General features: G+C 36.8%; 1 protein-coding gene and 1 long non-coding RNA gene across 2 annotated transcripts; both read left to right on the top strand.

The window, feature by feature from the left end:
- Positions 1-15,560: 15,560 nt before the first annotated feature.
- Positions 15,561-37,639, top strand: TDRD15 (tudor domain containing 15; the record flags this gene model as incomplete). The annotated part of the gene is made up of 2 exons (XM_027623821.1): positions 15,561-15,654; positions 31,823-37,639. A coding segment is annotated over exon 2 (5,814 nt), but the record flags the coding sequence as incomplete, so codon positions are not given.
- A 66-nt stretch (positions 37,640-37,705) lies between these two features.
- LOC113937889 lies at positions 37,706-56,409 on the top strand. The gene is made up of 3 exons (XR_003524751.2): positions 37,706-38,072; positions 42,149-42,261; positions 55,433-56,409. It is a non-coding gene; the product is annotated as an uncharacterized LOC113937889 (long non-coding RNA).
- The last annotated feature ends 87,770 nt before the right edge of the window (positions 56,410-144,179 follow it).

The raw sequence follows: 144,179 nt of genomic DNA on the forward strand, positions 1-144,179 counted from the left end.
AGGGATGATGCTAAATATCCTATAATGCACAGGACAGCATCCACAACAATTAATTATCCAAAAATGTCAGCAGTGCCTACGTTGAGAAACCTTATCCTGCACAATGACGTCCAAACCTGGCTAGCCCTTTTAAAGAATCACCTGTTAGGCTTTTAAAAAAAATCCGTGTGTATGAGCCCTACCCCAGAGATTCTGATTAAGGCTGTATGAAGAGAATCCAGGGATCTGTATTGTTCAAGAGCTTTCCAAGTGATTCTTCTGATTGGGCAGATCCAAGAACTATTGTGTGTGAAAGTAGACTGACTCTCAGCACTTAATTCAGATGAAAATCACCTGGTAAACATTAGCAGTACTCCCAGAATAGATTAATGGCTCCAAGGCCATTACCTCTTCTGTTTAATTTCTTCAATTACCTATCTCAATTAATGGGGTCATTAAGCACTTAAGTCTTGCCTTAATTTTCTTCCTTTAAAAAAATTATTTCATTCTGTGTAAAATCCTGTTTGCAAATGATTACATCTTGTTAATTATTGTACACTTTCTGTTTACAAACAGAACAAATGACCTAGAAAATGTTTGGCATCTGTCTTTGTTCGCTGGTGTTTAATGGGCAATAGCTGAGCAAACAGGCACATGGGCCCTGTTGGTGGTATGGCACACGTCATTGCCCATTGCTCTGCTACCAACTAACTAAATATATGGAAGTGGGATTTCATTTTAAATGGTCTGGAGTTGCATACTTTAATTTCAATATAATTCTGCTGAACTTAGGAAAGTATAAAATGAATTGATTTTAGCTTTAAGACTTTTTTTCTATTTTCCATCGTTCTGTAATAAATGACAAAAAGGGAACAGTCCTTGCTCTTAAACCTAAAAGGTAGTAACGGAAAATGAGACCTAAACACATGTATCTGTAAGAATAGATGTTAAATATTTTAAGAGGGTACAAATTTGAAAGGAATAGATCCTTCTGGCTGGAGAGAGCTGGGAAGTTTTCATGGAAGTAGCAGCACCTTTGGCTTTCCCTTCACCTATTCGATATGTTGGCTAGGTCCACCATATTAGGAGTCAAGGATAAGTAGGCACAATCCCCCTATTTATGGAATTCCATTTCCTGGAGGCTAATTAGTCAGTTAGCAATTATTTACTGTGAGCCAAGCATACAGATGGGTAATGATGATTCCAAGTGATCAGTGTTAAGATAGGGGAAGGACCTGGTACAGTTTATTACAGGCTGGATTTTTATCGCACTGAATCCTCCTTTCTAAGCACAGACATATCTCTGACCTCACTATCAAGGCCAGCAGCATAGGGCGCTCACTCACCCTCAGCGATAACTTAATCATGCAACGATTTCTGTTTGTTGACATGCTGCCATTATCCAGTGGATCACTAGGGTTGACTGGCATCCTTCAAGGGATCAGTACAGAAGTGTAATTAAGAAACCACTGGCCTGATCCTCAGTTTGTTAATACCTCTGAGGAAGTTTTCTGAGAGAACTAATATTGTGTTGATTCCGGTTTGCAAATCTGGAAGCTGTGTCAATAGTGAGATTCTTCAGGAATATGATTACTATGTACTGCACTTTGTGGTGCGAAGTTTATATGGCTGGCTTTATTCAATCTCAAAATGATGTCAAATTGTAAAACATTTTAAACATATCAAAAATACAGAAAATAATATAATAGGTACCTGTATGTACTCCCCATAATGCCTAGAAGATCATAACATTTTGCTTTTTTTTTTTTTTGCATTCAGTTCTGTCTCTGTTATTTGCTCTGGGACATAAATGAAATAAAACATTTAAGATATAGCTCAAGTTCCCCTTGCACCCCACCACCCATTCCTTCAGGCTTTCTTCCTGCCAGAGGAAACCAGTATCTTAAAGCTGATAAATTAGCATTCTAATTCTCATGTATTAAATTAGAATTTAAAATAAAAATTCAGAAATTTATCTAAATGTGTAAGCATGCATAAACAATATATACTATTGTTTGCTTAGTGTTTACACAAATGTACAATATTGGACATAGTCTTTTTCAACTTATTTTAATTCAAAGTTATATTTTCAAGGTATTTAGATATATATAGATTCAGTTCATTCATTTTCTTTTTATTTATTTATTTATATTTATTTATTTATTTTTATTAACATATAATGTATTATTTGTTTCAGGGGTACAGGTCTGTGATTCATCAGTCTTACACAATTCACAGCGCTCACCATAGCACATACTTACCCCAGTGTCCATCACCCAGTTCATTCATTTTCACTGCTGGACAGGAATCCATCCATTTCACCTTACCAGTAGTTCAGGCCTCTTTTCCCTATAATATTCTTTATGTGCCTTTCCTTATCTTGTATTTTTTTAAATTTAAATTCAATTAGCCAACATATAGTACATCATTAGTTTTTGATATAGTGTTCAATGACTCATTAGTTGCACATAACACCCAGGGCTCATCACTTGATAGGTTCTGCAAGAGGTCTGTCCATCTGATTAGTTTTTTCAAAGATAGGTATTTATTTCTTTATTTATAGGAATTTAATTGGTTTTTTCTATTTCATTACTTCTTGTTCTTTATTAGTTTTGAGGGTCTAAAATGTTCTATCTTTATTTTTTGTCAGTTTTATTGAAGTACAGTCACATACAGTAAGATTCACTGATTTTAAATATATAATTCAATGAGTTTTGGCAAATGCATATAGTGGTGTCACCACAAACACAATCAAGAACATTTCTATCACCCCAAAACTTCTCTCATGCCATTTTGTAGTCAATTCCTTCTCTTCTACCCATGAGCCCTGTCAATTACTCTTCAGCTTTCTGTTGGTATAGCTCTTTTCCTAAAACTTCATGTAAATATAAAAAAAAGTGTATAATTTTTTTTGCATGCCTATTTTCAGTTAGAATAATGCTTTGAGATATATCCCTGTTGTTACATGTTGCCATAGTTTGTTTTTAGTGCTATGTAGTATTCCATTTTCAAAAGAGACTCTTCTGTTCCATGATCTATGTGTCTACATCAATCACCGTCTTGGTTAGTTATAGTTTCAGTCTTAAAATCTGGTAGAATAAACCTTCCAATTTCATTTTTTTAATCTTTTAATAATTTAAAAAAATTGTATTATGTTATGTTAATCACCATACATTACATCATTAGTTTTTGATGTAGTGTTCCATGATTCATTGTTTGCATATAACACCCAGTACTCCATTCAATACATGCCCTCTTTAATACCCATCACCAGGCTAACCCATCTCCCACCCCCCTCCCCTCTAGAACCCTCAGTTTGTTTCTCAAAGTCCATAGTCTCTCATGGTTCGTCTCCCCCTCCAATTTCCCCCCTACATTTTTCCCTTCTTACTATCTTCTTCTTTTTTTTTTTTTTTTACATATAATGTATTATTTGTTTCAGAGGTACAGGTCTGTGATTCAACAGTCTTACACAATTCACAGCGCTCACCATAGCACACACTCTCCCCCATGTCTATCACCCAGCCACTCCATCCCTCCCACCACCCCCCACCACTCCAACAACTCTGTTTGTTTCCTGAGATTAAGAATTCCTCATATCAGTGAGGTCATATGATACATGTCTTTCTCTGATTGACTTATTTCGCTCAGCATAACACCCTCCAGTTCCATCCATGTCGTTGCAAGTGGCAAGATCTCATTCCTTTTGATGGCTGCATAATATTCCATTGTATATATATACCTCATCTTCTTTATCCATTCATCTGTCGATGGACATCTTGGCTCTTTCCACAGTTTGGTTATTGTGGACATTGCTGCTATAAACATCGGGGTGCACATACCCCTTCAGATCCCTACATTTGTATCTTTGTGGTAAATACCCAGTAGTGCAATTGTTGGGTCATATGGTAGCTCTATTTTCAACTTTTTGAGGAACCTCCATACTGTTTTCCAGAGTGGTTGCACCAGCTTGCATTCCCACCAACAATGTAGGAGGGTTCCCCTTCCTCTATGGTCAACTAATCTTTGACAAAGCAGGAAAGAATGTCCAATGAAAAAAAGACAGTCTCTTCAACAAATGGTTTTGGGAAAATTGGACAGCCACATGCAGAAGAATGAAACTGGATCATTTTTTTTAAGCCTATTGTGATTTTGACTGGGATGGTGTTAAATCTATAGACCAGTTTGAAGGGAAATGACATCTTAACAAAATCAGATCCATGAACTATCTCATCATTTATTTAGATCTTTATTTAGATCTCATCATTATCTCAACATTATTTAGATTTTTTTCAGAAACAGTTTGTAGTTTCCAGTATACAGATATTGCATATACTTTGTGATATTGCATATATTTTGTTAAATTTATCTCTAAGTAATTCATATTATTGATGCTATCATAAATATCATTTAAAATTTCAAATTCTAATTGTTCAATGCTAATATACATAATTAATTTTTATATTGACTTTGTATTCTGCTACCTACCAAACTTGATTTTTAAAATTCTTATTAGAATCTCTGCCTTTTTTTCTGACCTTATGAGGAACACATTTAGTCTTTTATCATTAAGTATGTTATTAGCTGTAGATGCTTTTTATCAAATTGAGGAAGTTCCTCTCTGTTCCTAATTTGGAGTTTTCATCATGAACAGGAGATGAATTTTGTCAAATGGATTTTCTGCCTTTATCAAGATGATTATATGTTTTTTTCTACTTTAATTTATTACTTTGGTGAACTACATTGATAGATATTTTAAATGTTAAACCAATTTTGCATTCCCAAGGTAAATCCCATGTAGCATTTTCCCTTTATGTATTTCTGGACTTGCTATGCTAATGTTTTGTTAAGGAATTTTGCATTCATTTTTATGAAGGATTTTGGTTTGTAGTTTTTTTTCTAATGGCTTTATCTGGTTTTGGTACTAGGGTAATGCTTATCTCAAAAAAACCCAAAAAATAAGTTGTGAAGCATATTCTCCTCTTCATGTTTTTGGGAAGATTTTACATAAGACTGGTATTATTTCTTACTAAAATGTTTGGTATCATCTGCCATTGGAGACTTCTGGGTCTAGAATTTTCTTTTGGGGTAAGTTTTTATCTACAAATGCAACTTATTTAAATGGCATGGGGCTAGCCAGGCTATCGCTTTCTCCTGAGTGATCTTTGGTAGTTTGTCTTTCAAAGAATTTGTCAATTTCCTCTAAAAGGCATAAATTGTTTATAATATTCCTTTATTTTAAAATATGTAGTATCTGTAGTGCTGTCCTATCATTATTTGTATCTTCCTTCTTTTATGTTTGATTAGTCTGACTGATCAAGAGTCAGGCTTGATCTGAGTTTTGTCTCATTTATTGGTCTTTTCAGTGAACCAGGTTTTGGTTTCACTGATTGTTCTTTGTTCTTTATTTTCTATTTTATTGACTTCTCTGATTATTATTTCCTTCCTAATGCCCCCCTTTAACTCACTTTTTTATGATCTTAAAGTCAAATTTTATAACATTAAATTGAGAGCATTTAACAATATAAATTCCCTTTAAAGCACATACATTCTGATATGCTGCTCTGTAATTTTCATTTAGTTCAACGTATTTTCCAACTTCCCCTGTAATTTCTTTTTTAGCCCTCAGTTTTTTAGAAATGTGTGCTTAATTTCCAAATACTTAGAGCTTTCCCAAATATCTGTTTGTTGATTTCTAATTTAATTCTATTGTGGTACTAAAATACTTTTTGTGATTTATTCTTTTAAACTTATAGACTTGTTTTGTGGTCCAGAATATGGCTTATGTTGGCAAATGTTTTGTGTGCACTTGAAAAGATGATGCCTTCTGCTGTTGCTAGGTGGAATTTTTATTAAGTGGCAAATTGGTCAAGTTGATTGATGATAATGGCCAGGTGTTCTGTACCTTTACTGGCTTTCTTTTCACTTTGTCTACTACTGTTAAAATCTCCAACTAAAATTACGAATTTGTCCATTTGTTCCTTCAACTCTAATAGTTTTTTGCTTCAGGTATTTTGAAACTCTGTTATTATTTACATACACATTGAAGAATGTTATGTCCTTTTAATGAATTGACCCTTATATCATTATGCAATTACCTTCTTTATCCCTAGTATTATTCTTTGCTCTGAAATCTGGTTCCTCTCATATTCCTATGCCATCTTAGCTTTCTTTGGATTGTGTAGGCATAGCATATATTTTTCCATCATTGTAATCAAGTCCATCACTTTACTTTTAACCTGTGTTTTTGTATTTGAGGGGAGTTTCTCTTAGACAAATTATAATTGACTCTTGCTTTCTTATCCAATCTGACAACCTGTGCATCTAATTGGAATGTTTAGACCATTTATACTCAATGTACTTATCAATATGGCTAGGTTTATATCTGTCATCTGCTATTTGTTTCTTATGTTCCGTATCTTTTATTTTTTTTCTCCCTGTTTTCCTGTTTTCTCTTCCTATTTTCCTACTGATCTCAATTAGAATTTTCATGGTATGGTGATTAATTGCAAAAATGTCTCTCATCTTTATGGCTTCCTGAATTACACACTTTGCAAAATGACACTGAAAATCTTGCCATCTAGTGGAAGATTTTATTTCTCTCCCCTTGAATCTGGGCTGGCCTTAGATTCACAAGGTATATGTATATTTCATCCCTTCAATTTCAATCTTTGTATACGGTGCTCCTTTGGTATGTATTTTGTAAGTCTCATATAACTGGATTTTATGTTATTTTATTCTTTAATATTGTCTATGGTTATGGTCTGTAACTTTATATTTTAAATAGATCAATAAACTTATTTGTACTTCTATTTTCTTACTTTTTCTGGAGCTAATCATTATTATAGTCTCATTATGCCAAATAAGATGATTCTTTTAATTGATTTTAACTTCATTCTTATCTATGCCTCTCTTCTTCTAAATTATGTTGACATTGCCAACAATTTTAATTCTACATAATCATTAAATTTGTTTAAATAGTATTCTACTTTTATTTTGAGGAACACTCAATTTCATATTATTTCACAGATGTATCATCAGTAATTATTTAAATTTATGCTAATTATTCAATTAGAGATTCTTTTCTTTCTCATTTTAATCCTTCTGGCTTCAGGAATTCTGTTGGCTAAAGTGAATCAAATCACAAGGCCATTTAAGGGGAGGAGAATTAAACTCCTCCACTCAGTGGGAAGATCTGTAGTCATTTTGCATTTAACACTTCTGATACCTACCCACTTTCCAATTCATCTGGGTACCTGTGTGGAATACAGTGTATTAGGGGGAAGAGATGCCAGCTGTGAGTGAGACAGATAGGATTCTGGTTCTTACCTAACCTACAGTAGGTCTATAGTCCATAGTCACAAGGTCCTGTTAATCTGATGTTCTATATAATCTTGAATCTGACCCCTCTTCTCTATATTTCCTACCTCTGCTCTAGTTCAAGCCCTTATCATGTCTCATTTCTGTTACTGCAAAAACCCCTCTCCCCACAAATCCATTTTCCACAAAACTTTGTGATTTGATTTCATCACTCCTTAAACTTATTTCCAGGGTGAAGTTCAAACTCTATAGGATACCATGCTCTGTCCCCTGTAATCAAGTCCCTGCTACCCATAGGTTGGATCTCTGAACAAGTTTCTCGATTTACTCTTGGGTGCCCCTGACCTGATTTTAGTTCTCTGTGCATTTCATACTATGTTTCTCTTTTTTTCCCTGGTCTATATTATTCTGACATATGTCCTTTGCCATGTCCTCTGTCTCTGCCACGCCAACTCCTCCCCATCCTTCAAGGCTTACTTCAGTGCCACCTCCTGGAGCTTAGGAGAAGGGGCAGTGTTGGGCGTTTCAGGAAATATGAAAACGGACTGGAAGGCAATGAGGCTGAAGCTGGCTGCTAGAGTCAGGAAGGGCTAGGTGGAAAGGAAAGGATGCTGGGGCCATGATGGCAGGATGAAGCCTGAGCCTTGAAACAGGAACAGGACAGAGAGCTCCTAAGGAAGATAGGGAAAAGAAGAGTGTGGTCTTGTGTGGGAAGTCTTAACCTTCTAGCTATCCAGGAGGAGGCCATGATGAACCAGGATGGGTTCTGGGAAATGGGAACAGATATAAGGAAATGGAAACAATGTCCTTCTACGTACCATTTACAATTGTTCCATGTACCACATCTTGTGATTTAAATACCACATATTTGAAAAACATTTCAACAATATCATTTTTAACAGCCATATAGTAATCCATTATATGATCTGAATCCCTTATTGTTGGATCTTTACATTGTTTCTAGTTTATGTTATTTTAAGCAATGCTGTATTGAATGTTCCTGTAGCTAAATCTTTGCTCTCAGCCACAATAATCTCCCTAAATGAAATGACAGGGGGTGGGAGAGAGGTTGTGGGAAAGGAGAATGTTAGAACAAAGGATATTAACAATTTTAAGGCTTTCACTATGGCATTTTCAAATTGCCCCAATGAACACTTCAACTGCAAGTATATGGCAGTGTCTGCTCCCCCATGTCCTCATTAACTTTGGGTATTATATCGAGCACAATGTAGGGCTCGATCCCAGGATGCTGGCAAACTCTCTTAACTGACTGAACCACCCAGGTGCCCCTCTTTGGGTATTTCTAAGTGCAGGGTAATCCAGATTGATGACTACTGACCCAGACTCTAGGGAAGTCTTCTCAGAGGAAATGGCATTTAAGCTGAGAAATGAAGGATGAGTAGGAGTAAGTTTTTAAAAAGGTCAGGGGCGCCTGGGTGGCTCGGTTGGTTAAGCGACTGCCTTCGGCTCAGGTCATGATCCTGGAGTCCCGGGATCGAGTCCCACATCGGGCTCCCTGCTCAGCAGGGAGTCTGCTTCTCCCTCTGACCCTCTTCCCTCTCGTGCTTTCTATCTCTCATTCTCTCTCTCTCTGAAATAAATAAATAAAATCTTTAAAAAAAAAAATAAAAAGGTCAGATTTAATTGTATTTTAAGTAGAAAAGACATCTTCCTTTAGGAGGTGACAGAATGACTGCAGATGTGAGACCATCACTAAGTTCATGCTGCCTCCTGGTGGCATCTAAAAAACCAGACAACACCAAAACCCAGTCAAACTGAACTATCTGAAAAAGTCATCACTGTTAAATAAATTAGGGCTAAAGTAATAGTTAATAGAAAGTGGGTAGCAGAAACATAGAAAAATGGACCTGACTCTAGGATATTGGAGGAAATGGAAACTGGAGGAAAAAATTCTTACCCACAAATATAGCACGTGGTATGAGTGCATGATGCATACAGAGATGATTGACTAAAATGAATGATAAAGTGAATGTTTAAATGGCTAGTTCTCAGGGGGATTGTGTGCAGCTTCCTTGAAGGGGAGGTGGGAGCTACTATATTTTATGTATCTAACATCTGTTTCTTCCACAGGACGGTGATGACAATAAAGCTCAAAAAGTTCGAGAGACTTGCCCAGTGCCATAGTCTTCAAGAGAAATTGTTTCTCTTAACGGTAGTTATCTACCCTGGGTCTTAGATTGGTTTGGCAAAGCAGTCCAAGCAGGTCATTTTTACTTTTGTATTGTTCCTGTGTGCAAGACACCATATCCCTATTATGGACAAAGGAGGAAAGGAAAAGGGAGAGCTGTAAATGCAGATGACACAGGTGTGGCCCTGAAATGACTTGCTAATCTACTTCTGTTTCTAGAGTTCCATCCTCTGCTCTGTGCACATGTTTCGGCTAATAGCATCCATTCCTGGGATTGGAAATACCACCTGCACTTGATGCATTTGCCCATTTAATCTTTTACTCAAGGTTCACTGAGGAAAAGCTCAGTATTGCTTCTATGAGACTTGATTTTGTAGGATAAACGGACATCAAATAGTTACATGAATGAATATATATTTACCTATTACGATAAGCAAAGGAAAAAGTCCAGGTTGCTATGAGAAACTATAACTTGCTGTTTGTGGTTCTTAAACCTTATTGCTCTTGCATTCTTAATGCTCTCATATCTATAATGATTGATTGAGGACTTGACTAGATTCTCCAATCACCTCCTTCTTCTTTTTGTGGTTAGTGCTAAAATTAGAGACCCCTGTACTTGAAAAAAATTTCCTACCCAGCCTTCAGAATTGTCTACGTTCTGAATTTCTGGGAAGTTTAGCAAAAAGACCTTATCATAAATTACCAAATTATGTGTGTAATTCTTTCATTTAGATGTGACTTAGCAGGTATACTTAGAAAATACATTGTTAATTTCCATGTTCCTTTTCAAAGCTTTTTTCTTCTTTTTCATTGAGGTATAACATATATAAAGTGCACTCATATTAAGTCTGCAGTTCAATGAACTTTTAACATGAAGATCCTTTGATAATATTTATCATTTCTTATTTGGTAACACTTGTTTTTATAATGTGTTAGTTTCTATGAGACCCTGGAATTGAAGATTTGGTGAATTTAATATATGAAAATTTCCCACATATAACCTAATTGTTTAGCCAAATCTGACTCATTTTCCAACAGAACAAGTCTGACTTTAGTTTTCATTTCAAATCAACATATTAGTAAACATTGCTATGATAACCATCTTATTTTGTAATTCTAATTCTAAAATAGATCGCTAAATAAGGAAAAGACTCTTGCCATGAGTTTGTAGCCTGGCTGAAATAAAGCATCTCTGCTTTAAAAGTTCTTACATTTTTGGGTTGGGTTTGATCTAGTAGAACTCTCTCTTGGGAATATTGTATTTTTTTAAAAGTCTCAAATAGATGAAAGACAAAAATGAAAGTTGTTCTTAATATTAGCTAGGGTTGTCCGATAAAATACAGGATGCCTAGTTAAGTTTGAATTTCAGAGACTAATAATTTTTCAGTGTTTTAGTATATCTGGGTAATCCATATATTGAAAAAAAATTTGTTACTGGAAATTCAAATGCAACTAGGTTTCTGTATTTCATTTGCTAAATCTGGCAACCCTACTCTTGTTTGACTCCATGTTATGTCTAATTATTAACAACAAAACATGCACCAAAACACTCCATTTCTAATGCTTTGCCTTTCAGAAAAATTTGAAAAATACAGGGAAAGACACAACTAAAAGTTTCACTGATGGTAATATTTTGAACGGTTGACAATTTGTTTGGTGTTTGAGGGGAATTTATATGCCAGGGCCAAACCAAGCACAATGGTAAATAGACGTCATAGAGGCATACCTTTATTTTATAAAGTAGGAACAGGGCAGTGATGAAAGGGAAGGAGAAAAGAAAAACTATCTGCTTCAGGTTTTTAGGTAGCTTGGTTCTCTCAGGCAGATCAAAATAGGGAAGACTACCCATAAAAGGTGAGGATCTGGAAATTAAATCCTTTAAAATTATTATGTCAGTGCCCCTTTGGGAAGTCTTTGGATATTTTCCTTAAGACTTTGTTTATTTGACAGAGAGAGAGTGAGAGAGAGCACATGCAGGGAGAGGGGCAGAGGCAGAGGGAGAAGCAGGCTCCTCGCTGATCAGGGAGCACAATGTAGGGCTCGATCCCAGGACGCTGGGATCATGAACTGAGCCAAAGGCAGACTCTCTTAACTGACTGAACCACCCAGGTGCCCCTCTTTGGGTATTTCTAAATGCAGGGTAATCCAGATTGATGACTACTGACCCAGACTCTAGGGAAGTCTTCTCAGAGGAAATGGCATTTAAGCTGAGAAATGAAGGATGAGTAGGAATAAGTTAAGTACAGGGGGCAGATGGTCCATCAGATGTTCACAGAAATTCCTCCCAGCAGATAAGTTAGAAAGGGGAAGGTGATAATGGAAGGGGAAGTTAAAATGCCCCCAAGTCTTTGTATTGTTTAAGAGGAGGGTGAAGACATTGATTAACTTCAGAATTCCTTCCATTAAATAAGTGTTACAAATTGTAGGGCGATCTCTAAAAGACGGTAACAGAGGGAATAACTTCCCAAGTGGTAGAGAAGAAAGTAGCAGGTGGGGGTGAGGTAGAGAAGGAGAAGTTAAATTTTTTTTCAATCAATCTCAAAGAAAACAATCATGGAGAAACCTAGAAAAAGTATCAAAAACTTAACACTTAAAATGGTAGGAATGAATCACAAAATATTAGAAATCTCAATCAATGTCAATGGACCAAAGGTGAAAAGAAGCTTCTACATCTGAATAAACAAACATTGAACAAACAAAAAATGAGCAAACATTGAGCTACATCTTATTTACAAGATACACTTATAAGATAAAGACACAGAAGATTAATAGGAAAAAGGACAGAAAACGATAAACAAACGAAGGCAAATACCAACTAAATGAAAGCTGGCATGGCTAAATCAATAACCACGCAAAATAGACTTTAAGGCAAAAACTTTTTGGACTTAAAGAAGGTTATTACAAATTGATAAAATAAGCAAATTCAGAAATAAATTTTAAAGCTTTATGTACCTTATAAAATATATTCAAAATATAGAAAGAAAAAATTGGCAGATTTACAAGAAGCTGACAAAAACCACTTTCTGTTCCTGATACGTGGAAAAAAATAATACTTGTTGTCATGGATATATGTTTTCAAAAAGACCAGACACTAGGCCATGAAGCAAGTATCTCAAAGTTTTAAGTAATCAGTATTATACAGACCATATTCTCTGACCACGATGCAATTAATACAAGTTATAAATTAATATAAAGAAGATAACAATACACTTCACATATCTGGAAATAAAAATGATCTTTGCCCATAGACTACAAAATAAATCTCAGTAGGAATTAGAAAAATTTAAAACTGAATTATAATGAAATAATGCCATAAAAACTTATAAAGGATTCAACTAAAGCAATTGTTACAGGAAAATTCTACAGTTTAAGTACATTTGTTTTTTAGGATATGAGAGGTTAAAAATGAAGACAGCAGTGGCGCCTGGGTGGCTCAGTCAGTTAAGTGTCTGACTCTTGATCTGAGCTCAGGTCTTGATCTCAGGGTCATGAGTTTAGGCCCTGAGTAGGTGTGGAATCTACTTAAAAAAATAAATAAAAAATAAAGACAGTAAATATTCAACGTAAAAAGCTATGATAAGTAATAGAACAAACTCAAAAGAAATTTTTTATTTTTTTATTTTTTTTTAAAGATTATTTATTTATTTATTCGACAGAGAGAGAGACAGCACAAGCAGGCAGAGTGGCAGGCAGAGGGAGAGGGAGAAGCAGGCTCTCCGCCGAGCAGGGAGCCGGACGCGGGGCTCGATCCCAGGACCCTGGGATCACGACCCGAGCCGAAGGCAGCCGCTTTACCGACTGAGCCACCCAGGCGCCCCTCAAAAGAAATTTTTTAAAAGGAAAGGATACAGATATAGAAAAGATAAATGAACTGCAGAACAATTAGAACAAGAAAAACCAATAAAGAAGATTAATAAGATCTGTCCAGAAAAAAAGTGAGAAGATATAAAATACAGAAAAAAGCAGGAAATGGTCACAGACACAGATTTTACTTTATTATTCTTTTTCTCTCTCTTTTTAAAAGTTTTTATTTTCATTCCAGTTAGCATACAGTGTTATGTTAGTTTCAGGTGTACAGTATAGTGATTCAACACTTCCATCCATCACCCTGTTCTCGTCACAACAAGTACACTCCTTAATCCCGTCACCTATTTAACCCATCTCCCCACCCACCTCCCCTCTGGTAACCATCAGTTCTCTATAGTTCAGAGTCTGTTTCTTGGTTTGACTTTTTTTCCCCTTTGCTTGTTTGCTTTGTTTCTTAAACTCCACGTAGGAGTGAAATTATATGGTTTTTCTCATTTTCTGACTGACTTATTTCATTTAGCTTTGTACACTCTAGTTCCATCCATGTCATTGCAAATGGCAAGATTTCATTCTTTGTTGTGGCTCAGTAATAGCCATATTTTCTTTATCCATTCATCAATCGAAGGACACCTGGGCCACTTTCATATCTTCGCTACTGTAAATAGTGTTGCTATAAATATAGTAGTACATGTATCTTTTTGAATTAGGGTGTTTGTATTCTTTTAGTAAATACCCATTAGTGCTTTAACTTTTTGAGGAGCCCCATACTGTTTTCCAGAGTGGCTGCACCGGTTTACATTCCTACCAGTAGCGCAAGACGGTTTCTCTTTCTCTACATCCTTGCCAACACCTGTTGTTTCTTGTGTTCTTGATTTTAGCCATTCTGAGAGGTGTGAGGTGATAATCTCATTGTAGTTTTGATTTGCATTTTCCTGATATAAGTGATGATGAGCATCTTTTCACGTGTCTGTTGGCCATATGTTTGTCTTCTTTGGAGAAATGACAAACACAGATTTTAAAATAATATGCTCCTATTATTAAGACTCCACATTAATAAATTAGAAAACCTAGTGGAAATGGATAAATTGATAGGAAAAAATAAAATGACAAAATTCATTCAAGACATAGAAAACTTGACCAGGTCTTCATGAAAGAATTTATAAGGAAGTCAAAGATTTTGTCTTCCTCCAAATACCTGTGTCTAGATGACTTTATAGCTCAGTTCCTATTCTTTCAAGGAACTGTTAATCATTGTATAATATAAAGTGCTACAGAATATAGAAAAATAGTTGAGATTTTCACAGCTCATCTTATGCAGCTAGTATTTTTTTTTATTTTTTAAAGATTTTTATTTATTTGACAGAGAGAGAGACAGCAAGAGAGGGAACACAAGCAGGGAGGGTGCGAGAGGGAGAAGCAGGATTCAGGATTCTCGAGGATTCGAGCAGGGATCCCGATGCGGAGCTCCATCCCAAAACCCTGGGATCATGACCTGAGCTGAAGGCAGACGCATAACAACTGAGCCACCCAGGTGCCCCGCTAGTATATTTTTTTAAATTAAGGTTTTCTTTTTCTTTTGAAATATTTCAAATTTGCAGAAAAGGTACAAGAAGAGTAGAAATAACATGTCACCGCCAATAATTTGAAAGTATATTGCTGACATCATACCCAATCACCCCCAATACTTTAGTGTTTATTTACTATATGCAAGGACTTTATCCTGCATAACCCCAATACATTTATTGAGATCAGGAAATTAACATCATAAATTACTAGTATCTAAACGGAGAGCCAATTCAAGTCTCTCCAAAAACAGAGAAACAATTAAATGCAATAATATATCTAAGTAAGTAATTAACAGGTGCTCAACAACTGGCCATTACTTTCGCTCATCTGTAAATTCATTAGGGGCTCCTGGGTTTCTATTTCGGGCAGCCACACGGTGGATCTGTCCCCTTGCTCTGCAATCCTTGCACAACCAGAGAAGTGGGGTGACTCCACCCCAATGTGCCACACCCTCATGACAAACCAACATTCTCTACACCACCCTAGCCCCACTCAGAGACCCCCTACAAAGCTCTAATCCAGGTCTAATCAAGGCTTTAGCCTATCCCAGATGGACAAGGCTGTGAGGTTGTCCACGTGGAGTTTGGAGCTCAGATTGGGCGTCATGTTCCCGGAGCCGCACCCAGCCTCCGCCCTTGCCCTGGGGCAGGAGGAACTGTGCTCACCTGTGAACTTCCCACTCCCCTTGAAGCTTCTGCGCTCTGCGCATGCACCCTGGGACATAAAAGGTGGCGGGTGGGGGAGGAAGTGACCACGTCTTAAGTTTGCTGCCATCTTGGGTCCTGGCCCTCTTCTAAGAGCTTCGGGAAGAAAGGCCTGGTCGGCGCTTCTCCGTAAGTCTGCGTATTTTCTGTCAGCCTGTTCTGGGCTGTATTGTTTTCTGGTGCCCCCCCGCCCCCGCTTCCATCTTTGTTGCTTGAGCTGTCGTGGCTTTGGTCCCAGAGGAGTGGGCGCCAGCCCTCTGCCCCCTGTGGGGGCATCCGCGCAGCCCTGGCTGTCCTCTCTGCCTTCTAACGGCGTCAGCTGCTCAACCTCCCCATAGGTGCCAGTACCCCTCCCCCGAAAAATGCCCTTTTCAGGGAGCAGATCGCCCAGGGTCGCCTCTGTGATGGCTGAGACTATGGCCAGGTGTTTTTACTTAGGGAGATGGAAAGACACAAAGACTATGCAAGCGGTCTTCTGAAGAAACATTTTTGCCGAGTCACGTAATTGTAATACTTTAATACCCATTCAGAAGTAACTTTTTACCTTTTGGAATTTTGAAGAAGAAATGCAAACGCTTTGCGGCGTGTCAGGTAAACGGAAGGCCAAGTTAATCCCTCTTCTACCCTTCCATGTCTATCTCCTTTGTGCCTCAGCTGTGTGTATGCAAGCACGTATTCATGTACACATGGAGGGTACCGTGTTAGTATTCCCCACACCTTACTCTGATCCCCCTCCCTGCTCCCCGACGCTACAGGATTCCTAAGATCTATTCATCAGAGCCAATGAAGGTAGATTTATTGTGTTTTTTTTTTTTTTTGTAATTGAAAGAATAAAAGAGAACTTCTGTAATCCGCTCCACCATTAGTATACATTCAGGTTGTGTGGTGTGTGTGTTTTATAGCTTTACTGAAGTATAATTGAGGTACAACAAACTGCATGTGAAGTGTACAATTTGATGACATTTGAAACATACACACATGAAACCACTATAATCAGGATAATAAACCTATCCATCACACCCAAAAGTTGTGGTCTCTCCCCAGGCAACACTGATCCACTTTCTGTCACTACTGTGTGCATTTTCTAGAATTTCATATAGATGAAATACAGTATATGTTCTCCAGACTTTCACTCAGAATAACTAATTTGAGATTCATCTCTGTTGTGGTGTGTATCAATACTTTGTCCCTTTTGTGTGTGTAAAAAGCATCTTTTTAAAAAAAATTTAAATTAGCTAACATAGTACATCATTAGTTTAAGTTGTAGAGTACTTTGTCCCTTTTTGTTGCTGATCACTTTCCATTGTATGGTCTACAACCATTATGTGGTTCCACTTCAATAAGAGACAAACTACGGTTACTCAGATTTGAGTATTTTGTAGACATTTTCTCAAGAGTGAGTGGAACAAGCTTGATACTTTAAGGAAAAATGACAGTATTTATTGATGATAAAATTCACCCTTTAAAGCCAAAATTATAAAGTCGGAAAACTTGTTCATGTCACTGCAAGCTTTAGAGCTTCCCAGTACTGAAGTTGTCTGAGGTTGGTTGTGATATTTGATTTTTGAGATGTTTGAGTAATGCAGTATGTCAGTTTATGGAAGTTCTGTATAATTCTGAACCAGTATTTTCAAGCAAATCAGCGTAGTACCTTTAAGATCGTTCATATTTTAAAATTCCATTCAAAGCTCAAGATGAAAGGATTTTGAGGTCAGAGTACAAAAAATTGACTTGCAGGGTTTAATATTTCCATATTGTAAATAATGTCTAAGAAACCACCCCTCATTGAGTTTTTTGTGACTATTGAAGAGTATCTTCAGTTATATGAAAAAGCTATTAAAATACTACTCTCTTCTCTAATTATATATGTGTGTGGCCAGATTTTATTCACAAACTTTACTCAAACAGCCTATTGCAACACACTGTAGAGGCAGCTCAGAGAATCCAGCTATTTTCTATTAAGCAGACATTGCGATTTGCAAAAATTGTAAAACCATGTCCCCCTTTCACTGACTTTTTGGTTTTGAAAAATATCTTTCATGAAAACATTTAATGGGTTTGTTATGATTTTGAAATATTTTAAAAATGGTTTTCTAATATGGTAAACATTGACAGAAGCTATGTAAACACTCTTTGGTGTCTGTCTTGGCTTGGGCTGCTCTGATAAAGTGCTTTACACTGGATGGCCCATAAAAAACAAATTTATTTCTCACAATCCTGCATGGTGGGAAGTCAAATATCAAGGTGTTAGCAGATCTGGTGAGAGCCTTCTTCCTGGCTTATAGATCATAGATGGCTGTGTTATCCTGGTATCCCTGTATGGCAGAGAGCGGAGAAAAGTTCTCTTGTGACTCCTAGAGAATCACTAATCACATTCCCGAGGGCTCCATCCTCAGGGGCTCATATAATCCTAAATGGCCTCCCAAAGGCCCCACCTTCTAATACCACCACATTGGGAGATAGAGTTTCAATGTGTAACTTTTGGGGAGGGCACAAAAACTCAGCCCATAACAAGGTCCTCAATTTTTTTCTTTAAATTTTTTATTGTTATGTTAATCACCATACATTACATCATTAGTTTGTGATGTAGTGTTCCATGATTCATTGTTTGTGCATAACACCCAGTGCTCCATGCAGAGCGTGCCCTCTTTAATACCCATCACCAGGCTAATGCATCCTCCCACCCCCTCCCCTCTAGAACCCTCAGTTTGTTTTTCAGAGGACATTGTCTCTCATGGTTCGTCTCCCCCTCTAATTTCCCCCCCTTCATTCATCCCCCCCCGCTATCTTCTTTTTTTTTCTTAACATATATTGCATTGTTTCAGAAGTACAGATCTGTGATTCAACAGTCTTGCACAATTCACAGCGCTCACCATAGCATGTACCCTCCCCAGTGTCTATCACCCAGCAACCCCATCCCTCCCACCGCTCCCACCACTCCAGCAACCTTCAGTTTCCTGAGATTAAGAATTCCTCATATCAGTGAGGTCATATGATACATGTCTTTCTCTGATTTATTTCACTCAGCATAACACCCTCCAGTTCCATCCACATTGTTGCAAATGGCAAGATCTCATTCCTTTTGATGGCTGCATAATATTCCATTGTGTGTGTGTGTGTGTGTGTGTGTGTGTGTGTGTGTGTGTGTGTACACACATACACACCACATCTTCTTTATCCATTGATCTGTCGATGGACATCTTGGCTCTTTCCACTGTTTGGCTATTGTGGACATTGCTGCTATAAACATTGGGGTGCACGTACCCCTTCGGATCCCTACATTTGTATCTTTGGGGTAAATACCCAGTAGTGCAATTGCTGGATCGTATGGTAGCTCTATTTTCAACTTTTTGAGGAACCTCCATACTGTTTTCCAGAGTGGTTGTACCAGCTTGCATTCCCACCAACAGTGTAGGAGGGTTCCCCTTTTTCCGCATCCCCACCAACATCTGTTGTTTCCTGACTTGTTAATTTTAGCCATTCTGACTGGTGTGAGGTGGTATCGTGGAGGTTTTGATCTGGATTTCCCCGATGCCAAGTGATGTTGAGCACTTTTTCATGTGTCTGTTGGCCATTTGGATGTCTTCTTTGGAAAAATGTCTGTTTGTGTCTTCTGTCCATTTCTTGATTGGATTATTTGTTCTTTGGGTGTTGAGTTTGATAAGTTCTTTATAGATTTTGGATACTAGCCCTTTATCTGGTATGTCATTTGCAAATATCTTCTCCTATTCTTTTGGTTTTGTGGACTGTTTCTTTTGCTGTGCAAAAGTTTTTTATCTTGATGAAGTCCCAATAGTTCATTCTTGCCCTTGCTTCCCTTGCCTTTGGTGATGTTTCTAGGAAGAAGTTGCTGCAGCTGAGGTTGAGGAGGTTGCTGCCTGTGTTCTCCTTTACGATTTTGATGGACTCCTGTCTCACGTTGAGGTCTTTCAACCATTTGGAGTCTATTTTTGTGTGTGGTGTAAGGAAATGGTCCAGTTCCATTCTTCTGCATGTGGCTGTCCAATTTTCCCAACACCATTTGTTGAAGAGACTGTCTTTTTTCCATTGGACATTCTTTCCTGCTTTGTTGAAGATTAATTGACCATAGAGTTGAGGGTCCATTTCTGGGCTCTCGATTCTGTTCCATTGATCTATGTGTCTGTTTTTGTGCCAGTGCCATACTGTCTTGATGATGACAGCTTTGTAATAGAGCTGGAAGTCCGGAATTGTGATGCCGCCAGCTTTGCTTTTGTTTTTCAACATTCCTCTGGCTATTCGGGGTCTCTTCTGGTTCCATACAAATTTTAGGATTATTTGTTCCATTGCTTTGAAAAAAGTGGATGGTATTATGATGGGGATTGCATTGAATGTGTTGATTGTTCTAGGTAGCATTGACATCGTCACAATATTTGTTCTTCCAATCCATGAGCATGGAACGTTTTTCCATTTCTTTGTGTCTTCCTTAATTTCTTTCATGAGTATTTTATAGTTTTTTGAGTACAGATCCTCTGCCTCTTTGGTTAGATTTATTCCTAGGTATCTTATGGTTTGGGGTGCAATTGTAAATGGGATCGACTCCTTAATTTCTCTCTCTTCTGTCTTGGTGGTGGTGTATAGGAATGCCACTGATTTCTGTGCATGGATTTTATATCCTGCCACTTAACTGAATTCCTGTATGAGTTCTAGCAGTTTTGGGGTGGAGTCCTTTGGGTTTTCCACATAAAGTATCATATCATCTGCAAACAGTGAGTTTGACTTCTTCTTTGCCGATTTGGATGCCTTTGATTTCTTTTTGTTGTCTGATTGCTGTGGCTAGGACTTCTAACACTGTGTTGAATAGGAGTGGTGATCGTGGACATCCCTGCCATGTTCCTGACCTTAGGGGGAAAGCTCTCAGTTTTTCCCCATTGAGAATGATATTCGCTGTGGGTTTTTCATAGATGGCTTTTATGATATTGAGGTATGTACCTTCTATGCCTATACTCTGAAGAGTTTTGATCAAGAAAGGATGCTGTACTTTGTCAAATGCTTTTTCTGCATCTATTGAGAGGATCATATGATTCTTGTTCTTTCTTTTGTTAATGTATTGTATCACGTTGATTGATCTGCGGATGTTGAACCAACCTTGCAGCCCAGGGATAAATCCCACTTGGTCGTGGTGAATAATCCTTTTAATGTCCTGTTGGATCCTATTGGCTAGTATTTTGGTGAGAATTTTTGCATCCATGTTCATCAAGGATATTGGTCTCTAATTCTCCTTTTTGATGGAGTCTTTGTCTGGTTTGGGGACCAAGATAATGGTGGCCTCATAAAACGAGTTTGGACGTTTTCCTTCCATTTCTATTTTTTGGAACAGTTTCAGAAGAATAGGTATTCTTTAAATGTTTGGTAGAATTCCCCTGGGAAACCATCTGGCCCTGGGCTTTTGTTTGTTGGGAGATTTTTGATGACTGCTTCAATTTCCTTAGTGGTTCTAGGTCTGTTCAGGTTTTCTATTTCTTCCTGGTTCAGTTTTGGTAGTTGATACATCTCAAGGAATGCACCCATTTCTTCCAGGTTATCTAATTTACTGGCATATAGTTGCTCATAATCTTATAATTGTTTGTATTTCTTTGGTGTTGGTTGTGATCTCTCCTCTTTCACTCATGATTTTGTTAATTTGGGTCATTTCTCTTTTCTTTTTGAGAAGTCTGGCCAGGGTTTATCAATCTTGTTAATTCTTTCAAAGAACCAGCTCCTGGTTTCATTGATCTGTTCTACTGTCCTTTTGGTTTCTATTTCATTGATTTCTGCTCTGATCTTTAGTATTTCTCTTCTCCTGCTGGGTTTAGGCTTTATTTGCTGCTTTTTCTCCAGCTCCTTTAGGTGTAGGGTTAGGTTGTGTATTTGAGACCTTTCTTGTTTCTTGAGAACGGCTTGTATTGCTATATACTTTCCTCTTAGGACCACCTTTGCTGCATCCCAAAGATTTTGAACAGTTGTGTTTTCATTTTCATTGGTTTCCATGAATTTTTTAAATTCTTCTTTAATTTCCTTGTTGACCCACTCATTCTTTAGTAGGATGCTCTTTAGCCTCCATGTATTTGAGTTCTTTCTGACTTTCCTCTTGTGATTGAGTTCTAGTTTCAAAGCATTGTGCTCTGAAAATATGCGGGGAATAATCCCAGTCTTTTTGGTACTGGTTGAGACCTGATTTGTGACCTAGGACACGATCTATTCTGGAGAACGTTCCATGGGCACTAGAGAAGAATGTGTATTCTGTTGCTTTGGGATGGAATGTTCCGAATATATCTGTGAAGTCCATTTGGTCCAGGGTGTCATTTAAAGTCTTTATTTCCTTGTTGATCTTTTGCTTAGATGATCTGTCCATTTCAGTCAGGGGGGTGTTAAAGTCCCCCACTATTATTGTATTGTTGTCAATGTGTTTCTTTGCTTTTGTTATTAATTGCCTTATATAATTGGGTGCTCCCATGTTAGGGGCATAGATATTTATAATTGTTAGATCCTCTTGTTGGATAGACCCTTTAAGTAGGATATAGTGTCCTTCCTCATCTCTTATAGTCTTTGGTTTAAAATCTAATTTGTCTTTTGTAAGGATTGCCACTCCAGGTTTCTTTTGGTGTCCATTAGCATGGTAAATGGTTTTCCAGCCCCTCACTTTCAATGTGGGGTGTCTTTGGGTCTAAAATGAATCTCTGGCAGATAGCATATCGATGGGTCTTGTTTTTTAATCCAATCTGATAGCCTGTGTCTTTTGATTGGGCCATTGAGCCCATTTACATTCAGGGTAACTATTGAAAGATATGAATTTAGTGCCATTGTATTGCCTGTAAGGTGACTGTTACTGTATATTGTCTGTGTTCCTTTCTGGTATATGCTGCTTTTAGGTTCTCTCTTTGCTTAGAGGACCCCTTTCCATATATCTTGCAGGGCTGGTTTGGTGTTTGCAAATTCCTTTAGTTTTTGTCCTGGAAGCTTTTTATCTCTCCTTCTATTTTCAACGACAGCCTAGCTGGATATAGTATTCTTGGCTGCATATTTTTCTCGTTTAGTGCTCTGAATATATCATGCTAGTCCTTTCTGGTCTGCCAGGTGTCTCTGGATAAGTTTGTTGCCAATCTAATGTTTCTACCATTATAGGTTACAGATCTCTTGTTCCGAGGTGCTTTCAGGATTTTCTCTTTGTCTCTGAGACTTGTAAGTTTTACCATTAGATGTTGGGGTGTTGACCTATCTTTGATTTTTCAGAGGGATTCTCTGTGCCTCCTGGATTTTGATGCCTGTTTCCTTCCCCACCTTAGGGAAGTTCTCTGTTATAATTTACTACAATATACCTTCTGCCCCCTCTCTTTCTTCCTCTGGGATCCCAATTATTCTAATTTTGTTTTGTCTTATGGTATCGCTTATCTCTCGAATTCTGCCCCGTAATCCAGTAGTTGTGTATCTCTCTTTTTCTCAGCTTCTTTATTCTCCATCATTTGGTCTTCTATATTGCTGATTCTCTCTTCTACCTCATTTATCCTAGCAGTTAGTGCCCCCATTTTTGATTGCACCTCATTAATAGCCTTTTTGATTTCAACTTGTTTAGACTTTAGTTCTTTTATTTCTCCAGAAAGGGTTTCTCTCATATCTTCAATGCTTTTTTCAAGCCCAGCTAGTATCTTTAAAATCATGATTCTGAACTCTAGTTCTGACATCGTACTAATGTCAGTATTGAGTTAGGTCCCTGGCAGTTGGTACTACCTCTTGTTCTTTTTGTTGAGGTGATTTTTTCTGTCTTGTCATTTTGTCCAGAAGAGAATAGATGAATGAGAGAACAAAATGCTAGCAAGGTAAGAACATCCCCAGAAAATATACTCTAAACAAATCAGAAGAGACCTGAAACCAGGGGAAAAGAAAGGGAAAGAAAGAAAAAAGAGGAAAAAAAAGAGAGAAACAAAACAGAACAAAACAAAACAAAAAAACAGAATATGATCCAATATGAGCAGGCTGGTGCATAGATCAGCACCACACACTAGATTTTGGGTGTATTTTGGTCTATTAGAAGAAAGTGCCTCCTAAAATTTTAAAGAAAGACATATATGTACAAAATAAGGGTTGATATGCTGAAGGGATGGAATATGACTGTAAATATGAAAATTATAAAATTTTATAAAACGAATTGATAAGATAAGAAATTGTTTGATAAGAGAGAAGAGGATTTAAAAAAAGGGAGAGAATGTGATCAGGCAGGAGACTAGAACAAAGCCATACACTAGAGATTTAGGGTATATTTTGATCTGTTAGAAGAAACTGTATCTCAAAATTTTAAAGAGAACAACTTATATATATATGCCAAAAATAAGGGTAACTACTATGAAGGGATAGAATATGACTCTAAAAATGAAAAATAAAAATGTTTTTTAAAAAAGGGATTGATAAGATGTTGGTTGAAAAAAGGAAAAAGTAAAATTCAAAAAAAGGTAAAAAAAAATTAACTTTGAAATCCTAAAGAATCATGGTAAAAAAGCCATGAATTCTATGTGCAGTATTCCCCTTGCGCTGGAGTTCTGCTGTTCTCATTGATCAGTAAACTTGGTCTTGGCTGGCTGTTCTTGCTGATCTTCTGGGGGAGGGGCCTCTTATCGTGGTTCCCAAAGGTCTTTGCGGGAGGCGGAATTGCCCCGCCCTTGTCGGTTCAGGCTAAGTAATCTGCTCGGGTTTGCTCTCGGGAGTTTTTGTTCCCTGCAAGCTTTTTGTACAGCTTTGGAGGATGAGAGTGAAAATGGCGGCCTCCCAGTCTCCACCCAGAGGAGCCCAGAACTCGGGGCCCCACTCCTCAGTGCGCCCCCAGAGAAAAGCAGTCCGTCACTCCCGTCTCCCTGGTCTCTGGCCGCACTCGGTGCTCACCCGGCCTGTGACCGAGCGTTTCTATCTCTGGCAACCGACTCGGTGTGGAGTTTCCAAACCCAGCAGATCCCTGCAGTGCGCTCCCGCGCCGCTCCTCCCGGGGAAGGAAGGTGAGTCTACCCGGATCTGCTGCTTGTTGGGTCCCTGCTGGAGGAGCAGTGGCCCGAGTGGGCCGCGGATCACAGTTTATGGCCACCCCGAGCTGAGAGCCTGCGCCTCGGCTCCGTCTCTGCAGCCGGCTTCCCCACTCCGATACCTGGGAGCTCTGCCGCACTCAGGCACCGCCGGTCTTTCTGTGACCCCAAGGGTCCTGAGACCACACTGTCCCGTGAGGGTTCCTCCCCCCCCTTAGCCACCGGAGCGACGTCCCTCAGCGGAGCCGACTTCTAAAAGTTCCGATTTTGTGCTCCGTGGCTCTAGCACTTGCCAGAAGCGGCCGACGGAGGCCCCCTCCCCCGCTGTCTATCCTCCCGAATATCGCCTCGGATTCACTTCTCCGCACGTCCTACCTCCCAGAAAGTGGTCGCTTTTCTGTTCTGAGAGTTGCTGCTATTCTTCGATCTCCTGTTGAATTCGTAGGTGTTCAGAATGGTTTGATTCCTATCTAGCTGAATTCCTGAGACCAGAGGAAATCCAGGTCTCCTCCTCCGCCATCTTGCTTCGCTCCTCAGTCCTTATTTTTTTAGGAGCACAAAGGTCCTGAGACCAAATATTTGAGAACCACTGGTTTAATAGAACTTTTTTTGGTGTTGGAGCAAGAGAGGTTAGGGAGGGGTCCAGAGACTACTAAATTAGGAGAAGGTTACAGTTTAAATTGAGTGGTCAGGGAGTGCTTCACCTAAAAGGAAACCTCTGACAAAAACTTGAGGGTGGTAAGGAAGCAAACTGTACTTGGAGGGCAATAAGCCCAAAACCCAGATGCAGGAAGTTCAAGAAATAGAAAGCACTGTAGCTGTGGAGTAATGAGGGTAGTAGGAATAAGGTAACAGAAAAATGTGTGCTGAGGCTAAACCCAGTAGGATTTCCTTGTGGATTGTGTGTAGGATTCAAAAAAGTGAGGTATATATGAAGATACCTGGCTTGAACAAATCTTATATGTGGTAGAGTATTAATTGATTTTAATTTTGTTCTAGTTTCATTTCTTTTCCCTATAATTTTATATATTAACTTTTTTGTAGCTTTTGTTTCTTGAAAGCTTTCTTTAGCAAAGAAAAATATTTCCTCTTAATTCTTTTAGGTAGTTAAAAAAAATTAGTTCTTTTAATCTGCCTGGTATTTATTTTTGCTTTCAGCAAAGCAGTGTTTTTTAGCCTTCACACTGTTGACATTTTGGTCTGGACAAAAGAACAAAAGTTCTTTTTCTTGTTGTTTTTGTGTGTGGGGGGGACTCTTCTTTGCACTCTGATATTTAGCTGCATCTCTGTCCTCTACCTGCTGCATGCCAGTAGCTACTCCTGCCCCCACCCCAGCCCAGTTATGACAAGCAAATATATCTGTAGACATTGCCAAATGTTCCCTATGGGACAAAAAGGCCCTTGGTTGAGGAATGTTAAATGGAAGCTCTGGGTTTAAAATATGCAGATTACAAAATATACAGTTTTATTTCCACTGCATCGGTGTCCTAAAAGACCAAATCTAGAAATCAGTCTGAATAGAAAAGAACAGAGAAGGAAAACCAGGGCACACACAGATGCTTAACTTGAATCAGTCTTCTGGAACATGGTAACCTTGCCAGAGTACCTACTAATCAGTTTTGTCAGAACAATGTTAAATTTTGGAAAAAGGGAGAATTAGTAAACGGATTCTATTCCATAAGGTGTTTCCCCATTTTTGTTTGTAGGTCTGTTTTGGATTTGTATCTTCCACTTTTAGTGCTTGTCCATAATGGTGTGGTTTAGTTGAAAGAGCAGTGTGAAACAGTGCGAATAATGTACATAGAGAACTGGACTGAATAAAACCTAAATTCAAGCTCCTGAATATCTTATGTTCACTTTTTTGGTCTGAAATGTGACAATCTTATTGTGAAGATCAGTTAAACTAATGTACTGAAAACCTCTTTGAAAATTAAAGTGTTATAAGGAGCTATTATAAGGAAGGACATTTATACTTCTATTAGAAAATTTAAAACTTTAAAATTACATATATGGATCAACTGTATTTCTATTGGATCCCACTGGTCTAGATTTATTAGATGTGAAGTCATGGACAGTTGCCAAAATGGCGAGAGGGACATCTGTAATATATTCTATAGGATCAGGGAATTTTAGTGTGGAAAGGGCTTTCCATATCTATTCTTATAGTGTTTATAGATTGCATTTTCCACAAACCTTAGGAGAGCTGTGATGCTGTGAATTTTTTAATTTAATTTTTGATTTTTATTTGACTTTTGATTTTGATTTATTTATAGGAGTTTGAAATTTTAATTTGAATTCTTTTTTTAAAAATCATTCAAATAGGATAAATTTAAAAGCAGAGATAAGCACTAATTATTGTCATCAGATTAATTTATTAAGTTGTAGTTTTATCTTTATTTGAACCTGTATTTGATCATATAAAATTGTGGAACTATTATATATGTCTGAGCATGATTTTCTTACTACTGTGCAATCCACAATAAGGAAAATTATATGGTGAAGACTGTGTTAATCAGAATAGTTTTGTTATTCTCATTTGCTGGCTTTATAGTAAGCAAATTGTATTGATTGAAATTATTAGAATGCCACTTATGAATCAATTTATAGAGGTTTTATGCTTTCTGTTACTTTCTGCATCTTCTATTAAGAAGGATTTTTGCTGCTATTGTTGCAAAAAAAATTTGAAAAACTCTAATTCAACCCTCTCATTTTATAAATTTAGTATCTGATTCTAAGAAACCATTCCCCAAATCTCACACAATTGAATCTCCAGTAGAACTCTTTTCCTGATGTCTTAATCTTGTGTATGCAAAGTACTTCCATGAATATGGTAATAGTCTACAGAGTAGAATATTGAGTAAAGGTTGTTTGATCTAGAACATCTTGATTTTAAATTAGGTCTTTTAACGTCCATTGTATAGAACCACTGTTTAAAAACATGTTTGTTTTTAAAATTTTTTATTCTAGTTAACATATAGTGTAATACTGGTTTTGGGAGCAGAATTCAGTGATTCATCATTTATATATAACACCAGTGCTCAACACAAGTGCCCTCCTTAATGCCCATCACCCACTTAACCCATTCCCCTGCCCACCTCCCCTCCAGCAACCCTCAGTTTGTTCTCTATAGTTAAAATTCTCTTATGGTTTGCCTCCCTCTGTTTTTATATTTTTCCTTCCCTTCCCCTATGTTCATCTATTTTATTTCTTAAATTCCACATATGAGTGAAATCATGCAGTATCTGTCTTTCTGACATTTCACTTAGCATTATACCCTCTAGGTCCATCTATGTTGTTGAAAATGGCAAGATTTCATTCTTTTTGATGGCCGAGTAATAGTCCATTGTATATATATACATACATATATATTTATATATGAAATCATCTTCTTATCCATTCATCAGTCGATGGACATTTGAGTTCTTTCCATACTTTGGCTCTTGTTGATAATGCTGCTATAAACATTGGGGTGCATGTGTCCCTTTGAATTGGTATTTTGCATCCTTTTGGTGAATACCTAGTGTAATTGCTGGGTCATAGGGTAGTTCTATTTTTAACTTTTTGAGGAACCTCCATACTGTTTCCCAGAGTGGCTGCACCAATTTGCATTCCCACCAACATGGAAGAGGGTTCCCTTTTCTCAGCATCCTTGCCAACATCTGTTTCTTGTGTTGTTAATTTTAGCCATTCTGACAGGTGTGAGGTTGTATCTCATTGTGGTTTTGATTTGTATTTCCCTGATGAGTGACGTTGAGCATCTTTTCATGTGTCAGCCATCTGTAGGTCTTTGGAAAAATGTCTATTCATGTATTTTGCCCGTTTCTCAACTGGATTATCTGTTTTTTTTGGGTGTTGATTTTGATAAATTCTTTATAGACTTTGGATACTAACACTTTATCAGATATGTCCTTAGCTAATGTCTTCTCCCATTCTGTAGGTTGCCTTTCAGTTTTGTTGATTGTTTCCTTACTGTACAGAAGTTTTTTATCTTGAAGTCCCAATAGTTCATTTTTGCTTTTGTTTCCTTTGCCTCTCACAACGTGTCTAGTAAGAAGTTGCTACGGCTAATGTCAAAGAGATTGCAGCCTGTGTTTTCTAGGATTTTGATCGTTTCCTCTCTACCATTCAGGTCTTCCATTTTTGTGTATAGTGGAAGAGAGTGGTCCGGTTTCATTCTTCTATGTGCTGCTGTCCAGTTTTTCCAACACCATTTGTTGAAGAGACTCTTTTTTTCCCATTGGCTATTCTTTCCTTTGTCGAAGATTAGTTGAACATGTTTGGTCTTGAATTCCTTGTTTTTCTTTTCCCCCTAATTTTCTGAGTTGTTACAGTTGGAACTTCAAAAATCCAAGGGGAGGAGCTTTATCCATGGCATTGAGAACTTTCTTCATGATCCTATTAAGTATTGAAGAGACAGGTGAAGGAAGCTGATTGACACTCACAGAATAGGTTATTCTATCTACCTGATCAAGAATCTTTTCCAGGGTATCTGGGTGGCACAGTCAATTGGACGTCCAGCTCTTGATTTCAGCTCAGTTCATGATATCAGGATTGTGAGGCTGAGCCCAGCATCAGGCTCCACGCTCAGTGTGGAGATTTGAGATTCTCTCTTCCTCTCCCTCTGCCCCTCCCCTCTAAAAAAAAATATATATATATTTTCCATAGGGGGACCTTTGGTTACCATCACACAGGACTTACAAACTTACGTGTTGATTCTTAAGTGTTCATCCACATTTCTATTCTTCAGACTTATTTGTAGTAAATCCTGTAGTCTTTCTCCATCAGAATTACTAATCATCCTGCAGAATTAGCTATTGTCCATTATTAGGAATAGATTCTTAAAATCAGTAATTTCTTCAAGTGAAGTAGATGTACTATTAGCTCTGTCAACTGTGACTATTTCATTGTTTCTCAGGCAAGGCATCTCCAGTGTTTCAGCAATCCATTTCTAGATGTTACTGGCATTAGGTGAGAGCATATGCAAACCAAACTCAGGTTTTTTCTCCCTCCTGCTGTGAAACTCCACATGAGGAGTTTCATTTGTATTGTTTGAGGGAGGGTTAACAGTGTGGAGGAATAGGCTTCTGGTAGTTTGAGTATGCCATTCAACTTCTTTGTGTATTTGGGCTTTCTTTTGGCTTATATTGTATATACCCCTTCATTTAATGAAGTCCTTCTGGCTGCATTTCTTTTTTATACCTAAAGAGTGGTGTGGTTCCTGAAAGACTTAAGTATTGTTTTTCCTTTTCCTATTTTTTCAGGTGAATGGTCACATGACCCTTTGGGTGAATGCCAGGAAGAATGTTCATGTGTTCTAGCACGGGATCCTTTTTTGAGTACCTGGTCTTCCCTCTATAAGGAATAATAGGTCTATAAACTGACTCAAGTCTGGGAATTGGTAAAGGCCTGTCACTTTAAGTAACAGTGGCTTAAGGCCTTTCTTGTCCTGAAGTGTTTTGGTTCATTCAATGAAAGTCTTTAGTGTATTGTCCATTGATTATTTTTTTTTCCCCGCCTTAGATACTCCAAGATCAAATAAGCATAGGCTCTAGTCTGTAGATCAGACCATGATGATTATCACCAAATTAACTATCTAGGAGGAAGTAAAAACCATAGCTGGTACCCAGATGTCCCTAAATCTTAACTCTTCCTCTAGCTTTTCAGTGGTCAGTTTCAGGTTTTCAGACTTAGGTTTGAAGTTTTAGAAAGCGCTTCCGTTCTGTTTATCCCTAAGAGAACTTTATACTTTGATAAGATTTTATATTCCCGTCCTGTTTCTTTCATCTTTTTATCTTCTGAGTTTGGGGTATTCTTTTAAAATTGCCTTCTATTCCATTTATCTTTATTTTGGGTTGATTTTTTTTTTTTTAACCCCATTGCAGTTTTACATTTCTTTTGTATATTTCTTCGTAATCTCAGTTGCTGCATCTTAATGACCATCTAATCGTATAAAAATGTGTTATTCTCTTGACATTTTGAAAGCAGAAATCAGACTTTTGAAAAACGATTATTTGCTGTTTGAATCTATTTATTCCTCAGGGGAGCATTTCCTTTTTTTTTTTTTTTAGGTGGTTTTCTCTTTTGCTCTCTTAAGGTCCAGTATTTTTCTCATCATAGAAAGAAATTGATAGTTGTGAAGCGTTAACTCCAGGTCAAGTAGGAGGTGAGCTGCGGCCTATCACAATAAATGTTGGTTCTTGCCTGAATTTGGGGAATATTTTATACTTGAATATTGGTTTTACTACTTTTAGAATCCCAACAATCTAGAGAAAATTAGCTGGAGCCGTAGTTACAATAGAGAGCTTTGCCTCTGTGCTAAAGATCTCTTTTCCCTCTACACTTTATGTGGCTAGTCATGCCAGTGACAAAGCCTGGATGTACCTAACTTAACTTAGGATCTTTCCATGCCTGGCTTTCTTTAATGGTGTCCAGGACTTAGCCTGTTGCCCTCAATCAAAGAAGAATCCAGGAGTTGTATAATGATGCTGATAGGGTCCAAATGTTACTAATTGACAGAGTGGGGAGTACAAACATTGTGTCTCCTGTGGGTTCACCATCTGCCCTTGCTCCTAGCATTCACCCCTTTGAGTTACGCGTTGTTAGAAGTCTGCGTGAGGGAAAGTAGTTCCTCTCACAGTGGTAGATGGAGGTCTCCAGTGGACTTTATTTGGCCTCCTTCTATTATATCACATCTGTCCAATATCTAGTAGAAACTTGGAAATTTCTAGAAAAGATTGCTCTCCACTCTTTTCCAGTGATTTTATATATATATATATACATCTATCTATCTCTATCTATCTATATATATATATATATACACTCCCTATTTTTCCTGTTCTCTTGGTTATTTCAATTAAATTTTTTGAAAGTGAAAGGCAGTGAAGTTAGATATATTTTTATCTAGTTCAATGTAATTTTTTTAACCAATATGCTCAATTTGATAAAACCGGGCACATTTTTAATACAGTGAGAGATGGGGGAGAGCAAGCATGCACATGAGGTAGGGGCAGAGGGAGAGGGGGAGAGAGAGAATCTTAAGCAGGCTCCAAACCTAGCCTGGAGCCTAACTGAGGGCAGTGTTTCACGACCCTGAGATCATGACCTAAGCCAAAATCAAGAGTCCCACGCTTAACCAACGGAGCCACCCAGGTGCCCCTAGGCATATAAGGATTTTAAAGGTTTGTGTTTACATGCCAAACTTATAATAAGGCTAATTTCAAATTTATAGAAATTTATTTAATTGTGACAGCTGTCTGCCCAGAAGCTAATTCATACTTATTATTTGCTTTTAGAAAATGGATTCTACATCTCTGTTACCAACGTTTTTAGACCTGGATCTGACAATATCACACATAGAATGTCTTCCCAAGGACATTCTGGTGAAATTTCAAGGCAGAAATAATACTGAATGTGAGTTTGACTACCACATATTACAGAGGGAAATGCAGCATATTCCAAAAGTAAAAAATAATGTGGACATTGATGACTTTTGTTTGGTAGAAGAAAGAGTATCTGGAGAATGGCAGAGAGGAAGAGTCATGGAAAAGAAAAATGAACTCTATACAGTGCTCCTCATAGATCATGGAGAAGAACTAAGAGTTGATGGTACACAGGTTGCTTCAGCCTGTGGCAACTTATTTGAGCTACCACCACGGGTAATAGTTGGTGTTTTTGCCAACATACTACCAAATGGGGAAAGATGGCCTCCTAAGGCTTTGAATTATTTCAAGTCATTAGTAGGACTACAAGTGAAAGGTTGTGTACAAGCTGTTTTGCCTCTTCAAGTGATTCTTCTTGAAGTGCCAAAAATTCTATCCCAGGTTCTTGAATTACAATTAGGCAGACTTATCGATGGGGACTCATTTCGCCTTATTGTGGAAATGTTAAAAGAATTCCCACAGGAAATGCCAGATTTACTAGAACATAAAAGACCTGACTTATCATTAAGTAAAAATGATACTTCACTTGATATTCAACACATTTTGGCTAATTTGCAGCCGTCTTTGTCAGTAGGCAGGATTGAAAGTATAAAGGTATCCTCTGCATTGAGCCCAAGTAAATTTTATTGTCAACTAATTAAATGGATTCCAGAGTTAGAAAACTTAACAGTGTGCATGACTTTGCATTATGATACTGTCAGTCAAGAAAGTAATCCCACATGTGATAACTTTGGACTACTTTGTGTTGCCAAAAGGAGAAATGGACAGTGGCAGAGAGGAATTCTTCAGCAGCTCTTGCCCAATAATCAAGTGAAAATTTGGTTCATGGATTATGGCAGTAGTGAGGCTATACCCTCCATCCATGTGAAGAAACTTAAACAGGATTTTATTTTAGTACCATTATTTTCATTTCCATGTTCTCTGACATCTTTACACAGTCCAGATAGAGATGCCAGAAAATCTCAGCTGAGTGTATTTAAACAAGCCTTGTTAGGACAAATAGTATATGCACATATCGATTGGTTCAATAAGGATGAGCATTTGTATTATGTAACACTACAAACTCAGGAGTCTACAATTAATTCTAAGTGTCTGCCGAAGACTGCAGGCATACATGTCCTCTGTCCAGTGTCTGAATCAAAAATCTCTAATATGTTTAAGGAGACTAGTGCTTCTGACATAAACAGCTTTGCTGTTGACTGCTTTACTGGAAATACTGAACCATTGATAGACTCTCCAAATAAAAACACTTTGAAAGTAGCTTTTCCTATTAAAACTGTAGAGATGGAGATACAGGCTGCCTATATAGCTTTTGTGGCCTATGTTTTAAACCCATCAAATTTCTGGGTACGCACTAATGAACGTCAGAATGAACTTCAAGATATAATGAAAAATATAAACAAATCTTATGATTTGTGTGAAAATGATGAGCTGATTCTAAGAAATCCAGAACCTGGATTATTTTGTTGTGCTAGATACAGCAAGGACAGACACTTTTATAGAGCTGTCATCACTGAAGTTAATGGTTATAAGATTAATGTTTATTTTTTAGATTATGGAAATTCTGATTCCATACCATTTTTTGATGTAAAAATTTTGCTTCCAAAGTTTTGTGAGATGCCTGCCTTAGCCATGTGCTGTTCACTTGCGTATGTATTTCCTGTTGAAGATTTATGGGTGAAGGCAGCAACTGACTATTTTAAAAAAATTGTCTTGAACAAAGCAATTTTGCTTCAAGTTATAGCAAAAAAAGATGACAAGTACATTGTAAATATTCAGAGTATTGAAGCCTCAGAAAACATTGATGTTGTCTCTCTTATGTTACAAGCTGGATATGCAGAATATTGGGAAGTAGAACCAGAATGTTGTCCCAAATCTGTAAGTGAACATTCAGTGTTAAATTTAAAATCTAAAAACAAAGTTAATATTGAAGTCCTATCTGCCCTTCTTGAAGGACCTAAACCTAAAAAGTACCATTCAAATAAGCTAAAAGAAAGTAACTTGTCCTTGTTAAAGTCCCCAGCTGTTAATTTCTCAGATTTAAAAAATCCTTCCACCTTGTCTGTGGGACCTGAGTCGCAACGACCTTATAAAGAGTATATGTTTAAACCAGGAACAGTCCTTGAAGTCAAGTGTTGTTCTTATTATGGCCCAGGTGACTTTTCATGCCAGCTTCAATGTAAGTTAGAGGACCTAAAATTACTAATGGAACAAATTCAGAATTATTATAGCATTCATTCTGATCCTTATCAGATTGGGCAGATTGCTTGTGTTGCTAAGTATTCCAAAGATGGGAAGTGGTATAGAGCTGCTATTTTAACTCAAGTATCAAGAAAAGAATTTGACGTAGTATTTGTTGATTATGGTTACCAAGAAAGGGTTTTAGTTAAAGATGTTTGTGCTATTAACCCACGCTTTCTTTTTTTAGAAGCCCAAGCCTTCAGATGCAGTCTTCACCATTTAGTTGAACCCATTAGTTGTAAATTCGGTTGGACAAGAGAAGCATGCAGAGACTTTGGGAATTTTATTTGTTCATCTAGAGGATTATTGACTTGTGTCATTTATGCCTTAGTTCTTATATATCCAAACTGTTTATGTAATTTAGTGGATTTACAGTCTCCACTCACTAGTGCAAAAGAATTTATTAATCATGGCTCAGCACAGTATAATCCATTATCAAAGCCATTTCCATCTTCAGTTAGTCTTTATAGTTACTATTATTCTTCCTTTAACATAAAAATTGGAAGCGAGGAAGAAATATACATCTCTCACATATATAGTCCCAAAAAGTTTTATTGCCAACTGAGTAGAAATAATAAAGACCTAGAGACAATAGAAACAAAAATCACAGAGATTAGTAACCTCAAAAATTGTCCAAAATATGATCCTAGTAAAATGAGATTGTGCATATCTAAGTACATAGAGGATGGTCTCTCTTACCGAGCTTTAGCAGTGCCAACAGATTCATTAACTGACTTTCTGGTCTATTTTGTGGACTTTGGAAATAAGCAGTTAGTAGAAGAAAGTACATTGAGGGCTATTTCAGATCAGTTTCCAGAGTTGCTGTTTATACCTATGCAAGCTATTAAGTGTTTTTTGTCAGATCTTAGAGATGTAGCTATTCCAGCAGAAATCTGTAGCTGGTTTGAAGATAATTTCTTGGGAAAACCGTTAAGAGCAATAATATTGTCCCGGGAGTCAGATGGCCAGCTTGGTGTAGAATTATATGATGGGTGTCAACATATAAACCAGGAAATTAAAATGTTGCTTCATACTTATGGAAAAAAACATTGTGACCAACCACACTGTGTGGAAAAGGGTCCTAAAATAAGTGAGAATAAGAGACTTGCTGTTTCTTTGAAAGGCAAAAGAGAAAACAACTATCACCATAATATAAATAAAACTAATCTAGTAACATACTCTGAAAGCAAAATGGATCAATTAACAAATCCTGGAAGTACATATGCTAAGCTTTTGAAACCATCAGTTTGTTATAAAATTGAACCGGTGTCAAAAAACAAAGTGAAGTCTTTGAATGATGTACTAAAAAATAAAGGTGTAAAAAGTGTCTCTGGATCTGCACATACAAAAAGTGTCCCTGGATCTGACGAAAATGACGTGGGCCGCAAATCAGTAAGGGTTGTATCGCAGTCTTTTATCCAAGAACTAAATCAAGCAGCCTCTCAAAACCCATCTAATCTTACTAGACCACAGATCAAAGATCTTCCTCAACCCCAAATTTACTTGAATGCCAAAGTTAAAGGTTATGTTTCTAATATCAGTAATCCAGCAAGTTTCCATATTCAGCTTGTGGAGAATGAAAATGCACTCATTAGACTGGCAGATGCTCTAAATGAAAGAAGATTGAATACAGTGAAAGAGAGAAAATCAGTGAAGCCTATGGTGGGAGACCTTGTAGTTGCAGAATATTCTGGTGACCGTGCCATTTACAGAGCAGTTATTAAGAAAATTTTGCCAGGAAATTCTTTTGAAGTGGAATTTATTGACTATGGTAACACTGCAGTAATAAACACATCCAAAATTTATGAATTTCAGAGGGAATTCTTGACCATTCCTCAGCTAGGAATCCATTCTTTTCTTAGTGGAGTCAAGTGGAATGAGCCTAATGAAATATGGGACAGTAAAACTGTGGATTATTTTGTGTCAAGAGTGAGTAACAAAACAGTTTCTTGTGAATTTTTGAAAAAGCATGAGCAGAAATGGGAAGTCAATATCATTTGCAATGGAACATGTGTCATTAATGAACTACTGAAATGGACAGCGTGTTCAAAACTACAGAAAACAGTTTTGCAGCTGCCTGTGGCTGTCTCTCGAAAGGTGAGCTCTGGTGAGGATAATGAAAGGAGGAAAGGAAGGTCAAATGAGTGTGAAGGTTCTGGGATCCTTCAACCATCCTGCCAACAGCTGGTTAAGATTCCTCTTGAAGAGTTAAAACCTGGACAACTTGAAAAGTCTGAGATACTTCATGTCTCAAAAAGTGGGACATTTTATGTGAAGTTATCCAAAAATAAAAAAATCTTGTCAGATTTAACAGTATTGATCACTAAAGAAGTAAAAAAACCCTCTTTATCAATAGAGAATATTGAAAAAGGCTTAGAGTGCTTGGCAAAATCTAAAAAAACCTTGAAATGGCATCGATCAAAAGTAGCAAAGAAGTGTGTTGAGAAAGTGCTTGTTTTTTTAGTAGATTCTGGTAGGTATGAAATAGTACCTTTAGGTAATATCAAGGTGCTTAGTAATGAAATAAGAAATATTCCAAGACAAGCTGTGCCTTGTAAATGGATTTGGTGTGAAAATTTTAGAAACCGGTCATTTGAGTCCATTGTGTGTTTATTTGCTCATTTGGAAATAAATATTCTTTTCTTGAAATACTTAAACTCTGTGTGGAAAGTAGACATTTTGGTAGATGGCCTGTTACTTATGGAATACTTAAATTTAAATACAGTTCATGTTGAAAACAAACTTAAATCTTCAGAAACTATTAATGTGGAATCTAAGACTCCTGTGTCATCATGTAAAATAAGATCATATACTTGGACCCAACTCCAAAATGGAAAGCAATATTCTGGTATTGCCACTGCTGTTTGTGATCCATCAGATTTCTGTGTTCAGTTAGAAGATTTCTTTGACACAATGAAATCTCTCTTTGTGTTGCTTTCTGATCTACCTGAAAACTTGCAAACAGTGCCTCAAGAGTGCATAATTCCCGGTGCTAGTTGTTTGTTCAAATACGATTTGGAAGATCAGTGGAATAGAGTAGAAATTTCTGAAGTCTCCAATCAGTATTTATTACTTGTGTTGATCGACTATGGATTTTCTGTTTACATACCTTATTCAGATATAAAAAAACTGAAAGTTGTTCCTGTCGAACTTTTGGATATACCAAGGTTAAGTTATCCTTGTATTTTATATGGTATCTTACCTGCTAAAGGGAAGCACTGGAATGAAGAAGTGAGAAGTTTCTTTCAAGATTTCCTAAATAAACCAGGCTTAGTTTTTCAGTTTAGGAAGTATAAGTTTGAAACAAAACTGGAAGTAGATGTCATTCATGAGAAAAATAATCTGGCAGATATATTAGTTGCATCTGGTCTTGCAATGTATTCCAAAGATTCAGATCCTCTTAATGATGGAGTTAGGACTACTGGACCTACTAAAATCCAGTATCAATTACAGAGCAAGCCTATCTTCCCATTGTTAGATCAAAATTGTCACAAAAGAGAAACTATAAGTTGTACATGCACTGAGAAACAAAAGCTGAAAGAGAAAACTGTAAAGAGGAGAGAGGTCTATAAGAACCTCTTAAAGAAAAGCTGTGTCAGTAAAAGATTATATTCTAGAAATGGAACTCTGAGGAAGAAGGCTGACATTGGAAAACATAATCCCCAAAGTATGGTTACATTTGATACGTGTTCAGGTTCGTTTTGGGAACCACCTAATGGTTTAAAGACCACCAACTGCATTGAAAACATTTTTGAAAAACCACCAACTGAAGAAATACAGGAAAATAACACAACGGATTTGAGAATAACAGTAAAGGCATCGCATGCTAATGAAAAAATTGTATCAGAGGAACACTTCAATGGTAAGTAGCTGTTTTTAAAAAGATTTTTTTTTTGTAGATTCTATTTTTGATTATTTTTGGCAGGTTTAATCATTTAAGATTTTTTTTATTATGTTCAGTTAGCCACCGTGTATAGTACATCATCAGTTTTTGATGTAGTGTTACAAAGCTGTGATCACCAAGACAGCATGGTATTTTTGATTCTTTAAATGCTTATTGGATGTCAAAATTATCCAAATTGAAAATATACTGTAAGAAAACTTACTGGAAAATGTGAGTAAATGGATAAACTGGGACTGATCACTTAATTATAAAATGGAATGTGACTATTCCTTTTTTGAATGGTGACCTTTGAGAATGTGATGAAGGTGGAGAGCATTTTTAACCATATATGCATGCACACAGACATGACATTTTTTAAAATTTAAATTAGCCAACATATAGTACATCATTAGTCTCAGATGTAGTGTTCAACAATTTATCAGTTGCATATAACATGACATTTTACAGATAATTTCAAGGGTTTCACAAAACTAAAGCCCCATAGAGCTCAGGTTAATAAATCTTGCTATTAGTGAGCTCCTGGGATCATTTTGAAGACCAGTTTTCTGTTCTAGGTTTCTTATCAGATGAAATCTATCTTTAGGTTTTTTGAGTGTGTTTTTAGCATATTGCTAATGCAGTTAAACTTATGGAATAAACTGGAACTTATTTCTTCTTAAATTTTTTAGATGTCAAACTGATTCTGTAATATGTTATAGCTAGAGTACTGTCTGATTTTTGCTTATGCACATTATATTTCATTTTCTGTGTGGATTAGTTACTGAGGATTTTGTGGGCTATAAATGTTCCCTGTTTAATGAATGGACTAGAAATCTTATTCCATGTTACAACTCGTATTATAGCCGGTTACATTCTTTTAATCAGTGGCGGGATCTTGTTTTTATTGATGTATTTTAGAAAGAGTATTTCATTTGAATTCATATTTAGGTGTTTTATAGTGAATTGATAAATGCTTTAAAATTAGCCCTTATTTTTGAATATTTTGTATTGAATTAGCAGTTACAGTAGAGTGCTTTCTATGTTCTTAGTGCTTAGTACCATGTACTAAGATTTTTGTACATATTCCCTCATTTAAAGCTTACCAAACTCTGTGAAGTAGGTTGATTTTTTAGGTTTGAATGGAGTCCCATTTCTTTGCCTGAATTCTAAATCACTTGAGAGAGGGACAAGGAGAGAAATGACTGGTGAGCAAAATATCACATTTATTAAAAAAACCAAAACCAATATTGATAAATGTGGGTTTATATCAGTGGGAAAATGGGTTTACCAACACTGAATCAATAATTTAGACTTATCTGCACAGACACAGAGGAGAACTTCTCCACGGGGGGGCCCACCCATGTAAAACATAAGGCTTGAGGCATTTATCTCCACAAAGGGAGGAGGAAGAGGCTAACCTAGCATGTGCCTTTGTCCTTCTAAGCCAACCAATCAGATTGGCCCCACTGCTAGTGTCAGTAAAGGAGCAAACAAACCAGAGGAGGGTTAGGCTAGGAGAGTGCCTCACCTGTGAGTACTTCTGCATGGAAGGAAACCTCAGGAATGGGAAGAAGTACCCCCCAAAATTCACTATTGTATGGATGAGGCTCAGGAAAGTTAAATAAATTGTCCATGGATATAAAGACAGAATCTCAGTTCCTTATTTACTAGCAACTCTGATGTCTCCAACTCCAAAGCTATTTGTTAATTACTTATACTGCCTTTTGAAGAGCAGTTCCATCATTTGAGGGAGAGTTTTCAATAAACTTTTGGCCCTCAGCCCATGCATTTTAGCACTTACATAAATTCTTTTATTCACATGCGTGTATGTCCACCTTCATGTATTTCTTATCAAATTCTTTAAGACCCCACTGTGGGCCCCCATCTCCATCCCATCTCCATCCTGCATTCCTAGCACACGGTGAATCAATGAGTGAATTAAGTAAAAGTAGCTATTACAGAAGCAGTTAACCAAACATCAAATTATAGTTCTAAGAAATAAAATTTGGAGTTTCGTTTAGGGTAAAATCATAGCTTTGAGACAAATATAAGAAATATGGTTTCATGGACTAAGAACTTAACTAATGCACTTGCTACACTCCGATTTAAAACAAAACAAAATAAGAAAACATCAGATGGTTCCATTGCCTTGAGTACTGTCCACACTCCTAACGTTTGTTAGTCATCCAGCGGCAGGACTGTGGTAGCCACTGCTGTTTGCTGTTACTACCTGCTCTGAATCTAGGGTAAAAATTGTGTGTGTTTTGTTTTTTTTTTTCTTGGTTAAAGTTACCAGTATTTGAAACTCCCTTACCTGTTAAGCTAGAAAAGTGGCCCCTAATGGCTGTGCTTTTCAATATAGGCTTTGCAGTGACATTAAGAAAGGAAGCTTTAAAAAATATTCTGATGCCTGGGCCTCACTTCTAGAGATTGTTGGTCAGGCTGTGGCCTTACTGTCAGGACTTTAAAGCTCCCCAGGTGATTCTAAGGTACAGCCAAGGTTGAGAACCACTGTTCTGGAGATGATTGTGGATAACTTCCTGAATTATTTTGTGAGAGAAAATACTAATTCTGGACTCTGTGAAAACTTAGAATCTGTCCCTCTGGTATTTAGAGTTCAAACTATACATAATGAGTCACAGTAATTCTGTGCTAAACTTAGTGTCATTTTGTTAGAAAGGGCCTTGAAGTACAATGCGTTTATTTTACCTTGCCCAGGTATTGTTTTAATTATAGAAGTTGCCTCTTATGTTTAGAAAATTGGCTTAACTTTCCCATAGTTTCAGCCTACTATAACATATCAATATTAAAATATTCAAGCAAATTGTTTTTATTTGCAGACTGTTTTCTCAAAATAAGTTACTAGTCTGTTTCCAGGATGTATTTGCTGTTGATTGCTCGCTTGCTTGCTTGTTTTCCCCCGGAAGTCCTTGAATAGATAATTATGGGAACTAGAGAACATAATAACCCTTTAAAAAAACCCCACAAAAATATCTAGTCACTCTTTGGTGATGAGGCAGTGCTTGATGCTGTTATGTGCTACCTTCCTCCAGTTGCTTATTTAACTCGAGGACACTTTTGAAAGAAATCTGGAATGTCAACCCAGTTTTGAAGAGAGTTTTGTCTGACCTTTTACGTTTGAGATGATATAGCTAGACATCCAAAGGGGAATGGCTGACAGGCATGTAAAATGTTAGACCGAATTCTGAAAATACACGATTTGTAAGTGATACATAAGTACGTATCACTTACATTATCAAGCAATGAATTGCTTGCATTGATAAAAGTATGGACAGTGAGGCCCCACTCCCTGAGTTTGAATTCTTCCTTCATCCCTTCTTAACTGTGAAATTGGAGGTAGGTTTTTTAACATGTTTCTGTCATTAGTTTCTTCATCTGTATACGCAATCTTCATCTGTATACGCAGCTAATGATGACAGCATTGGCTGCTTGTGAGGGCGGTGTAAGTTAAAACATGTAAAACCTATAGTATCTGGTACCAAGTACATGCTCACTAATTTTAGAAATAGCAGCTATCCTGATAAAGCTACATTTGTTTTTAAAATCTTTTGTGAAATAGTAACTTGAAAAATTGATGCTGCTCTGCATGAAATTGCAATACTTAGGACTGTGTGTATGTATGTGTGTGTGTGTATACACACATACACACACATACATACACACACACATACACACACACACACATGCATATTTGCAGTATAGTGGTTAGATTAGTGGTTAAATCTGTTTGGAAGGTAGGATTTCCGATTGAGAGAACTACAGTTCTAAATAAAGATTAAAATAGGTCATATGTATTTTTTCCAAAATGGGTATATATTAGAAATTATTTAAGAAAATATGTTTTTAGTTATATGTATAATCGTATGTATAATTTACATGCCATATTTCATTTTTTAAAATTGTGACTTTTAGAAATTAAGTAAAAATTGTTTATAGGAGGAATTTTCAAAATAAAGTCTTGACTTAAAGAAACCCATAATGCTTGGAAAAGTATATTACAAAATACTAATTGTTCTTTTTTGCTTGCTTTTCAGTGCAGGGAGATGAAAGCTCAGATCCTTTATGCATCAGTTTGGCAACAAATAATATATGGGATACCCAGTAATTACTGTCTTGTTTTAGATGCTCCAAATATATAACAAAAGTGGTAAGCATATGGCCATTTCTAATACTAAAAGTATGTGAAAGGCATCTAGATTTTTCAGATTATTTTCCTAGCAGACAGTGGTTAGAATGTTACAGAAATTTTATGTGACCTGGAATTATGATGACTTATTTTCAGAAAGGTTATTTAGGAAATGGGGTTCACTCCTAAAGTATTTTAAACATTTTATTTGATAAACCATTCTTTGCTTGTATTTTCACAGTCATTACATAATATTTCACCATTATCTTACATCTTTCAGGTGTCTTTCCTGAGTAAAGCCTTTGTTTCTGTTGCTACTTTGTAGAATCATCCTTGCAGTCATGGATAATATATAGAGAGTTAAAGCTACACAGCCATATTCTCAGGAAAATATAGGTGCTTATAGGACTGACACTTATTAGTAGAATATGGAAAAGAAATCAGACTTAATCCCATTCTTCCTTCTCTTTAGCTCATGCGATGGGATTTTCCTTTTACTTTATTTTGCAGTTGTATCTATTTTTAAATTGGCTTTATATTTTTGGTTGTTTATTTGTTGTAGATACTTGTGACATTCAAGAACACTACTGTTTAATTGGAGGAGGAGCTATTTTGTCAGTGCATTTACCTGTGAATTAGAATTTATTTTATGAGTAAACATTTATTGAACAAATTCAGAGTATTTTGTTGCAAAGATAGAACCATAAAATCATACAGTTGCACTTAAAGTCCATGTCTGCCAAATTGTTCTGAAGAACTAGAGATTTGGTGATTTAGAGAATATTTGAGAAAACTTAGAAATTTCCTAAGCTAGCTAGGGACAATCAAGTTTATCATTGGTACAATATTGTATATTGAGTGTACTGATATTGGTTTTTTTTTTGAGGTTAGGAAGTAATTTCCGAAATACTGCTGTTTATGAATATGAGTTTAAATCTGGTATCTTGAAAGTTTATTCAAGGCAGGGGACTTCATATTTTTACACTACAAATTAATTTTGTGTTTTGTGGTTATTTTAGAGCAGATAATTTAACAATGACTCTTTGTAATCTAATTTCTTTGAATACTTTTGTGTCACTTCCCCCATACCTCACCAGATTTTAGAGATTTTGTACAATTTAGAAAAGGGCTTCGATTGGAAAAATGATTCACTTCATTCAACTTCTGTGACTGTTGTATCACAGGGCTGCTTTTGTTGTTTGGTTTTGGTACCATAAAATATGGTAAAGATAGTGATTTGGTTAATTAAAGAAATGAATTTGAATGCCAAAATAAAGAGTAATGGATGTTTTTGGTACCAGTTTTATCAGGAAGGGCCTCACACCCCTTCAGCTTTTCAGATTTAACTCCACTTATGTGTCTTCAGGTATAGTATTTTAGTTTGGAAATAGACAAGCTTCACAAATTTATTGAAACATTTAAAATAACGTTTTTACAAGCCTACATTTCAGTTAATTCCTACTTGATTTTTTTTTTTTTAAATTTCGACAGAAGCCCAATATAGAAAGTAGCTGAAGATAGGATTTAAGTTTCCTTTTAAGATATAAACGATTAATTTAAAACTATGGTTTTCCTTTATTTTGAAGGCACATTTTCCCCCCTCTACCGTAGCTAGTTTATTACACTGTAAAATTACAACATGGAGGATGTATAGTAATTAGAGTACTTTCAAATAAAAAAATAGCATATTCATTTTAGGATTTACATTTTCATAGGATTAAGTTTTATTATATTTTACAGATAAGTCAATATTAATGCTATTTCCTAGTCTAAAACAGTTGTATTAGTTTGTTAGTAGTATCTGGTATTTTATGAATGTTGGCAACAGACTGTTGGTTCAAAATTTGGGAAGCAGTAACACATCTAATTTTTTTAGATTAAAATGTTTCAAAGTTGAGTGTTAAGCTTTACTTTTTAAATTCATTTTTAATTTTGCTTTATTCACATAAATTAAAACTTGCTATTTTTTGAACTCTCATAAAATGGTTTATAAGAATGGAAAATATTCCTTAGAAATGGATTAGTTTTTAAAAATATTCATATATTCATTATTCAAAGCTATATATATTGATACAAAATAAAAACACTCAAATAAAAACTGTTAAAGACATTATTTATCCATTTGTCTTTTCCTAGCATGATCACTTTGATTCTAAATTCTTCTATATAAGATGCTGAGTTGGTTAAATCTTAGTGTCTGATTTTTAAAATTTTAAAAATCTGTTAATATAACTTTCTGACTTATGTGCGTTTAACTCTAGTATCACTTTAAAAACTTGTTTTGTTATAGTTATGTACACCCAAGGGAAATTATTTTTGTTTTGTATATGGAGTATTTTGTGTTTAAAAAAATTTTTTTTCACAGTAAAATATTTAAGCATAGTTTGCTAAAGTCTGAATGTGTGTATATGAATGTGTTTTTTTAAAAGGGTACTATAGCATTAACAGAATCCTATCTGTGCATATTGTGATGAAAAATTGAATTCACTTTAATATTTCCCGTAACCAAAGCTAGTCCTTACTCAACTTAAACACTTAGTACGCTTTTTTTCTCTTTAAAAGTACTTCTAATTCTCAAGTCTTTAATTTTTCATTTTTTCACATTTGAAGGACTGTTGGATTTTTTTTTTTTAATTACAGATCTTTTTACTTGGCCTATAATTTTTTTCAAATTTTTATTCTAGTTAGCATATAGTATAATATTGGTTTCAGGAGTAGAATTCAGTGATTCCTTACTTATGTACAATATACAGTGCTCATCACAACAAGTGCCCTCCTTAATACCCATCACCCATTTAATCCATTCCCCCCCACCTTTTTTTCCTTTCTTCATGTTCATCTCTTTTGTTTCTTATATTCCACATGAGTGAAATCATATATCTTTGTCTGACTTAATTTGCTTAGCATAATAGTCTAGCTCCATCCACGTTGTTGCAAATGGAAAGATTTCATTCTTTTTGATGGCCGAGAAATAGTCCATTTTATATATATATGTATCACCTCTTCTTTATCCATCAGTCAGTGGATATTTGGCCTCTTTCCATAGTTTGCCTATCGTTGATAATGCTGCTATAGTTTGCCCATCGTTGATAATGCCCTAAACATAGGGGTGTATTTATCCCTTCAAGTTAGTGTTTTTGTATTCTTTGGGTAAATACCTAGTAGTGTAATTGCTGGGTCATAGGGTAGCTCTATTTTCAACTTTTTGAGGAACCTCCCTACTGTTTTCCAGAGTGGCTGCGCCAGTTTGCATTCCCACCAACAGTGTAAAAGGATTTCCCTTTCTCTGCAGCCTCACCAACATCTGTTGTTTCCTGTGTTAATTTTAGCCATTCTGACAGGTGTGAAGTGGTATCTCACTGTGGTTTTGATTTGTATTTCCCTGATGAGTGATTTTGAGCATCTTTTCATGTGTCTGTTGGCCATCTGGATGTCTTCTTTGGGAAAGTGTCTTTTCATGTCTTCTGCCCATTTCTTAACTGGATTGTTTTATGGGTGTTGAGTTTGATAAGTTCTTTATAGATTTTGGATACTAACCCTTTATCAGATATGTCCTTTGCAAATATCTTCTTCCATTCTTTAAGTTTCCTTCACTGTATAGAAGCTTTTTTATCCTGACGAAGTCTCAGTAGTTCATTTTTGCTTTTGTTTCCCTTGCCTCTGGTGATATATCTAGTAAGAAGTTGCTATGGTCAATGTTAAAGAGGCGGAGATGCCTGTGTTCTCCTCTAGGATTTTGATGGTTTCCTCTCTCTCATTTAGGTACTTCATCCATTTTGAATTTATTCTTGTGTATAGTGTGAGAAAGTGGTCTGGTTTCATTCTTCTACCACTGCTGTCCAGTTTTCCCAACATCATTTGAAGAGATTGTAACACCTCACAGCAATGGACAGATCATCTAAGCAGAAATTCAATAAGGAAACAATTTTTTTTAAAGATCTTATTTATCTGACAGAGCACAAGTAGGCAAGGTGGTAGACAGAGGGAAAGAGAGAAGCAGGCTCTCCGCTGAGCAGGGAGCCTGACTCAGGGCTCCATCCCAGGACGCTGGGATCATGATCTGAGCCGAAGGCAGTCACTTAACTGACTGAACCACCCAGGCACCCCTGAAACAATGGTTTTGAATGACACACTGAACTAGATGGACTTAACAGATATATTCAGAACATTTCATCTTAAAGCATCAGAATACACATTTTTTCATGTGCATATGGAACATTTTCAAGAATGGATCACATACGGAGTTACAAATCAGGCTTCAACAAAGTACCGAAAGATGAGATCATACCATGCATATTTTTCAGATCACAATGTTATGAAACTTGAAGTCAACCACAAGAAAAAATTTGGAAAGACCACAAATACATGGAGGTTAAATAACATCTTACTAAAGAATGAGTGGGTTAACTAGGAAATTAAGAAATTTAAAAAATGCATGGAACAAATGAAAAGGAAAACACAACAGTTCAAACCTTTGGGACTCGCAGAAAAAGCGGTCATAAGAGGAAAGTATATAGCAATACAAGCCTATCTCAAGAACCAAGAAATGTCTCAAATACATAACCTAACCTAACATCTAAAGGAGCTAAAAAAAGGAACAGCAGAAGAACAGAAATAATAAAGGTTAGAACAGAAATAAATGATATAGAAACACAAAAACAAAAAGATCAATGAAACTAGGAGCTGATTTTTTGAAAGAATTAATAAAATTGATAAACCCCTAGCCAGACTTATCAAAAAGAAAAGACAAAGGACCCAAATGAAATCATGAGTGAAAGAGGAGAGATCACAACCAACATCACAGAAATATAAACAATTAGAATAATATGGAAAATTATAGGCCAACAAATTAGGCAATCGGGAAGAAATGGTTAAATTCCTAGAAACCTATGAACTACCAAAACTGAAATAGAAAATCTGGAAAGACCCATAACCAGCAAAGAAATTGAATCAGTAATCAAAAAATCTTCCAACAAACAAAAGTCCAGGGCTGGATGCCTTTCCAGGGGAATTCTACTAAACATTTAAAGAAGATTTAATGCCTATTCTTCCCAAACTGTTCCAAAAAATAGAAATGGAATGAAAACTTCCAAGCTCATTCTACGAGGCCAGTATTACCTTTATTTGGCCAACAGTTTGGATATAATTTTCAACCTTTTTCAAAAGTCTCCAGCAATATATTTTTTCCTACATTTGACTTTTACAATTTTTCTTAGGTTATATTATGACAGCCATCCATACTAAGTATATTTAGGATTCCTATCCCCTTTGGCTAGGATATATTAAGATCTTAGTGTGAACTCTATGTAATAGTTTTAATATATTTTCTTTTCTCAGAATTTCTTATTAATCATAAGGTGATCAGTTGACTAAAGTTATATTATCATAATGCTTTTCCATAACATAATATTTGTCTTGATGTCCTCGAACATACTGATATCTCTGAATGTCTTCTCCTTAGTACTAAATCATCATTCTTTATGATCTAGTCAGTTTCTTAATGGTGCATTCATTCATCAAACATTTTGGAAATCACCATACTCAATACAGGAGATACAAAAATGAGTCAAATTCCGATTCTTAAGATACTTACAGTGGTGGAAACAAGGTAATTATAAGTGGTACATGGTATGTAATAAGGGTATATAACAGGTGCTTTAGGACGACAGAGGAGAGTGTACCTAACTTCCTGGGATTGAGGAACTGGTTGAAAAGGACTTTAAAAAAATATGATCTCTGAGCCTGATTCTTGAAAGATAGGTGGTATAATTTGTCAGGGAACTTAGGCAAACCTACAGGGAAGGAAATTATAGACCTCATAGTACAGCCAAGCATAACTGACTCAGTACAAACCAGTTTTGATTGCCAAGGCCCATGGGGAGTTGGGGATAGGAAATGACTACTCATGGGTATGGAGCTTCTCTTTGGGGCTCTGAAAATGTTCTGAAACTAAATGGTGATAGTGGTTGTACAGTTCTGTGAATATATTAAAATCCATTGATCTGTATACTTTAAAAAGGTGAATTTTATGACGAGTGTTTCAGTGAAGGTTCTTAAAAATTACATGTATGAAGCTTCTTTATAGCTTATGAATTCAATAAGCTATTCCTTGAGACTGTTTAGAGAAGAATGGAGAAATGCAATGAAATTCTGATATCTAGTTTAGGGATCTCAAAATTAAAGGGAATAAAATCTCAAACCTCAGTGTTCAAAAAATAAATGAAAAGGAGAGCCCTAGGAAGGGGAAAGTAACATCCTTTGCCCAGGTCATTCTGTGCATGTCATTATTAGCTATTGGTGTGTAATTCATTTTTAAACCTTTATTATTTTTAAGTATAGACATAAGAGGGTAAAAAGCAGATCTACAGCTAGAGGCTTTATTTCTGATTGAACCACCCATGTAACTGCTACTCAGTTAAAAAATGGAACATTACCAAGACTCCAGAAGTTCTTTTCCCTTTCTCACAAATATTTATGCCCTCCTATCCAAAGGAATTACTATCTTGAGTTTTGTGGTACTATCTTCATTTCTTTTTGTGTCCTTAAAATAATTTTACCACCTAATTTTGCCAACAACCAAGAAAAAAGTTTTATCTGTTAATGGTTATATAGGGAACTGATAGTATGCTTTTATATAGGTTTCTTTTTGCACAGTTTTTAAATATGGGATTTATTCTTTGTGTAGCTGTGGTTCATTCATTTCTGAATAATACTTTATAAAGTATTCATTCTACTCTTGAAAACTGGAAGAAATGTCATCAATTATTGTAAAAATACTGATGTGAAATACTATGCATTTCATAAACATATATGTGCATTTCTGTTGTGTGCTGGGTTCCATTGCTGGAATTGTTGCATCATTGGCTGTACACTAGTGAGGCAGAGAATAGAGGTGCTAGGATACCCACTGGATAAATAACTCTTTTTACCTGGTTGCTGAGTGTATTTCTGTGGTGGTTGCATATGATAAGCATTGGCGTGAATCACCAAGATTGACATACCAAGATTTACATGGCCATTACCAATGGCTCATCCAAATTCCTCTTCTACAGGTTTTCTTGTCTTTATTTTCCAGGTTTGTACCTTCTGAGCCCCAACCAACCAACTTAACCAGTTACCACTGTATAGAAGACTATATATATATATATATATATATATATATATATATGAGTTTTGAGTGTTAAAACACCCTTGCATTTCTGGGATGCCCATTTAGGCATGTTATGTAATCTTTTTAATGTCTTGCTAGACTTGGTGCTAGTATTTTTTTTAAGGAATTTTGCTTATGAGGGCTATTGGTTTATGTTTTTTTCCCTTTTGTGAGGTCTTCTCTGGATTTGGTATCAGGATAACAGAATGAGTTGGGAAATTTCTCCTCTGTTTGATAAATCTTATGTAGGATTTTATTATTTCTAACTCATTTTCAAAGAACATTTTTTTTCCTACTGTTTTTCCATTTTCCATTTCATTATTTCTGCTTTGACTTTTATTTCCTTTTACTCTGCTTGATTTGCTGCTTCTAGCTTCTTGAGGTGGACTTATTTTAGATATTTCTCTTTTGTAATGGAAGTGCTTAATGCTATAAGCTACTTAAGAATTCGTCACCTGCATCCCTTATATTTGGAAGTGTTCTTATTTTTTAGCTTATTTTCTAATATCCCTTTATATTAACTTGGATCCAATAACAATGAATTTTCTCAGCTTTTTTTTTCTGTGAATATCTTTATTTTTGTCTTTATCATTATTTTTGTCACTAGACATATTTTTATATCATACGATAAACTTTTTTGAGTGTACAACTCAGTGTTTGGCAGTTGTAGTAAGTTGGGCAGTTATCTCCGTAAATAACTTTTATGATATCTTATTATTCAGTATCGTTCCTGCAATTCAGTATGCATTCCTTTTAGGTACTTAGTCCATTTTGAATTTATTTTTCTGGATGGTGTTAAGAAAGTGATCCAACTTCATTCTTTTGCATGTAGCTCTCCAGTTGTCTCAACACCAAGTTTGTTGAAGAGACCATCTTTTTTCCCATTGTATATTCTTGCCTTCTTTATTAGTGCTTAATTGACCATGTAAGCATGGGTTTATTTATGGGCCTTCATTCTGTTTCATTGTTCTGTGTCTGTTTTTGTGTCAATACCATACTGTTTTGATTACTATAGCTTTATAGTATATGTTGAAATCTGGGATTATGATACCTCCAGCTTTGTTCTTCTTTCCAGAGATTGCTTTGGCTGTTTGGGTTCTTTTGTGTTTCCATACAAATTTTAGGATCATTTGTTCCAGTTAATATTTTGATAGAGATTACAATAGATCCATAAATTGCTTTAGGTAGTATGGACATTTTAGCCATGTTGGCCGTTCCAATCCATAACCATGGAACATCTTTCCATTCATTTGTGTCTTCAGTTTCTTTCATCAACATTTTATGGTTCTTAGAGTATAGGTATTTCACCTCCTTGGTTAAGTTTATTCCTTGGTATTATTTTTGGTACAGTTATAAATGGGATTGTTTTCTTAATTTCTCTGTGTTACTTCATTATTGGTGTATAGAGATTCAGTAGATTTCTGTATTTTGTATCCTGTGACTTAATTCTCTTGCTCTAGTTTTTTTCTAGAGTCTCCAGGGTTTTTAAATACATATTATCATATCATTTGCAAATAGTAAAAGTTTTACTTCTTCCTTACCAGTTTGGGTGCCTTTTCTTTTTCTTGTCTGATTGCTGTGGTGAGGACGTCTAGTACTATGTTGAATAAAAGTGGTGAGAGTGGACATCCTTGTCTTGTTCCTGATCTTAGAGGAAAAGCTCCCAGGTTTTCACCATTGAGTATAATGTTAACTGTGCATTTTTCACACATGGCCTTTATTATGTTGAGGTATGTTTTTTTTTTTAATTAGCCAATATATAGTACATCATTAGTTTCAGATGTAGTGTTTAATAATTTATCAGTTGCATATAACACCAGTGCTCATCACATCACCCAATTACTCCATCCCCCTCACCTATCTCCCCTCCAGCAACCCTCAGTTTCCTTCTCCTTTGTAGAGGATTTTTATCATGGATGGACATTGTACTTTATCAAATGCTTTTTCTGAATCTATTGTGATGTTTCTTTTCTCTTGTTAATGTGATGTATCATGTTGATTGATTTATGAATATTGAACCACACTTGCATCCCTGGAATAAATACTACTTGATTGTAGTGAATAATTTTTTTAAATGTATTTTTGGATGTGGTTTGCTAATATTTTGTTGAGGATTTTTGTATCTGTTTATCAGAGATATTGGCTTGTAATTCTCTCTCTCTTTTTTTTTTTTGTAGTGTCTTTGTCTGATTTTGGTATCAGGGTAATGCTGCCCTAATAGAATGAATTTAAAAGGGTTTTCTTCTATTTTTTGGCATAGTTTGAAAGGAATGAATACTATTCTTTAAATCATTTGAATGTTTGATAGAATTTACTTGTGAAGCCATCTGGTCCTGGGTTTTGTTTGTTGGGAGATTTTTTTGACTCTTCTATTTCATTGCTAGTAACTGGTTCAAATTTATTATTACTAGTTCAGTTTTGGAAGGTTATGCTTCTAAGAATACATTTCTAGGTTGTCCAATTCGTTGACATTATATTCTTTTGTATTTCTGTGGTGTTTAGATAGTTATTTCTCCATTTCTGATTTTGAGTCCCTTATTTTCCCTTGAGTCTGGCTAAAGAATTATCAATTTTGTTTATATTTCCAAAGGGCCAGCTCTTGGTTCTTTATCCATTTTTATTCTTGCCATCCTAGTGGATGTGAAAGGCTATCTTTTGGTTTTAATTTGCATTTCACTAATGATACGGAGCATCTCTTCATGTGTTTATTAGCCATTTGTATATCTTTGAATAAAAGTTTTCAAAAGTTTTCACCATTAAAATTTTTGTCTTTTTATTGTTGAGTAGTAATTCTGAATACAGGCCCCTTATCCTGTATATATATGGTTTACAGATATTGTACCCCATTTTCAAGGATTGTCTTTTCCACTTTGATGTCTGTTTGAAGCACAAATATTTTTAATTTTGTTGGAGTCCAGTGTGCATCCATATTTTCGTTGCTTTTGCATTTGCTTTTGGTGTCATACATAATAAATCATTACCTAATCCAAGATGATGAATGATTACAAAATTTTTAAAGTTTTAGAATCCTGATTCTTATATTTAGGACTTTGATCTATTTTGAGCTAATTTTTGTATGTGGAATGAAGTAGGATCTAACTTCATTTTTTCTGCAGGTGGATTTCCAGTTTTTACATTACCATTTATTTAAAAAGACTATTCTTTGTCCACTGAATTGTTATGGAAACTTTGTCAAAACTACTTGACCCAAAATGAATTATTTGTGGACTCTTAATTATCTTCCATTGATGAATAGGACTAGCCTTTTGCCTGTACTTCACTGTTTTGATTACTATAGCTTTGGAATATTTTTGAAATCAATGTGTAAGTTCTCATATTTTTTTTTTCTCAAAATGGTTTTGGGTCTTGTTTCCATATGAATGTGAGGGGGTCACCTTTTAAGTTTCTACAGAAAACCCAGCTAGATTTTATAGCAATTGGTTGAATCTGTAGACTAATTTGGGGAGAGTTGCTATCTTAACAATATTGAATCTTCCAGTCCACAAATGGAGGATATCTGTTTGTTGATCTTTAATTTCCCTCCACAATGTTTGTAATTTTTAGTGCACAATTCTTGAAACACTTATTCTGTTTCTAAATATTTTCTTTGTTGCTATTATGAAAGATATTTATTTCATTCTCTAATTGTTAATAGTTGATCTATTGGAATACAATTGATTTTTTAATTTTGACCTTGTGTTTTGTAACCTTTCTGAACTTATTCATTCTAATTTGTGTGTGTATGTGTATGTTTCTTTGGATTTGTTGCATACAGAATGTCCTATGCAAATAAAATTTAAGTCTTCCCTTTATTTGGATCCTCTTTTTTTTTTTTTTTTTTCTTGCCAGATTGCTGTAGTTAGAATCTACAATATAACGTTGAAAAGAAATGGTGGGAGCAGGTATCCATGTCTTGTTGTCTGTATTAGGGGGAAAGACCTTCTGTCTTAGACCATTAAGTATGATGTTTGTGGTTTTGTGTTAACATTTAATAAGGTTGAAGTTTTTTTCTAGTCTAAATTTGAGAGTTTTTATCATTAATAGATACCTACTTTAATTATTTCTCTTGGTTAAGTATCACTTTTACCTGTTTCTTTCCCTGTTTTTTTTTTATTATTATGTAGAAGACAATGTGGATATATGTTGTAGTAGTTTTGGGTTATGTTATCTTCCTCTTAAGATTTTAAATTTTTGTTCTGGTAGGTGGTTAAGTTACTAATGGATCACTTGGCTTTTACCCATCTAGTTTAAGGGAAGATCTATTTAATTTTGTTTTCATGCTTTATTCTTGATCCTTCTTAGGATAACTTTTCTGGGGTCTCAACTGAATGCCCAGGTTGTTTTCCAGGGTGCTTTACATTCTGGCTTGGCCCAAATGGCAAAGTCTCCCAAGCACCTTGTTACTTTTAGAAACTCTACTCAGTTCTCATCCTTTTAACACAGCTACACTAACTATATAGAGTCTTCCCCTGTAAATTTGCAGCCTAGGAGTTGCTAAGGACTTGAGGAGTTACCATGCAAACCTTTGGGGTTCATTCTCTGTGGCTGTAACTCTGGCACCCATATCCCAGCTACCATAAATCAAGGTCTTGAACCTTGATTTCTGCATCCTTAATTCAGTAAAACTACTGCTCTGTGCTTGGCCTCCCTTCCTGCACTGTGGTTCAAATAATTTACTTAGGGAACCTGGATGAATATAGACATTCTTCCATGTATGTCTCCTTTCTCAAGGATTACAGCCCTTCATGAGTGCTGTCCAATGTCTACAAACAGCTCTATATATTCTGTTTTGTGTCCTGTTTGTAATAGGGCAAGTCTAATATCAGTCTTATAGTCAAGACAAGAATTCTCTTGTTTTTCATTAACTTACACCATTCAATAAGGAAGCACTTGAAGGTAATACAATCACTTGGATTCTGGGCATATTGTTCTCTGACCTCTTGTTTTAATTTCTACTCTATTTCTCCAGTATAAGCTGGATCAAGCACCTCAGCCACTATACATAATTCTTCTTGACCTATTTGTTCAGTGGATGAGGAACCCAGAGTGGCATTTTTTCCAAGTTATTTTTCCCCCAAGTTATTTTTTCCCCATTTTATCTTAGGGTTTTGAGGGGCAGCAAAAAACACATGTGCAAGCATTATTTCTTCGTCCTGTCATTACGCATATTACCAGTTGCACTTTGGTCTTCATCATTTATTTCTTGATAAACTGGCATAGAAGATTGTAGTTTTCAGAAAGGGCTACAACACTGTCTCCTGTCCCGTTTCCTTTCCAAGGAGTACAGAGAAGTGGTGCTTCTTGACTTGTGTGATTAGGTTGTACAAGGTAACTCTAACTTGTTCACTAGAATTGTCCTGCTTAATGATGAGTTGACAGGTAAGTAGTCCAGTGACCTTGAGGTTTCCATGCTCTGAGGAAACTCAAGCCATGTGGAAAGGTTCTATTTAGGCTCTTTTCTTGTTAATTCCAGTGTATTACCACTTGCATATCCCTAGTTAAGGCCCAGACATTGTGGAACAGAGATAAGCCAACCCTGCTGTGTTTTGTCCCAATTTCTCTCTCATGGAATCTGTGACATAATATCATTATTTTTATCACTGGGCTTTAGAATAAGTTGTTATATAGAAATAATAACTGAAACAAACTTTGACACCAGATGTGAGATGCTGCCATAACTTTTGGACTGAATTGTGGGCAGAAACTGGAAGGCCCTTGAAGAGAGGAAACCTGACAAGCCTCAAGGAGGCTGTCAGTGAGGGCCTTAAGGAAGTTGAGGAAAATGTTGAAAGCTAGAGGAAAGGAGACTGGAGATCTTCGTTATATACAATAAAAGAATATCTAGTAAAATTGCTACTGCCACAATATGGAAAAAATGAAAATGTACCTAATGGAGAATTTAGTCTGAAGGGCTTTCCAAGCAATTACTGTATGCCTCCTGATTCTTTGTTTTGAATGAGAGTGCCTATAGAAGTTACTCTATGCTTGCCCCACAGTGATATGTTGGATGTGTGTGGGCTAACATGCCACTTTGTTTCATAGGCCTTCAGATCAAGAGGAACTGTACTTGAGGAACAACTACTGGGGAGCCTAATCTACACTTGGACCCGATTTAGATGATGACGTCTGAGACTATTCTGATGCCATCATGGATTGAGACTTTGGAGGTCTTGCAGGGAAGGGTGTAATGAATTCTGCATATGGGAATGACGTGAATTGGGGCCAGAGGGCGTACTATGTTATACCTTATTATCCAAAGATTGTCACGGTAATATTTAAGCTTTCATCCACTGTGACTTTGCTAGTCCTGCTCAAGAAAGGGAGGGAGTAAAATTACTCTTGGAAGTGGGTAGGCTTATGAGTGCTTTGACCAAAGCATAGAGTAGCAGTCATACCATGCGACCTTACAAGGCTAGTTCAAAAACAGCGATGTAGCTTTCACCTTATTTTCTGGAACACTTGTATCTGGTGCCTTGGACCATCATGTAAGAAATCCAGATACCACATCCAGGTTGTGAGGAACCCCAAGCCACATGGGGAGGCCATGTGTAAGGAGTCCTGTCAACAGTTCCAGACCCCAGCCATTTGAATTTTCCTTGCTGAAGCCATGGGTATTGATTGTACAGAAACAAGCCAACTCCATCATGTTCATCATATTCAAATTCATAAACTACAGGATCCATAAACTTAATAAAATAGTTGTTTTATACTAAGCCTTGAGGTAGTAAGTAGAACAGCTGGATAACTTCTAAACCACGTATAAAGAATCATTAGACCTTTTGGTGTATAGTAAGAAAGAAGGCCTGGTAATAAGTAAGTATGAGTTTCAGTGAAAAAGTATGACATGTTTTATCTGCCTAATGGCTTGCTTATTCATTTATTTGGTTTGGGATGTTAAGTTCTGTGGCTATATGCATTCTAGAGAGTTGATGTGCCACTATATATTAGTTTGTACTAGTTTATTTGTAAACATTCCATTTACTTTGCATTTTGTTCTACTTGATTAAAAACTCAATAAATGTTTCCTTCAGTTTGCCTCTGTGATTTACACATAGTTGTGAGATAAATACATATTAATTGAATATTTTGTCAACTGCTGAGGGGCATTATTCATGAGTTTTTAAAAAAATATGACTTCTAGATGATTTAGGAAATAGGTAATTATGTATTAGTATTAACTTCTTTATTAGTAAGGGTTAGTCTGAAGGAATTTCATTCTATGGTATACATACATATATAATTTGATTATTTTTATGAGGTAAAGAGTATAGATAAAAGAAGTTTTTCTAGCAGTTAAGAGAATGTTTCTATAATTTTTGGAGGGTTTTCCTGCCATCTAGTGGCAGTCATTTCTATAGTTCAAATTCCTTCGAGTCTTACTTCACATCTTTCTGGGACTATCTTAATTTTTTAAGACTTTTTTTTTTTTTTTAAGGAAAAAAATTCAGGTGCCTAAAGAGAAGGTAGCACCTTTTGAAGAAACCTGATATTCTACGTATACCTCCCATATAATTTAACATAAGTGAATAAATATGACCATGTTATTCATTCTTAAGTATAGTTTTTCCTGCATTTTCTTTTTTTTATTTGCTTGGGTTCTCCTTCCTTTTTCCATTCATAGATTTCTTTAACCCCTGCCCTAAGGTATGTCATAATAGTCTAGATTTTCTCCATGTGCATAGAATTCAGTGAGTGAATGAATATAATTACGTGAACATAAATACAATGACATGCTTTTGTTTTAGAAAAAAGATCACATACAATTTTTCTGCATTTTGCTTTTATCACCTAGCATATCAGAAATATAAGAAGTAATGTAGTTCTATTCTTTTAAATGTATGCAGGATTTTTAAAAAGTGCAGATGAATTTAATTTTCTCAGCAACTTCTCTTTTGATAGACCTTTATTTTTGCATTTTTTTGCCACTTTGAAGTTGACTGTAATAAATATCTGCATGTATATCCTTATATAGGGGTAAATTTGTTTCTCTGAGATAGCCTTTTAGTAGCGAGATTGCTGGGTGAAAAAACGTATTTTTAATTTGAATAGATGTTACCACGTTGCTTTTATTTTTATTTTTAAAGATTTTATTTGACAGAGGGAGACACAGTGAGAGAGGGAACACAAGCAGGGGGAGTGGGAGAGGGAGAAGCAGGCTTCCCGCAGAACAGGGAGCCTGATGCGGGGCTAGAGCAGAGCAGGGAGCCAGATGCGGGGCTAGATCCCAGGACCCCGGGACTAGACCTGAGCCAAAGGCAGATGCTTAACGACTGAGCCACCCAGGCACCCCAACCATGTTGCTTTTAAAACAGCTGAAATGTCAGCAGTGTATGAGAACACCTTTTCCCTATGTTACCATTAGTACATTTTATAGAATTTTAAACATTTTTGCCTGTATAAGAGGTAAAAATGATTATTTTCTTAATTACTAGAGAATTTGAATAATTCTACATGTTTGTTGACTGAATTCTATGAATTTTCTAATTTTAATGCTTGCACGTTGTATATTGTAAGATGTTAACCCTTACCATCCCAATTTACAAATCTTTTGTACAAAAGATAACAAAGTTGTAACTCTTCATACAATTAAATAGGTCTAGCTTTTGTTTTAGACAGAGTTCCCTGCATGTAATGAAGAAAGTCTCACACACATGGATTGTACCTTCCAGGTTCCATACCTACCCCCCCCCCCCGCTGTTTTTTGTTGTTTTTTTTTTTTTGCAATTTTTATTGTCTGAGTTTTAAGTTTAAATTTTAACACATCTGGAATTTAGTAATTAAACTTTTCAGAATTGAAAGATAACATACATGGTGAAGTGCAGTATTAAAGGATTATCAAAGCAAACAGATCCACGTAATCAGCCAGTCACTCAGAATGATTCTAGTCTCTTAATTACTAAAACTGCATTATCCTAGATACTACTGTGATGATATCTATGATAATTGCCTTCCTGCTTTTCTTCATATTTTTGCCTCCTAAACTGTATCTCTAAACATTATAGTTTAGTTTGTTGCTCATTGACCTTAATATAAAATAATATGTATTTTTATATCCAGTATCTTCTGTTTAACATTTTGTTGGTGAATTTTATCTACATTGTGGTGTGCAGCAGTTCATTCTCCTTGCTGTATGGTATTCCATTGTGTGAATGTGATCCACTCTTGATGGATATTTGGATTTTTTTTTCAATTACTGGCCATATAGAATATGGCTATGAACATTCTTGTGTGTTACTCTTGATGCTTTTGTGCATACATTTCCGTTGGATATAGATTTCAGAGAGAAATTGATGACTCATAGGGCATGTAGATTTCCAACTTTAGTAAGTCAGTAATTACTACCCAGAAGTTTTCCAAAGTCATACCAGTTTATAGTTCCACCAGTGAGTAAGAAATCTAGCATTCCACATCTTCGCCAATAGTTATAATTGTCTTTTTAAATCCTACCCATTTTTATGGGTAGATACTGGTATCTCACTGTAATTTTAGTTTGCATTTCTGATTACTAAAGTTGAACAACTTGCCTATGTTCAGTGGTCACTAAGTTGGGAATTGCTCTTGGCCACTTTTCTACGGGTAGATATTTTCTTACTGATTTGTAGGAATTCTTTATATATTTTGAATCAGGCTCTTTGTTTTTCACTTAGTGCCTTTTTTTTTAAACTTTATAATGGTATATTATTTTTGATTAACAGAAACTCTTAATTCTACATTTATTTTCCTTTATGTTTAGTGCTTTTTGTCCTGTTGAAGAAATTTAAACATACCCCAAACTCATGGAAAATGTTTCCTAGAAGAATTTTATTAAGTTCACTTTACAACTCACTTAAAAATTTTTATGTAAGTGACAAGAAATGGGTCAATATTCACTTTTTACATATAGATTTTCATTTGACCCCATAGCATTTATTGGAAAAGGCTATACATGCTCTGTTTAACTGATAAGTCCTCTTGGACATAAATCAAGTGTTTATTATCCTGGGTAGGCTTCTGGACTCCGTGTTCTTTCATGGACAATACCATAAAATCCATACCCTGCTGTCTTAATTACTATAGCTTTACACTAAGTCTTGATAGCTGCCAGTATTCACTGGCTTCTTAAAGATGCCTTAGCTCTTTGCTTTTGCATTTCCATAAACGTTTTAATGCTAGCCTTTTAATTTTCTACAAAAATATGCTGTTATTTTCATTATGATTTCATTCAATCTGTAGATCATTTGGAGAAGATTTATAGCTTCATAATACTGAATCTTCAAGTCTTTGAATATGGTGTGTTCTTACATTTACTTAAATTCTTTAAAGTCCTTTAAAATTCTTCTTAAATACTTTGTAATTTTCATAAGAATCTCGTACATCTTTAGACCTATTTCTGGGTATTTGATATTTAGATGTTACTGGTATAATTTTTTAATTTTTAAAAATATTTTTTAAATTTTATTCTGTTAGTCACCATACATTACATCATTAGTTTTTGATGTAGTGCTCCATGATTCATTGTTTGCGTAAAACACCCAGTGCTCCATTCAGTATGTGCCCTCTTAAATACCCATCACCAGGCTAACCCACCCCCCATGCCCCTCCCCTCTAGAACCCTCAGTTTGTTTCTCAGAGTCCATAGTCTCTCATGGTTCGTCTCCCCCTCCAAATCACCCCCACTTCATTTTTCCCATCCTACTACTTTTTTTTTTTTTTAACATATATTACTTATTTCAGAGGTACAGGTCTGTGATTCAACAGTCTTACACAATTCACAGCACTCACCATAGCACATACCCTCCCCAGTGTCCATCACCCAGCCACCCCATCCCTCCCACCCCCCACCACTCCAGCAACCCTCAGTTTGTTTCCTGAGATTAAGAATTCCTCATACCAATGAGATCATATGATACTTGAATTTCTCTGATTGACTTATTTCGCTTAGCATAATACCATCCAGTTCTATCCACATCATTGTAAATGGCAAGATTTCGGTTTTTTTTGATGGCTGCATAATAGTCCATTGTATATATACCCCACATCTTCTTTATCCGTTCATCTGTTGATGGACATCTTTGCTTTTTCCATAGTTTGGTTGCTGTGGACATTGCTGCTATAAACATTAGGGCGCACATGCCCCTTCAGATCACTGCATTTGTATCTTTGGGGTAAATACCCAGTAGTGCAATTGCTGGGTCATATGGTAGCTCTATTTTCAACTGTTTGAGGAACCTCCATACTGTTTTCTAGAGTGGCTGCTTGCATTCCCACCAAAAGTGTAGGAGGGTTCCCCTTTCTCCACATCCTCACCAGCATCTGTTGTTTCCTGACTTGTTAATTTTAGCCATTCTGACTGGTATGAGGTGGTATCTCATTGAGGTTTTGATTTGGATTTCCCTGATGCCAGTTGGTGTTGAGCACTTTTTCATGCGTCTGTTGGCCATTTGGATGTCTTCTTTGGAAAAATGTTCATGTCTTCTGCCCATTTCTTGATTGGATCATTTGTTCTTTGGGTGTTGCATTTGATAATATCTTTATAGATTTTGGGTACTAGCCCTTTATCTGATATGTCATTTGCAAATATATTTTTCCTTCTGTCAGTTGTCTTTTGGTTTTGTTGACTGTTTCCTTTGCTGTGCAAAAGCTTTTTATCTTGATGAAGTCCCAATAGTTCATTTTTGCCCTTGCTTCCCTTGCCTTTGGTGATATTTCTAGGAAGAAGTTGCTGCAGCTGAGAGGTTGCTGCCTGTGTGCTCCACAAGGATTTTGATGGACTCCTGTCTCACATTTAGGTCTTTCATCCATTTTGAGTCTATTTTTGTGTGTAGCGTAAGGAAATGGTCCAGTTTCATTCTTCTGCATGTGGCTGTCCAATTTTCCCAACACCATTTGTTGAAGAGACTGTCTTTTTTTTTCCACTGGACATTCTTTCCTGCTTTGTTGAAGATTAACTGACCGTAGAGTTGAGGGTCCATTTCTGGGCTCTCTACTGTGTTCCATTGATCTATGTGCCTGTTTTTATGGCAATAGCATACTGTTCTGATTACTATAGCTTTAATAGTATATGTTGTGATACCTTCAGCTTTGTTATTTCTGAAAATAGCTTTGGCTATTTGGCGTCTTTTGTGGTTTCATACAAATTTTATGGTGATTTGTTCTAGTTATGTGAAAAACGTTGTTGGTATTTTGATAGAAGTTGCACTGAATCTGTAGATTGCTTTGGGTAGTTGGAGACTTTAATAATATTCTTCCAGTCTGTGAACATGATATCTCTATTTGTGTCTTCAGTTTCATTCATTGACATTTTATAGTTTTTGGAGTACAGGTCTTGCACCTCTTTGGCTAAGTTTATTCCAAGGTAATTTATTATTTTTGCTGCAATTGCAAATGCATTGTTTGGGGATTTAAATGGGACTGTTTTCTTAATGTCTCTTTGTGCTAATTCATTTTAATGTAAAGAAGTGCAGCTGGTTTTTGCATATTTTGTACCCTGCAACTTTACTGAATTCACTGTAATAATTTTTTTTTTTGGTGGAGTCTTTAGAGTTTTTTGTATATTGTATCATGTCCTTTGCAAATAGTGATAGTTATACTTCTTCCTTACCAATTTGGATGCCTTTTTTTTTCTTTTCTCTGATTGCTATGGTTAGCATTTCTAGTACTATGTTGAATAAAAGTGGTGAGAGTGGATATTCTTATCTTGAAGAACTATCAGTTTTTCATCATTGACTATGATGTTAAATATGGGTTTCTCATATATTGCCTTTGCCTTTCTTATGCTCAGGTGTGTTCCCTCTAAACCCACTTTGTTGAGAGTCATTATGAATGAATGTTGAATTTTGTCAAGCTTTTTCCACAACTATTGTGATGGTTATATTTAGTGTTCATTTTGTGGATGTGATGTATCATTTTGATTTATGAATATTGAACCATTCTTGTATCTCTGTAGTATATCCCACTTGGTTATGGTGAATGATCCTTTCAATGTATTGTTGAATATGGTTTGCTAATATTTTGTTGAGGATTTTTGCATCTGTGTTCATCAGGAATATTAGCAGGTTTTCTTTCTGTTGTGTTTTTGGTTTTGGTATCACTGTTATGCTGGCCTTGTTGAATGCATTTGGAAGCTTTCCTTTTATTATTATTTTTCCTGAATAGTTTGAGGGGAACAGGTATTAACTCTTTGATGCTTGATAAAATTCACCTGTGAATCTTTTTTTTTTTTAAGATTTTATTTATTTATTTGACATAGACAGAGTGGGCACAAGCAGGGGGAGTGGTAGGCAGAGGCAGAGGGAGAAGCAGGCTCCCCACAGAGAAGGGGGAGCCCGATGTGGGACTCAATCCCAGGACTCCGGGATCATGACCCGAGCCGAAGGCAGTCGCTTTACCAACTGAGCCACCCAGGCGCCCTCACCTGTGAATCTTAAGGAATCAAAAAACACGCTCACTGGACTGGAGAGAAGAGTGAATGAATCAGCACTTTAACAAAGAGATGGAAAATATAAAAACCAATCAGATTTGAAGAATATAATAACTGAAATGAAATATGCACTAGAAGAAATCAGCAGTAGATTAAAGGATGCAGAAGAATGGCTCAGCAATCTGGAAGACAGGGTAATGGAGAGCACCCAAGATGTACAGCACAAAGAAAAAGGAACGAAAGAATATGATGGGTTAAGGGATCACTTGGACGACATCAAGCAAACAGTTGCATTATATGGGTCCCTGAAGGATAAGAGAAAGGGGCAGAAAACTTATTTGAAGAAGAAAGAATAGCTAAAAAATTCCCTAACCTGGGGAAGGAAACAAACACCCAGGTTCAAGAGCACAGAGTTTCAAATAAGATGAACCCAAGAAGGTCCACACCATGACACATTATAATTAAAATACTGAAGATTAAAGATAGAGAATTTTAAAAGCAGCAAGAGAAAGGAAGACAATTATATATAAGGGAAACCCTGTAAGGTTAGCAGCTGATTTCCCCCCCCCCCGCAGCAGAAAGGCCAGAAGGGAGTGGCTTGATGAATTCAAAGAAGTGAAAGGAAAGAAAACCTATAGCCAAGAATATACTCTACATGGCAAAGTTACTTCAGAATTGAAAGAGAGTTTTCTAGACAAACATAAGTTAAAGGAGTTCATCACCACTAAATGGGCCTTACAAGAACTTAAAGGGACTTTTAAAGTGGAAAAGAAAAGGCCATAATTAGAAGAAAATTATGAAAGGAAAAATTTTCATGGATAAAAGCAAACATACCATAAAGGTAGTAGAACAGTTACTTATGAGCTAGTATAAGGGCTAAAAGACAAAAATAGTAAAACCAATTATATCCAAAAAAATAAGGGGACACAAAATAAGTTCTACAATATGACAGCACAAATTTATTATATATATATGTGTGTGTGTGTATATATATGTGTATATATATATATGTTGTGATACCTTCAGCTTTGTTATTTCTGAAAATAGCTTTGGCTATTTTATATATCCACATATATACATATACATATATATATGTGTGTGTATATATATATATATACACATATATATATATATATATATATATGGTCATTAAGCACATACACATTTGAATTGTCCTATCTACCTGGTAGTTTTACCTTTTTGTCATTATAAAAGACTCCTTTTTACCTTTAATAGAGTTTCTGGCTTTAATGCCCACTTTGATAATATAGCTACACCAGCTTTTGGCTTTTGTTTAGTGTTTGGATGATTTTCCATGTACTTTTCCTCTCCTTTTAGTTTCACACTTCCTTTGGCCTTCTACTTAATGTGTGTGTGTCATATGCAATTTGTAGTTATTTTCTTTCAGTGTGAATATATTTATATTAAAGGGAGTACTTCTTGACTTTTATGTAATTAGGGATATACTTGGTGTACATACTTTATCTTACCATTTGTTTTCTCTTTGTCCTACCTGTTCTTTTTTTCTCATTTTCTTTTGAATCCTCAGTTTATTACATTTTTCTATTAGCTTTAGTTACACTTTGTTTCACAATTTCTTAAATGGTTACCCAGGGATTATCACATGATTTCTTGATTTAGTAGAGTCTAAGTTATTTTTCTACTTCGTATACGTTGATATTGTTGCAGGATTGCAGGGTTCTTGTCTCACAGAGTCGAAGAATGAATCTCTTGGACACAACAGGGCGAAGGTGAGAGCAGAAAGGAAAGGAGCAGCTCTCTAGAGCAAGGGGGTCCCGAATGGGTTGCCACTGAGGGCTTTTAGTGGCAGTCTTTTATTGAGAACTGACTGGGAAGCTCATGGCCTTAAGATTCTTGTGCCATCTTGGTTTGAGCAAGGACTATTGATAACACCCATAATGATGTAATTCTTTGGTCATTTTCTGTGATACGCTGTAGCTGCCAAAGAAAAATACCCCCAACCATCCGAGGCCAGGTGGTCTGTTTTCTTATCTCTTGTTCATGCAATCTTAGCACCTCTGCCTGCCAGGAAGAGTCTGAGTCTAGTCAGTGGCCCCCTACCTCTCCCTGACTATATTCAGTATGGTGTTGAAACACCTTAACTCCATTTACTTTGCTTTTTGTGTTATTGCTTTCATTTCATTGCTTTCATTTTAAACTGAAAGTAAGGCAAGTCCCCTTCCCCCATGTTATTCTTCCTCATACTTTCGTCAAGTATTTACTCATCCATGTAAACTTTAAGATAATTTTGTCCATTTTAAGAAAAACCTTTTGGTGATTTAATAAAAATTATATGAAATACATATCATAATTTTGAGAACTGAATATTGTTAGGATATTTTTTTCCATGAACATGGAAGCTTTTCTAGATTTTCTTAGGGTAGTTGGACCAAGGCAAGCTAGACTGCTACTTTTCATTTTAAGTCTTGAATTATGTCTTTGAGTTAGATTTCAACCTGATGTTTGTGTAGGTCCTATACCTTGTTGAATTTATTTTAACTATTGAAATGGACTTTTTGCTGGATTTCAAAGAATATGATGGTTTTTAAAAAGTTTGTTACTGGTTTATAAAATTATTTCATTGCCAGTTTATTTTCTAGTTAAAAATGTCACCAATTTTATAATCTTTACATTTATTTCATTTTCTTTTCTTACAGAATGTGTTAAAACTTCTGAGAAAATGGATAATGACTATGAGCACCATTCTATTTACTAATTTAAACTGAAAAGGATTTAGTTCTAACATAATTGCTGTTGGTTTTTAAGTAGTTTTTATTTATATCTCATTTTTTCAACTTATATTTTACTTAGCATTTTTATATGAAAGGTTGCTGAATAGTTTTAAATACCTTTTCAGCATCTATTGATTCAATCGTGCATTTTCCCTCGTTTAATTTGTTGATGTTATTATTTATATTGATTTCCTGAGTTTGAATTCCTCTTTACATACCTGAAGTTCTGCTTGGTTAGATTAGATAAAACTCAGCTGTGATCCCATATCATCCAGCCTTTTAAAGTTGTTAAATATAAGAGTGTTTATAACATTTATATATACTTTAAATAATATATAATAAAATGTCACTGTCCCAAGACCAAGAAATAGAACACTAATATATTGCAGAAGCTTCCTAGTAGCCTCTCCCTCTAAAACAAATCATAATTCTAAGTTTTGTGTTTATCATTGTTAAAAAAAAAAATGCCACCCATGTTGACATCTCTAAACAATATTTAAAAAATTTTGTCTTGTTCACCTTATAAAATGGAACCCTGCTTTGTGAATTTTTCTGACTTGGTCATTATTAGGTTTTTGAGCTTTATCCACCTTAATGCATTTGATGGCCCATTCATTACCTGTATGCTGTCATACCACAGTTTTTCTGTTCTGTTTGGGCATTTGTGGTAGTTCTAGTTTTGGTGTTCTACAAATGATGCCATAACACATTTTTTTTTAATGTTATGTTAATCACCATACATTACATCATTAGTTTTTGATGTAGTGTTCCAGGATTCATTGTGTGTAACACCCCGTGCTCCATGCAGAACGTGCCCTCTTTAATACCCATCACCAGGCTAACCCATCCTCCCACCCCCTCCCCTCTAGAACCCTCAGTTTGTTTTTCAGAGTCCATCGTCTCTCATGGTTCGTCTTCCCCTTCAATTCCCCCCCTTCATTCTTTCCCTCCTGCTATCTTCTTCTTCTTCTTTTTTTTTTTTTTAACATATATTGTATTATTTGTTTCAGAGGTACAGATCTGTGATTCACCAGGCTTACACAATTCACAGCGCTCACCATAGCACATACCCTCCCTGATGTCTATCACCCAGCCACCCCTTCCCTTCCACCCCCCTACCACTCCAGCAACCCTTAGTTTGTTTCCTGAGATTAAGAATTTCTCATATCAGTGAGGTCATATGATACATGTCTTTCTCTGATTGACTTATTTCAGTCAGCATAACACCCTCCGGTTCCATCCATGTCATTGCAAATGGCAAGATCTCATTCCTTTTGATGGCTGTATAATATTCCATTGCCATAACACATTTTTGTATATGTCTCTGCACATATGCCAAAGTAGAGTGTATTCCTAGGACCATAGCTGCCAAGCCATAGGGTGTGACTATGTTCAGTTTTATTAGTTACTGCCAGACTATTTTAGTGATTTTTCAGAATTATACTAGCAGTTTATGAAAGTTGCTTTATATCCTCACCAATATTTAATATTGTTTGGTATTTAATATTTACTAATTTGGGTATAAAAGGAATCTCAATTTTAATTATTTTGAAATTTTAAGATTAAAACCTACAAAATAAGAATTTTCCTCAACTCTTCACCCAGATTTCCCAGTTTACCATATTTGGCCTATTTTTGAGTTTGTATATGTATGTGTGTGTACATAATATATAGGGTGTGTATATAAACAGTCATAAAGTTAACCATTTGAGAATAAGTTGCATAAGTTATTCCTTAAACACTTAACCTGTAAACAAGGACACTGCATAAAATCAGGAAATGGACATGTATGTAATCTTACAATTCAATCCATAGACACCCCACCATTCACATTTTGCTAATTATTCTAGCAGTGTCCTTTATTATTGCTCTCTTCTTGATCTTGAATTAAATCTAAGTGATGTGTTCCCCTTGGTAGTCATGTTTCTTAGTCTCCTTCCATCTGGAGCAGTTTCTCAATTTTCTTGACATTCATGACTTTGATATTTTTGGAGAACACAGGCCAGTTTTTGTAGAATGACTATCAATTTGGGTTTGATATTTTCTCATGATTAGATTCTGGTATGTGTTTTGTTGTGAAGTCCATAGGAATGATGCTCTGTTTGTACTTATATCAGGAAGCATACAGTATTAGTTTGTCCCCATACTGATGATGTTGACTTCTTTTTTTAAGATTTTTTTTTTTTTAGAGTGTGCGTGCATGGGGAGAGGGGCAGAGGGAGAGAATGGCACATGTAGTCTCCAAATTGCATGGCACTATGTAAAAATGTTACCAAAAATAAGAGAGAAAGTGATAAAATTATCCAATTTCTCCATTCATTTAGGAAAGAACAAACACAATCCAACCTGCCTGGTCAGTTAGAAAATTCTTCAGAACATCTTGCTGCTGACAAATTTCTGGAAGCTGCCTACTTTTGTGACCTTCATTGCCTCTCTACTCTGCTGTACCTGGAAAGCACACTTTAGTTATACCTACTTTACCATGAGTTATTTCCCCTTTTAATTTTTTTTAAGTAGGGCTTGAACTCATGACCCTTAGATTAAGATCTGAGCATGGAGCCCTGTGCAGGCCTACCTTCCTACCCATGAGATCACGACCTGATCTGAAACCAGGATATGCTGGCTTAACTGACTGAGCCACCCAGGTGCCCCAGATGATGTCAACTTCTATCATTTTCCTAGGAAAGTGTCTCCCAGATTTATCTGTAGTTTTTATGCTTGATTAATGAGTGATTATAACTATTTTGTGAGTTGTATAAATACCTTATCCATCAATCATTCACCTGCTAATTTTGACATCCTTGATAATTCTTTAACCAACTATTACTATAATGATTGTGAAATGATTTTCTAATTCCATCATTCTACATAGATTATCAACTTAACCATTCATGTACTCATATCAGTAATGACTCATGAATTTCTGTTCTTTTATAAGTTACAATCCATTGCTACCATTATGCATTTAATCCCAAGTTGTCACAGAAATGGCCAGTGTGAACTCCTTTGAGCTGATTTCTCTATTTTAATATGTCCCCATGATTCTTTGAACGCTTCCTTACTTTAGGGTGCCTCAACTTTGGAATCAGCCATCTCTTCAAGGAGCCCTACTATCTTTTAGTGCATAATAATTATAAACTGAGATCTGGATTTTGGTGTGTTTCATTTATACTGTCTGTCTGCTACACCCTCTCAGTTGACAGTTATATTTGTATTTATATGTATATTTACCTATGTATGTCTGTATATACATTTATATCTACTTCTACGTATGTCATCTTTATATAATACAAGTCACAAGTTTTTACTGAATTCTAATTCTGCTTTCCCTTTTTCACATTTGTTTTTTTTTTTTTTTAATTTTATTATGTTAGTCACCATACAATACATCATTAGTTTTCAATGTGGTGATCCATGATCCATTGTTTTCGTATAACACCCAGTGCTCCATGCAGTACGTACCCTCCTTAATACCTATCACTGGGCTAACCCATCTCCCCACCCCCTCCCTTCTAAAACCCTCTGTTTGTTTCTCAGAGTCCATAGTCTCTCATGGTTCATCTCTCCCTCTGATTCCCCCCCCTTCATTTTTCCCTTCCTTCCCCTAATGTCCTCCCTGCTATTCCTTATGTTCCACAAATAAGTGAAACCATATGATAATTGACTTTCTCTGCTTGACTTATTTCACTTAGCATCATCTCCTCCAGTCCCATCCATGTTGGGTATTCATCCTTTCTGATGGGTGAGTAATATTCCATTGTATATATGGAGCACATCTTCTTTATCCATTCATCTGTTGAAGGGCATCTCGGCTCTTTCCACAGTTTGGCTATTGTGGACATGGCTGCTATGAACATTGGGGTGCACATGGCCCTTCTTTTCAGTACATCTGTGTCTTTGGGGTAAAAACCCAGGAGTGCAATTGCTGGATCATAGGGTAGCTCTATTTTTAAATTTTTGAGGCACCTCCACACTGTTTTCCAAAGTGGCTGCACCAACTTGCATTCCCACCAACGGTTTAAGAAGGTTCCCTTCTCCACAACCTCTCCAACATTTGTTGTTTCTTTCCCTGTCCATTTTTGCCATTCTAACTGGTGTAAGGGTACCCCCCTTGTGTGGTTTTGATTTGAATTTCCCTGATTTCTAATGATGATGAGCATTTTTTCATGTGTCTATTAGCCATTTGTATGTTTTCTTCAGAGAAGTGTGTTCATATCTTCTGCCCATTTTTTGACTTGATTATTTGTTTTTTGGGTGTTGAGTTTGAGAAGTTCTTTATAGATCCTTGATACCAGCCCTTTATCTGTAGTATCATTTGCAAATATCTTCTCCCATTCTGTGGGCTGCCTCTTTGTTTGGTTGACTGTTTCCTTTGCTGTGCTGAGTCCCAAAAGTTCATTTTTGCTTTTGTTTCTCTAGCTTTTGGAGATGTATCTTGGAAGAAGTTGCTGTGGCCAATGTCAGAGAGGTTACTGCCTATGTTCTCCTTTAGGATTTTGATGGATTCCTGTCTCACACTGAGGTCTTTCATCCATTTTGAGTTTATCTTTGTGTATGGTGTCAGAGAATGATCGAGTTTCATTCTTCTGCATGTGGCTGTCCAATTTTCCCAGCACCATTTATTGAAGAGACTGTCTTTTTTTCCATTGCATGTTTTTTCCTGCTTTGTTGAAGATTATTTGACCATAGAGTTGAGGGTTCATATCTGGGTTCTCTGTTCTGTTCCATTGGTCTATATGTCTGTTTTTGTGCCAGTACCATGCTGTCTTGGTGATCACAGCTTTGTAATATAGCTTGAAATCGGGCAATGTGATGCCCCCAGCTTTGTTTTTCTTTTTCAACATTTCCTTTGTGGTTCAGGGTCTTTTCTGATTCCATACAAATTTTAGGGTTGTTTGTTCCAGCACTTTGAAAAATGTCATTGGAATTTTGATCAGGGTGACATTGAAGGTATAGATTGCTCTGGGTAGCATAAACATTTTAACAATGTTTATTCTTTCGATCCATGAGCATGGAATATTTTTCCATCTTTTTGTGTTGTCTTCAATTTCTTTCATGAGTGTTTTGTAGTTCCTAGAGTATAGATCCTTTACCTCTTTGGTTAGGTTTATTCTGAGGTATCTTATGGTTTTTGGTCCTATTGTAAATGGAATCGTTTCTCTAATTTCTCTTTTTACAGTTGTGTTGTTAGTGTATAAGAAGGCAACGGATTTCTGTACGTTTATTTTGTATCCTGCCACATTACTGAATTGCTGTATGAGTTCTGGTAATTTGGGGGTGGAGTCTTTTGGGTTTTTCACATAAAGTATCATGTTGCCTGCAAAGAGAGAGAGTTTGACTTCTTCTTTGCCAATTTGAATACCTTTTATTTCTTTTTGTTTGATTGCTGTTGCTAGGACTTCTAGTACTGTGTTGAACAATAGTGGCGAGAGTGGGCATCCTTGACGTGTTCCTGATCTTAAGGGAAAGGCTCTCAGCTTTTCCCTATTGAGGATGATATTCGCTGTGGGTTTTTCAAAGATGGATTTTATGAACTTGAGGAATGTTCCCTCTATTCCTATACTCTGAAGAGTTTAAATCAGGAAAGGATGTTGTATTTTGTCAAATGCTTTTTCTGCATCAATCGAGAGGACCATATGGTTCTTCTCCCTCCTCTTATTAATGTGTTCTATCACATTAATTGATTTGCAAATGTTGAAGCACCCTTGCATCCTGGGGATAAATCCCAGTTGGTCGTGGTGGATGATCCTTTTAATGTATTGTTGGATTCTATTAGCTAGGATTTTGTTGAGGATTTTGGAATCCATATTCATCAGGGATATCGGCCTGAAATTCTCCTTTTTGATGGGGTCTTTGTCTGGTTTGGGTATTAAGGTAATGCTGTCCTCATAGAATGAGTCTGTTTTTTGAAACAGCTTCAGTAGAATAGGTATTATTTCTTCTTTGAATGTTTGGTAGAATTCCCCAGGGAATCCATCAGGCCCTGGACTCTTGTTTTTTGGGAGGTTTTTGATCACTGCTTCAATCTCGTTACTGGTTATTGGCCTATTCAGGTTGTCACTTTCTTCCTGTTCCAGTCTAGGCAGCTTACAGGTTTCCAGGAAGGCATCCATTTCATCCAGGTTGCTCAGTTTATTGGCATATAGTTGATAATAATTTCTAATAATTTCATTAGTGTTAGTCGTGATCTCTCCCATTTCATTCATGATTTTATTAATGTGGGTCCTTTCTCTTTTCTTTTGGATAAGTTTGGCCAGTGGTTTATTGAACTTATTAATTCAAAGAACCAACTTCTAGTTTCATTGATCTGATCTACTGTGTTTCTGGTTTCTAATTCATTGATCTCTGCTCTAATCTTAATTATTTCTCTTCTAATGTGTGGCTTAGGCATCGTTTGTTGCTTTTTCTCTAGTTCTTTAAGGTGTAGAGTTAGTTGGTGAATTCAGGATTTTTCTATTTTTTTGAGTGAGGCTTGGATGGCTATGTATTCCCCCCCAGGACTGCCTTTGCAGTATTGCATAGGTTTTGGACCGATGTGTTTTCATTCTCATTGGCTACCATGAATTGCTTAAGTTCTTCTTTGAGTTCCTGGTTGACCCAAACATTCTTGAGCAGAGTGGTCTTTAGCTTCCACGTGTTTGAATTTCTGCCAATTTTTTTCTTGTGATTGAGTTCCAGTTTTAAAGCATTGTGGTCTGAGAATATGCAGGCAAAAATCTCAGTCTTTTGGTATCAGTTGAGACCTGATTTGTGACCCAGTATGTGGTCTATTCTGGAGAAAGTTCCATGTGCGCTCGAGAAGAATGAGTATTCTGTTGTTTTAGGGTGGAATGTTCTGTATATATCTATGAACTTCATCTGGTCCAGTGTATCATTCAAAGCTCTTGTTTCTTTGTTGATTTTCTGCTTAGATGATCTGTCTATTGCTGAGAGTGGAGTATTGAGGTCTCCTACAATTAACGGATTGTTATCAGTATGACTGTTTATTTTGGTTAACAGTTGGCTTATGTAGATGGCTGCTCCCATGTTGGGGGCATAGATATTTACAATTGTTAGATCTTCTTGTTGGATAGACCCTTTAAGAATGATAGAGTGTCCTTCTGTGTCTCTGACTACAGACTTTAGTTTAAAATCTAATTTGTCTGATATAAGAATTGCTACTCCAGCTTTCTTTTGAGATCCGCTGGCATGGAAGATGGATCTCCAGCCCTTCACTTTCAGTCTGGATGTATCTTTAGGTTCAAAATGAGTCTCTTGTAGACAGCATATGGATGGGTCCTGTCTTTTTATCCAATCTGGCTCCTGTGCCATTTTATGGGAGCATTTAGGCCATTCACGTTGAGAGTGGTTATTGAGAGATATGAGTTAATTGTCATCATGTTGCCTGTGAAGACGTTGTTTTTATAGATTGTCCCTGTAAATTTCTGTTGTATATCACTCTTGGGGTCTTTCTCCTTTTATAGAGCCCCCCCTTAATATTTCTTGCAGGGCCGGCTTAGTGGTCACATATTCTTTCGGTTTCTGCTGGTCTTGGAAGCTCTGCATCTCTCCATCCATTCTAAATGAAAGCCTTGCCGGATAAAGTATTCTTGGCTACCTGTTCTTCTCGTTTAGTACCCTGAATATGTCTTGCCAGGTCTTTCTGGCTTGCCAGGTCTCTGTGGATAGGTCTGACGTTATTCTGATGTTCCTCCCTCTGTACGTAAGGAATCTCTTCCCCCTAACTGCCCTTAAGATGGTTTCCTTGGTTCTAAGATTTGCGAGTTTACTACTACATGCTGGGGTGTTGGCCTGTTTTCCTTGATCTTGGGAGGGGTCCTCTCTGCCTCTAGGACACGAATGTTTGTTTCATTCCCCAGATTAAGGAAGTTCTCAGCTACGATTTGCTCAAATATATCTTCTAGTCCTCTCTCTCTCTCCACTCCTCCAGGATTCCAATAATTCTGACATTGAAATGCTTCATGGTGTCACTTAGTCTTCTGATTCTATTTTCATGGATTCTGAGTTGTTTTTCCCTGGCCTCCTCTTTTCCCTTTTTATCTATTAAATTGTCTTCCAGGTCACTTATTCGTTCTGCCTCACTTACCCTAGCTGTTAGATTATCTAGATTAGATTGGATCTCACTGATAGCATTTTTAAGTTCTGTCAATTCAGCTTTCATTTCTGCCCTTAGAGACTTTATGTTGCCATTAATTGATTTCTCCATTCTAGCCATTGTCTTCACAATGGCTAGCCTGAATTCCATCTCCGACATCTTGGTTATGTCTGCATCCATTTGTAAATCTGCTGCATAAGTCATAATCTCTGAGTCTTTTCTATTTTGGGGGTTCCTCCTCCTGGTCCTTCTGTTGATGGATGGTTAAGGGAATGTATAGGGTCCAAATTATTGACCAGAACCCAAGCAAGATGCACCTCTTTTCTAGGGACCTTAGGGTTGCTGGCCTCTTGTTTTCCCAGCCTGTCTTCTGGGGGAGGGGCCTGCCACGGTGTTACTTAGGCAACCCTGTTTGGGCTTGTTGCTCTACCCCCCTGTGGCGGGGGATGGGCTCAGTGGGAACCAGTTTTTGGGAGCTTTTGTTCTCTAGCGGCTTTCCCTGGTGGCTTTCCACGTGTCTTCTGAGAGTCAGAGCAGAAGAGACCGTTTCCAGCCCTCTGCCTCAGAGCGGAGAGACTGCAGTCTGTTCTTCAGTGAGCTCTCCAGGCCACACTGTCTCCGTTTCTGTCTGGGCTGCTATAAACTGCAGCATCCTGGGTTGTGCACCCCTCCATAGCGCTCCTAGTCCTGCCTCCAGGCTGGGCCCATCTCTGCCCTTTGTGCTTTTAAAAACCGCCAGCTGCTCCCAGTTCGCATCGCGCTCTGGGTTTCTGCCCTGGGGGCTGGCTGCCCTAAAGTCCTTAACCCACCGCTACCAGTCTGAGTCTGTCTCCAGTCCCCAGCATGCGAGGCTGTCACTCACTGGCTGTGTAGGATCCCCACGGCCAGGCTCCCTCCCGCTGCCATTTATCCTTGGATATCTGCCCGCGGAATCACGGGTCCCCGCTTCATACCCCAAAACCAACCGCCTGCAATATTCTGTTTGTAGAGATCCAGATCTATTTTCTTACATCTCAGGCTGATTTCATGGGTGCTCAGAGTGGTCTGGTAGATATCAAGCTCAATTCCCGGGACCAGTCCTTACTCCTCCGCCATCTTTTCTCCCCCTTTTCACATTTGTAATGAGAAACCTGTCTCCATGATCCTCAATATATTTACTTAATTGTTCAGTCCCATTTTAAGTAGCCAATCACTTGACCAGCAGGTCATGTTCACCACCCCAGTTCTGATATGGTGGCCACAAGACCTAACTTTCCATCTTTTCACCATGGCTGTGTTCTCAAGGGTTTTAATGATCATTTCTTAGACAACAAATTAGTTACAACTTTGGCTTATTGGACGTTTATGCTACTGCTTTTGTAAAATCCCTATTCCTTTATTTTCCCCCTTTCTAATGGGGTTATTGTCTTGTTCGTATTGGCTTTGGATATTAATACGTCTTAATTTGCATTGCAGTTATCTTCTAGATTCGTTGGTGATGTTGAATGTGTAAACTGGTGTCGTTCATAAATCTGGAAAACTCTTGCCATACTCTCTTCCACTATTTTCTCTGCTCCATTTTTTTTCCTTTGGGAAATTCATTGAGATAAAAATTAGATATTTTCATTCTACATCCTTTTTCTTTTAAACTGCCTTCTATATTTTTAACTTTGTGTGTTCTGTTGTGGGTAATTTCTATCAGCTACTTTTGTTCATCAGTTTTTTCTTCAGATGTTAAAACTAAGCCATTCAGTTTTGTCTCGTATTCGAGAAGTATTTGACTACTGTATTACCACTAAGATATTCTAGTGTTTTTTTCCTAAAAGCTGTATTATGCTGCCTTTTACATTTAGATTTGAAATGAAGTTTTTAATATGCTGTGAGGTAGGGGGTCAAGATGCATATTTTGCACATATATAGCCAGTTGACCAGTAAAACTTGAGAAAAGCCCATCCTTCCTTTATTGCATTATGGTAAAATGCAGTCAACAGACTGTATATGGGTAGGTCTGTTACTGGACTCTCTTCTCTTCCATTTATCAGTTCCTCTTCTTGCCAATACCAGAATGAATGAACAACTCTAGCTCCATAATAGATCTTGGTAACTGGTGTACAAGCTCTCTGGCTTTGTTTTTGAGGGTTGCTTTAGATCCATTGTTATTTCTAGGATTTCTACTCTCTATTTAAAACCTGCTTGCTATTTATTTATATCTTTGAAATTCTTTCTTTTTGCTTTGTCACACCTGTCTCTCTCACCATTTCCATTTCTCTACCTGCATCCATCTCTATCCCTGTCTCCATCTCTATCTCCCCTTTTCCTCATATGCCCTTTTTCCTCTTTTCCATAAATAATGCTTTAATGAATCTTACATGTTCCAGTGATGGATCTTGGTGATAATTTTTAATACATATCAATGAATGGAATTTCTGAGAAGGAATACATATATTTAATTTGAGAAGTGTTAGATTGCTTTCCAGAATGGCTGCCCCAGTGTATACTTTTATATGATTATTTGTATACGATTATTCCTGTACCTTCACATTCTCATCAATACTTCACATTGCCCAACTTTGATTTTGTTAGATTAATGGTATAATAGTGATACAGTACTTTAAGTTTTAGTTCTGTTATTACTGCTTTTGAGCATATTTTAAAATTCTTGTGTTAGCCTGTACATATCCTTTTCCTGCTTTACTGTTGGGCTTCCCCCTACCCCTTATTGACTGGCATGAGTTCCTCCTAGGTTCCGGATCAGAAATATCCAATAGAACTTCCTGTGATGATGGAAAGATGTTATTTTGGTATTTCCACTACAGGGACCACTAGGCACATGGAGCTATTGAGCCACAGTAACTACTGGCTACCATGATTGAGAAAATGACTTTTAAATTTTAATTAGTTTAAATTTAAATAGCCACACGTAGATAGTGGCTCATGCACTGGATTAGTGCAGGCATAGATACCACTTCTTTATCATTTTGGGACCCTACAAATACCTTCTGCTTGATGGTGTCCTGTGTTGTACACAAATGATTCACTTCTATGTAACAAATATATTTTGCTTTATGGTTTATGCTTTGGAATTTTCATCATACAGTTCTCCTTTAGTCCTTTAGTTAAGATTCTGTAGAGTATACCACCATGAATGGAATTGTAGGACGATAGAGTATGGGTATACTTAATGTCAGAAAATATTACCAAACTGCTCTCCCAATGGTTGCATCAGTTTATACTCTTAGATTGTAAAAAGGGTTCCTTTTCTCTATATCCTTGTTAGCCCCTGTTGTTGACGTCTTAATTTTTGCTTATTAAGAATGTGCTCTGGGTTCCTTCTTTTTTATAGAAAGAGTGTAGTGATAGATATTTGCAGGGATAGCTCAGAGTCATCAAAAATATCTGCAGCTTGTTCCTTATATCCCACTTGAGATAGATTTTTGTTGGGAAACTAAAGTAGCTTGGAACCTTTGGGGAGACACAAAAGAAAAGTTTTATTTGGAGACTTTGGACCAGTAAGCTTTCATGTAAATGTTTCTGGACTGCTTGCATCAGAAATGCAATAAAAAAAAAAAAAAAAAACAGACTGTCTTATTCCTAAATCTTTGTCCTCCAGACTAAACTCCCTGTGGTAAGGTTCCCTAATCCCAAGCTAGACATTATTTTCCCATTTATAAAACCTCCCTCCTCCCTTATATTCTGAATATCACCCTAGACCAAACGAAGAGACTCCATTCCTTTTGTTTTTTAAAGATTTTCTTTCTTTATTTGACAGAGAGACAGATAGCTAGAGCAGGAACACAAGCAGGGGGAGTGGGGGAGGGAGAAGCAGGCTTCCCGCGGAGCAGGGAGCCCGATGCGAGGCTCGGTCCCAGGACCCCGGGATCATGACCCGAGCCGAAGGCAGATGCCTAACGACTGAGCCACACAGGTGCCCCAAGACTCAATTCCTTAAAAAGACTCTTTTTTTGGTTTAACTTTTTATTCAGCATTTGATTGAAGTCCTACCCTATCCCATTCCAGATAGTTCTAAGAATGCAATATAATTTATTAATATGTCTAATTAAGCTTATTAAGGGTAGAGACTATCCTCTAAATCTCTAATACGTAGGTGTCACCTTAAACTTTATTTATATATTTATTTATGATTTTATTTATTTATTTGACAGAGACAAAGCGAGAGAGGGATCACAAGCAGGGGGAGAGGGAGAGGGAGAAGCAGGCTTCCTGCCGAGCAGGGAGCCTGATGCGGGGCTCAATCCCAGGGCCCTGGGACCATGACCTGAGCCGAAGGCAGACGCTTAATGACTGAGCCACGCAGGCGCCCCAAGTGTCACCTTAAACTTTAATACTTAATATAGGGCTCAGCATATAGTGAACATTCATCATAAATATGTGTTGACCTAAACATATACCATGCAGCAGGAATTTTACTAGTCACAACGTATGTCATTCTTGTCAGCAAACTTGATTTACTCTATTTCCAGAGAAGAAATCATCACACAGTATGCTTAGATTTTCAGTGTATGGGGGTATAGCCATTTTATCATGCATTTACTGGTAATATTTTATCTGTAAAAGTTTACACTGTGAGCTTGGAAGCAGCTAGCCAGAACAACAAATGTAGCTTGAGTCCAGAAATTTCAGTCTCCTATAATTTCAAAATACACTTATTGGGAATGTTTTTTACTTGACTATATTACATAATTGGGATGTTCCTGTGATTTAATATTTGGAATGGTTTTCCTAAATGTGAAATGAAATTACTAAATGTAATTAGCTTTTTAAAAAAGTGACATTGGTTTTTTCCCCTCTAATTTAGCTTTCTCTGGTCATGTCACCACCATTGTCATTCTGGCCTTTGTCACTTTGTATACGTAATTCTGCTTATTGTCACTGATTCTTTCCCTACTATCCTGCTCAATCTCACATATTGCTTGTTTCCTGTTACTTTTTGTTAATTTATCTTGTCAGTTCACTAGAACTAAAAGCTTCTGTGCAGTGACTGAAACTTTTATTTTTTTGTTTTTTGTACATCACATTGCCTGGGATATTATGTTATGGTCAGCACATAGGGGTTTTGAAACTAATCAGTTGTAAAATTTATCCACATGTTCTAAATTATTCTGCCATCAACTTGACATGTGTTCAACTCATTCTGGTAGATTATATTGAGTGAGCCATTCACATTTTCCCATTGATAACAACACAAGTTACAAAACGCTTGCGGTTTATATCTTCTTTTCTTACATTTCCCTTGAATTTCAGACCCACATATCTACTGCATCTTTGAAATTTTCAACTGGTTGCCTAATAGCCAATTCAAACTTAGAATGTCTAAAATTCTTGTTTTTCTTCCCAAACCCGATGTTCCCCAATGTTCATCTTAGTAATTGACTTTTGTTCACCTACTTATCATGACCAAAAATCCTTGATGTTATGCTTGATTTTTCTTCCACTACCTCACAAACCTCCCTGTGGGCACTGCCTCTAAAATGCATCCCTCGCTTCACCCTCTGCACTGCTAGGGTGCAGAGCCTGAGACACCACTGTGTCTAATGTTGATTACCGCGACAGACTTCTAACTGGTCTCCCTGCTGCCCGTTTTGCCCTCTCCCCACTTATGCCCAGTCTGTTCTTTATGTAGCTGGTGGAGTGAGCCTAAAACCCAAATATGATTCGTTCCAAAATCTCCAGTGGATTTCTTCTGACTTTAGAATAAAATGTAAAGTCCTTGAGTGGCCTCTAAGGCCATGCACTATCTGCCCACTTGCTACCTCTCTTATTATCTTACCTTCTTCCACTTTTCCCATCACTCGCTATTATCCAGCTGCAGTGTTTCACTTAATGATCTTGAAACCTGTTTCTACCTCAGGCCCTTTGTGTATACTATTCCATTGCCTAAAATAATTTTCCTTAGGAATGTATAAAATTTTCACTTTATTCAGGTCTCTTATTCTAATATTGCCTTACAGAAGCCAAGCCTGACCTTTCTCTATAAAGTAACATATCCTCACTTCTATAACTCCCTATTCTTATTCTAGTTTACTTTATAACATTGATGGCAAACTGATGTTATCATGTATATCTATTTGTTTATGTTTATCTCTCCACACAAGAATGTAAGCTATCCGAAGAGAATAAATTTGCTTATTTTGTTCCCTGTAACTCCTATACTTAGGGGAATTGTTGACATATAATATGTGCCCAATAAATATTTGTTGAATAGTGAATAAATGCAATTTCTGATTGTGATAGCATTTTGTAGTTCTCTGCTCAATTCAGAACATACCTACATTTGTTTTTCTTGCATGAGAGTTGGCTCAATTCTTAAGGGTCCTGGACCTTATTTTGTAAGTATGCCTTTAATTTGTGTATTACCAAACCTATAATCTTCTGAATTATTAATTAAATGGCTTGTCCATTCTTTTTAGGATAATTAATCATGTCTTTTATCTTTTGTCTTTCACTGTCAGGAAGATAGACCAAAAAATGAGGTCCTTTAGAATTTAAAAATAGAACGTTTGGCCACCAGATGGAGACCCGTACTAACTTTTTATGATAGGTTGACTGAGAAGCAGTCATAAAAATAAAAATTGCTTAAACCAAATGTTTTAATTTTTTCCCTTCTGTATATTTCTAATTTTTACTCTTTAGAGATATTAGCAATATTCAGGAAGGTTTGGTGTGGTTAGCAAATTGTAGTAAAATGGAATCCTGGATTATGATTTTTTTAAATATCAAAGATCCATACAAAGCTCAGGGTACTTGGCTAATTCTGTGGTGAAGAGCAGGGTGTTGGAGAAAGTGAAAATGTGAGTAATGCCAAGTGATAAAATTTGAGAGGTCAAGGGATTTGTATTAGTGGGAAAAAGGGCCAGTCAGGGAAGAGTTTAAAAGGGAAAACAGTGATGCCTGGGTGGCTCAGTCGGTTAAATGTCTGGCTCTTGATCTCAGCTCAGGTCTTAATCTCAGGGTCATGAGTTCAAGCCCTACTTAAAAAAAAATTAAAAGGGGAAATAACTCATGGTAAAGTAGGTGTAACTAGAGTGTGCTTTCCAGGTACAACAGAGTAGAGAGGCAATGAAGGTCACAAAAGTAGGCAGCTTCCAGAAATTTGTCAGCAGCAAGATGTTCTGAAGAATTTTCTAACTGACCAGGCAGGTTGGATTGTGTTTGTTCTTTCCTAAATGAATGGAGAAATTGGATAATTTTATCACTCTCTCTCTTATTTTTGGTACCATTTTTACATAGTACCATGCAATTTGGAGACTACATGTGCCACATATGAAATACCTAAAGCAATGAAAAGGTTTTCCAGGTAATTCTTAGTGAATATGGTTTCCTCATATCTGAAAGAAAGATCCCAGAAAGGAAATTTAAAATAATTTTTCTGTTTCTCTTCACTGGATTTCATTTAGCTTGCTTCTAGAGTTGCTACTTCCCGTTCCCCACCCCCCAAAAAACAGACAAAACAAAAACAAAAAACAACTTTAAGACTTTTTATGGTAATGCTAGGAGAAGAAAAATATTTCATGACCTATGTGCTATTTGACCTGAACTTTAGAGGAAAAATTTGATTTGTTTTGCAGTCACCTCACGGAGAGGTTGATGAACTCTGCTATAGTTTGCCATTTGCAGGGAGTGAAAGAAATCTCCTTCTGACTGATCTTTGTTCTCTCTTCTGTCCCATTGGCCTTTTACAATCTTGTCAATCTAATGTGCCTAAAACAAAGATGACCTGCCCATATTTTTCAAAGACTGCATTCAGTGCAGGGTAAAATCCAAACACTTTAGCATGGTAAGGTCTCCTATATTCTGACCCTGCCTGCATTCTGGACTCCATGGCTCAGCTCAAGTGTAACTTTAAAAGCCTTCCTTAATTGAACAAAAGTAACATATCCCCCTCTTTTGTGCTCCTATATTTTTGTTTGTGCTATTATATTATCACTTGTATTTAACTTTATTGATTTAGATCTTACATAGATTTTGAGTTACTGGAGGTATGGAATCCTGTCTTATTTCAGTGCCAAAATGAGGGTAATGAGTAAATTAGTGAGTTGTCATTCACTCTATTTTGCTTCTGTAGAAACACGTAGAATCACTTATTTCCTGCCATGGCATACTGAGGACTTCAGATAATGAATTTGATTTTTTTGAATTCTTGCCTTTTAATGTTCAAAACAAAAATAGCCTGTTGGGCAAAATGACAAACCAAAGAGGGTGTTACCATTGTAACCTCTTACATAGTCACTTTTATATTACACTATGGATGATAGCTAATAGAACTTATTTCTCTTTTGAAAGCTACACACAATTTAGACATCAGTAAAGTCCATTCATAACTTTGTAGGATTAACCAAAATGAAGAATTCCTGTATGCCCCCTCTCCCTCAAAAATACCTACACCAACACATACAACAGTATACATATTTATTGAGGTATAGGGTGACTCTCTTAGGAAACCCAATATTGAAGAGTGCTTTAGGATTCATTCATTTATCAAAATATTGAGTACCTACTTTTTGTCAGGCACTATCCTAGGTTCTGGAGAATACAAAATGGTCAATTCTTAACACAAATGGAACTTACCACCTTATGAGGAAGACAGACAATAAGAAGTAAACAATGAACAGTGTGATTGTGGCTAATGGTGATTTTTATTAGGAAAATCCAACAGAGTAATGGTTTATAGAATAGCTGGAAGATCAAGGCACATTTTAACTTTTTTTCTCATTTAAAAGATTATTTGAACAGTGATGATGGTTTAGATTACAGTGATAGTGGTTAATATCAGAAAAGATATTCTGATATCAGAAATTTTGGAGGTTGAGCCACCAAGTCTTGGCTGGCTGGATGTGAGAGGTAAAGAAGAATCAAGGATGATTTAAAGTTTTTTTTTTCTTTTGCTGGAGTACCTATAGACTTTAGAAAACTAATTTGAGTTTGATTTTTTTTTTTTCACTCAAAACTATGAAGATGTAGAGACTATTAACTGGGAGGTCATTCCTAGAGAAACAGTGAAAAGGAGTGGAAGACACAAAATACGCTTCAGTTCTAAATATTCTTGCTTACTCTTCAAGCCCATTTTCTTTCTCTTACCTAGGCAGTATTGTATCTTCCTGGTATTATGAAATAATGCTATAAATATCAGCATCTTTTTTAATGATTTTTAAAAATTTTAATTGTTATGTTAATCACCATACATTACACCATCAGTTTTCGATGTAGTGTTCCACGATTCATTCAATGCCCAGTGCTCCATGCAGAGCGTGCCTCCCCCAACACCCATCACCAGGCTAACCCCTCCTTCCACACCCCTCCCCTCTAGAACCCTCAGTTTGTTTTTCAGAGTCCATTGTCTCTCATAGTTCTTCTCCTGCTCCGATTTACCCCCCTTCATTCTTCCCCTCCTACTATCTTCTTTTTTTTTTCTTAACATATATTGCATTATTTGTTTCAGAGGTACAGATCTGTGATTCAACAGTCTTGCACAATTCATAGCGCTCACCATAGCACATACCCTCCCAAATGTGTATCATCCAACTACCCCATCCATCCCAACCCCCCTACTCCAGCAACCCTCAGTTTGTTTCCTGAGATTAAGAATTCCTCATATCAGTGAGATCATATGATACTTGTCTTTCTCTGATTGACTTATTTCACTCAGCATGATACCCTCCAGTTCCATCCAGGTCATTGCAAATGGCAAGCTCTCATTCCTTTTGATGGCTGCATAATATTCCATTGTGTGTGTGTGTATATATATATATATATATCTCACATCTTCTTTATCCATTCATCTGTTGATGGACTTCTTGGCTTTTTCCATAGTTTGGCAATTATGGACATTGCTGCTATGAACATTAGGGTGCAAGTGCCCCTTCAGATCACTGCATTTGTATCTTTGGGGTAAACACCCAGTAGTGCAATTGCTGGATTGTATGGTAGCTCTATTTTCAACTGTTTGAGGAACCTCCATACTGTTTTCCAGAGTGGCTGCACCAGCTTGCATTCCCACCAACAGTGTAGGAGGGTTCCCCTTTCTCTGCATCCCCGCCAACATCTGTCGTTTCCTGACATGTTAATTTTAACCATTCTGACTGGTGTGAGGTGGTATCTCATTGAGGTTTTGATTTGGATTTCCCTGATGCTGAGCGATGTTGAGCACTTTTTCATGTGTCTGTTGGCCATGTGGATGTCTTCTTTGGAAAAATGTCTGTTCATGTCTTCTGCCCATTTCTTGATTGGATCATTTGTTCTTTGGGTGGTGCATTTGATAAGTTCTTTATAGATTTTGGATACTACCCTTTATCTGATATGTCATTTGCAAATATCTTCTCCCATTCTGTCGGTTGTCTTTTGGTTTTGTCGAGTGTTTCCTTTGCTGTGCAAAAGCTTTTTATCTTGATGAAGTCCCAGTTCATTTTTGCCCTTGCTTCCCTTGCCTTTGGTGATGTTTCTAGGAAGAATTTGCTGTGGCTGAGGTCGAGGAGGTTGCTGCTTGTGTTCTCCTTTAGGATTTTGATGGACTCCTGTCTCACGTTGAGGTCTTTCAACCATTTGGAGTCCATTTTTGTGTGTGGTCTAAGGAAACGGTCCAGTTTCATTCTTCTGCATGTGGCTGTCCAATTTTCCCATCACCATTTGTTGAAGAGACTTTTTTCCACTGGACATTCTTTCCTGCTTTGTCAAAGATGAGTTGACCATAGCGTTGAGGGTCCATTTCTGGGCTCTCGATTCTGTTCCATTTATCTATGTGTCTGTTTTTGTGCCAGTACCATACTGTCTTGATGATGACAGTTTTGTAATAGAGCTGGAAGTCCGGAATTGTGATGCTGCCAGCTTTGCTTTTCTTTTTCAACATTCCTTGGCTATTCGGGGTCTTTTCTGGTTCCATACAAATTTTAGGATTATTTGTTCCATTTCTTTGAAAAAAGTGGATGGTATTTTGATGGGGATTGCATTGAATGTGTAGATTGCTCTAGGTAGCATTGACATCTTCCCAATATTCTTCCAATCCATGAGCATAGAATGTTTTTCCATTTCTTTGTGTCTTCCTCAATTTCTTTCATGAGTATTTTATAGTTTTCTGAGTACAGATCCTTTGCCTCTTTGGTTAGATTTATTCCTAGGTATATTATGGTTTGGGGTGCAATTGTAAATGGGATCGACTCCTTAATTTCTCTCTCTTCTGTCTTGTTGTTGGTGTATAGGAATGCCATTGATTTCTGTGCATTGATTTTATATCCTGCCACTTTCCTGAATTCCTGTATGAGTTCTAGCAGTTTTGGGGTGGAGTCTTATGGGTTTTCCACATACAGTATCATATCATCTGCAAACAGTGAGAGTTTGACTTCTTCTTTGCCGATTTGGATGCCTTTGATTTCTTTTTGTTGTCTGATTGCTGTGGCTAGGACTTCTAATACTATGTTGAATAGCAGTGGTGATAGTGGACATCCCTACCGTGTTCCTGACCTTACGGGGAAAGCTCTCAGTTTTTCCCCATTGAGAATGATATTCGCTGTGGGTTTTTCATAGATGGCTTTTATGATATTGAGGTATGTACCCTCTGTGCCTATACTCTGAAGAGTTTTGATCAAGAAAGGATGCTGTACTTTGTCAAATGCTTTTTCTGCATCTATTGAGAGGATCATATGATTCTTGTTCTTTCTTTTATTAATGTATCACATTGATTGATTTGCAGATGTTGAACCAATCTTGCAGCCCAGGGATAAATCCCACTTGGTCGTGGTGAATAATCCTTTTAATGTCCTGTTGGATCCTATTGGCTAGTATTTTAGTGAGAATTTTTGCATCCATGTTCAACAAGGATATTGGTCTCTAATTCTCCTTTTAGATGGGGTCTTTGGTTTTGGGATCAAGATAATGGTGGCCTCATAAAACGAGTTTTACGAGGATGTTTTCTTTCCATTTCTATTTCTGTTTTTTAGAACAGTTTTAGAAGAATAGGTATTAATTCTTCTTTAAATGTTTGGTACAATTCCCCTGGGAAGCCAACTGGCCCTGGGCTTTTGTTTGTTGGGAGATTTTTGATGACTGCTTCAATTTCCTTAGTGGTTGTATGTCTGTTCAGGTTTTCTATTTCTTCCTGGTTCAGTTTTGGTAGTTGTTACATCTCTAGGAATGCAACCATTTCTTCCAGGTTATCTAATTTGGCTGGCATATAGTTGCTCATAATATGTTTTTATAATTATTTGCATTTCTCTGGTGTTGGTTGTGATCTCTCCTCTTTCATTCATGATTTTGTTGATTTGGGTAATTTCTCTTTTTCATAAGTCTGGCCAGGGGTTTATCAATCTTATTCTTTCAAAGAACCAACTCCTCGTTTTGTTGACCTGTTCTACTGTTCTTTTGGTTTCTAATTCATTGATTTCTGCTCTGATCTTTATTATTTCTCTTCTCCTGCTGGGTTTAGGCTTTATTTTCTGTTTTTTCTCTAGCTCCTTTAGGTGTAGGGTTAGGTTGTGTATTTGAGACCTTTCTTGTTTCTTGAGAAAGGCTTGTATTGCTATATATAACTGCCTTTGCTGCATCTCAAAGATTTTGAAGAGTTGTGTTTTCATTTTCATTGGTTTCCATGATTTTTTTTAATTCTTCTTTAATTTCCTGGTTGACCCATTTATTCTTTAGTAGGAAGCTCTTTAGCCTCCATGTATTTGAGTTCTGTCCGACTTTCCTCTTGTGATTGAGTTCTAGAGTCAAAGCATTGTGCCCTGAAAATATGCACTGAATGATCCCAATCTTTTGGTACCAGTTGAGACCTGATTTGTGACCTAGGATGTGATCTATTCTGGAGAATGTTCCATGGGCACTAGAGAAGAATGTGTATTCCGTTGGTTTGGGATGGAATGTTCTGAATATGTCTGTGAGGTCCATTTGGTCCAGTGTGTTATTTAAAGTCTTTATTTCCTTGTTGATCTTTTGCTTAGATGATCTGTCCATTTCAGTGAGGAGGGTGTTAAAGTCCCCCACTATTATTGTATTGTTGTCAATGTGTTTCTTTGCTTTTGTTATTAATTTCCTTATATAATTGGCTGCTCCCGTAGTAGGGGATAGATATTTACAATCGTTAGATCCTCTTGTTGGATAGACCCTTTAAGTAGGATATAGTGTCCTTCTTCATCTCTTATTACAGTCTTTGGTTTAAAATCTAATTTGTCTGCTCTAAGGATTGCCACCCCAGCTTTCTTTTGGTGTCCATGAGCATGGTAAATGGTTTTCCATCCCCTCACTTTCAATCTGGGGGTGACTTTGGGTCTAAAATGAGTCTCTTGTAGGCAGCATATCGATGGGTCTTGTTTTTTAATCCTATCTGATAGCCTGTGTCTTTTGATTGGGGCTTTTAGCCCATTTACATTCAGGGTAAGTATTGAAAGTTATGAATTTAGTGCCATTGTATTGCCTGTAAGGTGACTGTTACTGTATATTGTATCTTTTCCTTTCTGGTCTATGTTACTTTATGCTTTCTCTTTGCTTAGAGGACCCCTTTCAGTATTTCTTGTAGGGCTGGTTTCATGTTTGCAAATTCCTTTAGTTTTTGTTTGTCCTGGGAGCTTTTTATCTCTCCTTCTATTTTCAATGAGAGCCTAGATGGATATAGTATTCTTGGCTGCATATTTTTCTCGTTTAGTGCTCTGAATATATCATGCCAGTTCTTTCTGGCCTGCCAGGTCTCTGTGGATAGGTCTGTTGCCAATCTAATGTTTCTACCATTGTAGGTTACAGATCTCTTGTTCCGAGCTGCTTTCAAAATTTTCTCTTTGTCTCAGACTCAAGTTTTACTATTAGATATTGGGGTGTTGACCTATTTTTATTGATTTTGAGTAGGGTTCTCTGTGCCTCCTGGATTTTGATGCCTGTTTCCTTCCCCAAATTAGGGAAGTTTTCTGCTATAATTTACTCCAATATACCTCCTGCCCCTCTCTCTCTTTCTTCTTCTGGGATCCCAATTATTCTAATGTTTTGTCTTATGGTATCGCTTATCTCTCGAATTCTGCCCTCGTGATTCAGTAGTTGTTTATCTCTTTTTCTCAGCTTCTTTATTTTCCATCATTTGGTCTTCTATATCACTGATTCTCTCTTCTGCCTCATTTATCCCAGCAGTTAGAGCCTCGATTTTGATTGCACCTCATTAATAGCCTTTTTGATTTCTACTTGATTAGATTTTAGTTCTTTTATTTCTCCAGAAAGCGTTTCTCTAATGAGTTCCATGCTTTTTTCAAGCCCAGCCAGTATCTTTAAAATCATGATTCTGAATTCTAGTTCTGACATCGTACTAATGTCCATATTGAGTAGGTCCCTGGCAGTCCATACTACCTCTTGTTCTTTTTGTTGAGATGATTTTTTCCATCTTGTCATTTTGTCCAGAGGAGAATAGATGAATGAGAACAAAATGCTAACAGGGTAACAACATCCCCAGAAAATATACTCTTAAGAAATCAGAAAGGATCTGAAACCTGGGGGGAAAAAGGGGAAAGAAAGAAAAAAGAAAAAGAAAAAAAAATGAAAAAGATAAAAACAAAGAAAACAGAACAAAACAAAAAAAAACAGAATATGATCCAATATGATCAGGCTGGTGCATAGATCAGTGTCACAAACTAGATTTTGGGTCTATTTTGGTCTGTCAGAGAAAGTGCCTCCCAAAATTTTAAAGAAAGAAAAACTTATATATGTACAAAAATAAGAGTTGATGTGAGGAAGTGATGGAATATGACTGTAAAGATGAAAATTATAAAATAATTTTATAAAAGGAATTGATAAGAAGTTGTTTGAAAAAAGAAAGAAGAGGATTTAAAAAAAAGGGGGGAGAGAATGTGATCAGGCAGGAGACTAGAACAAAGCCATCACTAGAGATTTAGGGTATATTTTGATCTGTTAGAAGAAAGTGTATCTCAAAATTTTAAAGAGAGAACAACTTATATATATATATATATGCCAAAAATAAGGGTAACTACTATGAAGGGATAGAATATGACTCTAAAAATGAAAAATAAGGATTTTTAAAGAAAGGGATTGATAAGATGTTGGTTGAAAAAGGGAAAAAGAAAAATTCAAAAAAGAAAAAAGTTAAAAAAAATTAACTTTGAAAGACTAAAGAATCATGGTGAAAAAGCCATGGATTCTATGTGCAGTATTCCCTTAGCGCTGGAGTTCTGCCGTTCTCATTGATCAGTAAACTTGGTGTTGGCTGGCTGTTCATGCTGATCTTCTGGGGGAGGGGCCTGTTGCCGTGGTTCCCAAATGTCTTTGCTGGAGGCGGAATTGCCCCGCCCTTGCCGGGTCCGGGCTAAGTAATCTGCTCGGGTTTGCTCTCGGGAGCTTTTGTTCCCTGCAAGCTTTCCGTACAGCTTTGGAGGATGAGAGTGAAAATGGCAGCCTCCCAGTCTCCACCCTGGAGGAGCCGAGAACTTGGGGCCCCGCTCCTCAGTGCACCCCCAGGGAAAAGCAGTCTGTCACTCCTGTCTCCCCGGTCTTTGGCCTCACTCCATGCTCACCCAGCCTGTGACCGAGCATTTCTATCTCTGGCACCGGACCCCGTGTGGAGTCTCCAAACCCAGCAGATCCCTGCGGTGCGCTCCTGTGCCACTCCTCCTGGGGGAGGAAGGGGAGTCTCCCCGGATCTGCTGCTTGTTGGGTCCCTGCTGGAGGAACAGTGGCCTGCCTGTGTCGCGGATCACGGTTTATGGCAACCCCGAGCTGAGAGCCTGCTCTTTGGCTCCGTCTCTGCAGCTGGTTTCGTCTCTGATACCTGGGAGCTCTGCCGCACTCAGGCACCCCTGGTCTCTCTGTGACCCTGAGGGTCCTGAGACCACACTGTCCCGCGAGGGTTCCACCCCCCCACCCCCCTACCCCCCCCACCCCCCCCACCCCCGCTTAGCCACTGCAGCGACGTCCCTCAGCGGATCCGACTTCTAAATGTTCTGATTTTGTGCTCCGCGGCTCTATCACTTGCCAGAAGCGGCCGATGGAGGCCCCTCCCCCACCATCTATCCTCCCAAATATCATGTCGGATTCACTTCTCTGCCCGTCCTACCTTCCAGAAAGTGGTCGCTTTTCTGTTCAGAGTTGTTCCTATTCTTTTCTTCGATCTCCTGTTGAGTTTGTAGGTGTTCAGAATGGTTTGATCCCTATCCAGCTGAATTCCTGAGACCAGACAAAATCCAAGTCTCCTACTCCTCTGCCATCTTGCTCTGCCCCCCCCTTAATTTCAGCATCTTAACCCTAATACCTATTGCCATATAAGCCTGAAAATAAACTGAATGACTAATAAGAGGATATAGCTCTGAGTGTGCTAGGTATTTTCATTTTTTTTCCATCCAAATTTATTCTTCACTATTCTTCAACCTGCTCTTTCCCAGAGGTTGACCTTATAGACTGCGTCAATAGGCTGTTTTGCCCTCTGGCTTTTGTTTAGGTGTGATCAATGGGATGCACGGCAGGAGATTAGAAGGTGGAAAGAAAGTGAGAATGGTGTGTTTGTTTACCTTCTTCCCTCACTATTACCTTGCCAGAAGTTGGATGTGTTCCTCTACTGAAGGCCACAGCTACTCTCTCTAGGTTCCTGTATCCACTCTGTCTCTTTGCTCCTTCACACTTCTTGTTATTGCTAGTTCCAGGATACTGCACCATCGCTTGTTGATTTCCTTAACCCATTAAAAAAACCTTTTTAAAAAGTCTCCTCAGAGACCTTTACACCACTTGTTTCCTTCTTGGATGCTAACTAAATCCTAGTGTCCTTATGTGAAGGCCACAGAAGCTGACACTGGCTGAAATTAAACAACAAAGGCATAAATTAAAAAGGGTATTACATATCTAATAGTTATCCAAAATCCTTTTGCCTGATTTGCTGCATGAGAGAATGTCCACTGTTGCTCTTGTCCCCATGTAGCCCTAGATGAAATTATTGCTGCAGTCCTTATTTCCTACTGATGCTATTTTTGCATCAGGAACAGAACCTTATAATCAATGATAAATGGCCACTCCTGCCACTCATATCAACCCCAAATTTGAAGTTTTACGCAGAGTTGGTTTTCCCTTATTGTTCTCTGACTGGTCAAAAATACTTATATGCCCCTTCTGTTTAGCTGCCTCACTTATAATACTCTTCATGACTGATCCTTAAACTTCTTTTTTCAGAGATTCTGATCATCTATGTGGACAATTTAAATTCCTCACTGGTGGGGTTTTACATCTCCATTGTTCTCTGCAAGGCTATTTGGATAGTAATGCTGCAGAAATCTGTTCTTCCTTAGTTAGGTGGTCTCTAGGAACTTCCCACTAGACCATAGGTGCAAGGTAAGAGGGAGGTGGCCATGTAGCATACCAGGTGTGTTGCCTCTGGAATCCAAAGAAGCCCTCCATGCAGTACACTTGTTTCTTGGCAGTAGAGACAAAAGGTATGGATATTTGCCTTTTGCTTTCTAGGGAGTATCCTAACATGCCTAAGATCACCGAAGTCCAAAATCTTCTCTGAATTACCAGGCCTCTATATTTTCATGGAATTTTTCTCAGATTCTGCACCACATATGTCTTACCAGGATGACTAGGTCATCTGATGCTTCCTGCTTTTTACATTCCGTCAATCTGATTGTTAGTGTAATACACTAACCTCATGTTCTGTGGAACAGGGAAACCATCAAGGTCCATATAGATTACATTGTTTTATAGAACCCAAGAGTTGGCCTACCCTGAAGCAAAACAGTGTAAGTTACTTCTGTCACTGTTAAGTGAGAACAAGCTGCTTAGAGTACTGTCTATTGGATGGGAGAGAAAGAATTTGCCAGAGCAGTAGCTGCATGCCAGGCAATAAGAGTTGGTTTGGTTAATGAGAGACCACAACTGGACCAGCAAATTCAATTGGAAAAATCACTTGATTATGCTGTCCTTCTTTAAGACCTATCTTGGAGTTAAATGGGGATGTGTTAGAAATCCATACTTGAGCGACTTTCAAGAATTTGGTGGTGGCACTAATCTAATTCTCCAGAGCTATCTGGTGTTTCTATAAATGTACTAATTAGGTGGAAGATGGCACTTGAGGTGTCTACTTGGTCCTTCCTATTATAAAAGACTTCTTACTTCATAAGAGCTAATGCAAGGGTTCTTCTATTTCCTAGTGTATCTATTCCAACTGTATATTAAGGATCTGGGGAAATGACCATAGGATGAGTCCACTGTTACACTTACCTGACTGTAAGACTGACTTATGTCTGAATTTGATTTATCTTTAATTAATTGACTATAGAGGCTTTCTAAATTCATAGGGTTGAACCTTAACTCAAAGCTACTGTGCAACAGTCCTCTAAAGATCTAGATATTTCCCTACCCCCAGTGCCTCATGCCCCCTTGGGGAAAATTAGGAATTATGGTATGTACTAATCCCTTCATTCAAGTGATTTGGGATGTGTGGACTAACTCAAAGTATTTTGTGAAGGACTATTACTCTATTTTGGTGGCTCATGTTAGTTCACCAGACTCAGAGGTTTTTGAGTTATACAAATCATGTAGAATCTTAGAAGGCTACTCATTCATCTTATTAATTCTCATTCATCTCATTAGTTATCTGATACCAAAGGTCACCAAAAGTCAGGAAACATCCTGAATACCACTCTAAAAATAACTATGTCCTCTTTTGAGAGGTTAAATGCAACTTCTAGACTTATACCATCCTGAGATCTGATCATTCCTATTGAAATCATGGCACCTATGTCACGTGTAGGCATCCTCACCAGCAGCCTTGCTCTACAGAGAATGGATACTGACACTTTTCAATGATACTGACATTTCCCTCAACCAATATATTTCTAAATTCCTCAACTGAGTATCTTCTAGATTCTCTTGGGGGATGTAAGAGGATGGGTGAATAGATCATTCATTATGAATGAACTCCAGTATTACTACCTCCCCAAGTTTTTTGATTCCTTCCTGTATATTATACCAAGAATTTTCTGATATTTCAACTTCATTTAAAGTAGTCACATTGAGAGCAGCAGGGGTCTTTGTTTTTTTGAGGGTAGAGGGAACTCTACCGGTATAATTAGCTGAAAACCACCTATAAATAGAGGATACCCAGAGTACTGGGAAATAGGGTGGGTAGGGTCTGGAGGGTTCCATACTGGACAAGTATCAAGTATTCAGTAGCGAAAACTGATCATCTCAGCTTCTGGCTGTCACTCTTTCTTTAGGCTATGTGAAATTGTAAAGGCATAAATATTTCATCAAGCCAAATGGAACTGTTTCAATGACAACTATTTAAAAATCACTAGATTTAGGTGAAATCTAAGGTTCCTTGGTTTTTATTAAAATGATTATAAAAATCAAACTCTTCATTTGAATTGATCTGCGACTCAGTTTTTGACTTACTTCATCATGGACATTTCTTCATGTCAAGTGGATGCAGTGGAAGAGTGTGGCACCAAGAGAATAGGTAAACAGTTTGGTTTTGACAGAAGGAAGGCTATTCCTCCACACCCAGAAATCTAACGTAGTCTTTGGTTCACTTCTGAACTTTTCCCCCCAGTTTCTGCAACCATACTATTATCTGTTAAGTATTGTAGACTTACGTATTTTCTTTTTTAATGACTGGCAGTACAAATCTTAGCTCATTTTTTTTATGGAAGATTTTTATGCCTATTCTTACCTATTTATGCTTCCAGGTTAAATTTAAAATTTCATTCATCTTCAAAAAATTGGAATCCTAATTAAGATTAATTTCAGAAATTTACATGAGAGTAGTTTTCATTTTCCCTCTTTTGTGGCCATTGGGTAGAAAGAATTGAGTTTATATTCTCAATTCATAACATATTATCATTGATACATGCCTTACCTCGTTTGATTTCATGGTTTTCTTTTCCCCTTCATTTTTTTTTTTTATTGCTACTTCCATTCCTTTCTCCTGATGGGTAACTATCCTAAAAATATGTTTGAAATATGTCCTCATATATATGTATTTTTGTATATTTCTAGTGATATTGTGGGTGTATGTGTTTTTAATTTATAAAAATACTGTGCTGTAGATAATTCTTTTTTCACTCACGACAGTACCGTTGGGATCTATCGTCGCTATATGTCATTTAATATGTCATAGTTAATTGAAGAACATTTAGTTTTTACTATTGGATAATATATTTTCTTATACATCCATTGCATTTTACTCCTCCATTTCCCTGCCAGTGGACACTCAGCCTTCATTCTTCTACCTAAAGTACACTGCAGTGAATATCCATGTATTTCTTTCTTCATGGAACTCTGAGAGCAAGGATTTATCTGTGATGCATAGTCAGACACGGAATTGTTTGGTCATAGAGTAAATAGATACTGCCAGATTGTTTTGGGGTAACAGCTATTAGCAGTACACGAGGTGTCTACTTCTAATAGTGTTGTCAACACTTGGTGTTTGCTTCCTTTGAAATTTCTGTAAATTTAATTGTATAAATTGGTATCTCATTATTGGAATTTGTATTTTTCTGCTTACTAGTGAATTTAAGCATCTCTTCATTGGTTAGCCTTTCCAGCTTTCTTTTTTCAGGGAATTATTTATTATTCTTCGACAATCTGTAAGTTTTCCTTTTTTCCCCTTCTTAATCTTGATGTATAAATATTTCCCAAATATTCTGATATTAATACAGTATTGGTTTTAGATGTTATCTTCTCCCAGTTAATGTCGTCTGTGGTGTTCTCTGTGGAATACAGTCTAACCTATCATTATTTCTTAGTAGTATGATTTGTGCTTTTTCAATCTTATTTAAAAAGTCTTTATTGTTAGTTCATGTAGATGTTTATTAACATTTTCTTCTATTATAATTTTTAGACTTTACTTTTTTATTTTTGCCCTTCACATTTTGATCTCTGACCCATTTGAAGTTCACCTTTGGTTATGATGTAGGGAACCTTTTATTTATATGTTATCTCCTTTAATTTTTCTACTCTTTTGTGATTATGCCCATTTATACTCCCATTAACCCTTTATCCTGCACCATGGCCAATTTTGGGTTTATTTTTAATCTTTTTTGGTCCATTCGCTAGATGGTAAATGATACCTTGTTATAGTTGAACATTTTTCCTATGTTTATTGAGAAATTAATTTTTTTGAGTTATGTGTGATTCATTTTTGCCCATCTTTGTTAAAATTTTATCTACTCAATGAGTCCTACCTTAACTATCCTGTTTTAAAATTGCAACCCCTCACCTTGCATTCTTGATCCTTCTTAAACTACTGTTTTTAGTTTTTTCATAGTGCTTATCACCTTCTAAAATATAAATTACTATGTTTACTGTTTATTGTCCATCTCTTATGGACATCTCTATAGAATTCAGTTCTATAGGGCAAGGATTTTTGTCTGTTTTGTACATTGATGTACCTAGAATACTGCATGGCAAATAGTGGGTATTTCTTATAGGCTGCCCCTCCTCCCCCTACCTCCACTTCTGCCTCCTCCATCTTCATATGCTGAAGTCCTCAGTACATCAGAATGTGACTGTATTTGGAGAGAGGTTCTTTAGTAATTAAGTTAAAACAAGGTTATTAGGGTGGGGCCTAATCTAGTATCCTTATAAGAAGGAGGGAATTTGGACACAGACATAAAGAGGGAGAAGTCTGTGTGAAGACACAGGGGGAAGATAGCCATCAACAAATCAATGAGAGAGGCCTCAGAAGAAATCAGTGCTGTCAAAACATCTAGCCTTCAGAATTGTGAGAAAATAAGTTTCTGTTATGACACCCAGTCTGCAGTACTTTGTTATGGCAGCCCTAGCAAATGAATACAGTGCTTAATATATATTTGTTGAGTTGAATTATGTATTTTTTCCATTGGAATGTTCGCCTTCTGTTTCTCAGGAGCTCTTTTTTTTTTTTTTTTAAAGATTTATTTGTCAGAGAGAGCACGCCAGTGAGCACACAAGCAGGGGAGTGTCAGGCAGAGGGAGAAGCACACTCCCTGCTGAGTGGGGAGCCTGATGCAGGACTTGATCCCAGAATTCTGGGATCATGACCTGAACCGAAGGCAGATGCTTAAGCGACTGAGCCACCCAGGTATCCCTAGGAGCTCTTTATGTTGTAAGAATATTTACTTTCTTATGTTGAAAATTTGCTTTTCTAGTTTCTTGCCCTTTAGCTTTGTTTACACTTGATTGCCTTTTCACTTTGTTTAAAGGGAGGTTTTAAAGTTGCTATACAGAAATCTTTAATATCAGTATAGTCAATCAATCATTGCTTTATATATTTGGGGTTATTTCTGGGACTTTTATCATGTTCATTTCCAATATCTGTTTATTCTGGTGTTATTCATACTTTTTATTGTAAATTTATAGTATGTCTTAACATCTGTCTCCATTATTCTTTATAGATGCAGTGTTTGAAAATTTGCATGAGTATTCTAAGATTTGATAATGTGATTTTTGCTGCAAATCTTCATAAAAATGGATTTGTTTAATTCCTTTAGATTGGTCATTTTCTTTCAACCTACAAAATTCTCTCATATAGCTGCCTTTTTTTTGATTACTGTTTTTCATCCTGTTATTGATGATTGTGTTTGGGGTGGGGGGAGTACATTTTTGTTCAGTGTTGGAAGTTAAGGAATTTCTTATGTGAGAAAGGAAAGATTAGAATTTAATTTTATTTAGATTAGAGCTCTGTTTTCAAAGGTGTAGAGAAAGAGTAGACAGCAGCCTCTTGGCAATAATCTCGTCCATTATACTGATGGGCATCTTTTCAGTGTTTTTATTATTTTATTTTTTTATGATTTATTTGGGGGAGACAGAGAAAGGGCGTGCACGAGAGAGTGCATGAGCTGGAGGGGCAAAGGGAGAGAGAATCTTTTTTTTTTTTTTTAAAGATTTTATTTATTTATTTGAGAGAGAGAGAGAGAGAATGAGAGAGAAAGCACATGAGATGGGGGGAGGGTCAGAGGGAGAAGCAGACTCCCTGCCGAGCAGGGAGCCCGATGCGGGACTTGATCCAGGCACTCCAGGATCATGACCTGAGCCAAAGGCAGTTGCTTAACCAACTGAGCCACCCAGGCGCCCCAGGGAGAGAGAATCTTAAGTAGACTCCACACTGAGTGCAGAGCCAGACTTGGGGTTTGATCTCATGATCTGAGCTGAAACCAAGAGTCAGGTACTTAAATGACTGTACCGCCCAGGTACCCCTGTTTTTATTCTGTGGCCCAGCTGATTAGACACTTGTAGACTACTGTGAGGCAAGTGAACAGCCTAGTGGGCAGACCCTGAGAATGGGTGTCTCCTTAAATTTTGTGCCCTAGAATCTTCTCTTGCCTCACTCTGGGCTCTTCTAACAGTAGGCTAGGTGTGAGTATCAAGGGTCAATCTTCTGTCTGTAGGGATAGGTGCCTGTAGGTGCCTTGCCTTAGAGCTGCTGGTGGGATTTGCTCCCTACTCATTACTGTATAGTCTACTCTCTACAGTTGCTGCCACCTCACGGTTTAGAATGGGTACTGGAGATTCTGCTTGGGATATCAGTGCTATCTACTTAATTCCAAGTTAGGAATTTCCTTCACATATAATAATTTAGAATTTGCCTTTTCCTCATTTTGGTCTATCTTGTGGTATGTTTTACAGAAATTTCTGACATGTGGATCTATTCCCTTTCCTACTTCAAGAATGAAATGGGGCATGATCTGTTTACATTTAGTCATTTCAGTTTCAAAGAGAAGGAGTTAAATATATTCAATTATTTTATGATCTTGAAGGCTATGGTTGATACTTTGGTATATTTTCTTGTCTTTTTTCAAAATATATATTATACGTAACTGAAATCAAAATTCTGTATAATTTAATGTTTTATTTTTACCTCATGTCATTATATAACAAATCTTGGTAAACATATTTTTAATGGCTGCATAGTACTGTTAAAAAGATATATTGAATTTTGCTCCACCATTTGACTTCTGACTTTTCCTGTATAGAAGATCTTATAGGTTTATTGACAATTTAGTTTGCTATAAGTGAGTATCTACTCTAGGTGACACTGTATTTTATGACCCTGGTGACAGTGTGGGGAGATGTGTAAGTGGCAGTTTGGATTTAAATCATAATGAAATGTATAAAAATGCTTTTGGAACGTTGAGGAGGGAATAATTTATTTGGCCTTGGTATTTCTGGGTATGATTTCACTGATGAGTCCCATTTGATATGGCCTTAAGGACTCAGTAGAATTTTCATAGTTAAAAGAACATTCACAGTAAAAATAACAGTGAATAAAGGCATGGAGGGGAGAAAATATGGAATTCAATGCTGACCTGTTTATCTGTGCTTATTTCAATCTACTGATAAGTCTAGATATATCCTAGGAAATAATAAATCATATCCTCTTTTAGACCCTATTGCTGCTAAAAAAATTTTTAGTCAGTTACATTGTTTACATATTATGTTTACATATTTCCTCTTCTCTCCTTTCTCTGATGGCAGATGTGAAAACTAAAGGTTTAGGCAACTGGTTGGATATGTGTCTCTTGTTCTCCCGTATTCTGCATTTAAATTCATTAGTCTTCTAAGAAATTTTTTTGGGAAAAGACAATAGCCATCAAAAGATAGAAACCAACTTGAAAATGTCTGCAAGGTCTTATGTGAAATGGATGATTTCTCAAGAAATTGTTTTTAGCTAGTGTGAAAGCTAAAATACAAAGTAGAAGAAAATCGCTTTTGACTTTCTGTCCTGACTCAATTACAGTTCCCTTAATATTGAGAAGATTCAAGAACCGCTGGGAGGGAAGAATTTTGAGAAAAAAGGACTTACACATATTTTAAGCTTTAAGTGGGCATTTTATGTTTTTAATGTTACCAGCATATATATCAGGGGTGGAAATCACTAACGCTGGAAACAAGGAGGCCTTTTATCAAATTAGTAAAAGGGCAGTGAGATTTTTTAAGGCCAGTGATGTAATAGTTAGATAATATGTCAAATCTGTGGAGAGCACTAATTAACAGCAAGAGATTAAAGTCTCTTGAAATCACTTAAAGCTCTGAAGATTTGTTGAAGTAAATCAGAACAATGCCCCGTGTCTCAGCGATATCAGCACCTGAGGAATGAACATCATAGGCTGCTGCTTTCTGCTTTTGGTTTCCACGACTGTCCTCAGGACAGAGTGACTGTAATGAGCAGACTGAGGTGGATTAAGAGCTTTGCACCTTTAATAGCAAACCTACAATTACCCAAAGGGGGAAGATACCACAGATGCAGTACAACAAAAGGGAAATCTGATTCGACTTATTTATCCGAGCCACCAATCTATCAATCTATCAAAGCTACTTAATAAAATAATTCTGAACTGTACCCAAGACAAGACTTTATGGGCAGTTGTCTTTTAATATGTGATTAGTAAATTAGCCTTTTTGGGATAACTGTGGCTGTCTTTTCCTTCCCTTTAGAAGAAAGATGCTCTCTGGGGTTAGGTATAAGTACATTGCATCTTAGGTGAATTCTGATCACTTTCTAGTAGACTGAGTGATTGAGAGTACTTTTCCTGTACTCAGAAAATATAAGGCTATTGAAAATCACACTCTGAAATTAAGGTGCTGGTAATACAAATGTTAGGTGGCCTTTGATTTTGAGCCTTGTAATTCAGAATATATTGTGTCAGGAAATTTTAGGATCAGAAATGTAGAATGGCAGTCAACTTGAGAGACGTGGGGAGAAATGGATATTTTTTTAAAGGAAATTTTGATAAAATGTAAATATATGAAATTTTTATTTTGGGAACTTAGGTTTAAAGATTTTTGTGAATTTGTGAACACAAATATTCTATGTTAAAACAGAATTTATACAATTACCATTTTCCCCCACATATGGAGATGTAACATTCTGTAGTCCTGTGGACTACAGAAATAGTAATATAAATATGATAAATATAATTATATATAAATATGCTAATATATACTATATAATATAAAAATATACACATAATTAATATATAAAATAAAAGTATTTCATATTTTTTCTAACTTGGGGAAATATTTTACAAACTTCTCTTAAAAAATATATGAAACCCAAATGTTTTTCATGATTTTTACCCAATAGAGCTTTTTAAGGGCAGGGACTCCATTTTTAGTAAAACAAACCACAGAATTAAAAAAAAAACTTGAAAGCAAAATCTTGGATATGGTGGTATGGTGAGGATTAGATTGTTCCTAATTTTGTCCCTAAAGTTATTTTTCCTTGGCACTTTCTTACTTGGATACTGCCACCATGCTTGTTAAAAAGGGTCTATCTCCAGGCCACATCAAGACTTTAGAGGCCCTAAATACTAAAAATATTGCAAAGGCAATGGTAGAGGGTTTTATGTCATTATTAAAAATTAAGAGAGTAAAGGTTTCTAATTATACTTTTCTAATGACCATTTCAATGCTCTTTGTATACACGTTTGTATATATATGGATATATACATATACATTATATATATGTAGAACATAAAATATATTTAAAATATTTTTATGCCCTTGTTTTCATGTGCTCAATCACTGACTGCCTTGTAGGAACTCAGGCATAGGATTTTTAAAAAAATTTTTTATTGTTATGTTAATCACCATACATTACATCATTAGTTTGTGATGTAGTGTTCCATGATTCATTTTTTGTGCATAACACCCAGTGCTCCACGCAGAATGTGCCCTCTTTAATACCCATCACCAGGCTAACCCATCCCCCCCGCCCCCTCCCCTCTAGAACCCTCAGTTTGTTTTTCAGAGTCCATCGTCTCTCATGGTTCGTCTCCCCCTCTGATTTCCCCCCCTTCATTCTTAACCTCCTGCTATCTTCTTATTCTTTTTTTTTTCTTAACATATATTGCATTATTTGTTTCAGAGGTACAGATCTGTGATTCAACAGTCTTGCACAATTCATAGCGCTCACCATAGCACATACCCTCCCCAATGTCTATCACCCAGCCACCCCATCCCTCCCTCCCCACCCCCACTCCAGCAACACTCAGTTTGTTTCCTGAGATTAAGAATTCCTCATATCAGTGAGATCATATCATACATGTCTTTCTCTGATTGACTTATTTCACTCAGCATAACACCCTCCAGTTCCATCCACGTCGTTGCAAATGGCAAGATCTCATTCCTTTTGATGGCTGCATAATATTCCATTGTATATATATACATCACATCTTCTTTATCCATTCATCTGTCGATGGACATCTTGGCTCTTTCCACAGTTTGGCTATTGTGGACATTGCTGCTATAAACATCGGGGTGCATGTACCCCTTCGGATCCCTACATTTGTATCTTTGGGGTAAATACCCAGTAGTGCAATTGCTGGATCATATGGTAGCTCTATTTTCAACTTTTTGAGGAAGCTCCATACTGTTTTGTGCAACCAGAGTGGTTGCACCGGCTTGCATTCCCACCAACAGTGTAGGAGGGTTCCCCTTTCTCTGCATCACCGCCAACATCTGTCATTTCCTGACTTGTTAATTTTAGCCATTCTGACTGGTGTGAGGTGGTATCTCATTGAAGTTTTGATGTGGATTTTCCTGATGTTGAGCAGTTTTTCATGTGTCGGCCATTTAGATGTCTTCTTTGGAAAAATGTCTGTTCATGTCTTCTGCCCATTTCTTGATTGGATTATTTGTTCTTTGGGTGTTGAGTTTGTCAGGCATAGGATTTTTTTCCCCACATTTCTACCTAAAACTTTCTCAGAGACATTATGACCAGCATCACACTGATAGCCTTTAAGCTGAAATCAGCCCATTGTACATATATATGGTATACACAGAGACACACACATGCACATACACACATAGTAGTATAGCTTCACTTCATAGTTTATTAGGACCCCCAATGTTTTAAAAACTATGTAACTACTATAACAGCAATATACCAGGAATAGTTTGGAGGTAGATAAAAAAATATCCTCCTTCTGTTACCTTTTTACTTTGGAAACATGAGGATTTTACTTGACATGTCCACTTTGTTTCCTTGTCTAAATTACCACTAGCAAGCGAAATTTGTTACCTGTATAAATAGACTACACTTGTCTCAAATATCATGACCTCATAAAAGATCTTGTTCTCATATCATTTTCCTCAGGGACTCAGAATTGATTCATTCTACAGATATTTTGGTGTGTCTCCTGGATGCAAATCATTTCATAAATATTTATGCAAGATCTGTGTTTGGGACACAAATGAATAACATCATTCCTGACCTCAAGACGTTTATTTCTGATAGGGGAGATGGGAAAATTAGTTATCTGTAATAAAAAGGGGGTGAGAGCAAGTTCTGCATTGATGTCCATTTAATATTTAAGGAGTAGGACAAAGTGTCACAAATGTATTTTAATTTTAGCTCAGACCAACAAAGACATTTTGTTTTTTTCATCCTTGTACTCCATGGGCGTGGAGGTGAATTCATTTCCGGAAAGAACATTGTCACTTTGTCATTAAGAGACAAAGCAATTAGACAGAGTTTGAAATTCTGTGTACTTTGCCTTATAGGAAGTTACCTTGCTCTTCCCATTCAAATAATGAAAGCAAACAAACAAAGGAAAACACCTGCTGATTTCACCTCTAATTGTGTTTTCTTTCATCCTGGACCCCAAGGGCCAGATTTAGTTAAGAGCTGTGTACCATGTGTGCCCAGAGTCTGTAGAAATTTGTGCCATGGATCTGCAGAGTACACTTTTTTCCCCCCATGGAATGGTCAGATTGAGTTTAGTTTACTTTTTCCATTTTTGTGTTTTGAGTATGCATGATGGGAAATAATATGCACACTTATACACATAATTAAAATTATCTTTCCAAAGCATGGTAGAAATACTATGACAGCCATCTCTTAATATTTGGCAGCTACAAAGATATGTGAAGAATTGCCCTCCCTATGCCTACCTTTTCATAGGGAGGGGAAGAGGTCTAGCTTTACACACTGGTTAATCTGCAGACTTTAACCAGGGAATCCTATGCTATGGAGTCTTTGTGATTCTATCAGGGATATAGAATCTTCGTCTTCACGAGCAGGTCATTGCTGAGGAAGATAGAGCTATGCAGGGATCACAATTTAAATAGTCCTATTTCCTGAGTATTTTAAGTTGTGTGGGGGTAAAGCTAGTATTTAGGTATTCCTCAGAGGGTTTAAAAATGTTACCAGCTTTGCTATTATAAATCCTCTTGTTTCATATGGAGATACAGAGCTCTGATTAGTCTACTAAATGTGCAATAAGACAAACATGACTTTTCTGAAGATTCTGTGGTAACTTCATCCTTTTTTGCGAGTTTGCCTTGGTGGTGGAGGCTCCCAGGTGCGTTCAGGTGCTTAGGTGAAGTTCTGGGCCACAGCACTTCTGTTAGGTTCTAAGTGAGTTTGCTCATTTTAAGGGTGCCTTATTTTAAGATAGCCTATATTCTTTTTTTTTTTTACCGTTTTATCTGGGTTTTTATTTTTTAATTTTTAAAAAATTTTATTTTATTATATTAATCACCATACATTACATCATTAGATTTTGATGTAGTGTTCCATGATTCATTGTTTGCATATAACACCCAGTACTCCATTCAATACATGCCCTCTTTAATATCCATCACCAGGCTAACCCATCTTCCCACTCTCTCCCCTCTAGAACCCCCAGTTTGTTTCTCAGAGTCCGTAGTCTCTCATGGTTTGTCTCCCCCTCCAATTTCACACCCTTCATTTTTCCCTTCCTATCTTTAAGTCATACTGAACACTTCAACATTTCTTTTTTGATTCATAGTTTTATGGCTAATGTAAAAATCAAAGTTCAGACTTTACCATTCAAACATTTGATTTTCCTGTTTCTTATTGAGCAAGTAGGTTGAGTTGGGGAAAGTAAAAATATACCCATCTAAGAAGAAATTCTGAATAAAGAATATTGCCAACATTGAATCTCTCATCCAGCTTAGAGGTTTCCATATTTATAGTTTATTTCAGGGGTATATTGTTTAGTTAATATGTGGTATCTCTCTCTGCAAGAAAAGAAAACATCTTGTAAGGTCTGCGCAGTTTTGTCAGACTATTTGTGGCAGAAGGTTATGATATGTCTAGAGAAGGGAAGAAGTTCTATTAGTCTTTGCTTAATTATGAATATATATGGACAGTTTGAATGTTGCTAGTTCCCATTAAAGAATTTCATGACTTAAAAAAATCAGATTTATTGTTTAAATAATTGGAAAACAGATTGATATTTTTTGTTTTGACTAATAACAGTTATAAAGAAAAAATAGTCATGACTCAACTTGAGAAACAAAGCTCCACCCTAATACATAATTCTCTTCCTCTTAATATAACCATATTTCTGATTTTAGTGATTAATATTCCAATGCTTGTCTGTATAGTTATGCTACATTGTACCTGATCCAAAAATATACTATTTAAATTTTCATTTTTTAGTTTTTATATAAATGACTTTTTTTCATTGAATAGTATATTATAGAAGTTCATCCATTTTGATGAATGCAGCTATATACTTAATTCATTTCCCAATAATTTGTGTTTTTGTCTAGATGATTTTCAACTTTATTGATCCTTTCAAACAATTTGTTTCTTTGATTTTTCTCCATTGTTTTTCAGTTTTCAAATTTATTGATTTCTGCCCTTATTTCCTTTTCTCTGCATGCTTTTGCTTTTATTTTTCTAGTTTTTAGTGTAACGGTTCAGGTAACTGATTTGAAACCTCTTTTTTTTTATATGAGCATGTGATGCTATGTATTATCCTCTAAGCCTTGCTTTATCTAAGCATATTTTCTGATTTTCCTTGTCATTTCCTATTTGATCCCTGGTTATGTGGAAATATGTTTTTAATTGTCACATATTTGGAATTTTTTTCTAGCTACTGTTCTGTTGTTGATTGATAGCTTAATTTCTTTGTGACCAGAAAATACACTTTGATGATTTAAATTTTTAAATATTTATTGACTGGAATATGTTCTATCTTGGCCAGGGTTCTATGTATACTTAAAGAGAATATGCATTCTATTATTGGGTAGAATGTGCTATAAATGTCAACTAGGTTAGGGCTTCTGTATTCTTTCTTTTTTTAAGGCCTCCTGTATCCTTTTTTAAAATTTTTTATTAACATATAATGTACTATTTGTTTCAGGAGTAGAGGTCTGTGATTCATCAGTCTTACACAATTCACAGCACTCACCATAGTACTTACTCTTCCCAAAGTCCATCACCCAGCCACCCCATCCCTCCCACCCCCCTCCACTCCAGCAACCTTCAGTTTGTTTCCTGAGATTAAGAGTCTCTTATGGTTTGTCTCTGTCTCCGGTTTTGTCTTGTTTCATTTTTCCCTCCCTTCCCCTATGATCCTCTCTCTTGTTTCTCAAATTACTCATTATCACTGAGATCATATGATACTTGTCTTTCTCTGATTGACTTATTTCACTTAGCATAATACCCTCTAGTTCCATCTACGTCATTGCAAATGGCAGGATTTCATTTTTTTGATGGCTGCATAATATGCCATTGTATATAAATACCACATCATCTTTATCCGTTCATCTGTTGATGGACATCTAGGCTCTTTCCATAGTTTGGCTATTGTGGACATTGCTGCTATAAACATTTCAGCGCACATGCCCCTTCAGATCACTACATTTGTATCTCTGGGGTAAAAACCCAGTAGTGCAATTGCTGGGTTGTAGGGTAGCTCTATTTTCAACTTTTTGAGGAAACTCCATACTGTTTTCCAGAGTGGCTGCTTGCATGCCCACCAACAGTGTAGGAGGGTTCCCCTTTCTCCACATCCTCACCAGCATCTTTTGTTTCCTGACTTGTTAATTTTAGCCATTCTGACTGGTGTGAGGTGGTATCCCATTGAGGTTTCGATTTGGATTTCCCTGATGCCAAGTGATGTTGAGCACTTTTTCATTCGTCTGTTGGCCATGTGGATGTCTTCTTTGGAGAAAAGTCTGTTCATGTCTTCTGCCCATTTCTTGATTGGATCATTTGTTCTTTGGGTGTTGAGTTTGATAAGTTCTTTACAGATTTTGGATACTAGCCCTTTATCTGATATATCATTTGCAAATATCTTCTCCCATTCTGTCGGTTGTCTTTTGGTTTTGTTGACTGTTTCCTTTGCTGTGCAAAAGCTTTTAATCTTGATGAAGTCCCAATAACTGCAGCTGAGGTCAAAGAGGTTGCTGCCTGTGTTCTCAAGGATTTTGATGGATTCCTGTCTCACATTTAGGTCTTTCAACCATTTGGAGTCTATTTTTGTGTGTGGTGTAAGGAAATGGTCCAGTTTCATTCTTCTGCATGTGGCTGTCCAGTTTTCCCAACACCATTCGTTGTGAAGAGACTGTCTTTTTTCCATTGGACATTCTTTCCTGCTTTGTCGAAGATTAATTGACCATAGAGTTGAGGGTCCATTTCTGGGCTCTCTACTGTGTTCCATTGATCTATCTGTCTGTTTTAATGACAGTACCATACTGTCTTGATGATGACAGCTTTGTAATAGAGCTGGAAGTCTGGAATTGTGATGCTGCCAGCTTTGCTTTTCTTTTTCAACATTCCTCTGGCTATTTGGGGTCTTTTGTGGTGCCATACAAATTTTAGGATTATTTGTTCCATTTCTTTGAAAAAAGTGGATGGTATTTTGATAGGGATTGCATTGAATGTGTAGATTGCTCTAGGTAGCATTGACATCTTCACAATATTTGTTCTTCCAATCCATGAGCATGGAATGTTTTTCCATTTCTTTGTGTCTTCCTCAATTTCTTTCATGAGTATTCTATAGTTTCCTAAGTACAGATTCTTTGCCTCTTTGGTTAGATTTATTCCTAGGCATCTTATGATTTTAGGTGCAATTGTAAATGGAATAGACTCCTTAGCTTCTCTTTCTTCTGTCTTGTTGTTGGTGTATAAGAATGCAACTAATTTCTGTGCATTGATTTTATATCCTGCCACTTTACTGAATTCCTGTGTGAGTTCTAGCAGCTTTGGGGTGGATTCTTTTGGGTTTTCCACATAAAGTATATTATCTGCAAAAAGGGAGAGTTTCACTTCTTTGCTGATTCGGATGCCTTTTACTTCTTTTTGTTGTCCGATTGCTGAGGCTAGGATTTCTAGTATTATGTTGAATAGCAGTGGTGATAGTGGACTTCCCTGCCATGTTTCTGACCTTAGAGGAAAAGCTCTCAGTTTTTCCCCATTGAGTATGGTATTCGCTGTGGGTTTTTCATAGATGGCTTTTATGATATTAAGGTATGTACCCTTTATCGCTATTCTGTGAAGAGTTTTAATCAAGGAAGGATGCTGTTCTTTGTCGAATGCTTTTTCTGCATCTATTGAGAGGATCATATGGTTCTTTTTCTTTCTTTTATTAATGTATTGTATCACATTGATTGATTTGTGGATGTTGAACCAACCTTGTAGCTCAGGAATAAATCTCACTTGGTCATGGTGAATAATCCTTTTAATGTACCGTTGGATCCTATCGGCTAGTATTTTGGTGAGAATTTGTGCATCCATGTTCATCAGGGTTATTGGTCTATAGTTCTCCTTTTGGATGGGTTCTTTGTCAGGTTTTGGGATCAAGGTAATGGTGGCCTCATAAAATGAGTTTGGAAATTTTCCTTCCATTTCTATTGTTTGAAACAGCTTCACAGGATTGGTATTAATTCTTTAAGTGTTTCGTAGAATTCCCCTGGGAAGCCATCTGGCCCTGGGTTCTTGTTTGTTGGGAGATTTTTGATGAATGCTTCAATTTCCTTAGTGGTTCTAGGTCTGTTCAGGTTTTCTATTTCTTCCTGGTTCAGTTTTGGTAGTTCATACGTCTCTAGGAATGCATCCGTTTCTTCCAGATTATCTAATTTGCTGGCATATAGTTGTTCATAATATGTTCTTATAATTGTTTGTATTTCTTTGGTGTTGGTTGTGATCTCTCCTCTTTCATTCATGATTTTTATTTATTTGGGTCGTTTCTCTTTTCTTTCCTTTTCTTTAGTTTTATTATGTTATGTCAATCAACATACCTTACATCATTAGTTTTTGATGTAGTGTTCCACGATTCATTGTTTGTGTATAACACCAGTGCTTCATTCAATGCGTGCCCTCTTAATACCCATCACTAGGCTAATCCATCTCCCCACCGCCCTCCCCTCTAGAACCCTCAATTTGTTTCTCAGAGTCCATAGTCTCTCATGGTTCATCTCCCCTTCCAATTTCCCCCCCTTCATTTTTCCCTTCCTACTGTCTTCTTCTTCTTTTTTTAAACATAAAATGTATTATTTATTTCAGAGGAACGGGTCTGTAATTCATGTCTTACACAATTCATGGCGCTCACCATAGCACATACCCTCCCCAATGTCTATCACCCACCACCCAGCCCTCCCACCTCCCAGGGGATTATCAATCTTATTAATTTTTTCAAAGAACCAACTCCTAGTTTTGTTGATCTGTTCTACTGTTCTTTTGGTTTCTATTTCATTGATTTCTGCTCTGATCTCTATTATTTCTCTTCTCCTGCTGGGTTTAGGCTCTATTTGCTGTTCTTTCTACAGCTCCTATAGGTGTAGGTTTAGGTTGTGTATTTGAGACCTTTCTTGTTTCTTGAGAAAGGCTTGTGTTGCTATATACTTTCCTCCTAGGACCGCCTTTGCTGCATCCCAAAGATTTTGAAGAGTTGTGTTTTCATTTTCATTGGTTTTCATGAATTTTTTAAAATTCTTCTTTAATTTCTGGTTGACCCATTCATTCTTTAATAGGATGCTCTTTAGCCTCCACGTATTTGAGTCCTTTCCAACTTTCCTCTTGTGATTGAGATCTAGTTTCAAAGCATTGTGGTCTGAAAATATGCAGGGAATGATCCCAATCTTTTGGTACCGGTTGAGACCTGATTTGTGACCTAGGATGTGATCTATTCTGGAGAATGTTCCATGGGCACTAGAGAAGAATGTGTATTCTGTTGCTTTGAGATGGAATGTTCTGAATAGATCTGTGAAGTCCATCTGGTCCAGTGTGTCATTTAACGTCTTTATTTCCTTGTTGATCTTTTGCTTAGATGATCTGTCCATTTCAGTGAGGGGCGTGTTAAAATCCCCTGCTGTTATTGTATTGTTGTGGATGTGTTTCTTTGATTTTGTTATTAACTGGCTTATATAATTGGCTGCTCCCATGTTAGGGGAATAGTTATTCAAAATTGTTAGATCTTCTTGTTGGATAGATCCTTTAAGTATGATGTAGTGTCCCTCCTCATCTCTTATAGTCTTTGGTTTAAAATCTAATTTGTCTGCTATAAGGATTGCCACCCCAGCTTTCTTTTGGTGTCCCTTAGCATGGTAAACGGTTTTCCACCCCTCACTTTCAATCTAGAGGTGTCTTTGGGTCTGAAATCGGTCTCTTGCAGACAGCATACTGACGGGTCTTGTTTTTTTTTTATCCAATCTGATAGCCTGTGTCTTTTGATTGGGGCATTTAGCCCATTGACATTCAGGGTAACTATTGAAAGATATGAATTTAGTGCCATTATATTGCCTGTAAGGTGACTGTTACTGTATATTGTCTCTGTTCCTTTTCTAGTCTATATTAGTTTTAGGCTCTCTCTTTGCTTAGATGACCCCTTTCAGTATTTTTTGTAGGGCTGGTTTTGTGTTTGCAAATTCTTTTAGTTTTTGTGTGTCCTGGAAGCTTTTTATCTCTCCTTCTATTTTCAATGACAGTCTAGCTGGATATAGTATTCTTGGCTGCGTATTTTTCTTGTGTAGTGCTCTGAGTACATCATGCCAGTCCTTTCTGGCCTGCCAGGTCTCTGTGGATAGATCTGCTGCCAATCTAATGTTTCTACCATTGTAGGTTACAGATCTCTTGTTCCGAGCTGCTTTCAGAATTTTCTTTTTGTCTCTGAGACTTGTAAGTTTTACTATTAGATGTCAGGGTGTTGAACTATTTTTATTGATTTTGAGGGGAGTTCTCAGGAGTAAGGCCTCCTGTATTCTTAACTGATGTTTTATTCCCTACATTTATTGATTATTAGAACTGTTGAAGTTTTCAACTGTGTTGTGAATTTTTCTATTTTAGTTCTCTTTTTGCTTTATGTGTTTTGAAGCTCGTTCTTAGGTACATACATATTAGGGATTGTTATATCCTCTTGAATTATCCTCAGTAACATACTGTAATATCTCTCAAAAACCTTGTAGTATTTATTTATAGGAGATGTACTCTGTCTTCCAAAATGACTCCTTTCTTTGATTAACATTTCCTGGCATATCTTTTACCATCCCTTTACTGCTAAATTCTCTGTGTTTTTGTAGTTAAATTTCATTTCTGGTAGACAAAATATAGTTTGATTTTGATTTTTTTTCCTCCAATCTTTCAGTCTATGTCTTTTAATTGGCTTGTTTAAACCATCTCTTCTTTGTGTATTTTTTTATATAGCAGGATTTAAAAGCTACCATTTTGCTAAATTTTCACCTATTTCTTCTTTCTTCCTTTTTTTCTTCTATCTTCTCTTGGATTAATTCAGTATTAATTATGAATACAATTTACTTCCAATTTAATTTGGCTACATTTCTCTCTCTCTTTTTTTTAGTTGGTTGCTCTAGGGTTTGAAATACAAGTTTTCACATTGTATTAACTTTTCTGTATTCCTCTTTTACATAGTATTATTAAAAGAACTGTTAGGATTTTATCAAATATATTTTGATATATATTGATATGATTATATTGTGTGCTTCCTTTTTGTTAAGAAACAATTAATTTTATCGATTTTTGTAAACCTGAACTCCCATCATAATGTATTCTTTTGCAACTTGCTTCATACATTCAACATTTTTTTTTCTGAGGTTTGACCGATATATGAAGATATTTATTCGTTTCACCTACTCAATGGTATGCATCATAGGAGCAAATTAGTTTATGTATCTGATTTCCCTGCTTCTGGAAAATGAGTTCTTGCTTTTACTATTAAGTGCTGCAATGAATATTTTTTGTATGTGTCTCCTTATACTTACTGTTTGTTGGCTAGAAGTGCAAATATTGGGCAGCTTCATTCTATAAATGTCAACTGGTTGGCCATGTTGTTCAGGTATTCCAAATGCTACCGATTTTCTGCCTACAATCCTAAATGTTTTTGTTCTTAATAAGAGAGCTTCATAACAAATAAAAGAAAAAACTGACAACTAGGAAAGAGACATAAATCCAGAATTATGATGGGATATTTCAGTATCCCAATATTAGTAAGGATATAGAAGACTTGAGAATAGTCAACCAGTTTGACCTAGTTGATATTTATAGAATACTTTGTACAGTAACAGTAGAATATATGTTCTTCTTGTGCACAAGGGATATTTATCAAGACAGACTATATTCTGGGCCATAAAACAAACTTCATATTTATAAGAATTAAAATCAAACTAAATTTGTTCTCCAAATACAATGAAACTAAACTAGTAATGAATAATACAAAGACATCTGGAAAAATTTTCCCAAAAGAAAAAAATCAGCAATATAATCCACAAGTCAAAAAGGAAATTACATGGAATATTTAAAAATATTTTTACTTAAATGAAAACAAATTTACAAGGTATCAAAATCTGGGCTGCAACTAAAGCAGTTCTTAGAGGGAAATCTGTAGCATTAAATATTTATATTAGAATAGAATAAATATTTCAAATCAGTGTTTTAAGATCTACCTTAAGAAAAAAAGAGCAAATATGACCCAAAGCAGATAGAAGAAAATAAGATCAGAAATAAATTGGAATCAGAAAAATAATAAAGTCAATAAAAATAAAAGTTTGTCTTTGGAAAGACCAACATAAGAGTGATTAAGGAAAAAAAAGAACTAAAAAGGAACACCAGTATAGATCTTTCAAATATCGAAAAGACAACAAGGGAATATTATAAGCAGTTTTATGCCTATAAATTTGACCCTGCTGATGAATTTGACAGATTCCTTCAAAGACACAAACTACAGAAATGCTTTCAAGAAGAAATAAATAATCTAAATAGTTACCCATTAAAGAAAATGAATTCTTAGTTAAAAATATTGTAATAATGAAAACTCAACACCCAATTTCACTGGTGAATTCTTTCAAACCTTAAAGCTGAAAAAAATATCAATTCTACATAAATCCCCCACAGAAAATGGAAAAGAATGAAACATTCCCTTAGTTTTTCAGGGGCGGCCATTACCCTGATGCTAAAACCAGACAAAGACTTTACAGGATAATAAAATTGTAGACCAGTATCTCTCATGTACATGTTTGAAATTATCGCTAAAATGTGTACTGTCATTTTAGGAAGTATCTGCTGTCATTCTCCCAAAATATGTACTGTCATCCTAGTAAGGATTAGAGGGATGCAAATTTACATGAGAATTTTTAGCATCACACATGTTAAATTTGTTTTGCTCTATTTAAACCTTGTCTCAGATTTTGACATTTGGACTTTCAATTAAAGTCAGACCTTTTGTTGAGTTTGAGTTGATTAACCTTTTGCAGTAGATAACTTTCCTTTAAATAGTGCCAAGAGATTCTCTGGGAAAAGACTCCTTATTTATAACCAATATTGCAATTTGTTTCCAGTTTTTATATTTTCAATGAGATTAAAGAAATAACTATTGAGGAAAATCAAGCTTATCCTAAAGGTTTTTTTTTTTTTAAACAAAAATTGTTAAGAGTCACTTATTTGGCATTGCATGTAGAGAATTTGGAATTCTGAGAGATTTATCTGAGACAGTATAGCATCAACTCCTTATGTTGGAGTTTAGGTATAGACTCTACACTTAGTTTATAATAATGTGCTATGCCAGGTTATGCAAATAAATACATTCTGATTTTAGACCTGACATTAAAGTCAGAAGTATAAGTGATTTTCAGTTTGGCTCATAGTTACAATAATCTTTGTCACAACTACAGTCAATAGTGTCTCTGTGGCCAACTACCCAGTTTCCCCAGGACTGGGGGGGGGGGAGGTTCAATATCTGAGACTAAAACTGGAAAAGACTTGGTTAAACTGGTTGGTCACCTGTATCATTCTAAGTTTTGTATTGTTTTTTAGTGTCCCTTGTGATGATTAACACATTCTCTTCCATGTAATGAAAAGTAATATATGAATCATTGATCATATAACTTTAAACTCAAGATTTTTCATATATAAAAGAGCATCACATTCATATTGCTTGTGACATGCCTTGTATTTGCTGGGAAAAAAAAAATCTCCAGGAACCACTTGTACCTGCTTTGTGGACACCATTGTGATCATGTAGTTGTCCTGATATAAATATACTGTATGTCATAGTTTCTGGGATAGGAAAACATAAACATTCATTTAAGCTCTTAGTGTCTATATTTAAAATAGATAGTTATAGGGAGCATGTAGTTGGGGATTTTTTTTTTTTAACTAATCTGACATCTTTGATTTTTAATTAGAATCATCAGACCCTTTACATTTAACATGGTTGTTGGTGTGGTTAGGTTTAAGTCTATCAACTTGTTACTTGTTTTCTATTTGTCCTATCTAGTCTTTGTTCTGGTTTTTCTTTCTTTCTGTCTTCTTTTTGGATTGATTCCATTTTATCTCCTTTGTTAGCTTATTAGGTATAACTCTTTTGATAATTTAGTGGTTTCTTTATGGACTGTAGTTACATATTTAAACATACCAGTTTACTTTCAAGTGATCTTACATTCCAGATACAGCTTAAGAATCTTACAATTGGATACTTCCATTTCTTTAACATATTGTTTTCATACATTTTACTTATACGTATTTTATAAACTCCACATTGCATTAATATTTTTGTTTAAACAATCAAATTTTAAGGAGATGTAAATCATAAAAAATCTTGCATATTTGTCCATGTAATTGCTATTTCCAGTGTTATTCTTGGCTTTGTATAAACCCACATTTTCATCTGTTCTCATTTTTCTTCTACTTGAAGAAAATGCCTTCTTTTGCCTACTTCCTTTAACATTTTTGGTAGTGTGAGTCTGCTGGTAGTGAATTCTTTCAGCTTTTAGAATGACTGAAAAATTCTTCATTTCACTTCTTACGTGAAAGACACATTTACTGCATATAGAAAACTAGGTTGACAGTTTTTTTTTCTTTTAGCACTTAATCATGTGACATAGTTTTCTCATTTGCAGTGTTTCTAATGAGATACTGCTGTCACTGTGCTTTTTGTTCCTTTCTACTTAATATATTTTCCCCTTACACCCCTGGATGTATTTAAGATATTCTTTTTATCACTAATATAGGTCAATTTGATAATTATGTGTTGTGGTGTAGTTTTTTTCCTTTTTTCTTTTGTGCTTGGAGTTAGTTGGAATTATTGGATCTGTAGGTTTATAGTTTTTTTTTATTTGGGAAGTTTCTATCCATTATTTCTTCACATTTTTTTTTTCCCTATTCCTAGCCTCTCCCACCCCCTTCCCCCAACACTGAGGTTTATATAAGCAATGGCTTGGGTAGAAATCTACTGTTACTTTGGCCCTTTAATTTTGACCTGGGACTCCACCTGTACTTTCTGAAATTAAACATTTTTTAAACTGATAGATCATTTACCAATATTACCAATTTCCAGTGCTCTTGCAACTTCCTTTCTCATCCTGAGATTTTTTTGTGTGTGTGCATTTTTGGCAAGTAAATGAAGAACAGATGAGTTAAAGTGCTGCTATCTGATGTAACTTTTTGGTGTTAACTTAGTAGTAAGTTTTATTATTTTTCTTGGGCTCTAACATTGGTTCATTTAAATTTATAACTATCCAGTTATTACTTTTGAATCTTAAGTATTCATCTCATGTGGAGCTAAACTTAGAAGGCTAGAATAGAGGAAGTTGGAGTAGATCTGCTACTTACTGGATTCTAATACTTTAAAATATGGCTTACTTTTCTGTTTTAGGATACCTGATTTAAATCCAATAATATTTATGCCTTCCAAGTTATGTGATAAAATTAAACTAAGTTCTGGTAAACATCATCCTATAAGCTACAATATGAATGGAGTATTAATTATTTAGGAGTGGGAGTCACTGATATGGATATGATGATTTCTCATTTACACTAACAATGTCAGAGCTGTTTTTACATTAGATTAAAATAGTAATTTAGCTGCTTAGTAAATGATTAAATGCAAAGAGTGTTATTTAATCTCTTCAAGGGTTGGTAAATGTTGCCAAGTACTAATGATTCATTTCCTTAATAACATGAAGGAGTATGAGGCCATAAGTTTCAGTTAAGGAGGTTCCATCAGGACTGGACTCAGGACTGGTGCAGAGGCAGTACAGTGAAGTGGGGAGAATGTAGCCATGTCTGCAGGTTTAGATTTGGATCCTGGGAGTTACACAACCATGAGCAACTTCACCTCTCTGAAAGCTCATCTTTCCTTCTGTAAAGTGCCCCAACTTATGTTATAAGGTTATTATCATTATAAATAAATAGTAGCATATATACATAGTGCCTACCTATATTACTGTTAGGAGTTGAACTGGAATGTGTCTGGACATTGCTTTTTTTTGCGTCCAAGATGAGATCTTTCTCAAGAAAACAATACTCTGTAGGGAGGGAGTGGAAGAAATTAGTATTGTTTTGTTGCAGTTTTTGAGGGGAAGATGAGGCAGCCTTATGTTATGGTTAACTTTTAAAAATTTCTATTTCAATGATGAAGAAATTCAAAGGAAAAACTGGGAAACAAAATGTCTAACCAGTAGCTTTCTTACAAATATAGTGTGGAAATCAAGAACAACTTGTTTTGTTGTTAAGTGTATCTTAAACTAGGGAACTCAAACCTTTCTCAAATATCATTAGAATGAGAAATGGACTTGATTTTCTTTTGGAGTCCAATGGCTACATCTTTTCTTTAACATTTGGAAAGTAAAGAGACCCAGGTTAGGCAATGTGTGTTCAAGAATTAATGGAGGACGTTGGAGATAACCTGAAGTCAAGATGTAGAATAACCAGTTTCAAATAGTCTTTTTTATGGCAAAACAAAAAAAAGCAAACACAAAAACTAGGTGATTGTGGCTGCAGCCTGGGTAGGGTATGCAGGTAGAATGAATCAGAAAAAAATAGTGATTTGAATTCTTGTGAAGGTAACAGATAAGAAATCTTTATTTTCAGAGGAGGCTCCTAATCATACATTCTGTCATTGATACTTTGTTGCTCCCAAAGACTACCCATGGTTGTTCTGGTGCTAAAATTACATAGTCTATACAGTGGTAAGACTATTGTACATACTAACTTTTTGAATGTTAATTCTTTAATGAATATTTACTGAGTACTATTTTGAGTTAGAGACTGAAGATATAACAATATATAGGTAAAGATTCCTGCACTGATGGAACTTATATTATAATAATGGAAGGCAGACAATAAATTAAAATGTTTACTATGTTGGAAGATAATAAATGATATTGGGGGGAAATAAGGCAGGAAAGGGGGAATGTGTGTGTGTGGGGGCCTCATTGAGAAGGTCATTTTTGAGCAAACACCTGAAAGAGGTTTGTAAGTTAGTCATGATGAGTGTGTAGAGGAAGAACAGTCTTCCATATAGAGGGACCAGTAAGTATAAAGGCTTTGCGTGGGCTTCTGAGTGTCTCTTCTATTTGAAGAACAACAAGGAGGCCAGTGTTCTTGGAGCAGTTAGTGAGGGGAGAGGAGATGTCAGAGATCATGGGTGGTGGGAAGATCATAAAGGCCTTATAAGACATTGTTCCTTGGCATGAAATGGGAAGCCAAGGAAGGGCTTTGAGAGAAGACAGATATGATCTGACATAGTTTTAAAGGTTTATTGTGGCTTCTGTATTGAGAGTAGAATGTAAGGGAACTAGAGAGGAAACACAAAGACCAATAGTTCATTAAATAGAACTAGGTTAGTGAGTTGCTCACTTGCTTCCTTATATGTGTTGTGCCAGGGAGAAAATTATAGTACCCATTAAACCTTTGAGATTGGAAGGGTTGGCTTCCTTGGGGGACTGTGATTTTCTCTTGGCAGATAAGGAAATATTCCTAGGTGATGCAGAGACATCTTTTCTCCTATTAGTGGTGACTTGGTGACAGGAAAGTGAACTTGTTGGCTCTGGCCCACCTGGATGTTTCAGATCTATTTCTGGAATGCAGGCTTTATGAGGTATGCATGGAGCTTCTTCCTTTTATTCCAACTTAAAAGTTTCCTAATTGGGTTGAGTTCAGATTCTGTGTCATGGTTCTGTTTTGCTGGGAGAAGCTAATAAAGAAGGAAACTGTGTATTCTTAGGTGTAGGACAAATGGAGTATAGTAATTATGCAGGATTGCCCCTCTATGGGACAAAAGCCTTAAGCTGCTCAGGCTAACACCAAACAAAAACCTGGCCCATGCATTTAGATGTAGATATCTGGTGAAATCTTAGAAAATATGTTCACATTTATTCTCCAGCAGTGATATTATGCTCACAAAGTGTTCCACACTGTGATAGCTGTATCATTAGCCTGATAATCTCAAGTTAATTCTCTATTGCTTTTTACATGGTTTGCTCTGTAGTATTGGTTTAAAGCAGAAGGCTGAACAGCTTAAAGAGATTGGTCTAAGAAATTGCAGGTTAGGTGGGAAAGAAAATTAGAACATATGTCTAATAATCTTCACATTTTTTGGTTTATTTATAGAAAGGAAAAGAAGGTGACTTCACACTTCTTAATTTAGAATGAATCTGCCCCAAAGCAGGAAATATTTTTTTCTATGCACACATTAGAAGTGGCTAATTTTATTTATTTATTTTTTAAAAAATATTTTATTATTTGAGAGAGCGAGCACGAGTGGAGGTCAGAGGGAGAGGGAGAAGCAGGTTCCCCACTCAGCAGGAAGCCTGATGTGGGGCTCTGTCTCAGGACGTTGGGATCATGACTTGAGCCAAAGACAGATGCTTAACCGACTGAGCCACCCAGGTGCCCCAGAAGTTGCTAATTTTAAAAGGTAGTCATTTTTATAACTTTAGATGAAACAAAATATGTGAGTGAAATTGAGCAGATCATAAATACATATATTTAAAATACCTCCAGCACAAGAAACAAGACTGATGCTGGCTTCTATTTTGTGTTAACTAAAATAATAAAAAAGATTACATTGTTCTATAGTGAAAAACTAACAGGTTTACATGAGAAACAATGGTATAACTACCATAATGATTTGGGGGAGGACACCCCTCTAAACATCCAAATATTTAAAGAACTCATTCTAATTTATAAAGTTCTTTCTCTACCTCTACCAACTATATGGTAACTACAAGTGGAAAGGACATGGGAAAATATTTTTATTTGTTAGTTATGAAATGTTTTTCTTGAGTTAGCAAACTCCACAAAGTTGATAGGACCAAGAGAACTCAGAGACACTCCTGACTTACTAGGGATGTTGTAGAGTAGTACTTTCTGAAGACGTTCATATCACGCAGGGAAGTAAGTGCCTGGAACACAAGAAACCTGTGGACTGTTAGATCTCTGCCCCATCTCCCCATTATATCTATAGGGCTTCTGAGGGCTGTCACAGGCAATCAAAAATACATCATGGCTGCTTTCTGCATGACTTGAACATGATGCAGTTGACCCGTGGCAACCATCTTTCTCTGCCCAGGGAGCTGCCCATCTGCTGAGATCTCCTGATCCCGGGACTACCACTCTTTTTAAGTCTCTATGGCTTCTTTATACTTACTTATTTATTTTTTTCTCTCCAGTAACACTTTTACATAGTATACTGTTTCCTTGCTTCTTGAATATTATAGCATTCTTTTAAGTTACACCATTTTTCTGGGTACATTATGTGATGTATTTTGTCCATTCATTCTTAATTAAGAAGAGATTTTTTTTTCTAGATCTAGCATTTACTAATGCCTAGATTGAATGACTTCTCTTGTTCTCACTACCTACTTACTTTTTTAAAGCTGCTTTATTTTATTAGTTTCTTTTTCAAAATTGAAAAAGTAATACATGCAATAGTAAAAAATTAAAGCAGAACAGGAAGATATACAAATAAAGTGTCAAAGAAAGAACATGGGTTTTGAAGTAAGACTTATCTTGTTGATTCTCAAAAACACCATTTATTAGCTGCATTAGCCTGAGCAAATTACTTAAACTTTCTGAATCCTAGTTTATCAATATGGAAATGCAGATCAGTATGCTCATTACATAGCATGTTGTGAAAATTAATTTTAAAGTAATATGAGTATGGTATAAATGGTAAATTGCTATATAGATGTACATTATTATTAATTGTTACTGATGGAAAAGATTTTAGCACTTCATCGCATCATATTTTGGAGTGGAGCCTGGGGAGCTGGTTCCAACTACTTAACTACCATTTATGTATGCATGTATATATGTATATATTTGTTTATTAAATCTCTAGTCATAATTTTTCTGGGAACTAAGGAAATCTTGAATGTAGAGTTTGAGGGACAACCTCTGGACCTAGTTGTGAAAAAATAATAGGAGACTGTGGGAGGGAAATAGGTAGAAAAGATCTCTCTTTAAAGAAATTGGTCTCTCAAGTCACAAATACCATCATAGTCCCTTGTATATCCTTGCAGAACTACTCCATTCACAGATAAACTATATGTAAATTACTTTTAAAAGAGGCTTGCACAACTGAGAGCATACCATACACTCTTCTGAACATTATGCATGGAATACTATTTTTGGAATCACTTTATATTCATATGAATCCAGGATAAAGAAGATATGGTATATTTATACAATAAACTATTACTTAGCCATAAAAAAGAATGAAATCTTGTCATTTTTTAAATTTTTCTTTTTTAAGAAGATTTTTTTTAAAGATTTTATTCATCTGACAGATAAAGACATAGCGAGAAAGGGAACACAAACAGGGGGAGTGGGAGAGGGAGAAGCAGGCTTCCCGCGGAGCAGGGAGCCCAATGTGGGATCCCTGGGATCATGACCTGAGCCAAAGGCAGATGCTTAACTGACTGAGCCACCCAGGTGTCCCAAGCCTTGTCATTTTTTTAAATTTAAATTTTTATTTTTTAAAGATTTTATTTATTTATTTGATACACAGACAGAGAGCACAAGCAGGGGGAGCAGCAGGCAGAGGGAGAGGGAGAAGCAGGCTCCCCGAGGAGCAGGGAGTCTGATGCGGAGTCCGATCCCAGGACGCTGGGATCATGACCCTAGCTGAAGGCAGTTGCTTAACCAACTGAGCCACCCAGGTGCCTCCAGCCTTGTTATTTTTAATAGTTCTATAACATTCTCTTATGTGGATATAACCATAATTTATAAAAAAAGTCTCTTGATAGATTATAAATTTTTATATTAATGATAATGCTGCAGTGAATACCACATGCCTTAGCTTATGTCTACTAATATACAGAAAATATCCAGAAATGCTACATCAAAGAGTATGGGCATTTGACATTAGAATATGTATCGCCAACTTGCCCTCCAAAGAGGTTGCACCAATTTTCTTTCCTGTTACCAGTTTGTGAGAGCATCTGTTTCCCTTGAACTTGCAAAACTCATTTCCCATCAAGTTTTGATCTTTACCAAAATCATTTATTAAAAAATTATTTTAATTATCATTTATTTAATTATAACTTCAGTTAAATGAGTTAAGTGTCGATGATTACCCATTTTTTGGTATGAAATGTGTTTGTGTACTCACCCATTTTTCTTTTTTTTTGAGCTATAATTGACATGCAATATTCTATTAGTTTCAGGTGTATAACATAGTGATTTGACATTTGTATATATTGTGAACAGATCACCACAATAAAATCTAGTTACCATCTGTCACCATACAAGGTTAATACAGTATTATTGACTGTAATTCCCCATACTATACGTTATATCCCTATGACTTATTTGTGTTATAATGGGAATTTTGTACTTCTTGATTCCCTTCACTCATTTCATCCCAACCCCCCAAACCTCCCTTCTGATAACTATCAATCTTTTCTCCATATGAGTCTACATTTTGTTTTATTTTGTTTTTTAGATTCCACATATAAGTGAAATCAGACAGTATTTGTCTTTCTCTGACTTATTTCACTTAACATAATACCTTCAAGGTCCATTCACTTTGTTGCAAATGGCGATTTCATTCTTTTTTATGGCATGTGCACACATGCACACACACATCATATCTTCTTTATCCATTCATCGATAGGCACTTAGGTTGTTTCCATATCTTGGTTATTGTAAATAATGCTTAAATGAACACAGAGGTGCATATATCTTTTCAAATTAGTGTTTTCATTTTCTTTGGATAAATACCCAGTAATGGAATTGGTAGATCATATGGTAGTTCTATTTTTAATTTTTTGAGGAACCTCCATACTGTTTTCCATAGTGGCTGTACCAGTTTATATTCCTACCCACAGTGCATGAGAGTTCCCTTTTCTTCACATCCTCACCAACACTTGTTATTTCTTATCTTTTTGATAAGTCATTCTGACACATACAAGGTGATATCTCATTGTGGTTTTGATTTGCATTTCCTTGATGAATAGTGATGTTGAATGTCTTTTCATGTGCCTGTTAGCCATCTTTATGTCTTCTCTGAAAAAATGTCTATTCATATCCTCTGCCCATTTTTTAGTTTTTTTTTTGTTATTGATTTGTATGAATTCTTTATATATTTTGGATTTTCACCTCTTATCAGATACATGATTTGCAAATATCTTCTCCTATTCAGTAGGTTGCCTTTTCATTGTGTTGATGGTTTCCTTCAATGTTCATAAGCTTTTTAGTTTGTTGTAGTTCATTCACTTCTTTTTGCTTTTGTTTCTCTTTTTTAAAAGATTTTATTTATTTGAGAGACAGAGAAAGAGAGCATGAGCATGGGGGAGGGGCAGAGGGAGAAGCAGACTCCCTGCTCAATGCAGAGCTCAATCCCAAGACCCTGGGGTCATAGCCTGAGCTGAAGGCGGACACTTAACTGACTGATCCACCCAGGCACCCCTGCTTTTGTTTCTCTTGCCTTTGGAGTCAGATAAAAAAAAAATTGCTAAAACCAATCTCACGGAGCTTACCATCTATGCTTTCTTTTAGGAGCTTTTAGTCTTAGGTCTTATGCTCAAATCTTTAATCTGTTTTGAGTTTTTGTATTAGCATAAGGTAGTGGTCCAGTTTCATTCTTTTGCATGTAGCTGTCCAATTTTCCCAGCACCATTTGTTGAATAGATTGTCCATTCCTCATTGTATATTCTTGTCTCCTTTGACATACACTATTTGGCCATATATACATGGGTTTATTTCTGGGCTTTCTATTCTGTTCCATTGATCTGTGTGTCTTTTTTTATGCCAGTACCATACCATTTTGATTATAACAGCTTTGTAGTATAGCTTGAAATCAGGTAGCATGATACCTCTGGCTTTGTTCTTTCTGAAGATTGTTTTGGCTACATAAGGTCTTCCATGGTTTCATACAAATTTTAGAATTATTTGTTATAGTTCTGTGAAAAATGCCATTGGGATTTTGATGGGATTGCATTACATTTGTAGATTGCTTTGGGTAATATGGACATTTGAGCAATATTTGTTCTTCCATAAGCTTGGAATATCTTTCTGTTTATTTATATCATCTTCCTTTTCTTTCATAGGTGTTTTACAGTTTTGAATGTACAGGTCTTTCACATTCTTGGTTAAATTTATTCCCAGGTATTTTATTCTTTTTGATGCAATTATAAATGCGATTGTTTTCATGATTTCTTTTTGATAGTTTGTTATTAGTGTATAGAAATGCAACTGATTTTTATATATTTTGTATATTACTCCTTTACTGAATTCATTTATCCTAACAATTTTTTTTTTGGTGGAGTCTTTAGGGTTTTCTATATACAATGTATGTCACCTGCAAATAGTGACAGTTTTACCTCTTCCTTTCTAATTTGTATGCCTATTACTTCTTTTTCTTTCTTGCCTAATTGCTATGGCTAGGACTTCCAGTACTACATTGAATATAAGTGGTGAGAGTGGGCATACTTTTCTTGTTCCTGATCCTGGGGGTAAACCTTTTAGCTTTTTACCAACGAGTATGTTATTTGCTGTGGGTGTGTCCTATATGGCCCTTATCATGCTGAGGTACATTCTCTTTCTACCTACTTTGTTGAGAGTTTTTAACATAAATGCATGTTGAATTTTGTCAAATGCCTTTTTTTCATCTATTGAGATGATCATGATTTTCTCTTTTATTTCATCAAAAATATTGGCCTGTAATTTTTTTTTTTTTTTTTTTTTTGTGGTGGTGTACTTGGATGGTTTTGGTTTCAGGCTATTGCTGGCCTTGTAAAATGAATTTGGAAGCATTCCCTCCTCTTCAATTTTTGGAAGAGTTTGAGAAGGATAGGTATTAAATCTTTGATTGGTAGAATTCACCAGTGAAGCCAATCTGGTCCTGGAGTTTTTTTTGAGAGATTTTTGATTACTGATTCAGTCTCCTTACTAGTAACCTGTCCATTCAGATTTTCTGTCTTCATGATTAAGTCTTGGAAGAATGTAAGTTTCTAGGGATTTATACACTTCTAGGTTGTGCAGTTTGTTGGTATGCAGTTGTTCATGGTAGTATCTTCAGTTCTTTGTATTTCTGTGGTATCTGCTATAACTTTTCCTCTTTCATTTCTCATTTTTTTACTTGAGCACTCTCCTTTTTTGTGAGTCTAGCTAGATGTCAATTTTGTTTATTTTTTCAAAGAACCAATTTTTAGTTTCATTGCTCTTTTCTATTGTCTTTTTAGTTTCTATGTCATTTATTTTTGCTCTGATTTTTATTCCCTTCCTTTTAGTAACTTTGAGTTTTCTTTTTCTAGTTCCTTTGGGTGTAAAATTAAATTGTTTGGGATTTCTTTTGTTTCTTGAAGTAGGCCTGTGTATTGCTCTGAACCTTCTATCTTAGAGTCACTTTTGCTGCATCTCGTAGATTTTGGTATATCATATTTCTGTTTTCATTTGTTTCTAGGTATTTTTTGATCTCTTTTCTGATTTCTTATATGATCTAGTAATTGTTCAGTAACATGTTTAATCTCCAAGTATTTGTAGTTTTTCTAGTTTTCTTATTGTAACTGATTTCTAGTTTTATACCATTGTGGTTGGAAAAGATGGCTTGATATGATTTCAGTATTCTTGAATTTATTGACCCTTCTTTTGTGGCTTAACTTGTGATCTGTCCTGGAGAGTGTTTAAGAACACTTGAGAAGAATGTATTTTTCTGATTTTGGATGCAATGTTCTGTATATATCTATTAAGTCTATCTGCTCTAATGTGTCACTTAAGGTTAATATTTCTTACTGATTTTCTGTCAGCTTCTCCTTTCAGGTTTGTTAATATTTTTTGCTTTATATATTTTAGTGCTCCTATGTTTGTGTGTGTGTCTGTGTCTATATATCTATATCTATAAATGTTATATCTTCTTAGTGGATTGACCCATTTATCATTACATAGTGCTGCCTTTGTCATTTATTACAGTCTTGGTTTAAAGTCTATTTTGTCTGATGTGAGTATAGGCACACCAGTTTTCTTTTTGTTTCCACTTGCAGGGAATATCTTTTTCCATTTCTTCACTTTCAGTCTGTGTGTGTCCTTATTTCTGAAATGAGTCTCTTATAGGCAGTGTATATATGTGTGTGTGTGTGTGTGTGTGTGTGTGTGTGTGTGTGTGTCTTTAAAAAAATCCATTCAACCACTCTGTGTGTTTTGGAGAATTTAGTCCTATTACATTTAAAGTAATCATTAATAGGTATGTATGTATTGCCATTTTGTTAATTGTTTTCTGGCTGCTTTTGTAATTCCCTTCTTTTCCTTCTTCCTTATTCTCTCTTGTAGTTTGATGACTTAGAATTCTTTCTCATTTTGTGCATTTATTATAAGTTTTTACTTTATGGTTAACATAAGGCTCACATATATCATCCTATGTACTTAACAGTCTATGTTAAGTTGATAACAATTTAAATTTCAGCACATTCCAAAACTACATTTTTACTCCCCTCCATGTCTTATGTTTTTGATGTCACATTTTACATCTTTTTATTTTGGGATCCCTTAACAAGTTATTATAATTTTAGCTAAATTTACTACTTTTGTCTTTTAACCTTTGTAGTAGATTTACGCTACCTTTATTGTATACTTACCTTTTCCAGTGAGATTTTTACTTTCCTCTGTTTTCTTGTTATTAATTAGTGCCATTTCTTTTCAGCTTAGAGAAATCCTTTTAACATTTCTTGTAAAGAAAATTTAGTAGTAATGAACTCTTTTTGCTTTTGCCTGTCAGGAAAACTCTTTATTCCTTTTTCAAGTCTGAATGATAATCTTGTTGGATAGAGTACTCTTGGTTGGTAGTTTTTCCCCTTTAGCACTTTGACTATGTCATGCCACTCTCTTCTGACCTGCAGAATTTTTGCTGAGAAATCTGCTGACAGCCTTATTGGGGTTTCCTTTGTATGCACAATTTGTTTTTCTCTTGCTTTTAAGATTCTCTCTTTAAATTTTGCCATTTTAATTATAATGTGCCTTGGTGTAGATCTATTTGGGTTCATCTTCTTTAGAACTCTCTGGGATTCCTGGACCTGGATGTCTATTCCTTCCCTAATAGGAATTTTTCAGCCATTATTTTCAAAGTAGTTTTCTTCCCCCTTCTCCCTCTCTTCTGGGAATCTCTGTATGTGAATGTTATTTCACTTAATGTTGTCCCAGAGGTCCCTTAAATTTTTGTAATTTTTTAAAATAATTTTTTATTAAAGTATAATTAACATACAGTGTTAAGGTATATAATATGATTCAACAGTTCTATACATTTCTCAATGCTCATCTTTTAGTATTTTTTTTCTTTTTGCTGCTCTGAGTGAGCTCCATTGCTTTGTCTTCCAGTTCACTCAACTGTTCCGCTTCTTCCAGTCTGTTCTTGAACACTTTAAATATATTTTTCAGATCAGTTATTATTTCTGTCAGCTCTGTGCTGTCTGTTTTGTACTTTTCTTATATTTTCTATCCTGTTTTTGAAAGTCTCACTGTGTACATCTATTCTGAGTTCAGTCAGCATTTTTGTGACTATTACTTTGAATTCTTTATCAGCTAGATTACTTATCTCTGTACGATTAAGGTCTTTTTCTGAGGTTTTGTTTTGTTTATTTGGAACATATTTCTCTGTCTCCCATTTTGATTGACTGTATGTACTTGTTTCTGTGTATTGGGTGAAATAGCTACCTCTTTTAGTCTTGAAGGAGTGGAGTGGCCTTGTGATGACTTTCTCATTCAAATTTGCCCTAGATCTTGGTTGTCTCTCTAAGCTTTGTGATTATCTAAATTGCCTGATTTACTCTTTTTTTTTCTTTTTCTTTTTTTGTTATGTTAATCACCATACATTACATCATCAGTTTTCGATGTAGTGTTCCACGATTCATTGTTCGTGGATAATACCCAGTGCTCCATGCAGAGCGTGCCTCCCCCAACACCCATCACCAGGCTAACGCCTCATCCCACACTCCTCCCCTTTAGAACCCTCAGTTTATTTTTCAGAGTCCATAGTCTCTCATGGTTTGTCTCCCCCTCTGATTTCTGCCCCCATCCTTTTTCCCTTCCTACTATCTTCTTCTTCTTCTTTTTTTTTTAATTAATGTATTATTATTTTCGGAGGTACAGGACTATGATTCAACAGTCTTACACAATTCACCGTGCTCACCATAGCACATACCCTCCCCAAGGTCTATCACCCAGCCACCCCATCCCTCTCACCCCCCACCACTCCAGCAACACTCTGTTTGTTTCCTGAGATTAAGAATTCCTCATATCAATGAGGTCATATGATACATGTCTTTCTCTGATTGACTTATTTTGCTCAGCATAGTACCCTCCAGTTCCATCCATGTCATTGCAAATGGCAAGATTTCATTCCTTTTGATGGCCTCATGATGTTCCATTGTATGTATATACCACATCTTCTTTATCCATTCATCTGTCGATGGACATCTTGGCTCTTTCCATAGTTTGGCTATTGTGGACATTGCTGCTATAAACATCGGGGTGCACGTACCACTTTGGATCCCTGCATTTGTATCTCTGGGGTAAATACCCACGAGTGAAATTGCTGGGTCGTAGGGTAGCTCTATTTTCAACTTTTTGAGGAACCTCCATACTGTTTTCCAGAGTGGTGGCACCAGCTTGCATTCCCACCAACAGTGTAGGAGGTTGCCCTTTCTCTGCATCCCCGCCAACATCTGTCTTTTCCTGACTTTTTAATTTTAGCTATTCTGACTGGTGTGAGGTGGTATCTCATTGAGGTTTTGATCTGGATTTCCCTGATGCCGAGCGATGTTGAGCAGTTTTTCATGTGTCTGTTGGCCATTTGGATGTCTTCTTTGGAAAAATGTCTGTACATGTCTTCTGCCCATTTCTTGATTGGATCATTTGTTCTTTGGGTGTTGCGTTTGATAAGTTCTTTATAGATTTTGGATACTAGCCCTTTATCTGATATGTCATTTGCAAATATCACCCATTCTGTCGGTTGTCTTTCGGTTTTGTTGACTGTTTCTTTTGCTGTACAAAAGCTTTTTATCTTGATGAAGTCCCAATAGTTCATTTTTGCCCTTGCTTCCCTTGCCTTTGGCGATGTTTCTAGGAAGAAGTTGCTGCGGCTGAGGTTGAAGAGGTTGCTGCCTATGTTCTCCTTTAGGATTTTGATGGACTCTTGTCTCACATTTAGGTCTTTCAACCATTTTGAGTCTATTTTTGTGTGTGGTGTAAGGAAATGGTCCAGTTTCATTCTTCTGCATGTGGCTGTCCAATTTTCCTAACACCATTTGTTGAAGAGACTGTCTTTTGTCCACTGGATATTCTTTCCTGCTTTGTCAAAGATTAACTGACCATAGAGTTGAGGGTCCATTTCTGGACTCTCTGTTCTGTTCGGCTGATCTATGTGTCTGTTTTTGTGCCATTACCATACTGCCTTGATGATGACAGCTTTGTAATAGAGCTGGAAGTCCAGAATTGTGATGCCACCACTTTGTTTTTCTTTTTCAAAATTCCTCTGGCTATTCGGGGTCTCTTCTAGTTCCATACAAATTTTAGGATTATTTGTTCCATTTCTTTGAAAAAAGTGGATGGTATTTTGATAGAGATTGCATTAAATGTGTAGATTTCTCTAGCTAGCATTGACTTCTTCACAATATTTGTTCTTCCAATCCATGAGCATGGAACGTTTTTCCATTTCTTTGTGTCTTCCTCAATTTCTTTCATGAGTATTTTATAGTTTTCTGAGTATAGATTCTTTGCCTCTTTGGTTAGATTTATTCCTAGGTATCTAATGGTTTTGGGTGCAATTGTAAATGGGATCGACTCCTTAATTTCTCTTCTGTCTTGCTGTTGGTGTGTAGGAACGCCACTGATTTCTGTGCATTGATTTTATATCCTGCCTCTTCACTGAATTCCTGTATGAGTTCTAGCAGTTTTGGGGTGGAGTCTTTTAGGTTTTCCACATAAAGTATCAGTGAGAGTTTGACTTCTTCTTTGCCGATTTGGTTGCCTTTTGTTTCTTTCTGTTGTTGGATTGCTGAGGCTAGGATTTCTAGTACTATGTTGAATAGCAGTGGTGATAGTGGACATCCCTGCCATGTTCCTGACCTTAGGGGGAAAGCTCTCAGCCTTTCCCCATTGAGAATGATATTCGCTGTGGGTTTTTCATAGATGGCTTTTATGATATTGAGGTATGTACCCTCTGTGCCTGTACTCTGAAGAGTTTTGATGAAGAAAGGATGCTGTACTTTGTCAAATGCTTTTTCTGCATCTTTTGAGAGGATCATATGGTTCTTGTTCTTTCTTTTATTAATGTATTGTATCACATTGATTGATTTGTGGGTGTTGAATCAACCTTGCAGCCCAGGAATAAATCCCACTTGGTAGTGGTGAATAATCCTTTTAATATACTGTTGGATCCTATTGGCTAGTGTTTAGATTAGAATTTTTGCATCCATGTTCATCAAGGATATTGGTCTGTAATTCTCCTTTTTGATAGGGTCTTTGTCTGGTTTTGGAATCAAGGTAATGGTGGCCTCATTAAATGAGTTTAGAAGTTTTCCTTCCATTTCTATTTTATGGAACAGTTTCAGAAGAACAGGTATTAATTCTTCTTTAAATGTTTGGTAGAATACCCCTGGGAAGCCATCTGGCCCTGGGCTTTTGTTTGTTGGGAGATTTTTTTTTTCTTTTTTTAAAAAATTTTTTTATTGTTATGTTAATCACCATATATTACATCATTAGTTTTTGATGTAGTGTTCCATGATTCATTGTTTGTTCATAATACCCAGTGCTCCATGCAGAACGTGCCCTCCTCAATACCCATCACCAGACTAACCCTTCCCCCCAGCCCCCTCCCCTCTAGAACCCTCAGTTTGTTTTTCAGAGTCCATCAACTCTCATGGTTCATCTCCCCCTCTGACTTACTCCCCTTCTTTCTTCCTCTCCTGCTATCTTCTTCTTTTTCATTTTTCTTAAAATATGTTGCGTTATTTGTTTCAGAAGTACAGATCTGTGATTCAACAGTCTTGCACAATTCATAGCACTCACCGTAGCACATACCCTCCCCAATGTCTATCACCCAGCCACCCCATCCCTCCTACCCCCATCCACTCCAGTAACCCTCAGTTTGTTTCCTGAGATTAAGAATTCCTCATATCTGTGAGGTCATATGATACATGTCTTTCTCTGATTGACTTATTTCACTCAGCATAACACCCTCCAGTTCCATCCACGTCGTTGCAAATGGCAAGATCTCATTCCTTTTGATGGCTGCATAATATTCCATTGTGTATATATACCACCTCTTCTTTATCCATTCATCCGTTGATGGACATCTTGGCTCTTTCCACAGTTTGGATATTGTGGACATTGCTGCTATAAACATTGGGGTGCAGGTACCCCTTCGGATCCCTACATTTGTATCTTTGGGGTAAATACCCAGTAGTGCAATTGCTGGATCGAATGGTAGCTCTAATTTCAACTGTTTGAGGAACCTCCATACTGTTTTCCAGAGGGGTTGCACCAGCTTGCATTCCCACCAAGAGCGTAGGAGGGTTCCCCTTTCTCCACATCCCCGCCAACATCTGTCGTTCCCTGACTTGTTAATTTTAGCCATTCTGACGGGTGTGAGGTGGTATCTCATTGAGGTTTTGATTTGGATTTCCCTGATGCCGAGCGATGTTGAGCACTTTTTCATGTGCCTGTTGGCCATTTGGATGTCTTCTTTGGAAAAATGTCTGTTCATGTCTTCTGCCCATTTCTTGATTGGATTATTTGTTCTTTGGGTGTTGAGTTTGATAAGTTCTTTATAGATTTTGGATACTAGCCCTTTATCTGATATGTTATTTGCAAATATTTTCTCCCATTCTGTCGGTTGTCTTTTGGTTTTGTGGACTGTTTCTTTTGCTGTGCAAAAGCTTTTTATCTTGATGAAATCCCAATAGTTCATTTTTGCCCTGGCTTCCCGTGCCTTTGGTGATGTTTCTAGGAAGAAGTTGCTGCGGCTGAGGTCGAAGAGGTTGCTACCTGTGTTCTCCTTTAGGATTTGGATGGACTCCTGTCTCACGTTTAGGTCTTTCAACCACTTGGAGTCTATTTTTGTGTTTGGTGTAAGGAAATGGTCCAGTTTCATTCTTCTGCATGTGGCTGTCCAATTTTCCCAACACCATTTGTTGAAGAGACTGTCTTTTTGCCATTGGACATTCTTTCCTGCTTTGTCAAAGATAAGTTGACCATAGAGTTGAGGGTCCATTTCTGGGCTCTCGATTCTGTTCCATTGATCTATGTGTCTGTTTTTGTGCCAGTACCATACTGTCTTGATGATGACAGCTTTGTAATAGAGCTGGAAGTCTGGAATTGTGATGCCACCAGCTTTGCTTTTCTTTTTCAATATTCCTCTGGCTATTCGGGGTCTCTTCTGGTTCCATACAAATTTTAGGATTATTTGTTCCATTTCTTTGAAAAAAGTGGATGGTATTTTGATGGGGATTGCATTGAATGTGTAGATTGCTCTAGGTAGCATTGACATCTTCACAATGTTGGTTCTCCCAATGCATGAGCATGGAACGTTTTTCCATTTCTTTATGTCTTCTTCAATTTCTTTCATGAGTATTTTATAGTTTTCTGAGTACAGATACTTTGCCTCTTTGGTTAAATTTATTTCTAGGTATTTAATGGTTTTGGGTGCAATTGTAAATGGGATCGACTCCTTGATTTCTCTCTCTTCTGTCTTGTTGTTGGTGTATAGGAATTCCACTGATTTCTGTGCATTGATTTTATAGCCTGCCACTTGACTGAATTCCTGTATGAGTTCTAGCAGTTTTGGGGTGGAGTCTTTTGGGTTTTCCACATACAGTATCATATCATCTGCGAAGAGTGAGATTTTGACTTCCTCTTTGACGATTTGGATGCCTTTGATTTCTTTTTGTTGTCTGATTGCTGTGGCTAGGACTTCTAATACTATGTTGAATAGGAGTGGTGAGAGTGGACATCCCTGCTGTGTTCCTGACCTTAGGGGAAAAGCTCTCAGCCTTTCCCCATTGAGAATGATATTCGCTGTGGGTTTTTCATAGATGGCTTTTATGATATTGAGGTATGTACCCTCTAGCCCTATACTCTGAAGAGTTTTGATCAAGAAAGGATGCTGTACTTTGTCAAATGATTTTCTGCATCTATTGAGAGGATCATATGATTCTTGTTCTTTCTTGTGTTAATGTATTGTATCACGTTGATTGATTTGCGGATGTTGAACCAGCCTTGCAGCCAAGGGATAAATCCCACTTGGTCGTGGTGAATAATCCTTTTAATGTACTGTTGGATCCTATTGGCTAGTATTTTGGTGAGAATTTTTGCATCCATGTTCATCAAGGATATTGGTCTGTGATTCTCCTTTTTGATGAGGTCTTTGTCTGGTTTGGGATCAAGGTAATGCTGGCCTCATAAAATGAGTTTGGAAGTTTTCCTTCCATTTCTATTTTTTGGAACAGTTTCAGGAGAATAGGTATTAATTCTTCTTTAAATGTCTGATAGAATTCCCCTGGGAAGCCATCTGGCCCTGGGCTTTTGTTTCTTGGGAGATTTTTGATGACTGCTTCAATTTCCTTAGTGGTTCTAGGTCTGTTCAGGTTTTCTATTTCTTCCTGGTTCAGTTTTGGTAGTTGATACATCTCTAGGAATGCACCCATTTCTTCCAGGTTATCTAATTTGCTGGCATAGAGTTGCTCATAATATGTTCTTATAATTGTTTGTATTTCTTTGGTGTTGGTTGTGATCTCTCCTCTTTCATTCATGATTTTGTTGATTTGGGTCATTTCTCTTTTCTTTTTGATCAGTCTGGCCAGGGGTTTATCAATCTTGTTAATTCTTTCAAAGAACCAGCTCCTAGTTTCGTTGATCTGTTCTACTGTTCTTTTGGTTTCTATTTCATTGAGTTCTGCTCTGATCTTTATTATTTCTCTTCTCCTGCTGGGTTTAGGCTTTATTTGCTGTTCTTTCTCCAGCTCCTTTAGGTGTAGGGTTAGATTGTGTATTTGAGACCTTTCTTGTTTCTTGAGAAAGGCTTGTATTGCTATCTACTTTCCTCTCAGGACTGCCTTTGCTGTATCCCAAAGATTTTGAACAGTATGTTTTCATTTTCATTGGTTTCCATGAATTTTTTTAATTCTTCCTTAATTTCCCGGTTGACCCATTCATTCTTTAGTAGGATGCTCTTTAGCCTCCATGTATTTGAGTTCTTTCCGACTTTCCTCTTGTGATTGCATTCTAGTTTCAAAGTATTGTGGTCTGAAAATATGCAGGGAATGATCCCAATCTTTTGGTACCGGTTGAGACCTGATTTGTGACCTAGGATGTGATCAATTCTGGAGAATGTTCCATGGGCACTAGAGAAGAATGTGTATTCCTTTGCTTTGGGATGGAATGTTCTGAATATGTCTGTGAAGTCCATTTGGTCCAGTGTGTCATTTAAAGTCTTTATTTCCTTGTTGATCTTTTGCTTAGATGATCTGTCCATTTCAGTCAGGGGGGTATTAAAGTCCCCCACTATTATTGTATTGTTGTCAATGTGTTTCTTTGCTTTTGTTATTATTTGCCTTATATAACTGGCTGCTCCCATGTTCGGGGCATAGATATTTACAATTGTTAGATCTTCTTGTTGGATAGACCCTTTAAGTAGGATATAGTGTCCTTCCTCATCTCTTATTACAGTCTTTGTTTTAACATCTAGTTTGTCTGATATAAGGATTGCCACCCCAGCTTTCTTTTGGTGTCCATTAGCATGGTAAATTGTTTTCCACCCCCTCACTTTCAATCTGGGGGTGTCTTTGGGTCTAAAATGAGTCTCTTGCAGACAGCATGGGTCTTGTTTTTTAACCCAATCTGATAGCCTGTGTCTTTTGATTGGGGCATTGAGCCCATTTACATTCAGGGTAACTATTGAAAGGTATGAATTTAGTGCCATTGTATTGCCTGTAAGGTAACTGTTAACTGTATGTTGTCTGTGTTCCTTTCTGATCTTTGCTGCTTTTAGGCTCTCTCTTTGCTTAGAGGACCCCTTTCAATATTTCTTGAGGGCTGGTTTCGTGTTTGCAAATTCCTTTAGTTTTTGTTTGTTCTGGAAGCTTTTTATCTCTCCTTCTATTTTCAATGACAGCTTAACTGGATATAGTATTCTTGGCTGTATATTTTTCTCATTTAGTGCTCTGAAGATATCTTGCCAGTCCTTTCTGGCCTGCCAGGTCTCTGTGGATAGGTCTGTTGCCAATCTAATGTTTCTACCTTTGTAGGTTACACATCTCTTCTCCCGAGCTGCTTTCAGGATTTTCTCTTTGTCTCTGAGAATCGTAAGTTTTACTATTAGATGTCGGGGTGTTGACCTATTATTTTTGATTTGAGAGGGGTTCTCTGTGCCTCCTGGATTTTGATGCCTGTTTCCTTCCTCACATTAGGGAAGTTCTCTGCTATAATTTGCTCCAATACACCTTCTGCCCCCCTCTTTCTCTCCTTCTTCTGGGATCCCAATTATTCTAATGTTGTTTCGTCTTATCGTATCACTTATCTCTCGAATTCTGCCCTCGTGATCCTGTAGTTGTTTCTCCCTCTTTTTCTCAGCCTCTTTACTTTCCATCATTGGGTCTTCTATATCACTGATTCTCTCTTCTGCCTCATTTATCCTAGCATTTAGTGCCCCCGTTTTTGATTGCACCTCATCAATAGCCTTTTTGATTTCGACTTGGTTAGATTTTAGTTTTTTATTTCTCCCGAAAGTGATTCTCTAATAATTTCCACGCTTTTTTCAAGGCCAGCTAGTATCTTTAAAGTCATGATTCTGAACTCTAGGTCCGACATCGTACTAATGTCCGTATTGAGTAGGTCCCTGGCTGACGGTACTACCTCTTGTTCTTTTTGCTGAGGTGATTTTTTTCGTCTTGTCATTTTGTGTAGAGGAGAATAGATGAATGAGAGAACAAAATGCTAACAGGTTTACAACGTCCCCAGCAAATATACTGTATACAAATCAGAAAAGACCTGAAACCAGGGGAAAAGAAAGGGAAAGAAAAAAGAAAGAGAAAAAAAAAAGAAAAAAAAAGATAAAAACAAAAACAGAACAATACAAAAAAAGCAGAATATGATCAAATATGATCAGGCTAGTGCATAGATCAGTGCCACACACTAGATTTTGGGCGTATTTTGGTCTGTTAGAAAAAAGTGCCTCCTAAAATTTTAAAGGAAGAAAGACATATATGTACAAAATCAGGGATGATACAATGAAGGGATGGAAGATGACTGTAAAGATAAAAATTATAAAAGATTTTATAAAAGGACTTGATAAGAAGTTTTTTGAAAAAAGAAAGAAGATTTAAGAAAAAAAAAGGAAAAAGGGAGAGAATGTGATCAGGCAGGAGACTAGAACAAAGCCATACACTAGTGATTTAGGGTATATTTTGATCTGTTAGAATAAACTGTATCTCAAAATTTTAAAGAGAGAACAACTTATATATATATGCCAAAAATAAGGGTAACTACTATGAAGGGATAAAATATGACTCTAAAAATGAAAAATAAAAAATGTTTTTTTTTAAAAAAAGGGATTGATAAGATGTTGGTTGAAAAAGGGAAAAATAAAAATAAAAAAAAGTCAACAAAAATTAACTTTGATGAACTAATGAATCATGGTAAAAAAAGGCCATGAATTCTATGTGCAGTATTCCCCTAGCGCTGGAGTTCTCCCGTTCTCTTTGATCGGTAAACTTGGTCTTGGCTTGCTGGCTGTTTGCGCTGATCTTCTGGGGGAGGGGCCTGTTGCCGTGGTTTCCAAATGTCTTTGCCGGAGGCTGAATTGCCCCGCCCTTTTCGGTCCGGGCTAAGGAAGCTGCTCCGGTTTGCTCTCAGGAGCTTTTGTTCCCTGCAAGCTCTCCGTACAGCCTTGGAAGACCAGGGCAAAAATGGTGGCCTCCCAATCTCCACCCGGAGGAGCTGAGAACTCTGGGCCCTGCTCCTCAGTGCGCCCCCAGAGACAAGCAGTCACTCCCGTCTCGGTCTCCGGTCGCACTCCGTGCTCACCTGGCCTGTGACCGAGCGTTTCTATCTCTGGCACCCGACCCCGTGTGGAGTCTCCAAACCCAGCAGATCCCTGTGGTGCGTTCCCGCGCCGCTCCTCCCTGGGAAGGAAGGGGAGTCCCCCCTGATCTGCTGCCTGTTGGGTCCCTGCTGGAGGAGCAGTGGCCCAACTGGGCTGCGGATCACAGTTTATGGCAACCCCGAGCTGAGAGCCTGCGCCTCGGCTCCGTCTCTGCAGCCAGCTTCCCCGCTCTGATACCTGGGAGCTCTGGCGCACTCAGGGACCCCCGGTCTTCCTGTGACCCCGAGGGTCCTGAAACCACACTGTCCCGGGAGGATTCTACTCCCCGCTTAGCCACTGCAGTGACGTCCCTCAGCGGAGCCGACTTCTAAAAGGTCCGATTTAGTGCTCCGTGGCTCTAGCACTTGCCAGAAGCAGCCCGGCGGAGGCCCCTTCCCCACTGTCTATCGTCCCGAGTATCGCCTCGAATTAACTTCTCCGCACGTCCTACCTTTGAGTAAGTGGTCGCTTCTCTGTTCAGAGAGTTGTTGCTACTCTCCTCTTCAATCTCCTGTTGAGTTCATAGGTGTTCAGAATGGTTTGATCCCTATTCAGCTGAATTCCTGAGACCAGGCAAAATCTAGGTCTCCTACTCCTCCGCCATCTTGCTCAGCCCCCTTGTTGGGAGATTTTTGATGACTGCTTCAATTTCCTTAGTGGTTGTATGTCTATTCAGGTTTTCTATTTCTTCCTCGTTCAGTTTTGTTAGTTGATACATCTCTAGGAATGCATCCATTTCTTCCAGATTATTTAATTTTCTGGCATATAGTTGCTCATAATATGTTTTTATAGTTGTTTGTATTTCTTTGGTGTTGGTTGTGATCTCTCCTCTTTCATTCATGATTTTGTTGATTTGGGTCATTTTTCTTTTTGATAAATCTGGCCAGGGGTTTATCAGTCTTATTAATTCAAAGAACCATCTCCTTGTTCTGTTGATCTGTTCTACTGTTCTTTTGGTTTCTATTTCATTGATTTCTGCTCTGATCTTTAGTATTTCTCTTCTCCTGCTGGGCTTAGGCTTTATTTGCTGTTTTTTCTCTAGCTCCTTTAGGTGTAGCGTCAGGTTGTGTATTTGAGACCTTTCTTGTTTCTTGAGAAAGGCTTGTATTGCTATATGCTTTCCTCTTAGGACCGCCTTTGCTGCATCCCAAAGATTTTGAAGAGTTGTGTTTTCATTTTCATCGGTTTCCATGAATTTTTTTAATTCTTTAATTTCCTGGTTGACCCATTCATTCTTGAGTAGGATGCTCTTTAGCCTCCATGTATTTGAGTTCTTTCCGACTTTCCTCTTGTGATTGAGTTCTAGTTTCAAAGCATTGTGGTCTGAAAATATGCAGGGAATGATCCCAATCTTTTGGTACCTGTTGAGACCTGATTTGTGACCTAGGATGTGATCTATTCCTGAGAATGTTCCATGGGCACTAGAGAAGAATGTGTATTCTGTTGCTTTGGGATGGAATGTTCTGAATATGTCTGTGAAGTCCATTTGGTCCAGTGTGTCATTTAAAGTCTTTATTTCCTTGTTGATCTTTTGCTTTGATGATCTGTCCATTTCAGTGAGGGAGGTGTTAAGTCCCCTACTATTATTGTATTGTTGTTGATGTGTTTCTTTGCTTTTTTTTATTAATTGGTTTATATGACTGGCTGTTCCCACGTTAGGGGAATAGTTATTCAAAATTGTTAGATCTTCGTTGGATAGACCCTTTAAGTATGACTGTGTCTTTCCTAATTTCTTATTATAGTCTTTGGTTTAAAATCGAATTTGTCTGATATAAGGATTGCCACCCCAGCTTTCTTTCGGTGTCCCTTAGCATGGTAAATGGTTTTCCATCCCCTCACTTTCAATCGAGAGGTGTCTTTGGGGCTCAAATGGGTCTCTTGCAGACAGCATATTGATGGGTCTTGTTTTTTTATCCAATCTGATAGCCTGTGTCTTTTGATTGGGGCATTTAGCCCATTAACATTCAGGGTAACTATTGAAAGATATGAATTTAGTGCCATTATATTGCCTGTAAGGTGACTGTTACTGTATATTGTCTGTGTTCCTTTCTGGTCTATGTTACTTTTAGGTTCTCTTTTTGTTTAGAGGACCCCTTTCAATATTTCTTGTAGGGTTGGTTTGGTGTTTGCAAATTCCTTTAGTTTTTATATGTCCTGGAAGCTTTTTATCTCTCCTTCTATTTTCAATGACAGCCTAGCTGGATATAGTACTCTTGGCTGCATATTTTTCTCGTTTAGTGCTCTGAATATATCATGCCGGTGCCTTCTGGTCTGCCAGGTCTCTGTGGATAGGTCTGTTGCCAGTCTAATGTTTCTACCATTGTAGGTTACAGATCTCTTGTCCCGAGCTCCTTTTAGGATTTTCTCTTTGTCTCTGAGAATCGTATGTTTTAGTATTTTATGTCAGGGTGTTGACCTATTTTCATTGATTTAAAGGGGGGTTCTCTGTGCCTCTTGGATTTTGATGCCTGTTTCCTTCCCCAAATTATGGAAGTTCTCTGCTATAATTTCCTCCAATATACCTTCTGTCCCTTTCTCTCTGTCTTCTTCTTCTGGGATCCCAATTATTCTAATATTGTTTCATCTTATGGTAACACTCATCTCTCGAATTCTGCCCTCATGATCCAGTAGTTGTTTATCTCTTTCTCAGCGTCTTTATTTTCCATCATTTGGTCTTCTGTACTACTAATTCTCTCTTCTGATTCATTTATCCTAGCAGTTAGAGCCTCCATTTTTGATTGCACCTCATTAATAGCCTTTTTGATTTCGACTTGGTTAGATTTTAGTTCTTTTATTTCTCCAGAAAGGGTTTCTCTCATATCTTCCATGCTTTCTTCAAGCACAGCTCGTATCTTTAAAATTGTCATTCTGAACTCTAGTTCCAACATCTTACTAATGTCCATATTGATTAGGTCCCAGCAGTCGGTGCTGCCTCTTTTTTTTTTTTTTTTTTTTTGAGGTGATTTTTTCCATCTTGTCATTTTGTCCAGAGGAGAAGAGATGAATGAGAGAACAAAATGCTAACTGGGTAACAACAACCCCAGAAAAATATACAGTAAACAAATCAGAAGAACCTTCCAGAAAGTGGTCGCTTTTCTGTTCAGAGAGTTGCTGCTGTTCCTTTCTTCAATCTCCTGTTTAGTTCATAGGTGTTCAGAATGGTTTGATCCCTTATGTAGCTGAATTCCTGGACCAGATAAAATTTAAGTCTCCTACTCCTCCGCCATCTTGTTCCTCCCCTTTAACCTGCCTGATTTACTCTTGAAATGTCCCTGTTGTTGATGGTATGTCAAGACCTGCCAGTGTTCCAGGAGGAGGAATCTCATTTAGTACTTAGTTTCAGACTGATTGGAAGCCAGACCTTCAGGTAGCAGCTTTAAGAGTATGAAATTATGTACCATCCTGTGGGGCCATAATAATAATCTCTACTACTTTCCAGGCTAGGAGATATGCCGGTGTCCCCTGGGCAACAGTTGCCAAGATTGGGGCTCCAGACAAGTATATAAGCTCCTTTCTGGGAGGTCTAATCAAATTGTGGTAAGGCCAGGAGTGTATGCAAGGATGGTATCTCCCTGTTTACATTTCCTGGGATTACCTCTTTAGCATTTAGATGTGTAGGAAATCTGAAGCCTGTCCCTCTGTTTGAAGCCCCAGGTTAAGTAAGTCTTTTTCTTTTTTCTTCCCTTCCCTTCCCTTTTTAAAGCTATAGAAGTTTATTAAGTGAAGATAGAGAAAAAGCTCTCAAGAGTGAGAGGAGTCCTGACAGGGTTGCCACTGAGGGCCTTTAGGGTTGGCCTTTTATAGAAAGTTAACCAGGGAATTTAAATCCTTTTAACTTCTATTGATATCACCATTAAGCAAGGACTCATGATAACACCTGTGGCTTACTTCCTTTTTAGCCTCTGGTTATTCTTTGTTGGTCACATGTGATTATCATAAAAAAGATACCCACACCACATGCTTAGGGCAGGGTGGTCCAGTTTGTTCCCTTACCTCTGGTTTCCCCACACCTCCACATTTTTGGAATTTCTGTGAGCCTGATTACATAGCTCCCTATCATCTCTGCCTACCTAGCCCCACCTGTCCCTTACTCATTCCTCCCCCTGGAATAGTAACCCTACCTGCCATTAGGGAATGGGATGATGACCGCTCTGGCTGCTTCCTGCTGAAATGGGATGGCAGGCTGTGTGGCAGTTAGAATCTATCCAGGGGTTGGTCCAGGGGCTTGTGGTATGGCTCCAGGGGTCATGATGGGCAGCAAATTGTACATGCATCAGCACATACAAAGGGATGAATATAAAACGAGTACTGGGCCCCAAATTATGATCACATCCCTTAGATAAGATCCCCAATTAACCAATTTTGTCAAATAGATCAGTGGTTATCTTGATCTTATTTAACTGATCACAAATGCCCCTTATTAATTGGGGAGTTAACTGTGATGTTAAAACAACACATGTGAGGAATTTTTCATAGAAAGACAGGGGTTCTGTTTCAGTCTGCTGTATGTGCAGTACCCTGAGGGGGTGGCTTGCCAATAACTGTCATTCTTAGTTTCATGTGGAAATTTAGGTTTCTTAGATATAAGCCCCTTAAGTTTTCTAAACCAGATGTTTCAGAGACTTGTCTCTCTGATGTAGATCCCTTATGTGCAGAACCAAGCCTTTGCTCCTCCAGGAGAATGTGGGACTGGTAAGATCCTTTGCTATTGTGAGTCACTGCGCTGGGTATAGGATTTTTAATGACACTGTGTCTCTGCCTCTCTTATGCATCTCGATGTGATCTTTTTATCCTTTGTGGTGGAGAATCAGTTCATGTGGTTTTCAGATCTTCAGAGGGAAATGATCCATATGTAGCTGTAGATATAGTGTGTCTGTGGGAAGAGGTGAGTTTGAGATCTTCCAATGCTGCCATCTTGCAGAAGTCCCACTTGCCCATTTTTCTATTGGAGTTTTGATCCTTTTATAAGTAGACTTTGGAGGAAATCTTTTGTGTTTTGTAGAAATTAAGACTTTGTTGTTTCAGTTTGATATTTGTCTTGTTTATTTTTTCAATGTTGAATTTAAAAATAAATGTAGTTAAATTTCTTGATTTTTTTCTTTTATGTTTTCTAGGATTTTGATTTTATCCACTCTAAGATGTTTTCTTCTTATTGTTTTAGAGTTTTTTTTTTTTAAACTTTAATCTCCATTCCTTGGTTTTGATAATTCACTGTAGTTACGTAAGATGTCACCACTGGGGGGAACTGAGTGGTGATTAAGGGGACCTCTTCTCTGTATGGTTTTTGCAACTTCTTGTGATTCTGTTATTTTAAAATAAAAAGTTGGAAAACAAGACAAAAGATAAAAGGCACTTTAACACAGAAGTGCTATATAGGACTGTTTGGTATCCCTTGTCTGCACTAAGTGCTCAAAGAAGCTATCTTTTGTGCTTTAAGTATCAGTATGAGTTGGCTTTTCCAGTAGTGTGATCTGAGATAGTGTAATAAAAAATGAAAAGATTAAAGGTGCCTGGGTGGCTCAGTTGGTTGAGCAGCCAACTCTTCATTTCGGCTCAGGTTGTGATCTTGTGGTCCTGGGATCAAACCCTGCATCGCTAGGCTCTGCACACTCAGCAAGGAGTCTGCTTGAGGATTCTCTCTCTCCCTTTCCTTCTGCCCCTTCCCCTGCTTGCACTCATGCTCTCTCTCTCTCTCTCTCAAATAAATAAATATTTAAAAAACTGAAAAGAGCAACCAATCTGCACCTGGGTAATACTACTAATAATTTCTTCATTGATATGCTGCTTTATAATTTCCAAACCACCTTTACATAAATATTGTCATGCGATTTATCAAAACAGTCCTACAGGTGTGTTGTTCCTGCTGTACACATGTGGAAACAAACTCACAGGAGCTTAGTGACTTGTATAAGGTACTGGTTTCACATGTGACAGAACTGAGACTGTCCTCTAGGCTGGTGCTACTTCTAATATACCACAGTGGCTTTTGGACTTTCATGATTCTCTTTCAGAGCAGAAAAGGACTCTGCCTCTTGTGTAGGACCCAGAAAGTTGGCCTGATAGCAGCTGTGTGGGTTTTACTGTGAGGAGTGCCATAGGAGATGGAGAGCATGGGAGAGGGGGGTGGAAATGGTTATTGGTGGTACAGAGGGGAGGATGAACATGATCAAAGGGGTACAACTGCTGTATCCATACAGCTGCTATTATTAATGTCAGTGAACTAACAACTAGAGTACCTAACATGTATGAGTGTTATGTTTAGGATTTATTATTTATTATTTATTATTATTATGTATTTTTATCTTCATTTTATAGTTGAGGAAACTGAAGCTTAGAATATTAAGTAATTGGGGTGCCTGGCTGGCTCAACTGAAAGAGCTTGCAACTTGATCTTTGGGTTGTGAATTCGAGCCCCATGTCGGGTGTTGAGATTACTTAAAAAAAATAAAGACTTAAAAATAGTAAGTAATATGCCCAGGGTCATGGTTGGAGATTGGTTGAACTATTAGATTGGAACTCTTGGCTACCTGATCCTGGAGAATCTGTGGAGAAAGGAATGAATGAAATGGGATGAAACAATGTTTACATTTTCTTTTTTTAAAAGATTTTATTTTATTTTTATTTGAGAGAGAGAGAGAGAGAGAGAGAGCACGAACAGGGTGGGGGGGTGCAGAGGGAAAGGGACAAGCAGATTTCCCACTGAGCAGGGAGCCCAACCTGGGGCTCAATTCCAGGATCCCGGGATCGTGACCTGAGCTGAAGGCAGACACTTAACTGTCTGATCCACCCAGGCACACCAAATGTTTACATTCTTTTGTTGCTTTCTTTCCAGGAAAATCAGCTATTCTATTTTTACTAATTTGCTTATGACATATGCTGTGAAGGCATTTTTCTTGGTATTTATCAACCTCTTTCTGACCAGATATAAAGTTCCTAGTGCTGTCAGTTTTTTATTTTTTTAATTTTTTTAAATTCTTTTCTTCCTTTGCCATTCTCCCCTCTCCAGAGTCTGGCAGCAGGTTCTTCACAGAGTGAGCATCACTATCAATTGCCTTTGGGCTTATATACTTAGAACCATAACAGTTGGTGATCTAATACTGGAATGTATTTTAGAAGGACTTGTTTCCTTATTCTTAGCCTCCTGTCCTTATTTTTTTTAATAGATGATGACCATATTTGAATGGAATCAGATTAGATTGGAGAGAAGCCAAGTCTGCAATTAGGTAGTTTAGTGACCTCTCTTGTGTAAGAATTATAAGGCCCTAGAGGGTAGGCACTCCAATAAAATAATTCATTCAGATTCAATAGGCATTTGCTAATAAGCATTACTATGTACTAAACACAGTGCTAAGCTCTTTATATCTGTAATCCTTGGAATAATCCTGTGAGGTGGAGGTGGTATTCTTATTTTGCAGATGAAGAAAGTCTGAGTTCACTTGAATGTCGTAAGATCACATCTCTTGTCACTGACAGGCACGGGATTTTAATTCAGATCTCTCTGGTCCCATGTATATCTCCTTTTATGGAAATGATGGGTGATTATTAGGTGCGAAAGAATACTTATTAATTGTAGGTGCATTGGTTTTGATAGTCGGGAATTTTGCTTTTGTGAAAGTCAGTTACCTATGATGCACAACCACTGACAAGGAACATTCTTAGGTTTCTGTTCCTCTATCTAGCTGGCTGTCCATTCATGCCTGAGCAATATTTCTTCTTTTTTGATGTCTGTTTTACATTGCTATATTGTTCACTACACACCCCTTGTTTCCTCTTACCCTTTAGCCAGTCCTTTTTAGTTTTACTTGCATGCACTTTTTTTGTTATGGGATCCCTTCAAAGTGGATGCTTCTTGGGGTTTTGTTCTCTTCTCAGTCTATATAGTCCCTCACTCTCTGGTGGCAACATCATTCATTTTAGTTACTGCCTATAAATGACAAGGTTCAGAACTATACCTCCAGACCACATCTCTCTCCAAGGCTTCAGTTCTGTATACATAGTAACTTATTATGGGTCTTTATCAGGATATCACAGCCATTTCAGATATAACATATCCTTCCCTACTTCTATACTTGCATCCTTTTTAAAATCCTTTGTCCCTCCCTTCCTACATCCAGCATATCACCACATCCTATTGATTCTACTCCTAAATATTTTTCAAAATCATTTCCGTTCTGACCCTCTCTACTGCCAATCCCTAGGGAAGGCTGCCACAATCTCTTGACTAATTTTTTATGCCTCCAGACTGTCTCTTCTTTCAATCCATTCCCATACTACAGACAGAACGTCCCTCAAAAATTTTGATTATGCCATCCTCTGCCTTAAAATTCTGCAGTAACTTTGTATTGCTTTCAAGTCAAAGTCCAAACTTCCTAATACAACCTATAGGGCTTCCTGTCTCATTCTATTACCTTTATTTCTTCTCTCGTCCTCCAAAACAGCTACTAATGTTTTTAGACCTCATGACAGATCTGGGTTAGGGTCTCTTATCTGTGTCCTGCTTTCATTTTTAATAGCATTTATTACAGAGAATTGTAATTGTTTATGTGACTGCATTCACCCACCACACTGGAGATTCTAGAGTCCAGAAACTACCATCTTTGCCACCTTATCACCAACTGAGCACAGCGGCTGGCACAGTGGCTGGTCAGCAGAGAGGGACTGAGCCTCCTTTTGATAGCCCTGAGCCTAGTACCTTGTAAAATCAGGCATATAGATATTTGCTTCTATTTGGAAGCTGTAATGGAAAGATCAGAAGATTCAGTCATGTAGAAAACAAGAAAAGCTCTTTATTTAGCAGTAATTGTCTCCTGATTCTTGTATTCCCTTAGTGAAATATAGGTGGTGTGATAAAAACAATTATTATGTCATACAAAGTGCAGCATCTGTCTCATTTTTGCCATACTTCAATCTTGAAATTTCTTGCAGATCAGTGCATTTTGTATTAAGGAGAATTCAAAAGATCAAGAATGAGTGACTTCTTTAAACTGAAGAGACTGATTTCAACGAAATGATGTTATAAATTTAGTAAGAAGTAAAG

The sequence above is a fragment of the Zalophus californianus genome, chromosome 8 (assembly GCF_009762305.2).
Source record: "Zalophus californianus isolate mZalCal1 chromosome 8, mZalCal1.pri.v2, whole genome shotgun sequence".
Taxonomy (NCBI): domain Eukaryota; kingdom Metazoa; phylum Chordata; class Mammalia; order Carnivora; family Otariidae; genus Zalophus; species Zalophus californianus.